We start from the raw sequence: 144,179 nt of genomic DNA, 5'->3' as shown, positions 1-144,179 counted from the left end.
TGCGCAGCCTGGGAGTCATTTTGGACTCGCAGCTGTCCATGGAGGCACGGGTCAAGTCTGTGTCCAGGGCAGCTGCCTACCAGCTCCCTCTGGTATGCAGGCTGAGACCCTGCCTAACCACAGACTGTCTCGCCAGAGTGGTGCATGCTCTGGTTATTTCCTGCTTGGACTACTGCAGTGCGCTCTATGTGGGGCTACCTTTGAAGGTGACCTGGAAACTGCAGTTAATCCAGAATGTGGCAGCTAGACTGGTGACTGGGAGTGGCCGCTGAGACCATATAACACCGGTCCTGAGAGACCTACATTGGCTCCCAGTACATTTCCGAGTACAATTCAAAGTGTTGTTGCTGACCTTAAAGTTCTAAACGGCCTCGGTCCAGTATACCTGAAGGAGTGTCTCCACCCTCATCATTCAGCTGAGGTCCTCCTCACTGAGGTCCAGCGCCGAGGGCCTTCTGGCAGTTCTCTCACTGCGAGAAGCGAAGTTACAGGGAGCCAGGCAGAGGGCCTTCTCAGTAATGACACCCGCCCTGTGGAACCCCCTCCCATCAGATGTCAAGCTGTATTGTGTTTTTAACATTTGGTTGGGAGCTGCCCAGAGTGGCTGGGGAAACCCAGCCAGATGGGCGGGCTATAATTATAATTATTATTATTATTATTATTATTATTATTATTATTATTATTATGGCAATTGATTCCATCAACCTGGGAAGGGAAGGGCAATGAAGGGCTCCATTCGAGCACCTTTTTTTTCTAGAAAAAAAAGCACTGAGCACACTTATAAAAGTGCAGGCCGTGTTTTCAGCCAGAACTCAGTACTCAGTCAGAACCAGTACTCAGTTCTGGCATCTCTCATGTGGGCGCTGTTGCCATTCTAAGAGGACGAGGGAGCTGTTCATGGTGAGTTTCAGACCTTTTCCTCAAAAAATAGCACTGGATGCATGAGGGAGTGGTGAGACAACAATGCCCCTCCCACTTTTGCTCTGCTGGAATCAGTTCCCATTTGGCTCCTCCCTTTCTAAACTGTCTTCCCATCACTGACCATTCCATTTGTCTGCACCAGGGATAAATTAGGCAGTAGCCTGGCAGAGAACAGCTGCCATTTAACTTCTTCCTCCCAGAACTGTCTTCTAAGGCAGCATTCATTTTTAAAGTTTTGCTCATTTCCTTCTTCCTCCTTCTTTTTATCTTTTGTATCTTGTCTGCTAGTTTGGAAGCCATTGCTTTAGACCCTGAACTGCCTTGAAAGACAGTGGCATATTTGTGTAGTGATTTCTTTAAATGTTTGCGGCATTTTTAGGGTTGCATTTTCTGCCAATGAAGCACTGGCTTGTAGATTTCTGAGCCTGCCTTCTCTGCCTGACACACACATGACACACTCAAGGTCGCTTACAGGGGATATGAAACAAAAATACATTCCATTATGAACATTTTTTTAAATGAAAGAAAGAAAATGTTCCAGACCTACCCAATAAAACCCAATGTTGATTTACTTATTTAGAAAGCATCCTGTTTACTCTAAGTCCAGCAATATTCCAGCAATATTTAGGATTTTAAATCCAAATTTTGAAGACTAAATAACCCTTCAATTTATACATGGAAAAACACACAAAGAGAGAAACTAGTGCATTGTCAGGACATCCCCAAATAAAAAACCTTGGAAGATGACTTGAATGGATATTCACTGAATGCAAACGTTATATAGTTATCTCCTGCTTGGACTACTGCAATGTGCTCTCCGTGGGGATACCTTTGAAGGTGACCCAGAAACTACTACTACTAATCCAGAATGCAGCAGCTAGACTGGTGACTGGGAGCGGCCGCCGGGACCACATAACACCGGTCCTGAAAGACCTACATTGGCTCCCAGTCCATTTCCGAGCACAATTCAAAGTGTTGGTGCTGACCTTTACAGCCCTAAATGACCTCAGCCCAGCATACCTGAAGGAGTGTCTCCACCCTCATCATTCAGCTGAGGTCCTCCTCACTGAGGTCCTCCTCTGAGGGCCTTCTGGCGGTTCCCTCAGTGCAAGAAGTGAAGTTACAGGGAACCAGGCAGAGGGCCTTCTCGGTGGTGGCGCCTGCCCTGTGGAACGCCTTCCCATCAGATGTCAAGGAAATAAACAACTATCCAACTTTTAGAAGACATCTGAAGGCAGCCCTGTTTAGGGAAGTTTTGTAATGACTGATTTTTTATCGTGTTTTTAATATTCTGTTGGGAGCTGCTCAGAGTGGCTGGGGAAACCTAGCCAGATGGGCAGGGTATAAATAATAATTGTATTATTGTTATTATTGTTGTTGTTGTTATTTAGAGATAAAGTATTGCTTTGTAGCATGACCCCCCCCCCCCATGGTGAAAATACTGAGCTCTGCATTCTGTGCTAGGCTTATTACAGCCAAATGCTATGACTTGCTGTCAGCAGCTAATGATAATGATAATCATCATCACAATATACTTATACCCCAGCCACTCTGGGTGGCTCCCAACAGAATACAGTGGTGCCTCGCAAGACGAAATTAATCCGTTCCGTGAGGCTCTTCGTATAGCGGTTTTTTCGTCTTGCGAAGCAAGCCCATTGACAGCTAAGCGGATTAGCGCTATTAGCGCTATTAGCGGTTTAGCGGTTTTTAGCGGATCAGCTGATAAGCGGCTTATCAGCGGATCAGCTGATAAGCGGCTTAGCGGCTTAGGAAAAGGGGGGAAAGGGGGGGGGACCCGCAGGAACTCGCAAGACATTTCATCTTGCGAAGCAAGCCCATAGGGAAATTCGTTTTGCGAAGTGCCTCCAAAACGGAAAACCCTTTCGTCTAGCAGGTTTTCCGTCTTGCGAGGCGTTCATCTTGTGGGGCACCACTGTATTAAAAACACGCTAAAACATCAAACATTAAATACTTCCCTTAGGAGCCAGGAGTGTTGATAGGAGCCAGGAGTGTTGTGGACCAAATCATAAGCCAGAACCAACAGACAAATCCAGAGCTGGATGCAGGAGCAAACCAGAAATCAGGATAAAAGTATAACCAACAATTTAGGAGCCCACCAGAGCTCAGGAAGACCTTGCTGCTCACGCCACGCCCAACTGGAATTGAATGCCCTCTTAGACCTTTCCTGCCAAGGAGGACCCAGTGGTCAACTGGGGTAGGCCTGCAATTCAAAGGTTCACCACATGGGGCAGCTGAACACAGATCCACCGGTTCTTTCCTGATATGTCCTCCAACGCAACTGCCAGGAACGTGAACTGCTTCTAAAGCTGGAGTCTGGAATTTGTGGACTTCAAGATGCTGTTGGGCTGAAGCTCTCATCATCCCCGCCCACTGGCTGCACTGGCTGGGGCTGATGGGAGTTGGAGTTCAAGTAAACATCCAGTGACCTATCTAGTCCAGCATCCTGTTCTCACAGTGGCCAACCAGATGTCTGTGAGAAAACCACAAGCAGGGTCTGGGTGCCATAGTGCTCTCTTCACTTAGGATATCCTCATGTGTGATGGCCTGGGATTCAGACTCGGATGCTGAACCTGAGGGATCCCAGCCTGCATAGGATTCGCCGCCTCCAGAACCAGCTGGGGCATGAGCCTGAAGGGTCCTCACCTGTGCTGGATCCTCAGGTGCAGGCATCAGCTGAGTCTGCTGTGGCTCCTGAGGTGATGGAGGACCCATTGCCTGCAGGTGCTCCACTCTCAGCCCCGTCAGAGGAAGCTCAGGTTGCCTCTGGGTCCGGTAACCCTCCAGCCTCTCCTGAGCTGCAGAGGCTCAGGGCAGAGAGGCGGAGGGAACTAAGTTCCCTCAGGAGGAGTGCTCGCCTCCAGGCCAGGAGAGGCGAGTCACCAGAGGATCGGGAATGCCCTATGCCTCAGGTCAGATAAAAGCCAGCCAGCCCCAGTCCCAAGTTGTGGGAGCAACTTTGTAGGTTGCCAGTCCCTGTCCTGCTCTCCTGCTCGGACTCCCTGCCCTGCACCCCACATCAGCTTTTACAGACTGCCTCCATATTGCTCCTTTTACTTCAGACTGGACTCGGACCTTGCCTCTCGGTTGACCCACGGGACCAGCACATCGTGTAGCCTAGCATGGAGACGTTAGAATCCAGCCAAGTCATGCTAGATTTCTTGCTTTCCAAAGTCTGAGTATTTTTTGTGCTTCTCTGCTGTTCTGGGAACTGTTCCTTCCCCCTTCAGAACATGTAGGGCTTCTGCTGAAAGCAAATATGATGAGGAAACATGATAACTTTGTCCAAAAAAGAAAAAATAACATTGGCTCAGGCTGGGGGTGGGGGGATTAATTAATTTGTATTCCTCTAGCCTACGTTTATCTTGGTCTTGTCCTCTGGATGATCTGTCTTCTCAAGAACTTTGGATTCCCCAAGTATCCTGCAGTATAATCTAGGAACATTGCATTATTTGAACATCCTAATCTTGCCTGAATTATAATGATATGATATGACGTTCCTCAATTGCACAATGAAACATTGTTTTTGGCTTTGGAAGGTTGATGCATTTTGGGGGGTGGGTTGTGTGTGAAGGTGTATGTACACACACACACACACACAGAGAGAGAGAGAGAGAGAGAGAGAGAGAGAGAGAGAGAGCACCCCCCATGCTGTTCCTTTCCTCTGAATGGTAGGAAATTTTGGGGGTGGAGTTGACATTTTACCCTGTAGTTTATAACTTTCTTCTAACAGGACTCCTGCCTCAGGCCTCAGACAAGCTCTTCATGGCCTGGTTCCCACTCCTTCTATGTACTCCAACCTCCACCAGGCTCTGTGTTATGTACTGAGTTAAATAGAATACAAAAGGCAGCAGTCTGATTGGTCCTAGAACAATAGGGTCCAGAATGCAGCAGTCTGATTGGTCCTAGAACAATAGGGTCCAGAATGCAGCAGTCTGACTGGTCCACAGGAGCCACCCAATCCAGCTCCAGGTGGAAGTGAATCCACAACCTGATTGGCCTACAGGTGAATCCCGGAATTAGCCAATCACGTGGGGCCTATTGTGTAAATGATGTATATAAAGCAGACATTCTGGGGGAACTTCCATCCCTCCTCACTTCTATGAGCTAAATAAAGAGCATGAAATCCACTCTCGACTCTGAGTATATTTCACTCAGTGAGCAGGGCTGATGGGAATCATAGCCCAGTCATAAACTGGAGGGACAAAGGATTTGCCACCCCTGCAATAAATGGTCTCCCCCTTGCTTCTGAGGGCTTTGATGACCTCGAGGTCCATAGTTTTCATTCTCTGCCTTCCCTTTTGATGGATTGAAGGATGCACTTTGTGGCAGTTCAAAAAGTTCCTCCCGGTTCTGTTCCAGTTCTTGTGCCATTACAAGCAGCTGTTCATGCATTCTTTCGAGTGACCTTTCTTCCTGTCTGTCTTTCACTGGCGTTAATCACCACCCTCCACATTTACAGGGGTAATAATGGATGTGTTATCATTCTTGTGAGGTGATGCCTCCAGCTCATCCTTGTTTCCTTCTGCAAAGATGAATTGTGCAGGTTCTTTGAATACAGGGCTGCCTTGGACATGCTTGTCAACAAAGCTCTTTCCCTCTTTAGCTGCTTGCAAATTACATTCTTCAAGGCTTCACTGCAGGACTTCGCTGACGGATGTTTCCCTCTGACCTAATAGATCAGCCAAAGTTCCTGTTCCCACTTTCTCTCCTTTGGCTACTGCTAACCTCCCTCGATCGTTCCATAATGTCATTGCTTTGGGTTGCTTATCTCCTTCCTTCTCTTCCAAGAAGGCAAATGTGACTCATCAGGTTTTCAAGCAGAGTTCTCCTTTAGGCTCAAGAAAGAATTCAGGTTTGCCCAACACATTTCCCAATGATTCTTAGCAATGTTAGTAACTGCAGAGCAGCAGAGCATAAGAACCCTTAAGAACATAAGAAGAAGAAGAGTTTGGATTTGATATCCCACTTTATCACTACCCGAAGGAGTATCAAAGTGGTTAACATTCTCCATTCCTTTCCTCTCCCTCAACAAACACTCTGTGAGGTGAGTTGGGCTGAGAGACTTCAGAGAAGTGTGACTGGCCCAAGGTCACCCAGCAGCTGCATGTGGAGGAGCAAGGAAGCGAACCTGGTTCACCAGATTACGAGTCACAAGAGCCCTATTCCCTCCAGCAGTTTCCAGCAACTGGTATTCAGAAGCTTATAGCCTCTGATCTTGGGGGGCAGAGCATATGCATTCCTATGCACACTTTACCATGGTGTGTGCATTTTTTGAATCTATTACTTGCCTGGGGAGCTGCACTGCAAAATTCAGAGAAGCGTAAATTTCGAAGGGTGGCTTGGTTTCGTTTTGTTTATTGCTCAGGAAAGTGCAGATTAGGGTCTTTTCCTTTTGAATGCAAACCGAGGTGAATTTCTCTCCTAACCCTCTAGACCAATGTTTCCCAACTGGGGGCCATATGAGAAACCAGAGGCCTTTCTCCTGGGCATGGTCGGCCAATTGGTGCCAAAGAAGGACAGAACATTTTTTATGTATGCAACAACAGCAGCAAGAATACTCATTGCAAAATATTGGAAGACACAAGATTTACCCACCCGGGAAGAATGGCAGATGAAGTTGATGGACTACATGGAATTGGTGGAAATGACTGGCAGAATCTGAGACTAGGGAGAAGAGTCGGTGGAAGAAGACTGGAAAAAGTTTAACGACTATTTATGGAAATACTGTAAAATTAATGAATGCTAGGAAAATGTTGGAATGAAGTTATATGGCTTTAGTAGAAATGTTATAAGGAATTAAGGATAAATAGATTAATAGAGTATTAAAGGGAAAATAAGGTTAGAATGTGTTAAGATAATTATAGGATTAAAAATAGAGGAAGATGGAAAGGAATTGCTGAAAAAATTAATAGAAGTGGAATACGAAAAGGGAGGTGTGAGGAGGTCGCGGAAATAAGTGAATGAAAGATATTGAAACTATTTGATGTGTTTTAAATTGTGTTTGTTTTGTTTTGTTAGTTTAATGTTAGTGTTTTGTTAGTGTAATGTAGTGTTTCTTTTTTGTATTGTATGGTTTTTCTTTTTTGTAGTGTTTAAATTGTTGGAAAAGGTAATAAATATTATTTTTTAAAAAACCAACTGGGGGCCATATGGCCCCCTGGAGGGCCCTAGGATATTGCAAGGGGGCCACAGGTGAAAATTGCGTAAATGGGGGGGGACGGCACGAGGCTAGGGGGCCACAGAGGGAAGTGAGAAGTGAATACATGTGTGTGTGTGTCCGTGTCCTGATTGGCTGGCTATCCGCTTGGCCAATCACAAGCAGGTAAGGGGGCGACCCACTAGGGCCTAGCGCTCATTTTTGCCCCGAGCGCTTTCTTGGGCAATTGCTGAGGCTCCTGTTTTGACCAGTAGAGCCCGCAATCCAGAACTCCCAAGTCAGGTAAGTGTGGTGGTGGGGTAGCAATGGGTAGGGCTGGATGAGCCCAGAGATGCTTGTTGCTGCTGCCAATTCTGGGCCTGGTAGCAGCCTGGGTCTGACTCTACAAGGCGCAGGGTGCAATCCACCACAGTGCCTAGTGGATCAGGGCTTTCGGATGTTGCTGAGGGGTGCAGGGCCCGTTGACAGCATCAGCCCAGCTCTGCAAGGTACGGGGTGAAATCCACCCCAGCCCCTAGCCGAGTGGGGTTGTCTGGTGCTGCTGACTTGCATCTAGTAAACAACTCAGTGTGTGGGCCTTTCTCCCATGTAAGAGTGTGGGGAGCTAGGCGGCCAGGGCTCCTCTGGATGACAAGATCTTTTTGCACCAGGTCAGTGAGTACCACTTGCTTTTTACAATTCTCCCATATATGCAGAACTCCCTGCACGCCTTTTGGACTGTATCTGTAGGTTTCCGCCTCTGTGTCAAACAACTGGGGTCCAATAAGTGTTGTTTACTTTTTATAATACATGGAAGATGGATATTCCTCGGGAGGTTGTGGACTCTCCTTCCTTAGAGGTTTCTCAGCAGAAGCCCTGAAAACGATGCAGAAGGCCTGGAAACGATGCCTTATGAGGAACGGCTAAGGGAGCTGGTCATGTTTAGCCTGGAGAAGAGGAGGTGATATGATAGCCATGTTCAAATATATAAAAGGATGTCACATAGAGGAGGGAGAAAGGTTGTTTTCTGCTGCTCCAGAGAAGCAGACACGGAGCAATGGTTCCAAACTACAAGAAAGAAGATTCCACCTAAACATTAGGAAGAACTTCCTGACAGTAAGAGCTGTTCGACAGTAGAATTTGCTGCCAAGGAGTGTGGTGGAGTCTCCTTCTTTGGAGATCTTTAAGCAGAGGCTTGACAACCATATGTCAGGAGTGCTCTGATGGTGTTTCCTGCTTGGCAGGGGGTTGGACTCGATGGCCCTTGTGGTCTCTTCCAACTCTATGATTCTATGATTCTAAGTTGGGTGGCCATCTGTCACGGGTGCTTTAGCTGAGATTCCTACATTGTAGGGGGTTGCACTAGAAAGATAACCCCTTTGGGGTCCCTTCCAGTTCCATGATTGTATGATTTTCTGCTTCAGCAATATTTCACTATGTTCCTATCATTTTATGCAATTGTATTTTGTATAAATTATAAAAAAGTAAAAAGAAAACATGTTCTATTTACAAATGAAACACTGAAATAGCTACCTTTCTACTGGTAGGATGGGGGAGACATGGGCATGGCCAGGATTTTTGTTAGGGGGCAAGTTTTTGTTAGCGGGGGCAGAACCTCAGATTCATATTGATTCTTACTTATGGGGGGGCAGCTGCCCCTCCATAACTACGCCCATGGGGGGGCCACAGGAAGGAAACAAGGTTGGAAGAGGGCCACAGTCGGAAAAAGGTTGGCAAATGCTGCTATAGACAGCACAGCCTTTGGCAGCAGGGAGATACCTGATACCCACACATCTGTTGTAGACACTTTGCCTTTGGCAGCAGGGAGATGCCTGATACTCAGTGGCGTAGCGTGGGGGGTGCAGGGGGGCCGGCCGCACCGGGCGCAACATCTGGGGGGTGCGCTCGCACTCGCAGTGCTAAAATCCATGGGTTAGGGGGCGCAAATTACTTGCCTTGCCCCGGGTGCTGACAACCCACGCTACGCCACTGCTGATACTCACACACCTGTTGTAGACACTTGAGGCAGCATAAACAGGTGTGGAGACAATTGTGCTTCTCTTTTCTTTTCCTTTCTTCTAGCGTTGTGTGGGACCAGAAATGACTTTGGGGTGTAGTGAGGAAAACCCTTGAGGAGAAAATACAGTTTATTCCTTCTCTCTCTCTCTCTCTCTCTCTCTCTCTCCCTCTCTCTCTCTCTCTCTCTCTCTCTCTCTCTCTCTCTCTCTCTCTCCCTCTGTCTCTCTCTCTCTCTCTCTCTCTCTCTCTCTCTCTCACACACACACACACACAGGCACTCAGTACAATATTCTCGGAAGAAATTTAATGGGGTTGTTTTATTTTTTAAAAAAATTGTGGGTTTTTTTCAGTTTTATGATTAACAGTGCAAAATACAACAATTCAGCACAGAGCAGTCCTGCAGTTCATATCAATATCCATAACATATTTCATTGGAACAATCATGTAGACGGATAAACATAAAGTGCCAATTGTGATATAAATAAATTGGGTATAGGTCCATAATGTCAGGTCTTTTTTAATGTTTGCATCATTAGTATTTTTAATGCTTCAACACTAGTAAACCACTTAGAAACATATTTTGGAATTAAGCAGCAGCAGCAGCAGCAACAACAACAACAATTTATTTATCGTCCTTTGGTGTATCCAAGCACCCTGAGCTGGTCCTGTGTGTGAAATTCTCCATTGACACAATTCAGTAAATACAATAGAGCCTGCACTGCCTACCAGCTTTATTCCTCAGTCAATCTGAGAAACTCTTTCATCAATAAACCTGCTCTGTTTTGACGGTCTCTAAAAGGTCTCTCTTACTTTACAGTAACTCTGCAGCATGCCAGATACTTCTGGGAGCTGCCAGCAATAGAGTTAGAGAGCTCGATGCTGTATTTAGGTGGAATGAAGTGTTGGAAACATCAAGCAGAAGGAAAATCTGTCTGCAAACATTTGCTTGCAGCTTCTCGAGACCTGGTTTAAGCTCTGGTCTGCAGCAGCACATTGTGGACTGAGCAATGGGATGGAGGCTGTAAAATTGGATCGCGCCACTTCAAATTGCAATGCTTTTTTTATTGCCACTTTGAATGAAAGTCCACATTAAAACGAAAGAAGAAAGTTTTCTTTCCAGAGTGGTTTAACAGAGAACTCTGGGAATGGTAACTCTCTGAGGGGAATAAAGGTCTCCTAGCAACTCTCAGCATCCTTAACAAACCACTGCTCCCAGGATTCTTGGGGGGGGGGAGCTATGGCTGTTTAAAGTGGCGTAATACTGCTTTAAATGGACCATGCAGATGAGGGCCATTTGTACATGCAAGTTTCCTGTGTGTGGCTCATGGAGAGTCATAGTTAATTAAAAAAAGATACTGGTTTTACATAATATTATACATTTTAACTTTAACCATTTCAAAACATTAACATAAAAAGGTTCTTTCGAACCTTCGGACCTCCTTCCCTCCCTCCATGGGTTCAATTTCCAAAGAAAATATATTCTTTCTTCTTTTTCTGCATCTTTTACCATCATCTATTTGTTACATATTCATAGTTTCTGTTATGTACTGAGTTGAATAGGATCCAAAAGGCAGCAGTCTGATTGGTCCTAGAACAATAGGATTCAGAATGCAGCAGTCTGATTGGTCCACAGGAGCCACCCAATCCAGCTCCAGGTGGAAGTGAATCCGCAACCTGATTGGCCTACAGGTGAATCCCAGAATTAGCCAATCACGTGGGGCCCATTGTGTAAATAATGTATATAAAGCAGACATTCTGGGGGAACTTCCATTCCTCCTCACCACTATGAGCTAAATAAAGAGCATGAAATCCACTCTTGACTCCGAGTACATTTCAGTTTCCAAAGTTCATTTTACATTACAAGTGTCACTGTATCCCTGCCATTGATTTTAACTGTTTACAGTGGTCTTTTTAAGTATGTTTTTTAAAAAAATTCTAGTGTTTCAAACATACTTGAACTTCCTGGTTTCTGATCTTTCCCGTCAGTCTCGCCATCTCTGCATATTCCATTAACCTGGTCTGTCATTTTTCTCTGGTCGGCGCTTCTCCCTCCTTCCATCTCTGGGCTCATGGAGAGTCATAGCTGATTGGCTGCAGCTCCTGAGCCACCATTTTGAACCTGGTTCCATCCCCACCCGCCACCATTTCCCACCTGATTTCAGTTGGAAACCCTGTGTTCGATTATTGTTGCCATATTTCAAAAAGGGAAAACCAGGACACCCTGAAAGTTGTTTCCTTTCGGAAATTCCCCCCGGGCGTCAATTCCGCCTTTGAAATCCCAGTAATGTCTGGGGAAATCCGGACTTATGGCACCCCCTATTTTCGATTTAAAAGCAAAGTAGGTTCTGCAAGCCTGAAATCTGCCCGTATTTGAATGCTGGCACCTCTTCTGAGAAACAAATTGCCCAGGCAAACCACCAAACTTTCCCTGTTGTGTTTTGTTTGCATGTTTTGCGGAGGAAAGTGCTGCCAGTTGCATACCTCACCCGTTGCTATTTATGCAGTAAATGCTAGACATACCAATAGATCTAAACAGGGCTGTTCTAGGGGATAAATGGTCTTATCTCAAATGAGAACTGTGCAGACAAAACAGCGCTCATTTCCCAAAAGCAGGAATGCTAAGAGCCAGCCTGCAAGATGGCCAACTATATGGACTTGCTGCTCAGTGAGATTTCAGAACTATGGCTGCCCAGTCAGATTGTCACTTATCCCAAAAGCTTTCTGTGGCTGTTGTGAGCATGTGTGAGCATGTGTGTGCTTTTGTGTGTGTGTGTGTGTGTGTACGTGTGAATGAATTGCAGGTGTTTGAATGAGAATGTTCATGTTTTCTCCCGCGTGAGGGAGTCCAAAGAATTGATGAAACCACGTTGCGTTGGAAGTAAGATTGTTTATTATTTGTTATTTGTACTCAAAAACTTTAATAAATATTTATAAAAAAAAGAGAGAATGTTCATGTTTTCTATGAATTTTTATGGTATAATATATTTAGATATGCAGATGACACAACCTTGATGGCAGAAAGTGAGGAGGAATTAAAGAACCTTTTAATGAGGGTGAAAGAGGAAAGCGCAAAATATGGTCCGAAGCTCAACATCAAAAAAACGAAGATCATGGCCACTGGGCCCATCACCTCCTGGCAAATAGAAGGGGAAGAAATGGAGGCAGTGAGAGATTTTACTTTCTTGGGCTCCATGATCACTGCAGACGGTGACAGCAGTCATGGAATTAAAAGACGCCAGCTTCTTGGGAGAAAAGCAATGACAAACCTAGACAGCATCTTAAAAAGCAGAGACATCACCTTGCCAACAAAGGTCAGTATAGTTAAAGCTATGGTTTTCCCAGTAGTGATTTATGGAAGTGAGAGCTGGACCATAAAGAAGGCTGATCGCCAAAGAATGGATGCTTTTGAATTATGGTGCTGGAGGAGACTCTTGAGAGTCCCTTGGACTGCAAGAAGATCAAACTGATCCATTCTTAAGGAAATCAGCCCTGAGTGCTCACTGGAAGGACAGATCCTGAAGCTGAGACTCCAATACTTTGGCCGCCTCATGAGAAGAGAAGACTCCCTGAGAAAGACCCTGATGTTGGGAAAGATAGAGGGCACAAGGAGAAGGGGGCGAGAGACGACTAAATGGTTGGACAGTGTTCTTGAAACTACCAGCATGAGTCTGACCAAACTGTGGGAGGCAGTGGAAGACAGGAATGCCTGGCGTGCTCTGGTCCATGGGGTCACAAAGAGTTGGACACGACTAAACGACTAAACAACAACAACAATATTTAGGTTTAGGTTTTTAAATGCAAGTTGTTTGGAGACCTTGGTAACAAGTGACTAATATCTCTAATAATTGCTAGAAACAACCCCCACTTATTTGCATATCTCTGTTGAAGCTATTTATAGCTCATAACACAACACTGTTAAAACAGAGTAGTAAATAAATACATTTTAAGGAGGTTAAAGCATAGCAGCATTTAAAACCAACTATAATTTTATAGTTGAAAAGTGGTGTGGAAATATATTAGTACTGGTAATAATAAAAACTATAATTTAAATGAATAATATAATGACAGAAAGAAATTCCCACATAGCACAAAACCATGTTCATGCACCTGGGGAATTAGTTACTAGTTGTCCCTCCTAGGTAGAAACCCACCTAGGATCTTTCTACATACAAAGCAGGTAAAAGTATTATCTGGCCACACCCAAAGTCTTAAAAAACACACACACACCTACATTTGTGGCCCTAACTTCCATTACATGACCAACACTTATTTCTGAGTAACTATATTTAGGGTGAGCATGCAAGATAATGCATGCAAGTCCTTTGTTTCTTTGAAGTAGGAGAGAATCCAAATTTCTTCATGCGTCTTCATCAATGGATTTTCTGGCCCAGCTCTATAATCATTCTAATCTTAGGCAAAAGGCTTCCTGATAAATGAGGTTATACTCCAGACACATCCAAAGCCCTTTTTTAAAATCCCCAGAGCCTATTAAATTATTGAAAGCCAAGATCAGATACGCTTCTCGCTATGTACTTGTTGCCAAACAACCAACCAGCAATATATTTTATGGAGGCTTTTTCCATTTGCTGTGACTTTTCTTTTCACCACCCAAATTGCAATTTTTCAGTCAACTTTCAGAATCTAAGTAATGTCTATTAATCTAACGCAATTTTTGGTATACCTCCAGTCTTTGGAAGCAAACCTCCCTACTGGCTGTCAAAAGTCCCATTTCTGCATTCAGAGAACATGTGTGCAGTCCCTGACCCTACATATTCCCATTTCTGCTTGCTCCACCCCAAAGCTCCCTGCATCAAGTGGGAAAGTCTAGTGTGTTTGTGAACATTCTTAGACCTGTCAGATCTTCCTGTTCAGCTCAGGGTGGTTGGGGGAAAGGCAATGGTGTCTCCTTGTCTCAACTGCTTATCTAGAGAACCCTTCCGATCCCCAGTGAATTTCCAAAGAATAGTAGAGAACTGCTAGCAGGGCTGAGGTGGGAATGCAAAGCAAATACATGTAGCTTTCTGAATGATTTCCCCTGCATTTCAACCTCCCTTTCTAACTATACTTGTGTTTTTTCCTAAAGCCGGTGACGACAAAACAACTAGCTTAAAAGCCACCATATAATAAACACCACTTATTTCGAGAGCTCCGCGCACAAAGGACTATTTTTCTGCCTTTCATTCTGAATTCAATTGGAAGGTGGATTCATAAAATAATGGCTGCCATTGGCTGCAAACGTACTCATTGTCTGCATTTGATCGCTCTCCTTGCAGAGGGCTAATTCTTGTGGGCTTAATGGCCTGACTTAAGGCTCCTTGTGTGATTGCAAGTGTAACTTTTGCAAAGGCCCCCCACAAATTATAGTATGCATGCAGCAAGGACTGAAATATCCCAAAAGACCAAACAATGGGCATAATCCCAGCTAATCTATCTTTGCCCTTCTTCTTTTAAAAAATAAATAAATGGAGAGACCCTGAAATTATTGTAGAGGGAACAAATAATGAAAATGGACAATTTTGAGACGTAGTCTGAAAATTCTTAGCCACCCACAGCACTTATCAGAAACCAGTGCCATTTTCACATTACAACAGTTCACAGTATACCCTGGTGGCTGCAGTTTGTGAATTATGTGCATCCTACATGTTTTGCAATCAGTGTGCGTCACAGAATAATAGAATTGTTGGGTTGGAAGGGATGTCAAAGGTCACCTGGTCCAGCCCCCCGCAATGCAGGAATCATTAAAGATTCCCTTCAGATGTCAAGGAGATAAAGAATTATACAACTATTAGAAGACATCTGAAGGCAGCCCTGTATCGGGAGGTTTTTAACGCTTGATGTTTTTATTATGTTTTTAGATATGCTGTAAGCCATAAAAACATAAAAACATAAACCCAGCCTGATGGGCGGAGTATAATAATAATAATAATAATAATAATAATAATAATAATTCCACAATGATGTTACATCCTGCACCTTTATAAGGATATTCCCATTTGTCAGCTGTTTATGTTGGGAATATTTATGTGCCTATTAAAATACATAAATAAACATCTTCCCAGACTTTTGGCAGCCTTTCCATTGGGGTTGGCAATATTCATAATGTATGGGCTGTTCTTGGTGGCAGAAGAGGAAGAAGAGTTTGGATTTGATATCCCGCTTTATCACTACCCAAAGGAGTCTCAAAGCAGCTAACAATCTCCTTTCCCTTCCTCCCCCACAACAAACACTCTGTGACGTGAGTGGGGCTGAGAGACTTCAGAGAAGTGTGACTGGCCCAAGGTCACCCAGCAGCTGCATGTGGAAGAACAGGGAATCGAACCCGGTTCACCAGATTACGAGTCCACTGTTCTTAACCACTACACCACACTGGCTCCCAGAAGCCTAAGGGTCAGAGTCATGCTTGATTTCTGCTTGAATCTTTGGCTGTGGCTATGGGAGAAGCAAGACCTCTTAGGGTGTTAATGCTGCAAGCCGTCATAGGCTCAGGTTGTATATATGTGCAAATAAACCATACATCATAAACACAGTACAGTCCTTCACTCCTAGGAAAATGAATCCTGGGTAAGTGTCAGAAAGCCTTGGAATCCCATGCTGCTTGGAGACTGGGGTGGCGCGCCACAATATAAGATAAAATCAGGAGTTTTAAAACAATTATGCTTACTAAAATTACATGGTAAGTGGTTTAGCCTGAACTACATAAGAAGTCTGGCCCCACCTCTCCAAAGTCCTCTGGGTGCATTGGAGCACTGCAGGGGGTGGGGGTTTTCCTTCCTTTGCACTCAGTTCACAGGGAGTCTGAAAGCTGGGAAAGAGAGACTCATGTTAATTTTGATTTTCCCACGACGAAGTGAAAACAGCAGCACAGTCAGCTTGTTGGCTCATGTAGGACCACAAGCTGAAATATCCGGCGCCAAGAGCAAACTGTGTGGAACTGGTGTGCAAAAATCCATGCCCCTGCAGTCGACTGGAAAATTCCCCGTGTTTGAAAGCAAACAGAATTGTATCATTTTATCATTCTGCTGCTTTGCGTCACAAAGCTGTCGGCTCAAGATGAGGTCAACTCAAGATGAGGCCCTCCTGATCCAAAATGGAGACTTGGGATCTTATGTAACTCCCTGATTCCAGAGGCAAGTGCTTTCTAATGCCCGAGGGGTGTTATCTTAGGACACCACCAGGCAGGCCTACCTAACGCTGCTCTGCCTTTGAAGTTCTGGGTTTTGTTTTGCAAAGGGGCATCTGCCCGAAGCAGCGGAGATAGCCGCCCCCAGTTGAATCTGGTAATACATAGATTAAGAGTTGTTTAACCAAAGAGTATTGTTGAGGTTAGCAAAGCTCTGAGGGGCATTCCTGTAGGACAAAGAACTTGAGAGGCAAAGACTGAATGACTCTTGGCATCTGGATCAAGCAGAAGACAGAAAGGTTTTCCGCAATGAGGGGGTGGTGAGGAAGAAGGCAGTAATGCGAACTCCTGAGAATCAATGAAACTCACCCCAACCTTCACATCTTTCCTAGACAACCAATGGTGTTCTACAGGAAGTGTGGTGTAATGGTTAGAGTGTCAGACTGAGGCCTCTCAAATTGCCTTTTTTATTTATTTTTATTACCGGTAATTTTAACATACCATTTTCAACAGTAAATAAACATACTTTTACATCTTATTCAGTTTTTTTGACTTTTCCAATTTTCCAATCTAATCTCTTAGTATACATTTCTTACATTTAAAACTCATAACCAATATCTCTATTCTTTATCTACTTTGTAACACTTCATATATTTCTCCTTACAAAACCTCTTGTAATCCTACTAGCGTAATTTGTTGGTTACAATTGCTCTTCAAATAGTACATATACTTCTTCCAATCTTCTGTAAATCTCTGGTCCCGCAGGTTTCGAATCCTTCCTGTCATTTTATCCAATTCTGCATAGTCCATTAATTTCGTCTGCCACTTTTCTTTCAGAGCCAGTGTGGTGTAGTGGTTAAGAGCGGTGGACTCGTAATCTGGGGAACCGGGTTCGCGTCTCCGCTCCTCACATGCAGCTGCTGGGTGACCTTGGGCCAGTCACACTTCTCTGAAGTCTCTCAGCCCCACTCACGTCACAGAGTGTTTGTTGTGGGCGAGGAAGGGAAAGCAGAATGTTAGCCGCTTTGAGACTCCTTAAAGGGAGTGAAAGGCGGGATATCAAATCCAAACTCTTCTTCTTCTACTTCTTTCGTTGGAATTTCTTCTTGCTTCCATTTCTGGGCTAACAATACTCTTCCCGCTGTTGTTGCATATAAAAACAATTTAACATCTTGCCTATTAATATCCTGGCCTATAATACCAAGTAAAAATGCTTCTGGTTATTTTTTTTTAAAAAAAATGTTTATTTCAACATCTTTTTCATCTCATTATATATCATTTCTCAGAAGTTCTTCACTTTCTTACATTCCCACCAATTGTCTTTTTTAAAAATCATGTATAGAATGTGTGCAGAGGAGGGTGACCAAGATGATCAAGGGTCTGGAAACCAAGCCTTATGAGGAGCAGTTGAAGGAGCTGAGTGTGTGTAGCCTAGAAAAGAGGAGACTGAGAGGTAACATGATAGCCACCTTCAAATATCTCAAGGGCTGTCACACATGGAAGATGGAGCAAGCTTGTTTCCTCCTGCTCTGGAGGGCAGGACTCAAACCGATGGCTTCAAGTTACAAGAAAGGAGATTCTGGTTCAACATCAGGAAGAACTTCTGACAGTAAGAGCTGTATGACAATGGAACGATCTCCCTCGGGAGGTGGTGGACTCTTTTTAAGCAGAGCTTGGATGGCCACCTGTCATGAGTGCTTTAGCTGAGAATGATTCCTGCATTGCAGGGGGTTGGACCAGATGACCCTTGGAGTCCCTTCCAATTCTACAATTCTATGGTTCAATAATAATAATAATAATAATAATAATAATAATAATAATAATAATTTATTTATACCCCGCCCATCTGGCTGGGCTTCCCCAGCCACTCTGGGCGGCTTCCAACAAAATATTAAAATGCAATAATGCATCAAACATTAAAAGCTTCCTTAAACAGGGCTGCCATCAGATGTCTTCTAAAAATCTGGTAGTAGTTGTTCTCTTTGACATTTGGTGGGAGGGTGTTCCACAGGGCGGGTGCCACTACCAAGAAGGCCCTCTGCCTGGTTCCCTGTAACTTGGCTTCTCGCAGTGAGGGAACCGCCAGAAGGCCCTCGGCGCTGGACCTCAGTGTCCAGGCAGAATGATGGGGGTGGAGAGGCTCCTTCTGGTATACTGGACCGAGGCCATTTAGGGTGATTCAGGATGACTTGTGCTCCTGGTTTCTGCTTGCAAATGTTTGCTGTTGTCCTTACTACTTCATTTCCAATCAGTGTGTGTCACAGAACAATAGAACTGTAGGGCTGGAAGGGACCTCAAGGGTCATCTGGGGTCATTAACCACCTGCAATACAGGAATCACTAATGGCTATCTGACCTTAAAAACTTCATTCGGCTGATCCCCAAGGCCAGGCATGAGTTCATAGGAAGCCTTGTATGTAAGCACTGACCAATTGCAGAGCTTCCACAAGGACATCCTTTACAGTGCTACCTCTGGTTAAGAACTTAATTCGTTTGGAGGTCCGTTCTTAACCTGAAACTGTTCTTAACCTGAGGTACCACTTTAGCTAATGGGGCCTCCTGCTGCCGCCACGCCGCCACTGCGCAATTTCTGTTCTCATCCTGAAGCAAAGTTCTTAACCCGAGGTACTATTTCTGGGTTAGCGGAGTCTGTAACCTGAAGCTTCTGTAACCTGAAGTGTCTGTAACCCGAGGTACCACTGTATAAGGATATTCCCATTTGTCAGCTGCTTGTGTTGGGAATATTTATGTGCGTATTAAAATATAGAAATAAACATCTACCCAGGCTTTTCGGCAGCCTTTCCATTGGGATTGGAAATATTCAAGATGTATGGGTTGTTCTTGGTTTCTCTTTTTTTGTTCTTACTTGCAGATTTTTATCAATTTGTCTTGTTTTGTTTCTGCGACTGACTGTGTTTTAATTTGACGATAAGCTGTTTTGGGGGCAAAAAAGAGAGATATCTCACAAACAAATTTAAAAATTATTCGAGAAGCTCTGTGTCCAATGAAAGCTTTTGTTAATATTCTGGCTTTTAAATTTGCTTCTGTTGCCCATAATGGATGTTTTGCCACTGATGCATAATGCTAGGCTTTTCTGTCTTCATTAGCTGTAAATCACATTGAGATTTGAAAATTCGTATTCCCAGAAATAATCAAGACCCAATTTGTGTAGGACTTCAAAGCAAAGAATCCATACTTCGAGTTGGGTCCAAAAACAAACCGGCCAATCAGTGCATGTATATATATATTTTCCAAAACAGGTGATATATGAAAATATCAATGCACACCTGTTAAAAGGTAGGCTGCCACATCTTATTCCAGCAGATATTCCTAAACTATCTCCAGAGGCAGCCCTGTGTATAGTGAATTGTAGTACAGTAGTCTTATCTGGAGGTTCCCACCAGCTCATGAATGACAGTTGGCAGGTCTCAGCCTTCCAGTAACAGCTGCACATGGCAAAGTTTATCAACGAATTTCAATGAATGAAGCATCAAGGTCCTCACAACTGACTTCCTTCCACCAAAGGGAGGCCAGTAATTCATTTCAAAAATTCTGTTGGCTTGATGGGACATTTGGCAGATGAACAGGGCCTACAGAAGGTTGGGGGTGGAGCCCAGCAATTTGAGTCTGTGCACTGGATGAAGTCCATGTTCTTCTCAAATAGGATAGTTAGACAAATTGATGGAGGTCTATTAAAGGCTACATGGCTATCTGGAACCCCTGTTTCTCTAGCCTGAGTCCCACAGCTAACCCCTACACCCCATTGGATGTTAAGAAGAAGATGCTCAGCAAATCACAGCGGCGATATATTAACAAACTAGTCCAAGAAGGCAGAGGCTGGGGCAGTGATATACGATATCTTTATTGTCATTGTCCCATGCAGAACAATGAAATTTAAAAACTACATAAAAACTACATAAAACTACATAAAACATTCAAAAACCCCTAAAAACTCTAAAACCCCATTTAAAAATACACTATACTATAGAGACCCCTTATGCTGCATTTAGAACCAGAATTGCATTTGCGTAGAAACTGTTTCTCAGGTGGCTAGTCCTGGCCTTTATAACCCTATACCTTCTTCCAGAAGGCAGAAGCTGAAAAAGATCATTTCCGGGGTGTGTACTATCCTGTGCTATCTCTGCCGCTTTCTTGTGGCACTTGGCAGCATAGATTTGATCTAAGGTGGGAAGAGTGCACCCAATTATTCTCTCTGCAGTCTTTACAACCCTGGATAGCATTATTTTCTCCCTGGCCGTGCAGCTCCCAAACCACACACACAGACCATAAGTTAATACGCTCTCCACAGCGCAATGGCTGTGCTCTCTTCACCAGGTCTTTGCTGTTCTCTCCCCAGGTTAGGTCATTTCTCAACTCCATTCCCAGAAATCGAAACACCGAGACCTGCTCCACACATTTCCCCTCAATAATAAGTGGCTGAATATTCAATTTACATTTCCTAAAGTCCACAATGATCTCTTTTGTTTTATTTAAGTTAAGGAGTAAGTTGTTTTTCCTGCACCACTCCCCCAACTGCTCAATTTCCTTCCTATAGGCCGCCTCCCCCCTGTTTTTTCAGTGAAACTGCCTTATGCAGAACCAAACCATTGGTTTATCTAGCACAGCATTTTCTGCAAAGAAGAGGTGGTGGCTTTTCAGGGTTTCAGGCCGGAGCTGAAAATGTCAGAGATTGCATTCGGGACTGGCCATTTGCACACAGACCACTGATCAACAGTCCTGAGTAGATAGGAACTGCCCTTGTTCAGTAAGGGACAGTTGGGGCATGTGGGATCATCAACCAAGTGCAGACTTCTCCTGGAAACAAACAATGTGGCTCTGTCCGATTCTCCCCTTTTGTTCTCATCCTTAAGCAGCAGGAGAATGTTAGCTTGTTTGGATAAGGAGGATTTGAAGGGATGGAACGTACTTGTCAGGAATGCAATGAGCAATCTGCTGCATTGTCCAAAGCCATTCCAAATGGTTGCCTTTGCATTGACCGTTGATGGTGAAGCATCCTTGCAAGTTTAAGCCCAGAGAGCCACTTTTTGAACCCTTTGATCTAGAGCATAGATTAATGATTCTAGACACCTTGAGCCCCAAAGATGTGTCAAATGCCCTCTTTGGCTGTGCAATTTTGCACGCTGAACACATTCTTGTTTAGATCATAGAAATATATCGGAAGATTACATTGATCCTACAGATCTTACCGACTACTCCTATAGGAAGCTCAGTAAGAAACTCAAGATGTAGTCAGCCCTCCCAATTAAGTCTAGATGAGGAAGCATCAAAATGACAAAAGTCTAAATCTCATCGGTATTCTTGGCCATGCTTTGTCTAGTGATACCTGAGCAAGCTCTTCCTGCTTGCTTTTAAGGGTGTATTATTATCTGCACTAACACTTATATCAGTTTGATACCAGCTTGTCATGGCTTTGCCTACAAATAATCCAATGGACATGATGATAATTATCTGTTAAAGGTGACTTGCCCTCCTCAGTGAACTATGGACCACAGGGTTCCTTGGGCAGAAGGAGTGATGTTAAAACTAGCTTAAACAGAGTAGGAATGCCCCATCAGAATACACAAGGCATAGCTTCTCTTTCCCCCACCCATCTTCTCGGATCTGCCATGGGTATTTTTTAGCTTTTGGCATTTTAGACGCAGACCAGAGATTCCCCATCCTTTCAGGATCTGGAGGGTTTAGGGTGCAGGCCAGGATCAAAGGGAATGAGCCACAAGGAGAGGGAGCAGAAATCCTGCCAGTCAACACCTAGCTCCCGGACAGCAGATTGAGCAGGGACACACCTTAGCTGGTCACTTTGATGAGTTGTGCTTTGTTTATATTTAAGGTTTAGTCATCATTTTTAGGGACGCGGGTGGCGCTGTGGGTAAAAGCCTCAGCACCTAGGACTTGCCGATCGAAAGGTTGGCGGTTCGAATCCCCGCTGCGGGGTGTGCTCCCATCATTCGGTCCCAGCACCTGCCAACCTAGCAGTTTGAAAGCACCCCCGGGTGCAAGTAGATAAATAGGGACCGCTTACTAGCGGGAAGGTAAACGGCGTTCCGTGTGCTGCGCTGGCTCACCAGATGCAGCTTGTCATGCTGGCCACGTGACCCGGAAGTGTCTGCGGACAGCACTGGCCTTTAGAGTGAGATGAGTGCACAATCCTAGAGTCTGTCAAGACTGGCCCGTTCGGACAGGGGTACCTTTACCTTTACCTTTACATCATTTTTAATTTTGCATATATGCATATAAATCAGCAAATGAAAATTCGATTCATATCAATATCCTGTTTTGTGCTCTTTCTGAGTGTCAGGGCTGAGAATAGAATCCCAGAGTTGGAAGGGACAATACAGGAATCACAGCAAATGAATCCCATCCAACCTCTGTTTTTAGAAACCTCTAATGAAGGAGACACGGGTGGCGCTGTGGGTTAAACTACAGAGCCTAGGGCTTGCCGATCAGTAGGTCGGCGGTTCAAATCCCAGCGACAGGGTGAGCTCCTGTTGCTCGGTCCCTGCTCCTGCCAACCTAGCAATTTGAAAGCACGTCAAAGTGCAAGTAGATAAATAGCTACCACTCCGGCAGGAAGGTAAACGGCGTTTCTGTGCGCTGCTCTGGTTCGCCAGAAGCGGCTTAGTCATGCTGGCCACATGACCTGGAAGCTGTACGCCAGCTCCCTCGGCCAATAAAGCGAGATGAGCGCCACAACCCCAGAGTTGTCTGCAACTGGACCTAATGGTCAGGGGTTCCTTTACCCTTTACTTTAATGAAGGAGAGCCCACCACCTTCCGAAGCAGTCTGTTCCATTGCCAAACAGCTCTTACTGTCAGATGCTGGTGGTGCTGTGTTCTAAACCACTGAGCCTCTTCGTATTGCCGATCAGAAGGTTGACGGTTCGAATCCCCAAGACGGAGTGAGCTCTCGTTGCTCTGTCCCAGCTCCTGCCAATTTAGCAGTTTGAAAGCACAACAGTGCAAGTAGATAAATAGGTACCGCTGTGGCGGAAAGGTAAACAGCGTTTCCATGCGCTCTGGTTTTCATCGTGGTGTTCTGTTGCCCCAGAAGCGGTTTAGTCATGCTGGCCACATGACCCAGAAAGCTGCCTGTGGATGAACACCAGCTCCCTCAGCCTGAAAGCGAGATGAGCACTGTACCACATAGTCGCCTTTGACTGGACTTAACCATCCAGGGGTCCTTTACTTTTACCTTTTTTACTGTCTGAAAGTTCTTTCTGATGTTTAGCCAGAATCTCCTTTCTTGTCATTTGGATCCATGGGTTTGAGTCTTGACCTCTGGAGCAGCAGAAAACAAGCTTGTTTCATCTTCTACATGACCAGCCTTTTAAATACAGTATTTGAAGGTAATGTCACTTCTCAATCTTCTCTTTACCAGGCTAAACATACTCAGCTCCTTCAGTGTGCATAGCTATGCCATCCAGAAACCAGACCTCACCCAAATAACCCTTTTAGAAGATGCTCAGAGTCCCTCTTTTTCCTTTTTACATTGCTTCAGCTGTTCCAGAGTCGTGCTTGGGCAGTAGGAATCCAAGTTCCAGACCTGACCTGTGGCTCAAATTCAGGTTTGGGATTGCTCGACAATGAAATAGTCTTGATCAACAAAAGATAACATGCAAAACAAAATCATAACAAGAGGCCAAGGTAATGGAGAAATCAATGTCATTTTCTGGCTATTCTAGTTTACACAGCATTCATAACATCTTAGACAAATAAGCATGAGCAATAGGGCAGGAATTTTTATTTTGGAAGCGGACGCAACGGTTTGCACCAACCTCCTTTCCAAGGCCATATAATTATGATTCTTCCCCTCCAATGAAACAAAAACAGGAATAAGTGATTTATAATTCATTGTAGATTTCTATGAGTTCAGAAATCAGCCCTGCTGTTTATAGGTAGTTGCCAGGGAGATATCTGGAGTTCTGAGCAATATTATGAAGGCAGAGTGGTAAGTGTGCAATAAGGAGAAAGAAACTGTATTATTCTAGGCCAGATGACAGTCCTAATGTCATCTAGACGCTAAAGGCCTAGGTGAGAGTAGCAGAAAGGAATTCAGGGAGAGAATTGTCCATGCCCATGTTTGGCTCTGACTCTCCCCACCCACTGTCAGCTTGTGGCCCCCAACAGATTGTTTCTGAAGGAACGTGGCCCTCAACAAGACAAAAAGGTTTCACACTCCAGTTTTAGGCTAGAATCTTGCCATGGAGATAGGGGAGAAAATAAGGCAATAAGCAGTGATGGCAGCTGGTAGGATGAAAGGCAGGGAGCTGAACAGTAGGTGGCGCCAGTGCCAGAGCCAACAAGATCTAATTTGGTCCCCATCCTCCTCCTCCTCCCTGTTGCATTCTACAAGGGCAAGACCTGAGACTAAAGAGGAAGGAAGCTGACAGGCTGTGCACGGGTTGTAAATAGGAGGAAAGGCAAGTGGTTGAGGGCTGAGAGCAGAAGGAGGTTGATGGGGCAGTGTCCCATTTGCCCTAATGGACCATCCTCCACTGGACTGAGTTAAGGACTGGAGATGGAGGACATCCTATGATGGCTCCAGAACTCTTGAAGAGAATGAGGTGATGGAGATGGAATGTACCACTTCAGGCTGAAGGTGGGGGAGTCCGCTTTTTGGAGTCTTTCCCCATTGTGAGAATGGGGTGAGAAAAAGCTGTCGCCCTGCATTGGCATTTTCTGTATGTATGCATGCATGTATACAGGGGACTATGCACAAATGAGGGAGGACTTCATAATATTATGGGTACCGTGTTAACTCTGAGAAGGCACACATCTAATATTGGGTCCAGGGATATGATGGTGTGGAACCAGAGATGTGATGGGCCAGGAAAATTGGGAAGGGGGAAGTCAGGACAAAAATAGAGGTCGTAGTGATTGTTGCTTCGTTTTGGTAGAGTTTTCTCCACTGGAAATTTGGGGGAATACTGATGAAGAAACCCTTGGCTGTCAGGGCACAGAATAGTGTGCAAAGAGTTCTGTTGTGCTCAGGTCCTGCTGCTACTCTTTGCATATTTATTTGGGAGTGAGGCCCATTGAATAAATTGAAATTGTCGTGCGAATATGCAAAGGACTGCATTTTGATGGGTATTATTTCCTCTTTAGAAAGAGCTATTTTTTTCAGTGTGCATCCCCCGCCCCATTCCTCAGCTTTCATTCTGGCACAATTCCTTCTCCCGACTTGCTTCTCTGCGCCTGTTATTGCTTTGCTGTAACTTAACGCGATCGTTTTCCTTTCCTGGTGATGTGAGACTCTTCCTGTGTTTTGCAATTTATTTAATTATTTTGAGCATTTGTACTCTACTCCTCAGCCGAAAGGGCTCCCATGCAATCAATTAAAACAATACAGTCCCTGCCTGCGGACTTATAGTCTGAAGCAGCAGCAGCAGCAGCAACAACAACAACAACAACAACAACACAACACACAAGGGGAAAGGGACAGGGAGGGAAGAGGAAAAAGAAATCAAACTCACTGAGTTTTATAGTACTGTTACTGTTATAGTAACTACCAGCTTGCATAGCTCAGGGGTAAGAGGTTCCCAATAGAACAGTCACAGCAAAGCCAATGGAGTATTATTATTATTATTATTATTATTATTATTATTATTATTATTATTATTATTTATTTATTTATACCCTGCCCACTCTGGGTGGCTCCCAACAGAATATTAAAAACACGGTAATTAGCTCTGCTTTCCATCTCTCCCACTGACAGTTGAGAGAGAGGAAACATCAACTGATGATGGGCTACTCCCCCCCCCCAAAAAAATCTTTCTTATACCCCCCCCCCCAATAAAAACAGTTGGGTTGGAACATAACCAGCCTTGGAGGTGACTGTGACTATAAGAAGCAAGCCAGAGAAGAATGTTCTTTTCCTATTTCTACTTTCGGGGGGGGGAGGGGAATCTGTCTACCTTTATGTGATCTGGATGAGAACATGTCAGAACAGAAGGTTAATTGCATCTCCTAATGTTTCCCCGGAGGAAGAACCTGCACATTTGAAATGTGTTGCAAATCAGCTAAGCAATAAATTATTTTCTGCACCCCACATGGGCCTTGTGCATGGATCCATGATGGCCAGCTTGCAAACTGCATATTCCTTTTCATTTCATCGCAGCAGCTTATAGGGGAGTTGACTAGGGCTCAGAGATAGAGCTCCAGGTTCCATCACTGGCACCTGCAGCTGAAATAATAGTAATAATAATTTATTATTTACACTCCGCCCATCTGGCTGGGTTTCCCTAGCCACTCTGGCCAGCTCCCAAGAGAATATTAAAATTATGATAAAACATCAAACATTAAAAACTTGCCTAAACAGGGCTGCCTTCAGATGTCTTCTAAAAGTGAGATAGTTGTTTATTTCCTTGACATCTGATGGGACGGTGTTCTACAGGGTGGGCGCCACTACCAAGAAGCCTTTCTGTCTGGTTCCCTGTAACCTCACTTCTCTCAGGGAGGGAACCACCAGAAGGCCCCCGGAGCTGGACCTCAGTGTCTGGGCTGAACGATGCGGGTGGAGACGCTCCTTCAGGTATACTGAGCTGAGGCTGTTTAGGGCTTTCAAGGTCAGCACCAACACTTTGAATTGTGCTCGGAAACATACTGAAAGGATTGGAGAGCAGGGAATGATGGGAATGGCCTCTGCCAGAGTCTGTGGAGAGCTGCCATCAGTCAGGGAAGACAACACTGGTGGCTTCTGCCCATTGAGACTGGTGGGGCAAAAGGACCAACTGTACGTAGGTGGAGCCAGAACCAATGGCAGGTGGAGCCAACTTCAGTCTTGCCCGCGTCCTCTCATTGGAAACAAAGTGAATCTGGTTCTACATGGAAGGCTACCAAAGGACCATCTACGTACAAGCTGCTTTTTGGTCCTGGGAGGAAGAGCAATGCATTGAGCCATCCTCTGTGCAAGTCAAACACCATCATTGCACATTTGACCCAGGGTGTAGCCCTAAGCAATCCATAAGAATAATTGTGTTCAATTTCAGACCCTCCAAGTGTCCCTATTTTCCAGGGACAGTCCTGGATTTACAGAATCCCAGTTTCTGATTTGATTCCGGAATGCCCTGCTTTTCCTTAAAGGACCCCTGACCATTAGGTCCAGTCGTGGCCGACGCTGGGGTTGCGGCACTCATCTCGCTTTATTGGCCGAGGGAGCTGGCGTACAGCTTCCGGGTCATGTGGCCAGTTGTGGTGAACCAGAGCAGTGCACGGAAAGGCTGTTTACCTGCCTGCTGGAGTGGTACCTATTTATCTACTTGCACTTTAACATATTTTTTAACTGCTGGGTTGGCAGGAGCAGGGACCGAGCAACAGGAGATCACCCCGTCGCAGGGATTTGAACCGCCAACCTTCTGATCAGCAAGTCCTAGGCTCTGTGGTTTAACCCACAGTGCCCCCCACGCCCCCTGCTTTTATTTAGGATGTCCCTATTTTCATTGGTGAAATGTTGGAGGGTATGTAATGTTCATTTCTTATATAATGTGTTGGGGGGGGTGTCTGTGTCGATTTCCTAAAGCTATGCGCTAGGAACTGAGATGAAATGCTGCCCTCAGCGGTGGTGGATGGTCAGTACGGCAAAGTTCAGCACAAAGAGAGACTTTTCTTGTGTGGGCAACCTTGAGTAGAGGACCTGTACCACTATTTATTGCAATGCCCGCTATATATAGAACCAAGAGACCATTTTATAAAACCCCTGCTCATGAATGAAACACACTCGAACAGGGTGGAAAGGGTGAAATGGCTGCTGAGTGAAACTGATGACTTCATCAGTTAGAAAGTAGCACTATATGCTTTGGCAGCTAAGAAGATCAGGAGAAAAGAACTAGATAAAATAGTGGTCAATTGCAAAGGTGATTCGGACATTTAAGCTGGCATATTGTACCTGAGAGGGATGCGGGGGGGGGGCGCTGTGGGTTAAACCACAGAGCCTAGGACTTACCGATCTGAAGGTTGGTGATTCGAATCCCCGCGACGGGGTGAGCTGCCGTTGCTCGGTCCTAGTTCCTGCCAACATAGCAGTTTGAAAGCATGTCAAAGTGCAAGTAGATAAATAAGTACCACTCAGGCGGGAAGGTAAATGGCGGTTCTGTGCGCTGCTCTGGTTCACCAGAAGCGGCTTAGTCATGCTGGCCACATGACCTGGAAGCTGTACGCCGGCTCCCTCGGCCAATAAAGCGAGATGAGCGCCGCAACCCCAGAGTTGGTCACGACTGGACCTAATGGTCAGGGGTCCCTTTACCTTTACCTTTATATGCGTTGGCAGCTAAGAAGATCGGGAGAAAAGAACTAGATAAAATAGAGGTCAATTGCAAAGGTGATTCAGACATTTAAGCTGGCATATTCTATCGTATGCAACAAATAACTTCTATGAGATGCGACCGTGGTTTATTGTATTTGCAGTGCCTGATGTCTTTATGGTTTTTATGATGATTGTTGCTTTTCCTTTTGTTCCCTTTGTGAATGATTCCATGGCCTTTGGCTAGTGCAATGAAGTTTATGATGATGATGAGATGAAAGGTAATATCACCCGGACAGCAGGACCAAAAGGATCCAGTTGATTCTTTTTAGCCATTTGTCATGGCTTGCTGATGCCATGCTGTTCCCACGCACTCATGCTCCTTGCATTCCCATCCCGCTCTGTTTACCTTTGCCAGCCCTGCTGCCACACATGGCAGCCGCTGCCTCCCCGCTTTTCGTTTTCCTTTAAGGTAGGAATGTGTGGGAGGGGTTATTTGAGGACATCGCTCCGGGTGACCTTATGTTATATTTTGAATGGAACCCGGGTGAGGGAAATTGGTCTTCATGCTTCGAAGAGGAAGGGAGGGAAATGAAACTCCTGGGGTGTGGAATCTGGGGGCTGCACTTTCACACTCTCCTGCTGGTGAATTCAGATACTGCAAAAAATACATCGGAAGATTTTGGCCGAAAAATTGGCTTATTATTTCGACTCGGTATATAAGATTTTTGCCTTCCCCTCCTCCACATTTATTGGCCTAAGATCAGCGAAACACCTTAGAGCAAATGCCAGTTTAGGACCTTATTTGTTTGAGTGCATTAGACTGCTCGATGGCTACTGTTCTCTCTTCATTTTTGAAAATAGTAATGTTCTTTGGGGAACGATTCAAACTGAATTTAAGCACAGTGGCAGACTGGAAAAAACTACAGACAAGAAGCTTGAGCAAGATAAAGTCTTGGACTCTCATTTCATCCCACTCAATTCCATTTGACGCTTGTTTTATCCTTAAAAGCACTCAAGTTACCCACCCAGCTTTCTGCTCAGATGTTAAAACATAGCAGTATATCTCTGGTCTCGTTGCTTCAAGCACTGGTACTAAAAACAGAACTTATCAAATGATAAGAGTTTCATTTTCATCCATCCTTGCATGGGGTTCTGCTATTACACAGCACTGTGATGGTAAAGGTAAAGGTAAAGGGACCCCTGACCGTTAAGTCCAGTCGCAGACGACTCTGGGGTTGCGGCGCTCATCTCGCTTTATTGGCCGAGAGAGCCGGCGTACAGCTTCTGGGTCATGTGGCCAGCATGACTAAGCTGCTTCTGGTGAACCAGAGCAGCACACAAAATGCTGTTTACCTTCCTGCCGGAAGGTATTTAATATATAATACCGGAAGGTATTTATCTACTTGCACTTTGACGTGCTTTCAAACTGCTAGGTTGGCAGGAGCAGGGACCGAGCAACAGGAGCTCACTCTGTCGCGGGGATTCGAACCACTGACCTTCTGATCGGCAAGCCCTAGGCTCTGTGGTTTAGACCACAGCGCCACCTACGTCCCATACTGTGAGGGTACCATCTGCATTTATGATATCTTTACGCCACCTGAGAAAGTTGAAAGCAAGCTCAGATTTTCTTTTAGGCTGTGAAGTTGTTTCGGTCTTTCTCCACATTTTTGGTCTTTCAAATCAGCATGTGTGGAATGCACTTGTCCCTCACCTTTAAGGAACTACAGGCATAGAGTCGTAGAATTGGAAGGGACCCCTGAAGGTCATCTAGTCCAACCTCCTTCAATGCAGGAATCACAGCTAAAGCATCCCTGACAGATGCCCATCAAACCTGTTTAAAAACCTTCAGTGAAGGAGAGTCTGAGGTAAACCATTTTTAAAACTGCTGATTGGAGTTGGTAATTTTTTTAGGCTATCTTGTTTTTTAACACCTGATTTTATCAGTAATTGCAAAGTGCATTTTATATTGTGTGCGTTGTGTTTACAGGTTTTCATGACTGGGTGTATAAACCTTGTTAGATAAAAAGAAAGGGATAAACCTCAAAGCTCCCCTGTTCTCAGTGCCGTTTTGCCACCATGGAATGGGAGAGGTCCGGCTTATTGTCCCATCAGCAGGGGCTACTTACAGGGTGGGAAATGGGGCAAGGGCTTCTCAGGGGTGGCACCCTTTTAAATGGTAAGGTAAAGGTGACCCCTGACCATTAGGTCCAGTCGTGGCCGACTCTGGGGTTGCGACACTCATCTCGCTTTACTGGCCGAGGAAGCCGGCGTATAGCTTCCGGGTCATGTGGCCAGCATGACTAAGCTGCTTCTGGCGAACCAGAGCAGCGCACGAAAACACCGTTTACCTTCCCGCCAGAGTGGTACCTATTTATCTACTTGCACTTTGATGTGCTTTCGAACTGCTAGGTTGGCAGGAACAAGGACCGAGCAACAGGAGCTCACCCCGTCGTGGGGATTTGAACCGCCAACCTTCTGATCAGCAAGTCCTAGGCTCTGTGGTTTAACCCACAGCGCCACCCGCATCCCATTTTTAAATGGTGCTCCCTTCCTAATGAGAGATTCATTTGTTCCCCATGTTCGATACATTCAAGGGTTTGAGATGTAAACATCACTTCTGTAGACTTGGCTGCTGTTCTTCACCATTGCTGTGTTGTCGTATTATGTATTGCTAAGAGCTCCGTTATTACTTTTTCATTTTCTTCACAAGATTCTTTCTATTGCAAGGTGCCCCCATAACTCCCCATGAGGTGAAAGAAAAGCATGAGACCATTAATCTCTGGGTCATCAGTTCAAGCCTCAGGTTGGGCAAAAAAAAAATCCTGCTTTGCAGGGCATTGGACTAGATGATGCTCTATAATTCTAAGAGCAATTAATTAATTAAGCAATCAATCAATCAATCAATCAATCAAAAAACCAAACAAATAAAACCTCTTGACTATGCTTGGAGAAACTGCTGCTGCTGTGATTACAAAACTGAGCCAAATGCAATTTCTTTCCCTTTCCTTGAAGCAGAGGTCCTAACACTTCTCTTTCTTCTTTTAAAAAAATTAATAATAGTTGGATTGCAAGCCAGGCAACCAACTGGGGAAGTCTGGAGACAGAGGCGCTTTGCAGTGCGAGACGGCCGGAGCTTCACCTGCCGAACTTCTCTTTCTTTGTGTGCCTCTCTTGCAACTGTTTTAAAACCTGTTGCTGCTGTTCTCGTTGTTCGAAGTAAAACCACAACTTCGCGTTCTGGCATCAAACTAATCATAAAGTTCCAGGGTGATGGGACGACGGGTGTGCAAAAAAACACAGGGAAAACGGTGCACGCGCAAAGAGCCCCCCCCCCATCAGAGAGACAGAGAGAGAGAGAGAGAGAGAGAGAGAGAGAGAGAGAGAGAGAGAGAGAGAGAGAGAGAGAGGTGAATTCCTCGGAGCGCAGGAGACCCCCAACTCCACGCGCGGAGAAAATCGCTCCTCCTCGTCCCAGACAAAGGAGCCCGTCGGCGCCACCCTGGAGCTGTCTGCTAGGCGCAGGGAAGGTGGGGAGGGAAGGAGGAGGGAGAAGCGACTAGATTTCTCCCCCCGGGGCAGGAGGGGAGGAGGGGAGGGGGTCCAGGGAAGAGGAGAGAAAGAGGGAGGGGGGAGGCCGGAAAGAGGGGAGGGGGGAGGCTTGGCTTTCCAGCGGCTGAAAAGGAAGCCAAGCCTCTCCCTCCGGCCGCCCCCAAAGTACAAAAGCAGAGAAAGAGAGAGCCGGTGGCGGGACTCCTTCATCGGCCGGGACCATGGCTGCCTCCTGCCAGAGCTGGCTCGCCAACGAGGGCAGCAAACACCTCTTTTTGGTAAGAGGGACCTTTGCCTTTCGGGGGTGCGCGCAGCCTCGCCGCCTCCATCGCAAGGATGTTGCTCTCGCTGCGCTTGCGCGCGCGAGATGCTCAGAACCTGCCCATGCTCAGGAGCGCTCTTGCCCTTTCCCCCCACGCAGGGTTGGGTCCAAGCCCTGCTCGGGAACGCCGAGCTTGGAGCCGTCCTGTGCTGGGAAAGGCCAGGAAGTAGAAGAAGGGGGAAAGGAGAGAGCGCTCCTGAGCATGGGCAGGTTCTGAGCATTACGCGCAGGATCACAGGGTGAGGACCAATGCTTTTGATTCAAATCTAATGGAGAAAACCATCTTCGCCTCCCTTCTGGAAGGCTCATAGCTCATTGACAGAGCAGTTGCTTGGCATGTAGAAGGCCCCAGCTTCGGCTCCAGGTAGGGTTGGGAAAGACTTCTGAAACTTTGGAGAGCTTCTGCCAGCCATGGTACTGAGCTAGATCAGCCAAAGACCTTACTGGATACAAGACTGGTTCCTGTGTTTATTTCCCCACATAAATCAGCTTGCATTATTCCCACAACAGCCCTGCAATGTAGGTTAGCGTTACTGCCCCTCACATTTCTTCCCTGGTCTTTGACACTGGAAATGTCTGTTTTTAGGACCCGCCCTGTAAGTTGTTTAAAACTGTTTCTAATGTTGTATTTTTTTATTATTGTCATCTGCCCTCAGACCTTAGGTTGAAGGGAGGTTATTAATAAAGTAAAATCGTCACCATCCTAATTGCAATGTCAGAATGAGAGGCTTGCCTAACAACACAGTTCTAGACAGGGCTGCTCAGAAGTAAGTCAATGGGTTCAATGGGGCTTACTCTCAGATGTGATGCAAGTGTAGGTTTGAAACCTAAGTAGTCATTTTGCGACAGATTTGCTGTGTCAGTTACAGTACTCTGTTTGGGAGGTGGCACGAAATGCGAGGTTCATGGCACAAAATTAGCGCTAAACTTTGGCATCAGTTTTTTGGGGGGATCAAAAATTTTGGGGTCACACATTAATGGAGCTTGGAATTTGAAATGGAGGTTCCCTTTAACTGTCTCCTTTGTTGAACTGCGCTGGTTTTTGCTACAGAGGAACCCAAACCAATCGTGTGTGTGTGTGTGTGTGTGTTTGAGTCCGTGTACGTACATATGGCATAAGCACATCTGGGATTAAAAAGTACTTTCAGTGCTGGGTAGCTGCTTTAGTTGCGATTCCTTCATTGCAGTAGATTGGACTAGAGGACTCTCAGGGTTCCTTCCAAGCTTACATTTCTATGATTCTATAGATGACCATGAGAATTTAGGAAGCTACTACAGTGGTACCTTGGTTCTCAAACTTAATCCGTTTCAGAAATCCGTTCCAAAACCAAAGTGTTCCAAAACCAAGGTGTGCTTTCCCATAGAAAGTAATGCAAAATGGATTAATCCGTTCCAGACTTTTAAAAACAACCCCGAAAACAGCAATTTAACGTGAATTTTACTATCTAACAAGACCACTGATCCATAAAATGAAAGCAATAAACAATGTACTGCAGTCACACAATCAATCAATCAATCAATCAATCAGTAGTTGAACTGTGTTCCACACAGTCACACAAAAAAGGAGCCACAAAAACAAAAATGCAAAATAAATAGCAAAAACAGACAGACCTCAGCATAACACTCAAAACGGAAGTGTGGCATTCAAATTGGAAGCGTAACACTCAAAACGGAACACGTTCGGCTTTTGAAATAAGTTTGCAAACCGGAACACTTACTTCTGGGTTTGCAATGTTTGAGTTCCAAATTGCTTGAGTACCAAGGCGTTTGAGAACCAAGGTACCACTGTATTGGTCCACCCAACTCATTATCATCCACACTGGCTGGTATTGGCTCTTCAAAGTTTCAGGTAGGAGTCTCTGCCCGAGCCCACCTGGTGAAGCTACGGATTGTGCTTGGCACCCTCTGCACTGAAAGCAAATGAGTTCAGGACCTTTCCCAAATTCCCCATTAATTTCAGTTCCCCACATTTTTGTTGAGTCTATGTTTGATGGACAGATCTTCTGTGCTTGTGCAGGTTTTGTGGACGCTCCCAGCCGGTCAGGGATAACTTCATCGGGATTCATTGCTCCTTTGCTTCTGTTCACTCGGGCTGGAAGGTGTTAGTGATGGGTAGCCTTGGAAGACTTAAAAAGTGCTTTCAACTAATTTTCAACTAATTTGGGGAGGACGACACTACCTGTGGCTAGTATTCAAGGTGTTCTGCCTCCACTGTTGGAGGCGGTAAGCTTCCAAATGCCAGTTGCTGGAGATCAGATGTGGGCAGAGTTCTATTGCACCCAGTTCCTGCTTCTGAGCTTTCCATGGGCATCTGGTGGGTCACCATTGGTCTTAGAATTCCAACAAATCCAGTAATCTGACTTGTCTGTTTAGGGGCATTGTCCTCGCTTCAGCATTTGAGAGGTTCTGGGTTCAAATCCCAGACAACTGTGGTGGGGACCAGCTGGTCTTTACCATTAGGATTTGTAGCTCTGAGGTATAGCACCTGCTTTGCAAGCAGAAGATTCCAGGTTCATAGAATTGTGGAATCATGTTATAGAATAACGGAATCATAGAACTGTAGAGTTGGACGGGACCCCGAGCATCATCTAGTCCAACCCCCTGCAATGCAGGAATCTCAGCTGAAGCATCCGTGACAGATGGCCACCCAACCTCTGCTTAAAAACCTCCAAGGAAGGAGAGTCCACCACATCTTGTGGGAGTCTGTTCCACTGCCAAACAGCTCTTACTGTCAGAAAGTTCTTCCTGATGTTTAGTCAGAATCTCCTTCTTTGCAACTTGAAGCCATTGGTTTGTATATATAATATTTATTCGTATTTCAAAAATAATACAAAAACAAAAAGAGAACCAAAAATAACACAAGTACAAAAATACAAAACTAAAAACAATTAAAAACAGATAAAATTTCAATTGCTTATTTTCTTTTAACTTATTTCCCAGACCTTCTCACACCTCCCCTTTTTGTATTCCAAATTATTAATTCAGCAAATCCTTATTATGACTTCTTATAACTTATTATATCTTATTTCTCAACCTTTACATTACAGCTGGGAACCACTTAATTTCTGTCCAACATCATTCTAACATTCATTAATTTTACAATGTTTCTGAAGATAGTCTTTGAATTTCTTTCAGTCTTCTTCTGCCGACTCTTTTCCCTGGTCTCGGATTCTGCCAGTCATTTCTGCTAGTCCCATATAATCTATCACCTTCATCTCATTCTTCCAGAGTGGGTAGATCTTGTGTCTTCTAGTACTTTGCAATGAGTATTCTTGCTGCTGTTGTTGCATACATAAAAAATGTTCTGTCCTTCTTTGGCACCAGTTGGCCGACCATGCCCAGGACAAAGGCCTCTGGTTTCTTCAGGAAGGTATATTTAAATACCTTTTTCATTTCATTATATATCATTTCCCAGAAAGCCTTAATCCTTGGGCACGTCCACCAAAGGTGAAAGAATGTACCTTCGGTCTCTTTACATTTCCAGCATTTGTTATCGGGCAAGTGGTAGATTTTTGCAAGCTTGACTGGGGTCATGTACCACCTGTACATCATTTTCATAATATTCTCTCTTAAGGCATAATATTCTGCCTTAATGCCTTAAAACCATTGGTTTGAGTCCTACCCTCCAGTTCAGGAGAAAACAAGCTTGCTCCCTCTTCCATCTGACAGCCCTTGAGATATTTGAAGGTGGCAAGCATATCCTGCCAAGGTCCAGTCTTTGGCATCCCCTATTAGAAGCATCGGATGATGGAGAAAGCCTTTGAACACTAGAGCAGGGGTAGAGAACCTGACACGCTTCAGATGTTGTTATTCTCATCATCTCTGACTGACACCTTTTTCAGGTGGGAGCTGTAGTCCATTGACATCTGGAGGGCCACAGGTCTTCCACATCCCTGCCCCAGAGGGCCACTCCCAGTCAGACTAGATGCAACTGGACTAAACAGACAAATAGCAGCTTCCTAAGAAGAATGCATGGGACGTGGGTGACGCTGTGGTCTAAACCACAGAGCCTAGGGCTTGAGGATCAGAAGGTCAGTGGTTCAAATCCCTACGACAGGGTGAGCTCCTGTTGTTTGGTCCCAGCTTCTGCCCACCTAGCAGTTTGAAAGCACATCAAAGTGCAAGTAGATAAGTAGGTACCACTCTGGCAGGAAGGTAAACAATGTTTCGGTTTGCTGCTCTGGTTTCGCCAGAAGTGGCTTAGTCATGCTGGCCACATGACCCAGAGACTGTCTGCGGACAGACGCTGGCTCCCTCGGCCTATAGAACGAAATGAGCACGCAACCCCAGAGTTGTCCATGACTCGACCTAACAGTTAGGGGTACCTTTACCTTTAAGAAGAATGCACAGAGGGCCCACAGCTCATTGATCATGCACATTTTTTTCATGTGCAGGTTTGATTCCTGGCATCTCCATGTAGAATAATATGGTAGCAGGAGATTGCTATGACTTTTGTGTTCTGCTTGTGGATGCTGTGGGGAGCAGGATACTGGGCTACATTGGCTAGACCAGTTTCCCAATCTTTTTCTGACTATTGCCCTCTTGTGACCATGCTTTCTGTGTCCCTCCCCATGGGTGTAGCCAAGGGGAGGCAAGGGACAGCTACATGACAAATGCCGGCTCCCTTGGGTTTAGCTAGCATGGCGCGGTGGTCTAAACCACTGAGCCTCTTGGGCTTGCTGATTGGAAGGTCAGCGGTTCGAATCCCCACACCGGGATGAGCTCCCATTGCTCTGTTCCAGCTCCTGACAACCTAGCAGTTCGAGAGCACACCAGTGAAAGTAGATAAATAGGTACTGCTGCAGCAGGAAGGTAAATGGTGTTTCCATGCGCTCTGGCACTCGTCACAGTGTCCCGTTGCGCCAGAAGCAGTTTACTCATGCTGGTCACATGACCCAGAAAGCTGCCTGTGGATGAACACCAGCTCCCTCAGCCTGAAAGCGAGATGACCGCTGCAACCCCATAGTCGCCTTTGACTGGACTTAACCGTCCAGGGATCCTTTACCATTTACCTAAACAGATACTTATTGGATGCCTGCAAGCAGTGCCTGAGCAAAATTGCATTCTCTCCATTTGTGGCTCTCAGCAGCTGGCAATCAGGGGCATGTGTCCTTTGATAGTGGAGGGAGAACACAGCCATTATGACAACTTCCTATCAGGTCTCCTCTTATTCACCTCCCCCCTCCCCATCCTAAACTTAAGATCTAGCCTAAGGGTGCATTCTTGGGATGGCTGAGACTGCATGATTACCCTGTTATCATGCATTGCAGCTGGCAGGTCCATTTAGAGCCATCTGAGCTCATCATGTTTGCTAGCCTCAGCGCCAAAAAACGATCTCTTATCATTTTTAATTACAGACCCCACTGAAGCAAGTTCCTTGGGACAACATGCATGCCTACTCCCTGCCATCATGGCTCCTTATTTGTAAATTCTGTGGGTTGAATACACACTAAACCAGCTGCACTTAGTTCCCACTGACATCTATGTGCCTTAAGCCATGACTGCGTTGGGACAATAAATAAATAAATAAATCCCAGTGCTTGGACGCAGAGCCTTAAAGCACGGACCTCTGCCTGGAAAGAGCGAGGTGAAAGCTAAGTGTGGATCAGGCCTTAGTTGCACTTAGTTTCTACTGAACTCAAAGGGACTTAAGCTGTTATTGTCTCATTGCTTTCCATGGGACCAAAGTGTGGCCGATTCAACCTGGATCCAACCATCAAAGGAGATGGTGTTGGACTTTCGGAGGAAGAGAGAACTAGCCCCGCTGTACATCGGGGAGGGCTGTGTGGAGAGTCTCTTCCTTTAAATTCCTAGGAGTTTGTCTCAGTGAAGACCTTACTTGGAAAATAAATACAACCCAGGTGGTTAAGAAAGCCCAACAGAGACTCAATCTCCTCAGAGTATTGCAGAAGAACGATGTCAATCAACATTTGATGAGCTCCTTCTACAATAGAAAGTGTTCTTTCATACTGCATCACGGTGTGGTACGCTGGTTTGACATCATCTGATAGGAAGTGCCTATACAGCACAAGATATTATGGGCTGTCCCGTGAATCCGCCAGATGAAATAGCAGAAGAACTTTGCTGCAGGAGAGTGAGGAAAATTTGCAGGGATGATTCACACCCTGGCCAGCACTTTCTTGATCTCCTGCCCTCAGGCAGAAGATATAGAAGCATGATTAGTCGCACCAACAGGGTAAAGAACAGCTTCTATCCGTGGGCTGTTAGGCTGCTGAATGAAAAGATAATAACAGGGCAACTGACTTTCGGGTTTGGTGGGTGGGTGTCAGTAAATGAGGGGAATTAAGACTAAGAGAGCTGAGTGGGGGGTGCTTGTTTAATCTCACTGTATACAAGTTGTACAAGTGACAATAAAGTATTTCAATATCTGTGGTGGGAGTCCAGAGCGTATTGGAGATTTGCAGTCACACAGGACGGTTCTTCCAGACAACCCATTTACTGAGCATTCGTTTTGATTTGTTTACAGGGAGGTTAGACAGTGTTGGCTATTTATTGAATAACCATGGTGATCACACACACACCCTCTAAGGAGGATAGATGACTTTCCCTCAAGAAAGAGTTATCCCACACTTTCCAGTGCATTTTCCTGTCCCTTTCCTTATTGCGAAAAGTCTGATTATTTTGAGAGGGTGTGGTGTGGTGGGGAGTGGTTTTATTGTGCAAGAGCTCCCAATCAGCTGCAATTGAGAGAGGCAGGGTGGTGCAGTGGTTAGAGTGTCGGCCTGGGAGACCAGGCTTCAAAACGTCCCTTGGCCCCATGACTGGGTAACCTTGGCCCAGTTGCCTAACCTACCTCACAGGGTTGTTGTGGGTGTTAAATGAGGATCATGTACACCAGGGGAAAAAAGATGGAATTAAAATACTGTAAATAAGCATGTAATCTGAATTTGCTGATATGTGAGCGAGTCCCACCAGGAAATAGTGACGGTCTGAAAGCATCCCATGTTACAGTGAGATCATCACTGTTGGAAACCTTCCAAAAACACAGCTGGTGGGGCCCAACTATCCCCCCCCCATTTTATTTCTTAAAAGCCTTTGTCTCGTTTTTTCTCACTCAGCTTTTGAGCCTTGAGAGTTTGTTGCCTGTGTCTTCTCTCTGGCGGGGAGGGTTCTGGTTTTGCACATGCCCTTTCTACATGTAATAATAATAATTTGTTCTCTCTTCTCTCCCCCCCCCCCATTGCTTCCTTCAGCTGCTCTGGCTGTCTCTCAACGTGGGGCTGTTTTGGAAAACTTTCTGGATATATTATCGGGGGCCTCAGTATTACTATCTGCATCAGATGCTGGGGGTAAGTGATAGATGTTTGCTCCCCCCCCCCCTCCTTCCCTCTCCCCTGCTCTCTTTCCTTGGGGCTCTGGGAACGAGAAGGAAATGGAAAGTTTTGGCTAACGGGAAGATTCGAGGCTTCTTGGTGACTCACGAGAAGGAGAAGGGGTGAATGTTTGGGAGGGGGGCAGAGGGGTTATGTAAGGGCAGGGGTGGGTGGGAGGGAAAGGAATATAGGCTGGAGACTCTGTTTCTGTGTCTGAATTAAAGGAACGACTCTGTCCAGGGTCTGGGAAAAGAGAGCTCCCTGCCTGTCTGTTCTTCCTCAGCTCCCAGCTGCAGGCATCATTTTTTGGACTCTGGCATGTGAACCCCACTCAGCGGATGGCTGGGCTTGCAACTGTTAGTCATGGTAACTTTAACCAACCTCGTGGGCCCGTTCCGGCGAGAGCCCTTACAGGCCAGCTCTCCTGATGTGCATTTCTCAAGGGAAAGGATTTTCTTTTCTTTTCTTTAAATAAAATGAACCTTCCTGTCCTTTCCATCGTACTCTCACGAGCCCTGGTGCGGTTTTCTTTCGGAAAGAGCTGTCAGCCAAAAGGAAAAAGGAAAAAAGGGAGGGGAAGTAGTCTACCCAGGATGTTTTAGCTAAAGATTGGGGGGGGGGGAATTTTGGACGTACCTAATGCACACTTTTCTGAAAGAACAATAAAGGGGCAACATTATTCCCATTTTGCAGTTGGAATCAAGTCTGAGAGACGGCTGTTTACACCCCAGGCAAGATTCTTCCCTGATTGCTGTTTCTGCGTGTGTGTTTTGCAAGGAAACCTAGATGTTCAAATGTGCACGTGTTATTTGTGCTGTGCATGGGTTTTGCACTTCAAAGTCTCTTTGTTTATTGCACCTGTATTGAATAGAGCAGCGAAGGCATTGCTCGCTCAGTTTCAAATTTATCCTTTCACCCATTGGTGCTGCCTTCTTTTTAATTGCAATGTTCCTTTAAAACCTTCAGGGCAGAAATCCAGGAAGAACAACTATTTCTTATGTGGAGGTATAACAATGAGAGCATCTTCACGTGTTGGTTTTCTCCCTGTCACAAGGTGGCTCAAGGAACCTAAAAAACCTGCCTTTAAAAAGCAACAGCTGCCCATGTCATCATAAGGCCTAGAAAGTTGATTTTGATTTTTAATAACAGAAGTTCTGGTGCGTTTGTTGCACCATTCAGCTTTTATGACGCACAGATAACAAGGATAGAGGAACGTATCCTGTAAGATTCAGATGCAGAAAACGTTTCTGGTTTTTGTTTTTCTTTCTCATTGTGGATTTGTCTCAGGGGAAATGATGCTTTAGCTTCAGCTGCTAAGATGCTCTGCAATGCTTGCTTGCTTTGGAATCAGTGCACCACACTTGGTGTGACTTACTTCTGAGCAAACACTCCTAGGATCGGGTTACAGCTCTCCCTTTCTTTAGGAAGGGAATAATTGCCCCTGTTTTGATTTCAGGCATTCCAAATCCTTCTGAAATTCAAAGAGCCATTTCTGTTGTCATCCCTTGTGTGGGGGAGAAGAGAGGAGGCAGACAGCACTCTTTTTAATGTATGCTGGGATTTCTGTTCAAAAATGGTTGTCTAAAGCAATGTGTGTGTGTGTTTGTGTGTGTGTATGGGATGGAGGGCTTCCTATTCAGATCAAGCTGGTTTATAACTGAGGGTGCTTTTGGACTGTGTTTCTGGCAAGGCCAGGTTGCACAATTATAGAATTAAAGAACTGTAGAATTGGAAGGGATGCAAAGGATCGTGTAGTCCAACCTCCTGAAATGCAGGAATCACACATAAAGAATGAGTGATGGTGGTGTTCGCATTTGCAAAAGTGTTATATTATCTCAGTGTGGTGTAGTGGTTAAGAGCAGTGGACTCATAATCTAGTGAACTGGGTTCGATTCCCTGCTCCTCCACATGCAGCTGCTGGGTGACCTTGGGCCAGTCACACTTCTCTGAAGTCTCTCAGCCCCACTCACCTCACAGAGTGTTTGTTGTGGGGGAGGAAGGGAAAGGAGAATGTTAGCTGCTTTGAGACTCCTTCAGGTAGTGATAAAGCGGGATATCAAATCCAAACTCCTCCTCCTCCTCCTCCTCTTCTTCTTCTCACATGAGATGGAAAAGTTGAAAAGCAGCTCAGCTTTTCTTTTAGGTTGTGATGATGTCTCTTTTCTTCTCCCACTTTTTTGGGTCTTCCAATAATAATAATAATAATAATAATAATAATAATAATAATAATAATAATAATAATTTATAGCCCGCCCATCTTGGTGGGTTTCCCCAGTCACCATGGGTGGCTCCTAACAGAATATTAAACAGAATAAAATGGGCATAGGCAAACTCGGCCCTCCAGATGTTTTGAGACTACAGTTCCCATAATCCCTGACCATTGGTCCTGTTAGCTAGGGATGATGGGAATCGTAGTTCCAAAACATCTGGAGGGCTGAGTTTGCCTATGCCTGGAATAAAACTTCAAACACTAAAAACTTCCCTAAACAGGGCTGCCTTCAGATGTCTTCTAAAAGTCAGGTAGTTATTTATTTCCTTGACATCTGGTGGGAGGGTATTCCACAGGGCAGGCACCACCACCGAGAAGGCCCTCTGTCTGGTTCCCTGTAACCACGCAGTGAGGGAACCGGCAGAAGGCCCTCGGAGCTGGACCTCAGTGTCCGGGCTGAACGATGGGAGTGCGGACACTCCTTCAGGTATACTGGGCCAAATCAGCATGTGTGGAATGCACTTGTCCTTCAACTCTTGGGAAATAAAGTCATAGAGTTACAGAATTGTAGGAAGGGACCCCAATGGTCATATTGTTCAATCACAGTTGAATAATCTCTCACATCCAACCTCTCTTTTGAAATCTCCAATGAACGAGGACCCACCAACATCCAAGGTGCTCTATTCTGCTGTCAAACAGCTCTTACCATCAGAAAGTTCTTCCTGATCTTTAGCTGGAATTTCCTTTATCATTATTAGAATCCATTGTTTCAGGTCCTACTCTCTGGAGCAGGAGAAAACAAGCTCGTTTCATCTTCCATGTGACAGCCCTTTAGATCAGTAGTTCCCAATTGGTGGTCCATGGACCACAGGGGGTCCATATAACCCACCCCAGGGGTCCATGGAACCGTTCACATAACAAACACTACTATAGAGATATCAAAATTTCCAAAAGTAGGGGGTCCGTGGCTTGGCTTTTGAAAAACAGAGGTCTAATTGGGAACCCCTGCTTTAGATATTTGAAGATGGCTATTCTATAACTATAGTTGTGGTCTTGTGCCAACAAGCCTACTTCACCAAAATACCAGGCATTTTGCAGTAAGGACAGTTATGGGAGAAAAGGGAAGTGCGCTTGCTGTGACGTAATGTCATCGAACCTCCCTGAAAACAAATAAAAATGAATGCTCATGGAATAGCCAAGAGGGAAGAGGGATCAGCTGTTAGACTTCTCTGGGAATTGTAGCTCTTCAAGAGGAATATGGGACCTCCTAATAACTCTTAGCAACCTAAACAACTTCCCAGACTTCTTTGGACAAAGCCATGGCTGTTTAAGGCCATATCATAGTGGTTTTACACGTACAGTGGTACCTCGGGTTAAGTACTTAATTCATTCCGGAGGTCCGTACTTAACCTGAAACTGTTCTTAACCTGAAGCACCACTTTAGTTAATGGGGCCTCCTGCTGCCACCACGCTGCCGGAGCACGATTTCTGTTCTCATCCTGAAGCAAAGTTCTTAACCTGAAGCACTATTTCTGGGTTAGCGGAGTCTGTAACCTGAAGCGTACGTAACCTGAAGCATATGTAACCTGAAGCGTATGTCACCTGAGGTACCACTGTATGGTGTCAAAGTGGCCAGTGATGTAACAGCATGTAAAAGAAGACCGGGAGACAGTCCTTTGGGTGAGGACAGTGGGATAGTCAAAATCTGGGGAAGGAGGTTTCTCCTTCAAAAGGGGCAGGAAAAGCAGCAAGAAAAGCACAAAATATTGTCTTTCGTTCTGGCTTCAGCTCAACTGCATTTGCTTGTGTGTGTGATTTTCCTGTGCAAGCCGAAGAACAGATTTGGCTTGGCGGGTAGAGAGCATAGGTTTGCAGCAGAGCCTTCTCCTTAGAGGCAAAAGGCAGTGAGACAGAATGAACCGATTTGCTGGGTTTTCTCTATTTATTTTTAGCCGTGCTGGCTGGGGGCTGATGGGAACATCTGGAGGGCAACAGATTCCTCCCTCCCCCTTTACAGGGTCCTCAAGCAAGGGATAGCTCAGTTAGCAGAGCATGAGACTCTTTATCTCAGGGTCATGGGTTTGATCCCCACGTTGGGCTAAAAGATTGCTGCATTGCAGAGGGTTGCGCTAGAATAATCAGCGGTTCTCAACCTGTGGGTCCCCAGATGTTGTTGGACTACAACTCCCATCATCCCTGACCACTGGTCATGCTGACTAGGAATGATGGGAGTTGTAATCCAACAACATCTGGGGACCCACAGGTTGAGAAACACTGCACTAGAACATCTCATGGCCCCTTCCAGCTCTATGATGAAGTATAATCTCAGATAAATTGTTATGTACTGAGTTGAATAGGATCCAAAATGCAGCAGTCTGATTGGTCCTAAAACAATAGGATCCAGAACGCAGCAGTCTGATTGGTCCTAGAACAATAGGATTCAGAATGTAGCAGTCTTATTGGTCCACAGGAGCCACCCAATCCAGCTCCAGGTAGAAGTGAATCTGCAACCTGATTGGCCTACAGGAGAATCCCGGAATTAGCCAATCACATGGGGCCCATTGTGTAAATAATGTATATAAAGCAGACATTCTGGGGGAACTTCCATTCCTCCTCACCACCATGAGCTGAATAAAGAGCATGAAATCCACTCTCGACTCCGTGTATATTTCGTAAATAATCCCATTTCAGATGCTAACGGAGAGATTACCTGCTTTGCTTCAGGGTCCCAAACCCTCATTGCATGCCGGAAGGACACTTTTTAGGAAGCGATGCCACATATAGCTCTGCAGTTAGGAATGAAAGACATTCCTTTGTTTACACCACTGTCTTGCTGCTTCTCTGGAGAAAGCTTTCTCATTACGTCATAATTGCATCCTTTATTATTTTCTCGCCTGCAATATGGTCCAGATGTCCCATCAGTTTGCTGCCCCTTGATGGGATAGATTATAAGGAGGCCTCTGTACGTCCTTTGCTTCAACACGAGAGGAGCCTCACTCTTCTCTGTGACCTCCACATCATGGTGGTGGTGGGGAAATGGAAATGCTTTGTTCCTTGGTCCCCATAGTACAAGGCTGGCTTTTGAAACAGTGGGGTGAAGGAGCACAGACCTAGACCCTCATATATATATATATATATATGAGGCATATGGCATATATATATGAGACATACTGTTACATCTTACTCAATTTTTTTGACTTCCATCAGTCCTGTCTGAAAATTTTCCAATCTAATCTCTTAGTATGCATTTCTTATTTTCCCTGTCACATTTCAAACTCTTAACCAATATCTCTGTCTTTTTCTACTTTGTTTTTTTTATATATATAAATATTTATTAAGGTTTTTTTTTAATAAAAGAAATGCACAAATAATAAACAGAATTGGTTATATCGTAACATAGTTTCATAACTTCTTTGGACTTCCTCACGTTTTCTGCTCCCACTTACATCGTTGAAAAGTTTTTCAAGCAAATTATCAACTTGTTTTCAATCTTATATCCAATCATTTAAATATAATCTAACAATTCTCCAAAAGGTTTATGTTTTCCTTAATCTGACTTATCATCAAATTCCAGTCTAATTTAGTGGTCTACTTTGTAACACTTCGTATATTTCTCCTTACAAAACTTCTTGTAGTCCTACTAGCATAATTTGTTGATTACAGTTGCTCTTCAAATAATTCATATACTTCTTCCAATCTTCTGTAAATCTCTGGTCCCGCAGGTTTTGAATCCTTCCTGTCATTTTGTCCAATTCTGCATAGTCCATTAATTTCGTCTGCCATTCTTCTTCCGACCTAGACCCTCCCTCATTCTGCCAAATGAAGATAGGGACCTGCTTGCACTGCTCAGATTCTCACACTGAGAGAAACACTCTCACACTGCAGAGTCATAGACTCATACAGCGTTGTAGAATTGGAAGGGTCCAACTCTACAAGGGTTGTTTGGTCCAACCCCCTGCAATGCAGGAATCTCAGCTAAAGCATCCATGACAGATGACCTTCCAACCTCTGCTTAGAAACCTCCAAGGAAGGATTGTCCACCACCTTCCAAGGGAGACCATTCTGCTGTTGGACAGCTCTTACTATCAGAAAGTTCTTCCTGATGTTGAGTTGGAATCTCCTTCCTTGGAGCTTGAAGCCATTGGTCCGAGTCCTACACTCCAGAGAAGGGGAGATCAAGTTTGTTTCACCCTCCATATGACAGCCCTTGAGATCATATCTCCCCTCAGCCTCCTCTTTCCCAGGCTGAAAGACCCTACTCCAATAGTCTTCGACCTTTGCAGATGTGAGAGCCACTTTTAGCCCCAACATGAATGGTGGGACCCATTTCTTTTTTTTCTTTTCTTTCCCCCCAAATTTTTTTTAATTCATTTTATAACACAACTAAACAACACAAACAGAAAAACAAACAATACAAACAAATTCTTGTCGTGTCCTTATTTTTTCTAAACATTGTTAGGTGAGCTTCCCCAAGTCCCCCCTGTCTCATTTTCCTTTTACCTCATCTTTAGCAGTTTACATAGATCATAATTTCTAACCATTTTTTTTATCATGCTTACTTTTACCATAAAAATCTTCACATTTTATCACTTACAAAGTATACTATTTGAAAACACACCATCTTCTACTTCTAACCCTACAGCCTATATCTGCTTCCAGAGCTATTCTAAGATTTAAATATTAACATATTTTTTCAAATATTCTTTAAGCTTCCTAATTTGTTACCGTGTGCGTGATAGTAAAGCCGTTGGGACAACCCACCACAGTTCAGACAGATGTGGGTTTGGACCCAGCAGTTGTAGACTAATGCTTGCTCTTCTCTTTCTGTTTCTGGAGGGCAAGCCATGCAGGAAAAATAACAGAGCCTCGTGGCACCTTAAAGATTAGCACAGTTTTGAACATTAGAAAGGCCCTGCTATAGCAGCCCATTCAAGGAAGGTCTGTAGCTTAGTGGTAGAGCATCTGCTTTGCATGCAGAAGGTCCCAGGTTAAATCCCAGGCATCCCCAGGGTGTGAAAAACAGATATTAATTAACCATTGTGGAAGGATGTATTCTTAATTGCCTGCATGTGCCCTCGGATGATTGACAGGTGGGCGACCCTGCAGACAGAAAGTCAATGTTTCTGGGGAAAGGTCCTTCTTCCTGACATAATCCTTTTCTGTCTGCACAGATTGCTCTGTAAAGCAGTCAGGCAATTACAGCCCTTCCCCGCTTCACAGTCTGAAATAATACAGCCAAGCCAGTTGCATTGCAGGATTCTGTCGAGTGTGTGTTTCGGCTCTGAATCTCCGAAAGGGTTGCATGCCTGCTGAACATCTTCCGTTGATGTTGGGAGTGGAGAGCGGCTGCAAATGCAATTTGAGGGTGCCTGGAAAGTGGATATGCAGGATCGCTTGTGGGTGGTGCAGACATGTGCTCGGACGCTGGGAATGCAAACATCCATGCGGAGCCTTCAGAGCAACAGTTTCCAGAGCAGGCACGAGCTTTGCCATTTGGCTTTCAGACTCCTCCAGGCAGCAGCTGTCCGTGGGATGCCGCGTGATCTCCCTTGGCCACTGTAAAGCACACTCTGAAGTACAGGAAGTTGGGTCATGGCTGTGTGTGCCCTAGGACCTCTCCCTGACATTTTAGCATTCATTAAAAGAAAAAAAAAGATTTGGCCTCTGTAGCCCTTTTGCTTTCCAGCGATCTATGGCAGGAATGGGGAACCTCTGGATGCTTTGGAATTAGACAAATTCATAGAGGATGAATGGCTTCTAGCTATGCTTTGCTTCTATAGCAGGGGTCAGCAAACTTTTTCAGCAGGGGGCTGGTCCACTGTCCCTCAGACCTTGTGGGGGGCCAGACTATTTTTTTTGGGGGGGGGGGGGAAATGAACGAATTCCTATGCCTCACAAAGAACCCAGAGTTGCTTTTTAAATAAAAGCACACCTTCTACTCATGTAAAAACACCAGGCAGGCCCCACAAATAACCCAGAGATGCATTTTAAATAAAAGGACACATTCTACTCATGTGAAAACATGCTGATTCCTGGACCGTCCGTGGGCCGGATTTAGAAGATGATTGGGCCGGATCCAGGCCCCGGGCCTTAGTTTGCCTACCCATGTTCTATAGTTAGAGGTAGTAGTAGTTGTTGGCTTCCGTCCATCTCGATATATAATGGAGTGCACCTCTGGGGGTGAAGTCAGAGGTATTGCCAAGCATGGTTACAAAGGAAACTTCCTAACACTAGCTGAAACTGTTTGTCCACCCAGTCCAGTATTTTCCTCTGTTGTGTGAATGACAGGAGCTCTCCTGGGCCTGGGGCAGGGAAGCATCTATTCTAGAGGTGAGAAAGCTGTAGCTGATGCTTCTTTTCTCCCAACTGCCATCAACTCCACCCAGCATGCACAATGGTGAGGGATGATGGGAGTTGGATTCCAGCAACATCTGGAGGACCATAGGTCCCTCACCCCTAGTCTGCTTCATCCCCTGCTACCCTGAGTAACTGGAAACGGCTGGGATTGAACCTTCTGCATGCAAGACAGATGTTCTGCTCCTGAGCTGCAGTCTCTCCACAGATCCTAAGATGTGACTTGTGGGCTCTTCTCAGCTTGGTGGCTTGGGAGCCTGAGCAGGCCTGTTTCTGACCCTTGCTGTTTTTGTTTAGCTAGGATTGTGCCTCAGCAGAGCTTCTGCATCGGTCCTGAACCTCAACTGCAGCCTGGTCCTCTTGCCCATGTGTCGGATTCTCCTGTCCTTCCTCCGAGGGTCTCGGAAGGTAAGAAAGAACCATGTGGGTATAGCTAGCACAAAGCCAATGAGAGGCTGCAGATGACAAGCTCCCTTTCTGACCTTTGCTTTCAGTTCCTTGTGGGGTGGCAGGGAGCTTGTATCACCACTTTTAATGAGTCACTTTCATTGCAGTCGTATCCCACCCCGCCTCCAAGACACAATTTATGAGACACCTGGATGCACAAGGCTGAAGATGCTATGTGTGAGCTAATTGGAGATTAAAGACATACTCAGAGGGCAGGGATGGGGTTCCTGTATCCCCCCAAATATCCCTGGGCTCCAGCTACAGCCAGGAAGGCTAATGATCAGGGAAGAGCTTCTGACAATGATCTCTGTGTACACTAGTGGTGGGGAACTGGTGATCCTCTTGAGCAGAGCTGGGGGACCTTTGACAATCCAGATGTTCTCCAGTTGTCTCCACCCCTGAGCATTGGCTGTGTTGGTGGGGCTGATGGGAGTTGGAGTCCAGCCTTGCTCCAGAGCAGTGTTCCTCAACCATTAGTCCTCAGATGTGTTTTGCCTACAACTCTCATCTTCCACAGATAACTTAGCCTGTGGTCAGGGAGGATAGGAGCTGTAGTTCAACAGGGAGCAGGGATGTGGCCTTCCAGATGTTGTTGGACTCATCCCTGACCATTGGACTGATGGGATCTGTTTAGTCCAGCATCTGGAGAGCCACAGGTTAGACCAAGAGTGTGCAGGCTTCAGACTTGTTTTGTCCAAGAGCCTTGGGATCCACCAGCCAGCTGCAAGAGACATACACTGAGAATTCACTGTGCCCATGAATTCCTTCTGAGTACCAGAGCTGAAGAGAACTCACAGCCTTCCTGTAAAAATAAAATAAACCCCAGCTTCCTTCACTTCATCAATATAATTTAAGGTGCAGTGGAGGGGATTCATTTTTATTGCTGCTTTAGTTGCGCAACCGGGACTCAGAAATCCTTGCCGATCTACTGCAAATCACCTCAATATTTACCAGGAGAGCTGGGTCTGTCTTCTTCCCGCAAAGTGCTGATTCACTTTGAGGTGAGAACCGCTGGCTCACTTGCGGACGTCTTTTTCCAGGTGGCAAGCCGAAAAACCAGGAGGCTTCTGGACAAAAGCAAAACGTTCCATGTGACATGTGGTGTGACGATATGTGTCTTTTCAGGTATGTTCCTTTGTTGACATAAGCAGCAGCTCTCGCTAGGAAGTCCACTAAACATTACAAGTGCTCTGTGGCTTTTCTTCAGATGTACACAAAGGGGGAGCCTCTCCCCACACTTCTTCTTACCCACCTGTGAGAGTTTTCTCAGATTTGCTGGTGTCTCAGAGGAGGAGGTCTGCATTTGGGCGCATGGGGAGTCTATGCTCTGCAGAGTTGTCTTTGATACTGCGCATGAAATCCTGCTGAAAGCTTTATGGTGTAGAACGGATATCAGCGTGCAACCAATTTAAATCATGCAGCGTGGATGTCGGTTCACTTTCGAACCGAGGAGTGACAGCCCTTCAAGATAGTGGGCCAAAGTAGGGGATGTGACCCCTTTAGGCCAGGGGTGGGGGACCTCAGCCCTGAGAGACCCCCAGTTTCTGAGCCCAATTCAAAGTGCTGGTGCTGGAGCCTTACACGGCTCAGGACCTCAATACCTGAAGGATCACCTCTCCCCATACGAACCGACCCAGTCCCTGCGTTTGTCATCTGAGGCCCTTCCCTATGCCCACCGCCCCTGAGGGGTTCAGAGGGTGGCAAGATGAGCAGGGGCCATTTTGGTGGTGGCTCCCTGACTGTGGAATGGTGCCAGGTGAAAACATTCCTTTGGCCTTTGGCCATTAAATAATCTATGACCTGTTAAAGCTAGGGTGGGGGCCTGTTACAATGGTACCTCAGGTTACATACGCTTCAGGTTACAGACTCCGCTAAACCAGAAATAGTACCTCGGGTTAAGAACTTTGCTTCAGGATGAGAACAGAAATCGTGCTCCGGCGGCTCAACAGCAGCAGGAGGCCCCATTAGCTGAAGTCGTGCTTCAGGTCAAGAACAGTTTCAGATTAAGAACGGACCTCCGGAACAAATTAAGTTCTTAACCTGAGGTACCACTGTACTATGATTGTTTTATTATTAGGCTGCCATTTATTGTGCTTTTATTATGTTTTTATCATTGTACTCCATAAAATGTGTTCTTAATGTTGTACACCGCCCTGGGATCTTTTGATAAAGGGCAGTATATGAACTTAATAGATAATGAGATGATGGTAAAAAATTATAATACAGTGGTACCTTGGTTTACAACCAGAATCTGTTCTGGAGGTCCGTTTGTAAACCAAAACAGGTTGTAACCCAAGGCACACTTTCGCCAATGGGGCCTCCCAAAAATTTTCTGTTCGTAATAAAAAAAAATGGGTTGTAATCCAAAAAAAGGTTGCAAATCGGGACACACACTTCCACGTTTGACGTGTTTATAATCCAAGACGTATGCAAACCAAGATAGCACTATAGAGGGAGGGTGGTGGGGTGTATGAGAGAGAGTGTGCAGAACCTATCCAGGTAAAATGTGCATTTGTTGCTCCGCCCACTTCTGCCTCTGGCCCTGCCCATTGCTGGCATGTGCCCGCCAAAGGCTGCCCAGAGGAAAACGCGGCCATGAATGAAAGGTTCCCCTACCCCTGCTTCAGAGGATGAAACCTTCCGAGAGCATTTTGATGAGCTGAGTTGTCCTCTCTTTTCTAGTGATCCACGTTGCTGCTCACCTGGTGAACGCTCTGAACTTCTCTGTGAACTACAATGAAGAGTTCCTGGCGCTCAATGCAGCCAGCTATCATGGCGAGGTGGGTGGGCAGGACTTTATTTCCTCCCTGAAATTGCTGCCTCCCATTCTGCCATCATCAGGTGGCACCTTGAAGCAGTGCGCTCAGGTGGCGTGCGTTCCCCATTCATTCGCCACTTTTGCACCAGGGTCACGCACCCGACATTGCTCACTTATGTGTCGCAATGTCTGTATGACCACAGTAGGAGAATTGGAAGGGGCTGAGCCATATCTACTGGGCTTTTGCCCTGAGTGAAGCCCCGGAAGGGCACCACTGAGGCTCCTCACCTGTGCGTGTGTCTATAATAATAATAATAATAATAATAATAATAATAAATTATTTATATCCCGCCCTCCCCAGCCGAAGCCGGGCTCAGAGCAGCTAACAACAGTACAGTGGTACCTCAGGTTACATACGCTTCAGGTTACATACGCTTCAGGTTACAGACTCCGCTAACCCAGAAATAGTGCTTCAGGTTAAGAACTTTGCTTCAGGATGAGAACAGAAATTGTGCTCTGGCGGTGCGGCAGCAGCAGGAGGCCCCATTAGCTAAAGTGGTGTTTCAGGTTAAGAACAGTTTCAGGTTAAGTACGGACCTCCGGAACGAATTAAGTACTTAACCTGAGGTACCACTGTAAATGGAAAGCTTTTGGGGACTGGTGCTGTGGATCCGACGCGAATTCTAAGAAAGCATGGGAGAAACGAATGTGTGGCCAGGCCCTCACTTTTCTTTCTCATTCTGGATAACCCGTCTTTCCTGAATGACTTTCCTCATTGCCCTGGGATGCTCTTGTCCAGCCTTTGTTCGCTGTTTGGCTGGGGATGTTGTGAGTTGTAGTCCAAAATATCTGGAGGGCACCAGGTTGGCAAAGGCCGTTGTGGTCCAACACACACACACACACACACACACACACACACACACAGAGAGAGAGAGAGAGAGAGAGAGAGAGAGAGAGAGAGAGAGTGCTCCTGATCAGCATTCTGAAAGTGCTTGGATGTTACATATGATTTGAGGAAGTCAGCATTTCAAACACAGAAGCACCAGCTCTTGCTCAGAATACAGATTAAGTTATCCCTGGGTAAATTTGCTAAATAATTCATACTGTCTGTCTCTGGTTTCTAGGATCCCAGGAAACTCCTTTTTGCTACAGGTAAGTCAGCAAAAGCTACTGCAGGATTGTGTTGAATCAGCTAACTTTCCAGGCTACGCTTTGAAAAACAGAAATGGACTAGTATTATAAATGACTGTTCTTCACTGGCAAAACAAAACAAATTCCTTCCAGTAGCACCTTAAAGACCAACTAAGTCAGTTCTTGGTATGAGCTTTCGTGTGCATGCACACTTCTTCAGATACCTTCAGATACCTTGTTCTTCACTGGAACAAAGAATAGAATTCCTTGTTGAAATGAGCAGCAACGTCTTGTCTTGTCTTTTTAACTCTGATTTTTTTAAAAAAAATAAAATAAAAAATCACAGTAACGTTTGTTCCATTGTTCCAAAGATGTGACAAATAATTGCTCCATACAGAAGATGGAGTCACAGTGTCTTTTGGCTACACATATAGAACAGAAAGTTTGCATCTTTCAAAAAATAATAATCATCATCATCATCTTCATTCTGTTGAACGGTCATGGACCATTCCTAGACATAGTTACTTGGAAGAAAGTCCCCCTGGTTTCATTATAACTTGCTCTCAGGGGTTAGTTACATCGGATTGCAGGCCTGTCCACACACAGGCAGGCAAAAACTTAAATTTAACTAATGCAATAAATAATAACAGTGCTGGTTTCCCCAATACCAACCGCTCCGTATTTTGGAAATTAGACTTTTGTTCCCATTTGCAGATTATGTGGAAGACAGACCTGAGTTGTTTAACCCTTTAGTTCTCCTTCCCCTCCTATAAAAACTACACAAGACACTCTCGTTTAAAGTTTAAAGAACATATAACTTTTTCTTAGTGTACTTGCAGTTCCAGATTAATCTTCCCTGGAGGTTTATAAGCAGAGGTTGGATGGCCATCTGTCATGGATGCTTTAGCTGAGATTCCTGCATTGCAGGGCGTTGGGCTAGATGACCCTTGGGTGCCTTCCAACTCTAGAATTTTATAATTCTATGATATATACAATGCAGGTGGATGTTTCTCTTAAATAGGTCAAACTGTTACAGGCTAACATTTATAGGCTGACTAAGGCTGGATCTAGGGACGCGGGTGGCTCTGTGGGTTAAACCACAGAGCCTAGGACTTGCCGATCAGAAGGTCGGCGTTTCGAAGCACCGCAACGGGGTGAGCTCCCGTTGCTCGTCCCCTGCTCCTGCCAACCTAGCAGTTCGAAAGCATGTCAAAGTGCAAGTAGATAAATAGGTACTGCTCCGGCGGGAAGGTAAACGGCGTTTCCATGCGCTGCTCTGGTTCGCCAGAAGTGGCTTAGTTATGTTGGCCACATGACCAACTGTACTCTGGCTCCCTCGGCCAGTAAAGTGAGATGAGCGCCCGCAACCCCAGAATCGGTCACGACTGGACTTAATGGTCAGGGGTCCCTTTACCTTTACCTTAAGGCTGGATCTAGACATCTAAAAAAAGCATTTCAGGAAAATACATTATAAACTTCATACAGTGGTACCTTGGGTTACAGATGCTTCAGGTTACAGACACTTCAGGTTACAGACTCCGCTAACCCAGAAATAGTACCTCGGGTTAAGAACTTTGCTTCAGGATGAGAACAGGAATCGTGCGTAGGCAGTGGGAGGCCACAGTGGCTAAAGTGGTACCTCAGGTTAAGAACAGTTTCAGGTTAAGAACGGACCTCCGGAACGAATTAAGTTCTTAACCAGAGGTAGCACTGTAATGGGAAATTACGTTCCTGTAGGACAGAACTCTATAGCGTCATCTGGTGTCACCGTGTTATAATGAATTTAAAATGCTTTTTAATTTTTTTTACTAATGTAGTTGGGTTATTAATGCAGCACAACACAAAATACACCTGCTGTTCTAGCTGTTAAAACTCACAAGACTGTTAATCACTGAACCGACTGAAATAGCTGTTCGACCTCAAAGGGTTCTACAGCCTTTTCAAACATTAACCTTTTACACATGTGTCAGAGTCACCCGTGGTCCCAGCTCACAAGAGACCAAAGTCCAGTCCGGCTTATGTACAAAAGTTTTTATTGAAGAACATTCTTAGCTTCACAGCCGAGCTCCGTGACTCTACGTCTGTTACGCTTAGACCGCTGAAGTCCCCTCTGAGTCAGTCCCGCCTCTACACCAGTTTAAGAGGCTTGTACTGGTCCACCTCTTCCTCTCTTTCCTTTTCCGCAGGGTCTTTCTGCCCCCCTGTGTTCTCTCCCTTCGGGACTCCCCAGAGGCTGAATCCTCTGGCGCCTCCTCCCCCCTCCTTCAGGCTTTGGGACCAGGCTCCTCCCCAGGACTCTCTTCACTTCCGCGCGCCTCCCATTTTGAACTTGGCGCGCGTACGTTGCTCCTGACCTTCCCTTCGGCAGTTACACTGCCCTCGATACTACTTTCCTCCCCTTCCGGCAGGACGTCTTGCCCTGATCTCCTTCCCCTCTCTGCTTCCTGTTCTGCTCCTTCTGACACACTGGTCACTCCACCCCCTTCACTCCGTTCCGGCGGAGCAGCCGGTCCCGATCTCCAACTCCCACTGGGGGTTCCCCCTTCGTTTCCCTGCTCCTGACTGCTTCCCCCTCTAGCTCCCCTTGGCCTGACCAGAGGGGCTCCCTTTTGGGAGTCCTCCGATTCACTGGACGGACTCATGGACAATCTTGGGTCATTGTCGTCCTCTTCCTCGTCACCCTGGAATCCTTCCCCCTCGCTCTCTGTCTCCTCCCTCATCTGCGCCTCTCTCCCTGAACCCCTGACATCCATCCCCCCCTCGAAGCCCCCCCTTCCCCCCTCCCGGCCCTCGGAGGCAGGTCGTGGGAGCCGCAGCTCCTCGGAGGTAGATGCAGGATACAGTTCGTTTGCTTCAATGTCCTCTGCTAGCAGCTCGGTGTATGTGTGTTCGAATGCGGGTTCTTCACCCAAGGTGTTCTTGGCTCCCTCTTCCATTGCTACTTCGTCTGGTGCTGCCTGCCAAGGCCCCGTCAGCCATTTCTTGCGCCAGTCGTCCTCTGGTTGCTCGTCCCACCAGTAAGAGGGTTCTGTGTCTACCCCCGAACACGATCCCCTGGGCGGGCTAGAGTCTGGCGTTCTCTCCTCGGCGGAAGAAAAGCCCCTGAAAGTACTGTCTGAAAGTGTGGGCGTAAAGAGCCAGTCATCAAAGTACTCGGCTGGCATGGGTCTATGCGGGAAAAGTGCATGGAACTCGTCTTTCAGAAGAGGTTCGTTTAAAGCGTAGTCCGGCACCCAAATATTGGCACTGGCCGGGGTACCCTCTCTGGCTAGAAAGTATTCTACTCCCTCTACCCCCCATCTCGAGTCCAGGATCTCAGTGACCTCGTTGAGTGGTTCGGCCCTGGGCGCCCCCTCCCTCTCGGGTGACTGTGTGCGTGGGTGCGGTACTGTTTCAGACTCCTGAAACCTGTGCGGGGTCTTGTAGGGAGTGAGCACCGACCTATGAAAGACCGGGTGCACTCTGGAACCTTCGGGGAGGGCCAGTCGAAAAGCTACAGGGTTGATCCTAGCCTCCACCTGGTATGGCCCTAGCTGCCTGTGTCCCAGCTTCTTCTTAGCCAACGACCTGGCTGGCATCGCTTGGGCCGCTAACCATACCCAGTCCCCCACCTGGATGTCCTCTCCCACTCTCCTGTTTTTGTCTGCCTGCACCTTATATGCTTGTTTGGCTAGCTCCAAATGTCTCCGCAGCTCCTCGTGCACCTCTTGCAGTTCTGCTGCGAACTGATCGGCTTCTTGCGTCACCCCCTCTCCCGGTGTTACGAACCCCGGGAAGGTTCTGGGATGACGACCATTGTTCGCGAAGAACGGCGTCACCCCCGTCGACGCGTGCTTCGTGTTGTTGTAGGCAAACTCCGCCATCGGCAGGTAGTCCACCCACGCCGCCGGGCGCTGATTGGCGTAACATCTCAGGTACTGCTGCATGATCGCGTTGACTCTCTCTGCTTGGCCGTTGGTCTGCGGATGCCTTGCCGACGTTAGGTTGATCTTGACATGCAGGATACCTAGAAGCTTCCGCCAAAAAGTAGAAACAAATTGGCGCCCCCTGTCGGACAGGATGGATTGTGGCAGCCCATGCACCTTGAACACGTGATCGACGAAGAGTTTGGCGGTCTGTTCCGCCGTCGTCACCTTCGCGCAAGGAATGAAGTGCGCCATCTTGGTGAACAGGTCCACCACCACCAGCACCGCCGTCTTGCCTCTGGAGCTGGGCAGGTCAGTGACGAAGTCCAGCGCCACCCTCTCCCACGGTTGCTGTGGCGTCTCCAGCGGTTCCAGTAACCCCGCTGGCTTCTGGTGTACTGGCTTGGACCTCTGACAAGTGTCACACCTGGCGACGTAATCCACTATCTCTCCCCGCATCTGGGGCCACCAAAAGTCCCTGGCCACCAGTTCTATTGTCTTCTCCTTGCCGAAGTGGCCCGCACTGGGGGCGTCGTGCAACTGCTGCAGAACCCTCGCGCGGAGCTCTTCGCCCGGTACGTAGAGGGCACCTTTGTGAGTTAACAGCCCGTCGCATAATTGGAACTCATCGTCCCTCTGCGAACCCCTGCGCAGCGCCTCCATCTTGGATTGTGCAAATCGATCCACTTGCAACGCACGTCACACCGCGTCCAGGTCGACTGCGATGGTAGCGCACGTCCACGCCTGCGGTGCGAAAATGTGCTTGGCTGCCACTGGCGCTGCTTCCTCGAGATATTGCGGTTTCCTGGAGAGCGCGTCGGCTATAACGTTGGAATCTCCCGGGATGTATTCTATCCTGAAGTCGAAATCCGCGAAGAATTCAGCCCAGCGCATGTGTCTTTGGCTCTGGAGCTTCGCCGTGCGCCAATACTCTAAGTTCTTGTGATCCGTACGGACCTGCACCGTGTGCTTGGCTCCTATGAGGAAGTGTCGCCACGCTTTGAAGGCAGCGTGAATGGCCAACAGCTCCCTGTCCCATATGGTGTAGTTTTGCTCCGCCTTGCTGAGCTTTCGGGAGTAAAAGGCACCGGGTCTCCAATTTCCTTGCGAATCTTCTTGCAGGAGCACGGCTCCCACCGCTCTGTCTGAGGCGTCGGTCTCTACTCGCATGGGTCTGCCCGGATTCACGTGCAGCAGCTGCTCCTCGGAAGCGAAGAGGCTTTTAAGCTTCCTAAAAGAGCGCTCCGCCTGTTCCGTCCAAGCGAACTTCTTCTTCTTGGAACTGAGAGTGTCCGTGATTGCTGCCGTCTCCTTTGCAAAACCCCTGATGAATTTGCGGTAGAAATTGGCGAACCCGACTAATCTCTGGACCTCCTTCCGATTGCGTGGGCTCTTCCAGTCCAACACGGCGCGGACCTTGACGCTGTCCATGGCCAGCCCCTGGTCAGACAGCTTGTAGCCGAGGAAATCCACCTCCGTCACATCAAACTGGCATTTCTCTAACTTGGCGTAGAGCCTGTGTTCTCGCAGTCTCTGCAAGACCTCCTTCACGTCTCTTTCATGAGCTTCCTGCGATTCCGAAAAGATCAGGATGTCGTCGAGGAAACACACACACTTCTTGTAGAGGAGCCCCGCCAGCACGTGATGCATAAAGGCTTGGAAGACGTGAGATCCATTTTGGAGACCAAACGGCATAACTCTATTCATACGTGCCCAGAGGCGTGAACATGGCCGTCTTCCACTCATCGCCCTCCCGGATACGAATGAGGTTATACGCTCCATGCAGATCCAACTTGGTGAAGATCTTCCCCTTCCGCACGGTCGCTAGGAGGTCATCAATCTTGGGCATGGGGAAGGCCTTGGGCTTGGTCATGGAATTCACGGCCCTGTAATCCACAATGAGTCTCTTCTGGGGCGTGTCCTTCTTCTTTACAAAAAACACAGGACTGCCACCCACTGCTTTGGACTCCCGGATGAATCCACGCTTCAAATTATGCTCTATGAACTCCCTGAGTTCTTGCATCTCATCCTCAGACATGGAATACAGCTTCGCAGTCGGCAGCTGCGCCCCCGGCAACAGGTCGATCGCGCAATCGTAAGGTCTGTGGGGCGGCAACTGGTCAGCTTCCTTCTCGCAGAAAACCTCCAGGAAACTCTCGTACTTGCGAGGAACTGCCTGCACCATGCCAAGTTGCAGCTGCTGCTCCGCCCCCTCCTCCTGGCTGGACTGGATGCAATGTTGAGCACAGTACGATGAGCAAAAGGTGATCTGCCGTTGGTACCACGCTATCGCAGGACTGTGCCTCTCCAGCCAACTCATGCCTAGTACTATAGGCGTGTCCGACAGACGGGTGACATTGAAGCTAATGACTTCTCTATGATGTCCAATCCGCATCTCCATGGGAGGCGTCTGTTGCACAACTTGTCCTCCCAGCAATTTCCTGCCATCAACCGTGACTACGTTTAGAGGCGTTGTCGCGGGCAGAAGCGCTATGCGATGCTGCTTGACGAAATGCACCCCCACAAAGTCCGCGTTGCTCCCAGAATCGATCGTGATGGGGACTTCCAGGGTGGTTCCGTTCGGCAACTGGAGTGTTGCAGTGAGCTGCACCGTTGGCTTGGGTGGTAAAGGGTCTGTACGTTGCAAAGGCACTGGGGACTGCTCTACAGATTCGCCTGGCTGAGCCCCAGCAGCTCTGCTTCCAGCCAGGCACTGTCGTTTCCCTGAGGTTGCTCTTCTTGCATCACTTCTGCTGCCACTGTTGCTAAGGCTGCAGTGTGCTTCTGGGGCCTCTAGGGGCACTCTTTCGCCATGTGCTGTGCACTGTCACAGATGTAACATTTCCTGTTCCCTCTAGGAGGCTTCGCCTTTACTGCACCGGATGCTGGGACTCTGGCTGTTGCCTGAGCCTTAGCACCACCAATTTCCATCGGTTCCTCCCCCTGCCGCGCCAGAGGTGAGGAATGTGCCTGGCTGAAGTCTCTGGGGAGAAAAGGAGGCGTCCTTGCCGGTGCACACGCCTGGCGTCCCTCCTCATTGTGCCAAGGACGTTCTTCGTGCCGTACCCCTATCGCAAGAGCCCTCTGCACGACGTCCTCCAGGGTCTGAGGTCTGTCTCCCCTGGCAAGTTCGTCTTTTATGGGGCCACTGAGACCCTCCCAGAACAAATCTCTCACTGGTTTGCAGTCTTTCTCCCAGCCTAATACAGTCAGTAAGGCGAAAAATCGTGAATGATACTGACGCACTGTGGCTCTGCCTTGCCGCAGCCCGTGCATTTCCCTGCGCGCAAGATCAAGATCCACGGTTGACTGGAAACAAGCATCCATCGCTTTAATAAATTCATCAGAATCGCGGCGAGCAGGGCCGTCTTCGCGCCACAAATTGCGCAACCAAGCTCTTGCCTCCCCATGCAAATGAGACACAATAAACCCCACTTTCTCCTCTTCATCTTTAAAGTCATTACGAAGCAAATGCAGTGCATACAAGACGTCTGCTCTGAAACTTGGGTAGTGCTTTAGGTTCCCATCGAAGTGGGTGACTAGACTGCCCCCCCGCCTTCCAAGTCCAATTCTCTCCGATCTGGACCCTGGGAACCCTTCCTTGCTTGCACGCTCCCACCTTGTTTGCAGGTCCTGGCAGCGCTTCTCCGCTTCATCACTCTTCCTCTGAGATGCAATGACTGCAGCGGTGAGTTCTGTAACTGCGTTTCGCAGCGTTGTCAGCTGCTCCTCCGCACTCATGGCCGCTACCGTTCGTGAGCTTTGCAAAAAATTTTTTTGCGTTCTTAGAGAGGGGACTTACTGTCAGAGTCACCCGTGGTCCCAGCTCACAAGAGACCAAAGTCCAGTCCGGCTTATGTACAAAAGTTTTTATTGAAGAACATTCTTAGCTTCACAGCCGAGCTCCGTGACTCTACGTCTGTTACGCTTAGACCGCTGAAGTCCCCTCTGAGTCAGTCCCGCCTCTACACCAGTTTAAGAGGCTTGTACTGGTCCACCTCTTCCTCTCTTTCCTTTTCCGCAGGGTCTTTCTGCCCCCCTGTGTTCTCTCCCTTCGGGACTCCCCAGAGGCTGAATCCTCTGGCGCCTCCTCCCCCCTCCTTTGGGCTTTGGGACCAGGCTCCTCCCCAGGACTCTCTTCACTTCCGCGCGCCTCCCATTTTGAACTTGGCGCGCGTACGTTGCTCCTGACCTTCCCTTCGGCAGTTACACTGCCCTCGATACTACTTTCCTCCCCTTCCGGCAGGACGTCTTGCCCTGATCTCCTTCCCCTCTCTGCTTCCTGTTCTGCTCCTTCTGACACACTGGTCACTCCACCCCCTTCACTCCGTTCCGGCGGAGCAGCCGGTCCCGATCTCCAACTCCCACTGGGGGTTCCCCCTTCGTTTCCCTGCTCCTGACTGCTTCCCCCTCTAGCTCCCCTTGGCCTGACCAGAGGGGCTCCCTTTTGGGAGTCCTCCGATTCACTGGACGGACTCATGGACAATCTTGGGTCATTGTCGTCCTCTTCCTCGTCACCCTGGAATCCTTCCCCCTCGCTCTCTGTCTCCTCCCTCATCTGCGCCTCTCTCCCTGAACCCCTGACAACATGCATTTTGGATGCTAACATCCCACACTGATAAAGTTCTGACCACTCCTGCAGTAGAGATACTGCCAGTTTCTACGCTGGTAGATAACCCAACCAAAACGGCATAAGCTGACTAGGACCGATTGCAACCAAGAAAGCTTATAATACCTCCCTGGGGAGAGAGCATTCTGTAAGCAAGGAGCCACCACTGAAAAGGCCCTTTCTCGTGTCAACACCCTCCACAAAGAGTATACACAGAGAAGAGTCTGATATGATGAATGGCTTTTGTTTTTTTTTAAGCAGTGCTAAGACTGGCGTACTTTCCCCCAATGCAACCTATGACCACCGTTCTTATTTCTTTTTCAGTTCCTGGATTAACTGGGGTTCTTATGGTGTTGGTGCTCTTCCTAATGTCTACAGCCTCTACTTATGCCATTCGGTAATTTTTTATTTTTTATTTAATCCGACCAAATGACTCTTAGTGTAGTGAGTACAGCTGTGTATACTCAACATTATTTTCTGTGTTTATTCCACACCGAGATCTCGCTTTTATTTCCCTACCAAGTCCACCACAATCTGGTCCTGTTTCATATTTTATACCCCTGTTTAGGGAAGCTTTTAGTGTTTGATGTATTACGGTATTTTAATATTCGGTTGGAAGCCGCCCAGAGTGGCTGGGGAAGCCCAGCCCGATGAGCGGGGCATAAATATATTATTATTATTATTATTATTATTATTATTATTATTATTATTATTAAAGTGCCTTTTCCTAAACAAGTTTCATGCCGGAAAGGAAAGCTCAGTACAGATTGAGCCTGCGTTTCCACCCCCGGCGTGTCCTTCTGAAAATGGATGGAGGTGGTCCTAGCAAAAGGTTTATCCACACCTGCAGAACTGCATTGTGGGTGGGCATATTGCCATTGCCACTTCCTTCTTCATTCAGCTGGGACATGTGCTGGGAGGAAAAGGCATGGGTAAGCAGGGGTAGCCTGGCCTGTTTGGCCCCCTGAGGTGAAACAGGAAGGTGCCATCCTGCATTCATGCCACCCCCACTGAAGCATCACTTACCAGGATCGTGCGACCGCTACTTCCGGGTATAATAAATTGGGCAGCTCCCAATTTATTATGTATTTCTCCATCCACTCTGGGCAGCTCCCAACAGAATATTAAAAACATAATAAAAAAACCCCAGACGTTAAAAACTTCCCTAAACAGGGCTGCCTTCAGTTGTCCTCTAAAAGTCAGGTAGTTGTTTATTTTCTTGACATCTGATGGGAGGGTGTTCCACAGGGCGGGCACCACCACCGAGAAGGCCCTCTGCCTGGTTCCCTGTAACCTCATTTCTCTCAGTGAGGGAACCGCCAGAAGACCCCTGGAGCTGGACCTCAGTGTCCGGGCTGAATGAAGGGGGTGGAGAGACTCCTTCAGGTATACTGGGCTGAGGCCTTCTTCCTTTCCCTCTCCTAGTCCAGTCTTTCAGCGATCTAGATCATGCTCACTTTTTTTTTTGGCACAATCTCCCCTGCGAGTAAACAAAATCTGTTTTTGCTTGTTCCAGATTTAAAAATAAAAATAAAAATCTAGGATGTATCCAGATTTAAGTTGAGCAGCAACTACTTGGAATATGGCCTCCTCAGCATAAGTGACTTCAACAATGCAAAATGCTTTGATTGCCTAACATTTAATTGTACTTTGTTCCTTTCAGGGTTTCTGATTATGACATCTTCTGGTACACCCACAACCTCTTTTTTGTCTTCTACTTTCTGCTGATGCTGCATGTTTCTGGGTAAGTTATTGCCCCTGTTGATGAAGCCCAGCCACAGAAGCATGCTATAAAAACTGAAGCACGCCAGGGCAGGACAGACAAAACCGCAGCTCTGGAGCTGTGTGAATTTAGCAGATTTCAAAGGAATGTTTTGAAATGAAGATGAGTTCAGCACCCATGCTATGGGCATTGGTGGTGAGACTTTACTACTGGTTTTGAAGTCATGGGACTAAGATACAATGTTGGTCTTAATGAGGAAACAAGCTGGGAGAGATGGCTTGAACGCAAATGGAGGAAAGATCCGAATGAATGCAACCGAACCCTGGTAAGGGCTCATTATCCAGCCTGCCTAGTGACAGTGAAGGCCATTGCATCCTCATTATGTCGCCTGGTAGAGCTTTTCTGAGAGATCTGCATTGGCTCCCAGTACGTTTCCGAGCACAATTCAGAGTGTTGGTGCTGACCTTTAAAGCCCTGAACGGCCTCGGTCCTGTATACCTGAAGGAGCGTCTCCACCCCCAGCCTGGACACTGAGATCCAGCTCCGAGGGCCTTCTGGCAGTTCCCTCATTGCGAGAAGTGAGGTTACAGGGAACCAGACAGAGGGCCTTCTCGGTAGTGGCACCCGCCTTGTGGAACGCCCTCCCTTCAGATGTGAAGGAAATAAGCAGCTATCCCATCTTTAAAAGACATCTGAAGGCAGCCCTGTTTAGGGAAGTTTTTAATATTTAATGCTGTATTGATTGGGAGCCGCTCAGAGTGGCTGGGGAAAATCAACCAGATGGGCAGGATATAAATATTATTATTATTATTATTATTATTATTATTATTATTATTATTATTATTTTCTGGGTTTTATGAAGGAGGTGATAGAACCAATGGTAGCTTGCTGTGACTTGTTTGCAAAGCATTTTGAGGATAAAATTACTTGCATTCACCAAGACCTTGAATCTGCTGTTATAGCAGATGAATCTCATGGGGTATCCAGAGCACAGTCTAGTCCTGTTGTGTTGGATGAGTTTCAGTTGGTAAGGCTTGAGGATGTGGACAAGGTGCTTGGATCAGTCAGAGTGACCACTTACCCTCTAGACCAGCCTTTCTCAACCTGTGGGTCCCCAGATGTTGTTGAACTACAACCCCCATCACCCCTAGCTAGCAAGGCCAGAGCTCAGGGATGGTGGGAGTTGTAGTCCAACAACATCTGGGGACCCACAGGTTGAGAACCACTGCTCTAGACTGTTGTCCCTCTTGGCTGATAAAAAACAGCAAGGAGGGAACAGCTGGCTGGGCCAGGGAGGTGATCAATGCCTTTTTACAAGACGAGGTGGCCCTTGTCTGTTTGAAGGAGGCGGTTTGAGCATATTACACCGATTCTGGTCCAACTGCACTGGGTACCAGTTAGTTCCTGGGCCCAATTCAAAGTTCTGGTTTTGACCTATAAAGCCTCAAACAGCTCAGGACCACAATACCTCAAGGACTTCCTCTTTCCATACGGAACTACCTGGACCCTGAGATCATCTTCTGAGTCCCTTCTCAGTGTGCTTCCTCCTAGCAGGATCTGGGTGAAAACTAAGGGTAAATAGAAAAACAGACCGGGCAGGATTCACGTGCATGTAGACATATTAAGTAAAAGGTGTTGGCTCACCTGCGTTTCAAGGAATGATTCCTGACATACAAGCTAAGGAGGGTCATTTTTAAATTATTTGTCCATGTATGTCTTGTCCAAAATAGCCTTAGTAATTATAAAGGCCAGAGTACAGTCATACCTCAGGTTGAATATGCTTCATGTTGAGTACATTTGAGTTGCGGTCCATGGCAACCCGTAAGTAACGGAGCACATTACTTCTGGGTTTCGCTGCTTGCGCATGCGCAGACGCTCAAAATGTTGTCATGCGCATGCGCAGAAGGAGCGAAAAACGACGTGCGCATGCACAGACGTGCCGTTGCTAGTTACGTTTGCTTCTGGATGCGAACGGGGCTCCGGAACGGATCCTGTTCAAATCCGGAGGTACCACTGTATCTATATTTGGGGGGAGGGGTGAGTTTCTAATCCTTAAAGCTGTAAAGTTATGCCTCAAAACTTGTGATCATTGTGAGTGAAATCTCCCAAACTAGCAGGATTTCCAGTGGATGGGGCTCTCTGCATAGCTCTTTCCCTCTCCCATGGCTAAGAAGAGTACAATGAACTGATGTGCAAATAAACAGATTATGTGGGTTTGCACAATGTAGGCCACATGCAAAACATTAGTTCCGCCCCCCCCCCATCCCAGCTTAGTACATGTAAGCTCCATCAAGACATTTAGCCTAAAACGGCCTTGACTCCACTTGTTCTCCTTGACATATTTTTTTGGCTGTTTGAAAGCATCCTTCACCATCCTATGTCATGCATTCCATCCCCTTTTGATATTTTTGCAGTTTGCCTCTGGGTCTTCTGAACCCTGGAATGGTACCCCCCCCCAACACTCCTATGTACTCTCACTCTGCTGTTTCAGTTTCTGAAAAACAAAAAAGTGCAATGGGTGACTAATGTTTGGTCCAAGCCTCAACTGGCTGCTCCTCTGAGTTTAGCCAACAATAGCCAAGCTGGACAGGGCCCAAACACATGCTCTCAAACAATGACATAGCAGACGTTGGAGTTATGGGAGCCTCTGGGACCATGTCCTCAGCTGGTGTTAATCACCTTTGTTCTCTTTGCTGCGATGGAGTTTTGCCAGTTGCCAGTTGCTCTGCCTGGATAAATGGCCTATATGTTGATGGCTGAGTCATTGCCACAACAAGAGCCAGATGGGCAAAACACTTCCTAAGACTTCATCTGCTCTGGCTTTGATCTAGTCCAGAACCGCCGGAGGAAAATGAATACTTGGACATCGAGAGTGTGGAAGGGGAGCAGTTAGTGGATCTGCAATGAAGTTTGGATGGGGAGCATGTTTGTAACAATACTTCCCCCTCCTTCCTCCCCATGGAGAAGCAAGTTGATTTCTTCAGTTCAGGTTGGGGAAATGTGTAAGCCCATGTGAGATCAGGGATCTGTCCTGTACCCAGACCATTGGGCCACCTAGCCAAGAAGAAAGGGCAACCAAAATTCCTCCCTGTGAGGAAAGGTTGCAGTGTTTGAGTTTAGAGAACAGGTGACATGATACTTATTTATAAAATTATTCATGGTGTGGAGAAAGTGGAGAGGGGAAAGTTTTTCTCCATCTCACAAAGCACTGGAACTGATGGACCACCAGTGAAGCTGAATTTTGAAAGATTGCAGGTTTCCTAAGGATATCTGATTGGTCACTGTGAGAAGTCAATACTGAATAAGATCCAGCAGGCTCTTCTTGTGTTCTTAGGGACGTGGGTGGCGCTGTGGTCTAAACCATGGAGCCTCTTGGGCTTGCCGATCAGAAGGTCGGCAGTTCGATTCCACAGGACGGGGTGAGCTCCTGTTGCTCTGTCCCAGATTCTGCCAATCTAGCAGTTCAAAAGCATGCCAGCGCAAGTAGATAAATAGGTACCACTGCGGCAGGAAGGTAAACGACGTTTCTGTGCGCTTTGGTTTCCGTCATGGTGTCCCGTTGCGCCAGAAGCGGTTTAGTCGTGCTGGCCACATAACTCAGAAAGCTGTCTGTGGACAAACAGTGGCTCCCTCGGCCTGAAAGTGAAATGAGTGCTGCAACCCCATAGTCGCCTTTGACTGGACTTAATTGTCCAGGGATCCTTTACCTTTACTTTTTTTTTAACCTCTTGTGTTTTTATTGTCTTCACTCATTGGTCAAAGCTCTCCACGATTTCAGACAGTGGATATTCCAAGCCCTGCCTACAGATGTCTGATGACTGAACCTGGGATTTGTATGCCACTGTACCACCCCAAATTTGGTCTCTTTACTCTTGCAATTTTCAAGGTTAAGGAGGCTGCAAAGAGATCTTTTCCTGGAAATCAAATAACATGGAAATATCCCATTCCTGAAAGCACAAGGACCAACTTCCATGCCCGCTCAATGGGGAGCAAATCTTGTTTGTTAGAGGTGATCTGTGATATGAGTGGCTGCTGTACGCATGTGTTCAAGATCAACAGCCAATATGTGTCCTTAAATCCTTAAATACAAACCCGAACTTTCCTTCAGTCGGTTTGCAAGTCAAGTCATTCACAAGGCCTGGATAATATGTGTGTACCTGAGTCCCTACATTTCAAAGGTTTTGGGGAAGACCATTGCTCAATGGTAAAGTACCTGTCTTGAATGCAGACTGCCCCAGATTCAATCCTTGGCAACTCCAAACAGGCCTTGTCTGAAATCCTGGACAATGATTGCCAATCATTGCTGGCCATTCTGAGCTAGATGGATCATTGGTCTGGCTTGGTTTAAGGCATCTTCCTAGGTTCCTATCCCAAGCCCCCTTCTCACAATTCCATTAATGTACACAAACTAGAGTATCCTACCAACAGCACACCACAGAGAAAATATATCCATGATTACTTAGCCTGGTTCTCACGGGTATTCTGGGGAAAACAAAATGGCACCCACAAGCCATGGAGCGGGAGGAGCACCCATGAGTTTTGACCCCATGTCTCCCTCCTGATTTTGTGAATGGGGATGCAAAATTAGGAGAGGGATTTCAGCCCAGCACTAAGCTGAGCTACTGTATTTTTTGGCATTTTTAGGTATAGTCTCGTAAGTCAGCACCGGTGACAAAAATGAATAATGTAGCACTGCTTCTGCTGTCAAGTGCTTTGTGTGCTTCTAAATTTGCATTAATAGATTGTATATCTTGGCAGAGGCTCAGGGCATTAGTAGAATGATTCACTGCAACGTGTCCCTTTCAGAAGTGTATGTCTTGTATATATATACTTCTGTATCTGAAAAAGGTTTTCATTTTCCTTCCTAAGTCAGCTATTTCCTTTCCATTGTTTTATTTTTATTGTGTTTACTGCAACAAAACAAAAGTTAGAAAACTTATTTGATCGTACAAAACAGAAGCCAAACAGAAGAATGTTTGCCTTTGAGTTATCCCCTCCCTCCTTAAGAGGGATCACACAGGATGTAGTTTGTTACATTTCTCCAGTGTTGCTCCACATCTTCTTCTATAAAGAGTGTTGATTATTACAGTGGTGTAGCGTGGGTTGTCAGCACCCGGGGCAAGGCAAGTAATTTGCGCCCCCTAACCCGTGGATTTGCGCCCCCTAACCCTAACCCCCAGATGTTGCTCCCGGTGCGGCTGGCCCCCCCTGCACCCCCCACGCTACGCCACTGGGTTATTATATGCAGTAACATCTATTGGAAAAAGAGGGGAACCCAGAGAAAATCCTTATCTGGGCACCTCACTATTTTTAACTATTCATGTGTGTTTTGTGGGCAGAAATGGGTTTCCTTGTATTGCCCTCCCCCTACTTTTGATCCCTAACTGTGTCTTCAAATCCCCTTCATTTTAATATAAATGCAAGTCTGAGACCAGGGCTCTCAGGCATATTATTTCTGCAAAGGCCAGTATTGGCCTTGTTTCAATAGAAGACAGGTTATTTCCCTTCCTTTCTCTCCTGCTGAAGCATAATATGCCGCTAACCATAAAATTAATAGAAGGACAGGATTGTTCCCTAAAGAATTGATATTATATCTCTGTTCTGAGGTGGCTTCTGCTGATGGCTGATTTTCTGAGCTGAGGGCTTAGGTCAGGGGTCGGCAAACTAAGGCCCGGGGCCCGGATGTGGCCCACGGGGCTCATTAATCCGGCCAACGAACTTTATGGACCCTGCCACCCGCTCGGTCAGTCCCCACGCTAAACCGGTGCGGCGCGGGGGCCTCGCCATGTGGGGACTAACTTCTGTGACGCTGGGGCGGCTTCGGATTGGCCGCAGGAAGCTCCTGCAGCCAATCCGAAGCCACGGACACCTCTGGGCAACACTCCTTCCTTCCGGCTGAGATGGCCAAGATCCGAGCAGGAGGAAGTGGCGTCAGCAGGGGGGCTGCCTCTGCCGCCCAGACCAGTGGAGTGGGGGAACAGGTGTAGAGTGTGGATCACACAGGAAACTGCAAGATATGCATGGCTTATGATGATTAAGGTTGTACATTTTGATCAGTTATTTTCTGCTCATCAGAACTTCAGATGGGGAGAAATTCAAATTTTTAAAAGGAGAACAAAACAAAACGTTTCTCTCTTTGTATTTCTCTAGAGGAGTTCTGAAATACCAAACTAATCTAAAGGAGCACCCGCCAGGGTGTTTGAACCCTAATGCAACAATTCAGGAGGACAGGCAATTTGCGCCTGGTTTTGAAAAGCTGCCGTCTGAAAATGCTCTGGAATCTCTCCCTGGAGGGTTGGTGGAGCTGGAACCACTTCTTCAAAGCAGCTTTGTGTGCACTGAGGAACCGAAATTTCAAGCCCATTTCCCCGAGGTTTGTATGAACATCTTCGCTGTATTTCGCTCATGGCGGTGAAGAAACCAGTTGGCTTTGCTGATGTGAAAACACAGAATGTTCATAAACATTCCAACTGCTCGGGTGGAAGAAAGCTGTTTTCAGATAAGTTTGAGGGAAGGAGAAATTGTCATTTAGGCCAAGATTTCAAACTTGTGCGTGTGTGCCTTTGTGGTTCTGTTTGAGGTCTGAGGAGATGGTTTGGAAGATACAGCAGAGGGACTAAGGGGCATACAAGCCAGAGGCAATCTGGCTAAAAGAAGTCTGCTGCAACGTTTAATCAGTGAATAGGGATTGCTGCATTAAAACAGTTGACGAAAGGTTGTCAGTTAAACTAAAGGTTTTTGGACTAAATGTCTTTTGTTAGCAGACTTTTTAAAACAAAATAAAAAAAATTCCTTCTAGTAGCACCTTAAAGACCAACTAAGTTGTTCTAGGTATGAGCTTTCGTGTGCATGCACACTTCTTCAGATACACATCTGAAGAAGTGTGCATGCACACGAAAGCTCATACCTAGAACAACTTAGTTGGTCTTTAAGGTGCTACTAGAAGGATTTTTTTTATTTTGTTTTGACTATGGCAGACCAACACGGCTACCTATCTGTAACTAGACTTTTTAAAGTTTTATTTTCAATTTACAACCACTGAAAGTGCTAAACACAATTCTAACTGGGGACTTCCCTATTTTCTCTGCAAGAGATGGCAATGCCTCTTTTAAGATGGAGCGTTTTACTGTGACGGCAGTGTTGGGCTTAGAGTGCCAGAGAAGGCCTGAGTGGACCCAGACTCAAATCTATGACTCCATGGAGGCATATCCTGATATTTTGTGGCTTCTTCTGTGCCTACAGTAGTGAGTCTGGGGTTTGAATACAGTAGTACCTCTGGTTGTGAACGGAAGGAATGCAACCCACAGTGGCACATCTGCACACGCGCAGGTTGTGATTCACCGTTTCTGCGCATGCACATGATGTCATTTTGAAGTAACCCTTAATCATGCAGGACGCAACATGAAAAAACATAGCATGAAGCAAATGTAACAAGAGGTATGACTGTACCAGCTTACTAGCCAGTGTTTTGGCTTACAAGACTTTTGTCATGTCCCCCACTTTTCAGACATGGCTCTGGATCTCTGGACCATTGTGTTTGTACTGTGCTGAAAGGCTTTACCGCTACATCTGTAGTAGCAACAAACCTGTCACGATAACTGCGGCCATCAGCCACCCCTGCGATGTCCTTGAGGTGCGGATGGTGAAGGAGGACTTCAAAGCGAGACCTGGACAGGTGAGCTAATGGATGCTATTCCTGGCCCCTGAACTCTTGTGTCCTGAACATAAGAAGAGCCTGCTAGGTCAGGCCAATGTTCTCACATGTCTCTGGGAAACCAGCAAGCGGGACCTGAACTTGAGAGCATTTCCCCCTCCTCTGGCTTCCAGGAACTGTATTCCAAAGTGTTGCTGCCTCCAACTGTGAAGGCAAAGAATGGCCATCACGGTTAGTAGACATTGATTGCCTTATCCTCTTTGGATTTGTCTAATCTCCTTTGAAAGCCACCCACCTCAGTGGCTGTCATTGCTTCCTGGAGGTGCAAGTTCCATAGTTTAGCACTGCACGGTGTGAAAAAATTATTTCGTTTTGCATCTCCTGAATACTTCAGAGAGAGCCAGTGTAGTGTAGTGGTTAAGAGCGGTAGACTCGTAATCTGGTGAACCGGGTTTGCTTCCCCGCTCCTCCACATGCAGCTGCTGGGTGACCTTGGGCCAGTCACACTTCTTTGAAGTCTGTCAGCCTCACTCACCTCACAGAGTGTTTGTTGTGGGGGAGGAAGGGAAAGGAGAATGTTAGCTGCTTTGAGACTCCTTCGGGTAGTGATAAAGCGGGATATCAAATCCAAATTCCTCCTCCTCCTCCTCCTTTGTTAGATGTCCATGAGGTTTAGTATTATATGCAACAGAGAAGATGCAGGAGAGTGGGGTAGGGGCGGAAACTGGAATTAAGGATAGGCCACAAACCCAATCCATGTGTTCTCAGAGAGAGCCAAACTCAGTAAAAACAAAGATCCGAAAGCAGACAGTGTATAAGAGCATAAGAGCCCTGCTGGATCAGGCCAGGGGTCCATTTCAGCTAACGCCCTGCTTCCGAGCTTGCCAACCAGGGGCTTCTGGGAAGACAGCAGGCAAGGCAAGAAGACTATCTCTTCCCAGCAACTAGTGTTTGCTGGGTTGGGACCCATTTACACTATACAGTGGACGCTCGGGTTGCGAACATGATCCGTGCAGGATGCACATTCGCAACCCACAGCATCTGCAACCCGCAGCAGCACATCTGCGCACGCGTGGGTTGTGATTCCGCGCTTCTGCGCACGCGCAAAGCCGAAACCTGGAATTAACCCGTTCCAGTACTTGTGGGTTTCGGCGGTCCGTAACCCAAAAAAACGCAACCTGAAGCGTCTGTAACCCGAGGTATGACTGTACATCATCCATGACAGATGGCCACCCAACCTCTGCTTGAAAACCTAGAATCATAGAATCACAGAATCATAGAGTTGGAAGAGACCACAAGGGCCATCGAGTCCAACCCCCTGCCAAGCAGGAAACACCATCAGAGCACTCCTGACATATGGTTGTCAAGCCTCTGCTTAAAGACCTCCAAAGAAGGAGACTCCACCACACTCCTTGGCAGCAAATTCCACTGTCAAACAGCTCTTACTGTCAGGAAGTTCTTCCTAATGTTTAGGTGGAATCTTCTTTCTTGTACCTTTCTCCTGCAAGGTAGGAGAGTCCACAACCTCTTGAGGGAGACGGTTCCACTGTTGAATATCTCTTTCTTGATGCAAATGCATCAGCAGAGCCAATTCCATACTCCTGCTCCAAAAATCAAATGCCACTTGGTGATCCCACCAGGTGGAAATTTGTGGCTGAGCACTTCCAACATTTAAATCGTATCTCTGAATAAATTTTGTTAAGCCTAGCTGCACCATAGCAGCAGTTCATACTGGGCTCCTTGTACTGATAGACTCAGCGATGACCTTTGGGTTTTTTGCCCCATATTTGGATAATAAAATCCAATGATAATCATGTTGCAAACACCCACCCCACAAACTCCAGTGCCAAATACCACTAGAAACATCAGCCGTCTAATAAGACAACAGCTTGAGAGAAAACAATCGGAGCGGGCACGTTATGTATGAATGCTTAAAAGGAACTATGCTGCAACAAAGCAATTTACAAATGAGGTCAATGGAATAAAATCCACAGAGCTAAAACATACAGGGTTGGGGAGTCTGATTGGGAGGCTGAGTTTCTGGAGGGAAGTGGGGAAGGCTTACTTCATATTAGAAGCAGCATCGCTAAGAGACATCTTTGCCATTTCAGTACATCATTCTGCATTGTCCCAGCGTGTCATCAGTAGAAAGCCACCCATTCACCCTAACGCTGGTAAGGAATATCTTTTACTATTTGTGCTGTTGGTATTTGCTTTCTACGCATCTGCGGCAGACGAATGCTCCTATATTTTCCTTTGTCAAATTTGCTGGCTCGTTTTTGTACCCCATCACCAATTAGAACATTGTTGCCGTTGTTGCTCAGAGGTGTTCGCATGCACCATCTTCTTGCAATCCTCACAATAACCCTGTAAGGCAGGACAGTATTTTCTGCCCCTCCCACCCCTGCTGGGGATGAGCTTGAGAGTGTGTGCCTGCTGTGAACTAACATGGTGGCTTTAGGAAATAGGCGAGATTCAACAGGGATGGAACCGCATTGTGCTACAACAGAATCATATCCAGGTGTGCCCTACCTGAGTCCCGGGCAGGATCTATACAGACCTGTTTAACGTCATTAGAACAGTATTAGCTATATTGTTCTAAAACATCACAGGGTGTACTTGTAACAATAAAGCATTTTTTTTTTTTTACCTTTGTTTCTTTTGTCAAAATGCTGTCTCCCTACTGCTGGTTGCTGGTTGCTCTGCAGCACCCTGTGGTGCTGCATTTTTATAATGCATTATGAATGTTAAAAGTAGGATGCCATGTGTCCAACTCTTGCTTAACGTTAAAAGCCATGAGTGTATCAAAACCCTTCCTTAACGTTAAAAGCCATGAGTGTAGATTCGTTCCTGGTGAGTGGTCGAAGCATGAGTGGCACAATAGCAGTGTCCCAACTCACATGACATGGCTGTGATAGTTTGACAGCCCTGCAGGCAGTGGTGGAGGGTGTCCATTGGGACAAGTAGTAGTAGTAGTAGTAGTAGTAGTAGTAGTAGTAATATGCCACCCATCTAACTGGGTTGCCCCAACTGCTCTGGGTGTCTTGCAACAAATACTAAAAACACAATAAAACACCAGCCATTTAAAGAATCCCTGTGCCATTTAGAGCCTTCAGATGTCTTCTAAAAGGCATATACAGTGGTACCTCGGGTTACATATGCTTCAGGTTACATACACTTCAGGTTACAGACTCTGCTAACCAGAAATAGTACCTCGGGTTAAGAACTTTGCTTCATGATGAGAACAGAAATTGTGGTCTGGCGGCGCGGCAGCAGCAGGAGGCCCCAATAGCTAAGGTTGAGAACAGTTTCAGGTTAAGAACGGACCTCCGGATCGAATTAAGTACTTAACCCGAGATACCACTGTAGTTGTTTATTTCCTTGACATCTGACAGGAGGGCGTTCCACAGGGTGACGTTAATACTGAGAAGGCCCTCTACCTGGTTCCCTGTAACCTCACTTCTTGCAGTGAGGGAACCACCAGAAGACCCTCAGAGCTGGATCTCAGTGCCCGAGCTGAACAATGGGGGTGGAGATGCTCCTTCAGGTATACAGGGCCGAAGACGTTCCATTTGAATAATTTGTACTTCTGTTCTTCAGCCAAGAAGTCTCCTGGAGCAGCCTATGTCCAATCAAAATGAGATAATCCTTAGCCACAGGCTCACAACCTAAAAATGACCTGTCCCTTGAGAGATGCAAGCCTTTGCCATTCCCTCTCAGAGGATGGCTGGCTGATTCCCCAGTCTGTACCATCTATTGCACTACAGTAGTAGGAGTCAATGCTTGGGGAAGAGAAGCCTAAATGTGTCACTGGAATTCTGAACTCCTACTTTGTATTTGTGGCAAGACTGTGAGCCTCTTAACTGTGTGTCTCCTACTTGTGAACAAAATACAATTTTGTTCTTGTTGTTTTTAATGGCATTCCAATGATGGGGGAGACTTCAGAAACTTCTAGCCCATTTTTTTCTTTCCAGCCAAAGGAATGGACAGAAATTTTCCTCTAAAAAAATTCTAGGTCGTGTTGTGCCTGGGGCTGCTCTTTTGCCTAGAGATGTGTATGTGTGAGTGCCTCTTGCTTTGAGGGTAATGCGAGACTTGGGGCTGCGCTTATAGAAAATGTAGGCAATATATTAATACTGTCGACTGCCTCCCCTCCTGCTCCTGTTTGACCTACTTGCGCTGACTAAGTAGCAACATTGGCAGCTTGAGGATTTTTGCCAGCTTTCTCAGCATACTTTTGTTTTTCTTGTATCCCCCTATTTCCCCCCTGGAAATGATGTGATGCGGACTCAATCTCTCTGCCATCTCCAGCATGGCTTTCTTTGGATGCTGCCTACAACTGATGGGACTTGTAGCCCCCAAACCTCTGGAGGGCACCAGGTTGGAAAATACTGTGATAGAGGACGGGATTTGGTAGCAAGGATGGAAAAGCACCACTGAAGATGGGAGTTGTAGTCCTATGTAGTACCTGCTGGCTGCAGCTGATGGAAGTTAGGAACATAGAACCATAGAATTGTAGAGTTAGGAGAAACCATCTGGTCCTTGCAATGCATAAACTTAAGAAGAGCCAGCAAGATCAGGCCAGGAATCTAGTCCAATATCCTGTCCTCACAGCGGCCAATTAGATACCCATGGGAAGGCCAGATTAAGACCTTTAGGGCACCTAAACCAGGGGTCGGCAAACTTTTCTGCCGGTGGGCTGGATCGCCCGTGTGCGGGAGCACTCACGCCCATGCACATATGCCCGTTACTCTTTCCCTGCTGGCTTTCAGAGCCATGGCAGGGGAGGAGGCGGCATCTGTGGCTTCCTATTGGCTGCAGGAGCTTCCTGCAGCCAATAGGAAGCTATGGCTGTGTCCCGGAAGTCAGTTCCTGCGTGGAGTTAAACCGGTGTGCTGTGCCGGTTTAGCTCTGCATCCGGTTTAGCTCTGCATGGGGACTTACCGAGCGGGCGGCAAGGGCTGGGAGGTGGTTTAACGTATCCAGCCCACGCACCGTAGTTTGCTGACCCCTGACCTAAACACTTAAAATATTTTGGTGCCCCATATATATCTAATTCAAAATACAAACAATAGTAAACTATATATAAAAAAAATATTTTTTGAAATGGAACAACACCTTTGGTACAGTGAAATGGAAAATAATGTTCATTTTCATATAAAATGGTAAAGGCACCCCTGACCATTAGATCCAGTCGTGGACGACTCTGGGGTTGCACGCTCATCTCGCTCTATAGGCAGAAGGGAGCCGGCGTTTGTCCGCAGACAGCTTCCGGGTTATGCGGCCAGCTTTTCCAGGCTAAACGTACTCCTTCAACCATTCCTCATCATGCTTGGTTTCCAAGTTGATGTAGCCTAGAATAGCATTAGCCTTTTTTTGCTGCTGCATTGAATGTAGGACATTTTTCTTGCAAGACAAGTGCCGTAGCACCGAGTGACAAGGGGCCTTTCTAGAGCAGCATTCTTCAACTTTGGGTCCCTCAGTGTTGCAGGTCTACAACACTCATCCCAACCAACTTAGCCAATGGTAAGGGATGCTGGGAACTGTGGCCCAACATGATATGAGGAGGAGGATGGTGCTGAGATGCTTTTTGCTTCCATGGCTTCTGTTTCCAAGTGATCGATGTTAGAATTCCTGCTCCGTGATTGCAGTCATGGGATTGTTGACTTTCACATGACGGTGTATGTTTTGACTCCACTGAGTGGGAAGTGGTGGAAACAGGATGTTTGTGTTACTGTGTTCCGTGAAGTGGGACTATTGTCCTTTGTTCTTTTTCTCTTTGCTGTCTGATGCTAGAGAGAGAGGGAGCCATGTTGCAGTGTGTGCTTATATGTAAATAAAGTAGATTAGCCAACATTCTGAGTCGCTGAGGTCTGTTACGCAGCTGCACAAACTCTGCAGATCCCTAAGTGTGCTGTTGTTGGTTGGCATTGGTCACTGTGATGTTCGGGCAGAACAAAGCTTTTGAAGAAAGCTTTTGAATGCCAGTCTCTACCAGGGTCCTACTTGAGTGTAGGCTGAGCTCCTGACAATTAGTGACGGCTGGTCTGGTGGGGCCAAATGGAAGGTGGAACCAGGGGCCTAAACAAGTGCAGTCCATGGAAGGTGTAGCTGGTTCAGCCCTCCATTTTGTCCAGTACCACACCTGTACCTTTAATGGCAGAGAACAAGTGAAGCTATTTATCTCATGACGGGGGAAACCCCTTTCAGCCTCAGCTTCTGCACCAATGCACAGAAGCAAGTTCCACTGTGATAAAGAGGGTTTTCGCCTTAGTGCTTGGGAGTGCAGCATTCATTGACTTATTTTATTCAGTTTTATTTGCTTGTCAGGCTGCTGCTAAACTCCCAAGAGCAGTACCATTTATTTTTCTTAAGTTGGCAATCCTGCTGCTGCCATGTAGTTTATATAAAGATGCCTCAGGTTATACATTTGCAGCAATGTGTAGCACTGTGCTTGGTTTAGGTTGATTAAATTTATACACTGCTTCTTACTTAAAAAGAAGGAGCACCAGCCAAAGTTATTTGCAACTCCAAAAAACAAAAATACAGTAATGCCACCATTTCTCCTCACAGGGCTCAGTGCCTTTCAGGACCCCCACGTATGATATATTTTTACTTCCTTTAGCTTCCATTCTGAAGTGACCATGAATGGCCCTCCAGATGTTGCTGAACTACAACTCCCATCATCCCTAGCCATGGCCCATGCTTACTAGTACTGATGGGAGTTGTAGTTCGGCATCATCTGGAGGGCCAAAGGCTTTCCATTCCTGTAGTAGTGCATGCACGAATTTCATAACTTGTTTCTGAGCACCAAATTATCTCCTAAGAAGTGGCTCTGGGATTCCTGAGTACCTTGTCCCCACTGGCAATTAGTGTGGGGATTCTTCCCACCCCAATTCCCCCAAGCAGCGACTGATAGTTCTCCAGCATTCATTCTCAGAAAGCAATCCTCTACTTACAGGCTTCCCCAACCTAGCACCCTCTAAGCTGTTTTGGCCTGCATCTTCCATCAACCATGGCTATGTTGTCTGGGGCTGATGGGAGTTGTCGTTCAAAAATAATTGGAGAGCACTAGGTTGGGAGAAAAGCAATGACAAACCTAGACAGCATCTTAAGAAGCAGAGACATCACCTTGCCAACAAAGGTCCGTATAGTTAAAGCTATGGTTTTCCCAGTAGTGATGTATGGAAGTGAGAGCTGGACCATAAAGAGGGCTGATCGCCGAAGAATTGATGCTTTTGAATTATGGTGCTGCAGGAGACTCTTGAGAGTCCCATGGACTTCAAGAAGATCAAACCTCTCCATTCTGTGGGAAATCAGCCCTGAGTGCTCGCTGGAAGGACTCTTGAAGCTGAGGCTCCAATACTTTGGCCACCTCATGAGAAGAGAAGACTCCCTGGAAAAGACCCTGATGTTGGGAAAGATGGAGGGCACAAGGAGAAGGGGACGACAGAGGACGAGATGGTTGGATAGCGTTCTCGAAGCTACTAGCATGAGTTTGACCAAACGGCGGGAGGCAGTGGAAGACAGGAGTGCCTGGCGTGCTCTGGTCCATGGGGTCACGAAGAGTCGGACACGACTAAACGACTAAACAACAACAACAACAGGTTGGGAAAGGCTGGCCAGTTTGAACAGGTGTCCAGTAGAGCATCCTTTTGGAAAATACAAATAGCTTCAGCCTTATATCCAGCGACAAAGTGCATGTGACTCTCATCACAGCTGTGAGTTTTCCTTTGTGTGAACACCAGACTTGGCTGCTTGCTGGCTGTTTGGGCTCTGCCTGACCTCAGCAGTTGCTGTGAATCCTGAGAGTTATTTTAGTAACAAAGAAGCTCATTTTATATCATGGGAAATCTATATATCTATATATATACATAAAAAAACACCCCTGCCTCCATCTGGCTACAGGAGCAACAGATGGAAGGAATCAAGCACGAGGGAGCAAATTTGGTATAATTGAAGGGGCACACCAGATCAAGGTGAAGATGTTTGGTCCTTATTTGTGGTGTGCCTTGGTGGGAATGAAGTGCTTCTTCCCTTGTCTTTTTCTGTTTCTTCTGTGATCTTCATGAGCAGAGTTGGTTGTAGAAAATGCAGGTATTTGTACATGCCTTGTTTTCTGCTGCCGCAGAGGGGAAGAGCCAAACCAGTGGATTCAAATTCAAAGACTTTCTGAGACTTATAAGACTTACCGTATTTTTCGCCCTATAGGACGCACCGTCCCATAAGGCGCACCTAGGTTTTTTTGGGGGGGAATAAAGGGGGAAAAATTATTTTCCCCCCAGGGCGCGGGGCTGGGGCGGGGGAGGCCCGAGCTTCCCCCGACCCCAGTCCCCAAACAGGCAGCCCAGGGCTGGCTCCCGCCGCTTGCGGAGAGGTCCGCGAAGCCTGGACGCGCTGAGCTCAGCGCGCACAGGCTTTGGCATGCAAGCAACTCTCCGCAAGCAGCGGGAGCACTCCGCTGCTTGCGGAGAGGTCCGCGAAGCCTGGAGAGTGAGAGGGGTTTGTGCGCACCGACCCCTCTCGCTCTCCAGGCTTCAGCGAAAGCCTGCATTCGCCTCATAGGACGCACACACATTTCCCCTTCATTTTTTGAGGGGAAAAAGTGCGTCCTATAGGGCGAAAAATACGGTATGTTTATTTGGTTTGATGTTTTCAAGAGTGCATATTTTGTGACTTTCAGAGATTCGTAAGTTTTCTGTTTATGTGATTTCATATATTTCACATTATATAAAGAGTGTATATTGATATCGTATCATTGTATTTGGTCATCGTGTTGCCTTGGATATTACTGACTATTGTTTGCAACACAGCGGTTAAATTGTTTGGTTACCTGTGATCTTCATAAGCAGAGTTGGTTGTAGAAAATGCAGGCGTTTGTACATGCCTTGTTTTCTGCTGCCCCAGAGGAGAAGACCCAAACCAATGGATTCATTGGAGATTCTGACTAAACATTAGGAAGAAGCTTTTAATGGCAAGAGCTGTTTGACAGGGGAACAGACTACCTCGAAAATAGTGGACTCTCCTTCACTGGAAATTTTTAAACAGAGGTTGGATGGCCACCTGGGATTCTTTTCCTGTGATTCCTGCACCACAGAGGATTAGACAAGTTGACTCTACAATTTTATGATCTAGTTCAGGGGTCAGCAAAATTTTTAAAGCCGCGGGCCAGTCCACTGTCCCTCGGGTCTTGTGGCGGGCTAGAGAAGCAGCACCGGGGGTAGAGAGCTGGAAGAAGAGGTGAGGGGGGTTAAGTAGTCCTCCTCTCCTCCCAGCCCCAGCCACTGCGCTTACATTCCCTGGGGCTGCCACCACCACTGCCACTGCCACCACCGCTGCTGCTTCTCGTGGGTAGGCAGAGCAAGCTCATCCGCTCCTATCTCTTGAGAGCCAGTGTGGTGTAGTGGTTAAGAGTGTAGTGGTTAAGAGCTTCTGTCTAATCCACAGGAGCACCAGGGCTGCAATGGCGGAGGGAAGAATGAGCAGCGCGAAAGGGCTGGCTCCGGAGAGGGGCTGCTTAAAATGGCGCTCAGCCAGCTCAGCCCAGCCCCCTTCCTCCTCTAGGCAGGGCAGGGAAAAGCCAGGAGGAGGGAGGGAGGAGGCGCCACCATGGTGTGTGTGGGGGGGGGGGAGGAATGGCACAGGGAAAGAAATGGCGCAGCCCAAATGAACAGAATTCCCATGCCGATCCATGGACAGTCCACGGGCCAGATCCTGAAGGCAATTGGGCCTGCCCCTGCCTGTGGGCCTTAGTTTGCCGACCCCTGAACTAGTTGGTGGGCTGCAGACTTAGCTTGAATTTCCCTCATGATAGGCATTTATTTGCAGGAGCTACATTAAACGAGTAATTTGGGATTAGTTTCTGAAACTAAACTCTATTATTTTTGTGTGTTCCTTATTTAGAATAGATATTACCCTACACTTGTCGGAGAACTGGCTGTGTGCATGTTTTAGTGACAATGTTGCCAACTTATCAATTGGCCTCTGCTAGTGCTGCTAGTAGTAGCTTGACAAGTGACGTTTAGCCAAAGTTGATCATGTTTATGTACAAAACAGCTGATTTGTACACATCCGTTCTCTCACAAGCAACGAGAACAGAACATGGCCATTTTTGTGGCAAGAGGTGCGTGGAACGATCCTAAGACAGCATGTTTTGTTTCGTGGGCTTAGAAAAAATAAAAATAAATCCTGGCCTGCGTGGATCTTAAGGATTTCCATGGAAATTTGGCAGTGCAAGCTCTCTGTAAACAGAGATGTGCCATATATAAACATAGCAGGTCTTTATACATTCACCAGCTGAAACCGTATTCCCTTCATAAATGAATATTCCCTGATTGCTGAGGGACACCCTGTGAATACAAATTATATGTGCATCAACTTTGTTCAACAAGAACTTTGGGAGAAAGTGAAGCATTCCTTTGGTGGGGCCAGAAGGCAAGAGCTTTTCCGCCCCCACTGGCCTGCTCTAAGCTTTCAGATTTATCAATATATTGACCTGGTTCAGAGCTATAGAGAATCTCTATAGCTCAACAGTGTAAGTGCAAAAGGTTCCTGATTCAAGCCTGCATGAAGCTTGCTAAGACTGAATCAGATAAGTGCTAGAGATGCAAAGAGGTGGAAGGAACATTCTTTCACATGTGGTGGACTTGTAAAAGGGTAAAAGCATATTGGGAAATGATCCATAATGAATTGAAAAAAATGTTTGATAGTACTTTCCCCCTCCCCCCAAACCAGAGTCCTTTCTGCTGGGGATAATTCAGACTGATATTCCCAGGTGTCAAAAAAGGTTATTTATTTATGCCACTACTGCGGCCTGTGTCTTGTTAGTCCCAAAATGGAAAACCAGCGAGATCCCAAGCAAATAAGAGTGGCAACTTAATCTCTCACAGAATATGCGCAGCTTGCAGACTTAGAATAAGAGATCAGGAAGAACATACATTTAGAGAAGATTGGAAAACGTTTTTTGAATATACTGTGTACAGCTGAAAGCGCTGGCAGCATTAAGATAAATTCAACAGTGCAAATAAGTTTTGATGGAAGCAATAATGGAATGCTGAATGGCATAGTTTTTGTAAAATATGCAGGGATTTGTGGGATGTAAAATGAACCATGGAAAGAGAAAAGGGGAAGTCACAGATTTCTTAAGGATGTAAAAACGAGCATTTTAAATTGTAAGACAGGAAATTTAATAAAAATTATATATAAAAGGTTCCTGGTTCAATCCCAGCCAGCTCCCTATAAATTTTTTTAGAAAGGGGCAAAGGAGGCTGTGTGTTCTCTTTGCTGTTTGGATTGCCTCGTGTGGTGCAATGGATGAGTGTGTCTGGCTGTTAACCAGAAGGTTGGTGGTTCAAGCCCAACCAAGGACGGCTGTGGGCAGGATGATGATGATGGTGATGATAATAATAATAATAATAATAATAATAATAATAATAATAATAATAATAATTTACTAATTATACCAGGCCCATCTGGCTGGGCTTCCCCAGCCACTCTTTGACATCTGGTGGGAGGGTGTTCCACAGGGCGGGTGCCACTACCGAGAAGGCCCTCTGCCTGGTTCCCTGTAACTTGGCTTCTCGCAGTGAGGGAACCGCCAGAAGGCCCTCGGCACTGGACCTGTGTCCGGGTAGAACGATGGAGGTGCAGACGCTCCTTCAGGTATACTGGGTCGAGGCCATTTAGGGCTTATAGGATCGCTGCATTGCAGGGGGTTGGGCTAGATGACCCATAGGGTCCCTTCCAACTCCTATGATTCTTTGCTATAATGCTGAACTACTCTCATCCTCCTAAAGTTAGAACCAATGTGAGCTTCCCTCCTGCATCCACATGGGGAGTTTAAAGCTTTCAGCCACAGTTTCCTGTTACATCTAAATGCAGGAAACCGTGGTTTGTTTTAACCCTATTTAGTGTAAACGAACCAAGATCTAACCAGGGTTTCTGATCTAACGGTAGGGAGATTCACAAAACACTCCCCCAACACACATGTTAAATGGCTGCAATAGGATTGTGTGGGGCAGCCAGTGGCACACACCTCCCAACACCCCACAGGGGAAATGTTTCCCTACCCAGTCTGAATGCAACTCCATATATTGTGACCTTCCATGATTTTAAGTGTAGAACTAGGCTCTCCCAAACCGGAAGGTCTGATAACAATCTATGGCCTTATAAATTGTATTTGGGGCGAGGTGGAGGTTATTGTTTTCATTTGTTAATATGGTATATATCTTTGTGTTTTTATATTGCAAACTGCCCTGCAATCTTTGGGTGAAGGGCATAATAATAATAATAATAATAATAATAATAATAATAATAATGTGCTTTTGTCAACTGATAATTCCATTAATTAAGTCTCCATTAATTAAATAATAATAATAATAATAATAATAATAATAATAATAATAATAATAATTTATTTATACCCCGCCCATCTGGCTGGGCTTCCCTAGCCACTCTGGGCTGCTTCCAACAAAATATTAAAATACAGTAATGCATCAAACATTGCATATAGAATAAAAATTTAATCAATTGACGGGCTGGTGGCTGCATTAATCTTGATGGGACACAGTTGGTACAGCATTACACAGATATGGGCTATGAATGATTCAAGAGAACACGGCACACGTGTGTGTATGTGTTTAAATTACACTGTATTAGCCAAAACTTGGATTCTTCCCGTCTAGTTTGTAGATGACATTTCCTTCTGTGAGATTTATCAGCAGAGCAAGGCATCCAAGAATCCCCGAAGGAGCCCTGAGGATCTGTAGGCAGTGTTGAAATATACCCTTCCTAAACTCCGAAAGGGAGAGGAGGGGAGTCTGGCTTTTTACAAGTAATTTGTTCAAGTGATGCTGCTGGAGTGTCCGTGGGAATCGGGCAACTGGGATTAGATGGACTTCTCTATATTTCACTTACTTCAGAGGGAGGCAGTGTGGCGTGCATGTACAGTGGTACCTCGGGTTAAGAACTTAATTCATTCTGGAGATCCGTTCTTAACCTGAAACTGTTCTTAACCTGAAGCAGCACTTTAGCTAATAGGGCCTTCTGCCGCTGCGCCGCCGCTGCACAATTTCTGTGCTCATCCTGAAGCAAAGTTCTTAACCCGAGGTACTATTTCTGGGTTAGCGGAGTCTGTAACCTGAAGCGTATGTAACCCAAGGTATCACTGTATTTCAATTAGCATTATCCTGCCTTAGAAAAAGCACTAAACTATGTCAAAAAGACAATCAACATCTAAAAAAAGTGTTGGAGGCAGACAAAGTGTTAAGAAAAAGGCTTAAAAAGGTAAAGGGACCCCTGACAGTTAAGTCCACTCGCGGATGACTCTGGGGTTGCGGCGCTCATCTCGCTTTACTGGCCGAGGGAGCCGGCGTTGTCCGCAGACAGTTTTTCCGAGTCATGTGGCCAGCATGACTAAGCCACTTCTGGCGAACCAGAGCAGTGCACGGAAACACCGTTTACCTTCCCGCCGGAGCGGTACCTATTTATCTACCTGCACTTTGATGTGTTTTCAAACTGCTGGGACCGAAGAACGGGAGCTCACCCCGTCGCAGGGATTCAAACCGGTGACCTTCCGATCAGCAAGCCCTAGGCCCAGTGGTTTACACCACAGCGCCACCTGCTCAAATGTAGTCCTTGCAAACCATAACTTTTCTAGAAAGGCAAGAGTTTGGCAACAGGGGTGTTGATGGTGGTTTCAACTAAGTTTTACTTGGTGTAGACCCATTGAAAGTAATGAACCTGACTAAGTCCATTAATTTCAATGGGTTTACTTTGAGTAAAGCATAGTTGTGTTCCACCCAGGTTGTTTGGTACCTTTAGGTAAGCCACTGTTCTTTCAGGAACAGCTCCCTCCCACCAATCACAATACTGAGGTTGATTATACTGGTCTACCTTATAGGGCTGTTGTGCTTCTTGCTATGTTTTATTACGTTTTTATCATTATCTTTTCTGTAAAATAGTTTTGATGTTGTGCACTGCCCTGGGATATCGATCAATCAGTAAAATAAATAAATAAATATAAAATAAAATAAATACGGTAAATAAAAATAAAATAATTGCTGAAGCGGTTATAGTAATCTTAGTCAATTGGCCATGTGCTTTTGTAAATTGATAACTCCATTAATTAAGTCTCCATTAATTTAATAATAATAATAATAATAATAATAATGATGATGATGATGATTGCTGAAGTGGTTATAGTACTCTTAGTCAATTGGCCATGTGCTTTTGTCAACTGATAATTCCATTAATTAAGTCTCCATTAATATAATAATAATAATAATAATAATAATAATAATAATAATAATAATAATTGCTGAAGTGGTTATAGTAATCTTTGTCAATTGGCCATGTGCTTTTGTAAATTGATAACTCCATTAATTAAGTCTCCATTAATTAAATAATAATAATAATAATAATTGCTGAAGTGGTTATAGTAATCTTAGTGAATTGGCCATGTGCAATTGTCAACTGATAACTCCATTAATTAAATCTCCAGGCGAGAGAAGCAAGAATAAAAAAAATAATTAGAAAAAAATCACACCCTGTTTGCTTCTATATGATACACACAGAGGCATCCCCCCTCCTCTCAGGAGGGCTCTGCCTTTAAAATGAAAACAAGAGACTCTTAAGATAATAGATGCTATGTCCCAAAGGAAGCTACCTTACAATACTCAGGATGCTTGTCTACCTAGTCAGTGTAATCTGACTGATGACAACTCTCCAGGGTCTCAGGAGGAGATAGATGTTTCCCATCACCTAGTACCTGTTTGTAGCTGTTTTTTATTGGGTATCATGTGCCTTTTCAGGGGTGTGTGTGTGTGTGTGTGTGTGTGTGTAACCAGGCATCCTCCCATACATTCAAATAAATGTCCAGTAGGTTGGCGGTTCGAATCCCCGCAACGGGGTGATCTCCCGTTGCTCGGTCCCTGCTCCTGCCAACCCAGCAGTTCGAAAGCACGTCAAAGTGCAAGTAGATAAATAGGTACTGCTTCGGCGGGAAGGTAAACGGCATTTCCGTGTGTTGCTCTGGTTCACCAAAAGCAGCTATACGCCGGCTCCCTCGGCCAATGAAGCAAGATGAGCACCGCAACCCCAGAGTCGGCCACGACTAGACCTAATGGTCAGGGGTCCCTTTACCTTTTTATCCCATTTCCATTTTTAAAAAATACCCTGAAACTTAGAGGGGATATTGTTTAACAGAAAGTAGAGTAGATAGTTGTTCATATTGACAGATGGTTTTAAGTAATATTTTCTTCTAGTGTGTGACCAGCAAATTAGAATAGAATAGAAGGAAAATCGGAAGTCTCTCTTTTGTAATTTTTTGCTAATGTTTCTCTGTTTCTCCTTTGTTTCCCCCCTCTCTGTTTCTCTCTTTTCCCTCTCTTTATCTCTATTGCCTCTTTCTCTTTTGATTCTCTTTTGTTTTGTTTTGTATCTCAGATCATTGTAATTTTATCGTATTACGGGGAAATCTCAATAAAAATCTTATTGCAAAAAGAAGAAGAGGCCTTCACATGTTATTGATGTACAGTGGTACCTCGGGTTAAGTACTTAATTCGTTCCGGAGGTCCGTTCTTAACCTGAAACTGTTCTTAACCTGAAGCACCACTTTAGCGAATGGGGCCTCCTGCTGTCACTGCGCCACCAGAGCACGATTTCTGTTCTCATCCTGAAGCAAAGTTCTTAACCTGAGGTACTATTTCTGGGTTAGCGGAGTCTGTAACCTGAAGCGTCTGTAACCTGAAGCGTCTGTAACCCGAGGTACCACTGTAGTGGGCTAAGCAAATGAATGGTTGATTCAGTATTAAGGGAGATTTGGTGGAGCTGTGGGTTAAACTGTATTGCTAATTACTTCCCCCCACAACTGCATTTCAACACGCTTCATTTTATTTCCCCCCACAGTGCCCAACAGCTTCTGAAGCAACTTTTGGGGTTCACGTTAAGGTCGTTGGCGACTGGACAGGTAGGTGAATGTTGGTTTAATCTCTCTCTTAACAGACGGCTTTGACCTGAAACCCCCTTTCCTCAGCAGCTTCCATCTAGATGGCAATTTCAAATCATACGCTGTTTAGAACATGATTCCAATGGGCTTCCCCCCCCCCCCCGGGTGATTTTTATTGCAGTTGTGCTGATGGCTTCATTCAGCTGTGCTTATACATGTCACTTTGTTGTTGTTGTTTTGAGTCCGGACAAATTGTTCTGATTGTCATGCTAATTGTTAATAATACGGCCCGTGTCTTGGCTTTTTCCTTTCAAAATATTATTTTCTGTGTGCAGCAACCTGCTTGCCTTTGGGCCACATGCGGTGGCTGCGGAAGTCAGTGCTGAAATGTGCATTTGCTAGATAAGGGGATTTTTTAATGCCAGCCGCTTGGTTGGCTTCCAGGTTAGTTAACACCTATGTCATGCTGAGATTACGGAGTTGCTTTCATGTTCTGATATGCTTCTCTCGGGCTGTGTGACAACGTCACTGGGGTCCACTAGGCCTCTGCAGGAAATGAGGAATTCTGCTTTTAATTTTCGTAGAATTGTAGAGTTGGAAAGGACCCCAAGGGTCATCTTGTCCAGCCCCCTTGCAATGCTGGAATCTCAGCTGCAGCATCCATGACAGATGGCCATCCAAACTCTGCTTAAAAGCATCCGAGGAAGGAGAGTCCACAACCTCCTGTGGGGAGGGGACTTCGAAAGGCTGGATAGCAAGGGGAGTATGAAATGAAATTTGCTCAAACTTGAGTCATGGGTGAGTGTGTGATGGTGGTGGAAGAGGATGAAATTGGGTGGGGGGTGGGACCCACGTATATAAATGGATGCCAACAGCATCAGTGGCTGATTGTATTCTCATTTTCCTGATTACTATATGACCCAGGGGTCGGCAAGGTTTATCTTGAGAGCCAGTGTGGTGTAGTGGTTAAGAACAGTAGACTCGTAATCTGGTGAACTGGGTTCGCGTCTCCACTCCTCCACATGCAGCTGCTGGGTGACCTTGGGCCAGTCACACTTCTCTGAAGTCTCTCAGCCCCACTCACCTCACAGAGTGTTTGTTGTGGGGGAGGAAGGGAAAGGAGAATGTTAGCCCCTTTGAGACTCCTTCGGGTAGTGATAAAGCGGGATATCAAATCCAAACTCTTCTTCTTCTTGCCTGGGCCGCTTCACTTCAGCAGAGATCCCTCTGTGGGCCAGATTGCACACCTTCCCGTGATTTTCGGCATCTGCACAGACACGATTTCTGGTGCCGCGGAAGCGAGTCTCCGCGCCGTGCTGTGCTGCGCCGGTTTAGCGCAGTGCGTGGGGACTCATCGAGCGGGCGGCTTGGTTTGGGGGCAGCTCGTGGGCCGGTTAAACAACTCCCGTGGGCTGCTTGTGACCCATGGGCCTTAGGTTGCCAGCCCCTGTTATTACCGGCTGCAGTGAAGGGTCGTTTTGTGCACTTTTAAGCTCTAATCGAATTGTCATAAACTGTGCTTTTGCGCTGCTGTTCAGAGTAGTGGGTGGAAATCTACCATCGGCAGAACCGTCTCTGCTTGCTCAACAGCATGATCTCCCATCTTCTTCACCTGCCCGCTGAGCTGGGGTTTGTCCTGACCCTGCGGAGCCAATTTGGGGAGCAAGGACATGGGGGGATGCACAGAGGGAAGGAGCGGGCAAGTCCTGTTGCACTAGCGGGACTCGTGCTGGCTCCCACTAGCACATCAACTTAGCTGTATGCAGCCCAATATTTATCTGTCTGTAGATCTATCTATCTCGTTTCTAGTTCAAGTAAAAGCTTACATCAGGTTTTGAAGAAAGCTCAATGGTCGATAGTAACCCTGTCTTGAAAGTTTCACCATTAAGCTGTTTTACCGCTTCTTCTTGGTTTCTTTCTTGGGTTTCTTGCTCAACGATGCTGTGGCAGCTTTGGGTTTCTTTACCACTTCTGAACTTTTTGTCTCACCAAATGGATGCTGAACTGGACTTCTCACCCCCTGAAATCCCAGAGCCTACGTTCATGCAGAACATCCTGCACTATGGCCTCTTCTTTGGTGCCATTTTTCAACTCATCTGTGTACTGGCCATTATCCTTCCCATTCCAGAGACACACAAAATGGACACTGAAAACTATGAGACAAAAAGTTCAGAAGTGGTAAAGAAACCCAAAGCTGCCACAGCATCGTTGAGCAAGAAACCCAAGAAAGAAACCAAGAAGAAGTGGTAAAACAGCTTAATGATGAAACTTTCAAGACAGGGTTACTATCGACCATTGAGCTTTCTTCAAGACTGCATTGATGAAGTACAACTTAAATGTAACACAGTTTGGGGAAAGCTATGCATATATCAGGTTTTGGGCAACCTGTGGCCCTCCAGATATTGCCGGGCTCCAACTCCCATCATCCCCAGCCAGCTTAACATATGGAAGCTGGAGTTCAACAACTTCTGGAGTTCTACAGAAAAAGCCCCATTGAAGTAGGAGGGCAAAGTTGCCATTGATCAGGCCTGGCATAGGGAGCAAACAGATTAATATATACATATTAGCACCACAGCATCTAGAGGGCCACAGTTTACTTATTTCTTGCTTAGCACATGACACAATTCATTAGTCCTTAAGGTGTCATGAGTCTCTCTTTGTAGCTTTTTGCTGTGACAAACTCAGCGTGGGCAACCCTCTATAAGGGTCAACAGAGGAGAGTGTTCAAGTAACAGGTTTTAATAATAATAATAATAATAATAATAATAATAATAATAATAATTTTTTATTTATATCCCGCCCTCCCCAGCCGAAGCCGTGCTCAGAGCAGCTAACAACAATAAAATAATACAACATTCTAAAACCATTTCATTATAAGATCAGTTCAAATCAAATTAATGGCAACCATTGGGCTAGAGTTCTGTGAGGGTTGCCAAAGGTGGGGGTCAGGGTGAGCTGGAAGAGAAGTCAAGTCCCGCAGGGCCCTAGTCTCTTGTGACAGAGCGTTCCACCAGATCGGGGCGACAGCCAAAAAATCCCTGACTCTGGTTGAGGCCAGCCTAACATCCCTGTGGCCTGGCACCTCCAAGATGGTTTTGTTTGAAGACCGTAAGCTACTCCATGGGACATAGCAGGAGAGGCGGTCCTGTGGGTACGAGGGTCCTAGGCCGTATAGGGCTTTAAAGGTTAAAACCAGCACCTTAAACCTGATCCTGTACTCCACTGGGAGCCAATGTAGCTGGTACAGCACTGGGTGAATGTGGTCCCGCAGCGAGGACCCCGTAAGGAATCTCGCCGCGGCAATCTGCACCCGCTGGAGTTTCTGGGTCAGTCTCAAGGGCAGCCCCACGTAGAGTGAGTTATAATAATCCACTCTGGAGGTGACCGTCGCATGGATCACAGTGGCTAGGTCAGGGCGAGAGATTATGTCAGTTGCTGTGGCTGTGTGATAGCTCTGCGGGCATGCACAACACACACACCCCGACACACACACACCGTGCTTGCCATGTGACCAGGTCCTGCATTACTTTGAAGAAATAGGTTCATGGGACCAACTGGATTAGATTCTTCCTCTTCTCACCTGCCCTGCCTCCCAGTCTAGGGAGTGGTGCGGGCAGGAATGAGGATATAAAGAGCCTCACAGGACCTGATCCCCCATAAATTGCTACAGCAGCCTGGGAGCTGACTGCAAATATGTGATTTGTGGTCCATGAATGTGCCAAGTACCATCAGTGCGTTCATGAGCATGACCTGTGCTACTTTCTTCTGCCCCCAAAAGCTTAGCTGTGGTAAATATTTTGTAAATTACGTCACTCATTTCCAACTCATTTTGCTCCTTTATTTGATCTGCATCCCTTTGCGGCAGCTTTTAGTACCATGTCGTGTTTGTTTTAAGGCTGACATCCTTTGAAGACAGCTGTGGCCAGAGGGCTTGTCTTTACTTTCCAAGAATGCAACAGCCAGGAAAACAAAACCAGCTACATAAAAGCATTCTGCAAATACGAGCAATATTCTAACCTCCCTCCTGCTTCCTTTTCTAAATATATTTCAGGCTGACATTAATACTGTAAGGTATGTTTGTACGACGTTGCACAGTCTACTACAATAGAAACTATATTGTACGCAGAATAATTAGGATGAATGCTAATCTGATAGTTTTGCTTGCAAGGCCCGCTTTATGCTGCATTACAAAAATAAGTGGAATAATTTAATAGGTCCTTCCCTATGTAACACATATGTTCACGGCAAAATTTGTGCCTTGGATCAGCATCTGAGCTGTGTGTGAGAGCACGTGTTTGTGCTGCAGCTTAGTCCTAGGACATCAACAAACGTTCCTCAACTGAGCATGTGCAGAGTGCACTTCTAATAGCAACTGGGACCAGTAGACTCTGGAGAAGGGCTTCTAGGCTATAGGAGTTTAAACCCTATTACCATTTTTTTTTTTAAAAAAAAAAATCTTGCTAGTCATGTATCTTGCTAGTCCTACTCAAAGTAAACCCACTGGAATTGATAGGCATAACTAACTTAGGGCCATTTATTCCAATGAGTCAACTCTAGCTGGGTACAGCCCTAAAAGATTGCCAATATATGAGTCAGAGTGGCAGAGCACAGATTTTATATCTAGAAGTTTTCTTGCCAATTGTAAGTGTGGTACACAGCTAGGCTGGAATAAACCTCTGCCACAAACTCTATGACTGAGTGACACAGCCCCTTCATTAGCCAACTTTGATTAATTGCTTGTGACTTTTTAAAGGAAAAAAAATATCTTCTAATGAACGGTGGTAAACAAACAGAGAGCAAGCAATTATCGCCTTAATCTCTTTTTGAGCTTCCTTCTGCAACAGTTTCATTTTTCTTTCAGTGTTAAAAAATACAACAACTCACAGGAGTTAATCCCAGAGTGGCAGAAGAATAGAGTAAGAGGCATAAATAAATTCTTGTATTTCTGTTGTTTATTGTTCATAATAATGTTATTTATCGTTAATAATAATAATAATAATAATAATAATAATAATAATATGCATTTATATCCCATCTTTTTCTCTAAGCTCAAAGTGGTGTACTTGGTGCACTCACTCTTCATTTAATCCCCGCCCCCCAAACTCTGTGAGGTAGTTTAGGCTGAGAGGCAGTGATGGTTAAAGGTCACCCAGTGAGCGTCATGGTCGAGTGGGGATTTGAACCCTGATCTTCCAGGTCCTAGTCCAATATTCTAACCACTATGCCACGCGAACAATGGGTCAGATTGCACAGTGCTCGGTCTCGTGTCTTGATGCTCCAAGATAAGAGTACCAGGTGCACTGGATCACCATGGCAACACCGGTGAGGTCGAATAGATGACTTGTTGTGACGTTCACCCACCCAATAGTTCAGGAATGTTGGTTCAGGATCACTTTCATCAAGTCCTGTTTTTGCAAATCCTGATGCTATCAGACTCTGAATCTGCAAGAGTCAAGGGAAAGAGGCTGTGGGTTTAGCTAGCATGGTGTGGTGGTCTAAACCACTGAGCCTCTTGGGCTTGCTGATGAGAAGGTCGGCAGTTCGAATCCCCATGACAGGGTGAGCTCCTGTTGCTCTGTTCCAGCTCTGCCGACCTAGCAGTTCAAAAGCACAGCAGTACAGGGATCCCTATCCCTGGAAGAGCCGCATGGAAGTACAAGCAAAGCGCTGAAGATTCTAGAGGAATACGGTAAATTATCCGGTTTTAAACTGAATAAACTAAAAACAAAAATGCTGGCAAAGAACTTAGGAAATGAGGAAAAAGAAAAATTAGAGAGACAATGTGGAATTAAGGTGGCAAAAAAAATAAAATATTTAGGAATATGGCTTACATCAAAAAACATAAACTTAATTGAAGATAACTATTCGCCTGCGTGGAAAGAAATTAAAAAAAACCTGGATGTTTGGAATAGAGCCAACCTTTCTTGGCTGGGTAGGATGGAAGCAATAAAAATGAACATACTTCCTAAGATGCTGTTTCTGTTTCAAAATATCCCTGTTATTAGAGGGTCTAAAATATTTAAGGATTGGCAGAAGACCCTTTCGAGATTCATCTGGCAGGGAAGAAGGCCAAGGATCAGATTTAAATTACTCACAGATCGGAAGGAGAGAGGAGGACTTGCTGTTCCCAACTTGAAGCTGTATTATGAAGCGGCCTGTCTCTGTTGGGTTAAGGACTGGATAACCCTGGAGAATACAGATTTGTTGGATTTAGAGGGGGCGGACAACAGGTTCGGCTGGCACGCCTACCTCTGGTCAAACAAAGAGAAGATCCACAAAGGGTTCTCGAGCCATATCATCAGGGGCCCTTTGTATGAAGTCTGGGAAAAAAATAAAAAACTGCTAGAAAGGAAAACGCCCTGGTGGCTGTCCCCAACAGATATCTTAATAATTAAAAAAATAAATATGGAAGAGAAAAGATTGACATATGAAGATCTACTGGTAAGATCCCAAGACAGTTGGAAACTAAGACCATACGAGGAGTTGAAGGGAAAGCTGACGAGCTGGTTACAGTACCATCAAGTTAACGCAATATGGACAGAAGATAAAAAAATAGGAATGAATGAAAAGAAGTCCAAATTCCAGATTGAAATAATTGAAAGTAAATCTAAGCTATTATCCAAAATGTACAACATACTATTGGAATGGGACACAAAAGACGAAGAAATTAAGGAAGTTATGGTTAAATGGGCGATAGATCTGGGGTATAATATAGAGTACGAGAAATGGTCAAAATTGTGGAACGAGGGAATAAAATTCACGGCTAGTGCTGCCATTAGAGAAAACTTAGAGAAGATGATATATAGATGGTACCTAACACCAGAAAAACTTAGTAGGATGTATAAGACTGGTAATAAGGCCTGTTGGAAATGCAAAACAAAAGAAGGCAATTTTATACATATGTGGTGGGGATGTGAGGAAATGAAAAAATTCTGGAATCAGATTTATAGCGAGCTAAAGAAAATACTCAGATACACATTCCCAAAAAAACCAGAAGCCTTTTTACTAGGTATTATCGGAGAGGAAATTAGGAAGGAAGATAAAACTCTATTTCAATATTCAACTGCAGCAGCCAGAATATTATTCGCTCAAAATTGGAAAAATACAAACATACCAACGGTGAAGGAGTGGCAAACAAAATTATATGATTTTATTGAATTGGCAAAAATGACCCAAAGAATCAAAAACCAAAAAAATGCAAAGTTAAAGGACGATTGGAATAAATTTATGGTCTATATTGAAGGTAATTTAGGAAACTTACCAACTATAGCAGGTCAGCTATAAAACTTTCGATGTATAAACCATTTATTTACACCAGCTGTTAAAACTTAACTATTAAAAGTAGAAATCCGAAATCAGCAGGGATGGAAGTCAGATGTTTTATGTTTAATGTATTAGTCTTTTTCTGTTTCGCGGTTTTTTGTGTTTGTTTTTTTTTCTTTTTTCCTACAATTTTTTCTGTTAAGATATTTAGTGACCAGTTGTACCTGTGCTTTTCTATACAAATGTATTTGCTTTACTCTTTTTCTTTTTTTTTCTTTTTTTTTTTTGGTATATTGTCTTTGTATGTGTGTGTCAAACGAAACTCAATAAAAAAAAATTAAAAAAAACAAAAAACAAAAGCACAGCAGTACAAGTAGATAAATAGGTACCACTGCGGCAAGAAGGTAAACGGCGTTTCTGTACGCTCTGGCACTCGTCACGGTGTCCCGTTGTGCCAGAAGCAGTTTACTCATGCTGGCCACATGACCCAGAAAGCTGTTTGCAGACAAACGCCGGCTCCCTCGGCCTGAAAACGAGATGAGCACCGCAACCACATAGTCGCCTTTGACTGGACTTAACCCTCCAGGGGTCCTTTACCTTATGTGTTGGTATATCTGTACCTATGTATTTTTGCTCTAAAGAACAAAAGAACTTTACATCGTAGGTAGAATCATAGAATCATAGAGTTGGAAGAGACCACAAGGGCCATCGAGTCCAACCCCCTGCCAAGCAGGAAACACCATCAGAGCACTCCTGACATATGGTTGTTAAGCCTCTGCTTAAAGACCTCCAAAGAAGGAGACTCCACCACACTCGTTGGCAGCAAATTCCACTGTCAAACAGCTCTTACTGTCAGGAAGTTCTTCCTAATGTTTAGGTGGAATCTTCTTTCTTGTAGTTTGGATCCATTGCTCCGTGTCCGCTTCTCTGGAGCAGCAGAAAACAACCTTTCTCCCTCCTCTATGTGACATCCTTTTATATATTTGAACATGGCTATCATATCACCTCTTAACCTCCTCTTCTCCAGGCTAAACATGCCCAGCTCCCTTAGCCGTTCCTCATAAGGCATCGTTTCCAGGCCTTTGACCATTTTGGTTGCCCTCCTCTGGACACGTTCCAGTTTGTCAGTGTCCTTCTTGAACTGTGGTGCCCAGAACTGGACACAGTACTCCAGGTGAGGTCTGACCAGAGCAGAATACAGTGGCACTATTACTTCCCTTGATCTAGATGCTATACTCCTATTGATGCAGCCCAGAATTGCATTGGCTTTTTTAGCTGCCGCGTCACACTGTTGGCTTATGTCAAGTTTGTGGTCAACCAAGACTCCTAGATCCTTTTCACATGTACTGCTCTCAAGCCAGGTGTCACCCATCTTATATTTGTGCCTCTCATTTTTTTTTGCCCAAGTGCAATACTTTACATTTCTCCCTGTTAAAATTCATCTTGTTTGTTTTGGCCCAGTTCTCTAATCTGTCAAGGTCGTTTTGAAGTGTGATCCTGTCCTCTGGGGTGTTAGCCACCCCTCCCAGTTTGGTGTCATCTGCAAATTTGATCAGGATGCCCTTGAGTCCATCATCCAAGTCGTTGATAAAGATGCTGAATAAGATCGGGCCCAAGACAGAACCCTGTGGCACCCCACTAGTCACTCTTCTCCAGGATGAAGAGGAACCATTGATAAGCACCCTTTGGGTTCGGTCAGTCAGCCAGTTACAAATCCACTGAGTGGTAGCATAGTCAAGACCGCATTTTACCAGCTTCTTTACAAGAATATCATGGGGCACCTTGTCAAATGCCTTGCTGAAATCAAGGTAGGCTACATCCACTGTGTTCCCTTCATCCACCAGGCTTGTAATTCTGTCAAAAAATGAGATCAGGTTAGTCTGACATGACTTATTTTTCAGAAATCCATGCTGACTATTGGTGATCACAGCATTCCTTTCTAGGTGCTCACAGACTGTTTGCTTAATGATCTGCTCCAGAATCTTCCCTGGTATTGATGTCAGACTGACTGGGTGGTAATTATTTGGGTCCTCTCTTTCCCCCTTTTTGAAAATAGGGACATTTGCCCTCCTCTAGTCTGCCGGGACTTCGCCTGTTCTCCAGGAATTCTTAAAGATGACTGCCAGTGGTTCTGAGATCACATCTGCCAGTTCTTTTAATACTCTTGGATGCAGTTCATCTGGCCCTGGAGACTTGAATACATCTAAACTAGCCAAGTATTCTTCTACTATCTCCTTAGTTATTCTGGGCTATGTTTCCTCTGCTGAATCATTTGCTCCAAATTTTTCAGGTCGGGCATTGTTTTCTTTATCGGAGAAGACTGAGGCAAAGAAGGCATTGAGGAGTTCAGCCCTTTCTGTGTCCCCTGTTTGCATTTCACCATCTTCTCCCCTGAGTGACCCCACTGTTTCTTTGTTCTTCCTTTTGCTACGAACATACCCATAAAAGCCTTTTTTGTTGCTTTTAACCTCTCTAGCAAGCCTGAGTTTATTCTGTGCTTTAGCTTTTCTGACTTTGTGTCTACACGTGCTGGCTATTTGTTTGAATTCCTCTTTGGTGGTTTCCCCCCTTTTCCATTTTTTGTACACATCCTTTTTTAATCTTAACTCAGTTAAAAGTTATTTAGATAGCCACCCTGGCTTCTTTAGGCACCTTCCATGTTTCTGTCTCATTGGTATTGCCTGAAGTTGTGCTTTTACTATCTCCCTCTTAACAAACTCCCAGCCATCATGAACTCCCTTTCCTTTTAGTATTACTGTCCATGGGATCTCACCCAGCACTTCCCTAAGTTTTATGAAGTTGGCTTTCTTAAAGTCAAGAAATTGAGTCCTAGTATGCTTGGCTGCTCCTTTCCGCTGTATAGTAAACTTCAGAAGAGCATGATCACTCACGCCTAATGATCCTTCTACTTCTACCCCACTAACCAGGTAGTAAACTTTGGCTTTGTCTTGTGTCTGGATGCAATAGACCCTTTGAACTGTGTGGGAGAGAAGTTTTCCCTTTAACGAGGAACTCTTGGAGAAGCTTTTTGCTGGGAGCCAAAAATCTCTGAAAACTCTGCTGGGACTCTGCATGCTTAGCTGATACATCACACAAGTTGAGGTGTGCTGACTTCCCCAATTCACCAAAAGATTGTGTGTGGCTGCAAATCTCAGCGGTAGCTGCCATTTCTTTCTTTATCAACCGACAATCCATTTTATTTTTTATTTATATGATTGTTTTGATCCTGCTTTTCCACAGTCAAAAAAATAGTGCTTAGATTTATTTTTAAAACAACAACAAGACCAAGATGCAAAATCAGCAAACAAACAAAAAGATGAAAGAATGCAAAAGAAAAAAAAAAAAGAGTGAGAGAAAGAAAGACAAATAATTAAAACCAGAGTCAGCAGAAAAACCTGTATAGAAAAGCTTGTCTAGACAACCGGAATGATGGAACATAGGGAAGGGGTCAGACAAGCCTCTTGTCAAAGATTCACCATAGAATGACGTCATGTGATTATACAGTTATATTTTATGGGTATTTGGGAGAGGGGAGGAAATGGGCGATGGCAGCTCCGAACAACTGTTTCAGCTGCTGTAATAAAGGCCACTTCCGCCATTCGGAGGAGGTGGAGTTGCGGGCTTCATGGCTCCATCACACATGCGCGGCGGCTGGAACCCAGCCCCCATGTGATGGGGGATTCCCGGCCGTGTCACCTCCTGGCCAGCCAATCGGCTGGCTCTGGGGGTGTGGCCTGCCCTATTCAACACAGGCGCGGCTGGGGATATCCCTCTTTGCCGCCTGCCAGCTGTTCCTGCTTTTCCCACCCTCCCTCCCTATAAGGTTTTCGTTCCTTGACCTTGCTATGGACTTTGGTTGGTCGCCGTTGAGGGGCCTGGTAGGAATTTTTCCACTTGGCAAATTGGCACCAGCCACTTGGTTTTCACCTACCTCGTAGCAAATTGTCACAACTTTCTGGGTATTGGCGGATTGCTCTGTAGATGGAAGAGGGGAGGTAACGCCATCACCTGCCCCACATATTGAAGGGTAGTCCGGTAAAGAATTCCAGGGGGTGTGGCCCTGTCCGAAGCCTATGGAGGTGGGGGCCTAAGGCACGCCCCCAATTGGTGTCCCCGGGGGAATTCCTAGTTGATGTGCATCAGCAGGACTCCCCCTACTGGTGGTTAACCCTTCCCAGACTTCAAGCGGACGGGCTGAAGTCGGATATAGTCAGTTAGGATCAATGCCTAAGCCAATACCGCTCATCACCTGTAACCAATAAAGTTGTGGCCTTATTTAGCCCATTAACCTTAATAATTGTGTCTTGTGTCTTTATTTCCACTGGGGGGGGGGGAGCGGGAACTCGCCACGCAACAAACAAACAGCGAAACAGGTGTTTTCTTTGCAACTCCTGGTTTGAGGCTTGAGCTTTTGCTTTGCATGAAAAAGGTCCCAGGTTCAGTCCTTGGCATTTCCAGGTATGTCTGGGAAAGACTCCTGGCCTGGATAGCTGCTGCCGGATAGTGAAGGCAATATTGAGTTAGATGGACCAGTGACCAATGCCCCAGGTTCAGTCCCAGGCATCTCCAAGTGATATCTTGAATTTAAGGAAGAATGGAAGGTGCTTATTGCATATATACAAAAGCAGTGTACACAGGTTAATACATTAGCATGGTTTTAAGATTACTTGTAATTTTGTTTTGAATGGATAACAGGCGGTTTGAATTTAATAATGGACATGCAGTAAGTTGATAAATAATACAACCAAGGAAGGGACTAGAGGGAAGTCATTTTGTCATGTCGTGCTTTGTTCTTGTATTGTTGTTTTTGTTATTTTGGGGGGAAAATGTTATCAAAGCAAAAAAAAAGGTAGCAGGTGATATCAAAGGTCTCTGCCAGAGACAAGACAGAGCAGACAAGTCTAGGTTCTTTGGAACGATGGTTTGACGATGGTTTGACTTTGTACAAAGCAGCTTCTGGTTTTCATTTTGTATCTCCTTCCCTAAAACAGCATTCTTGTAGAGGGTTCAGTTTCCCATTTTCGGGTCTTAAGTTTAGTTTTCCACATTTCCACATAAATATGTAATGAGTCGCAACCCCAGAGTCGTTCGCAACTGGACTTAACAGTCAGGGGTCCCTTTACCTTGTACCTTTATGTGGTTGTTGTTTTTTAAGTCCTCATGAAAATTCATCAGCATTTTGAATGAGAATTTCTCCTAATACTGGCATTTTTGTAGGCACTCTTGCCTAAAATGCTCATTTTTTTAAAGCAGTTTTCGCTAATAAGATGTATACTTGCACGCTGTTTTCACTAAGATACAAATTTCTATGCACACTTAACCCTGGTACAGTGGTACCTCGGGTTAAGTACTTAATTTGTTCTGGAGGTCCGTTCTTAACCTGAAACTGTTCTTAACCTGAGGTATCACTTTAGCTAATGGGGCCTCCCGCAGCAGCCGCGCGATTTCTGTTCTCATCCTGAAGCAAAGTTCTTAACCTGAAGCACTATTTCTGGGTTAGCGGAGTCTGTAACCTGAAGCGTATGTAACCTGAAGTGTATGTAACCTGAGGTACCACTGTATATGCAATTTTGTACCCTCTTCTTGGCTGGCTGGCTGCATTGCACCATGCAGAGAAGTGCTGATTGCAAAGGATGGCTGCAAATTCCAAACGATGGCAGTGGGCAGAGGGTTTCAGAAAGTGCGAATTAAATAGGTTCACCTTTAAATGCAAATTGAATCGCCCCTCCCCGCCCCAAATCCCTGTGCTCAGAGAATGAGAAATGTAACACACACCTATAGCCCAGGTGGATCTGCAAGCAGTGAAGTCTCCCCCCCCCCTCTGTGTGGCAGATGCTTTTTTTGCCTGTTTACACCTGGTGGCCTCCTTGTGCCTTTTACGTCCTCATCTTAGACCTTGCCAGCATCCTGAAGGCATGAGCGTGCCACACACTGATGCCTTTTAGAAATAAGGCGTCGGAAGGCAGCCGTGTGACAGGAAGGGAGAATGGCAGAAGGGTGGGTTTAGTGCTGCTGAATCCAAACATGAAAAAGGTTTGCTGCCAGCTGGGCCACCCCTGCTGCTGATTAGTGCCACTGCGCCTCCTGGCACATCTACTGAAGGAGCTCTCCAGGGTGGCACAGTTCTGCTGGGATTCCACCAGATTAGCTGGCATAGTTTTGCACTCACTTGTAATGGCGCTGTGGGAAGACTGAGAAATTGGGGTTTCCAGCCTCTCAATCACCCCAACTTCTCTCTCTCTATTTTTTTTAAAAAATATTTTTATTAAACCATTTTAACAAAACAAATTATCAGTCAAAATAACCAGTTACATTTCCCCCCCTTCCCTCCCTCTCCCACCCCCTAAGGACTTCCCTCAGCTCCCCTCTCTGATTTGTTTGCACATTTTATTCTCTGCATGTTAAAAAATGGTACATATCATTGCCTTATCTGTCATATATTCTACTAATAAATTTGTGCGTGTTTATTCAAAACCTGCCAAGGAGTCCAAATCATTTTGTTGGTTTTTTTAGATAGTTTGTAAAAAGTTCCCATTGTTCCTTGAAGTCATGGTTGTCCTTCTCACATACAGTCATACCTCATGTTACATTTGTTTCAGGTTGCGCATTTTCAGGGTGAGTCCCACAGCAACCCGGAAGTACCGGAAAGGGTTATTTCAGGGTTTCGCTGCTCGCGCATGCACAGACGCGCAAAATGATGTCATGCAGAAGCAGTGAATCGCGACCCATGCATGCGCAGACGCGGAGATGCAGGTTGCGTTCCTTTCAGGTTGCAAACAGGGCTCTGGAATGGATCCCATTCGCAACCAGAGGTACCACTGTAATTTTTATGTCAACTTTGCCAACTCCGCATAACTCATCAGTTTTTCTTGCCATTGTTCTTTCATTGGGGTTTCCTCATCCTTCAATCATCCCAGCTTCTCGATTATCCTACCTTTTATTTTTATTCTTTCTTTCTCTTCTTTTTCTCCTTCCTTCCTTCCTTCCTTCCTTCCTTCCTTCCTTCCTTCCTTCCTTCCTTTTGTCTCCCTTCTTTGTCCCCACCCCCCCTTTGGAGTCCTATGTCTGGGGTCTTTATGAAGGTCCAAGGATCACATACTCCTGGGGATGGTAGATGGTTGATGGAGAGCACTGGATGGGAGACAGAGAAATCTTGATTTCCCTGGTTGAGAGGCTTGGAGGAGAAAGGAAAGGAGGAGCCACTATCTTCTGTGGGTGGCAAGGGCTAAGAAGTCCCTTTAGGAGAGGACTCTCTCTGCTACTTTGTTTTTTTGTGTTTATTTGTATTTTGTGGTAGCTGTTAGCTTATTATATTATGAAAATTTTTAATAAAAATCTTATTACAAAATAAAATAGAGCTGGGTTTTCCAAGCATGGGGCAACTCTTTGAAATGGCCTCTCCTCGTGACGGCTTCCTTGGTCACAAGTTATGGTCCCTGCAAAAAATCCTCATGTCTTCCACTTCAACCATGGTTCCAGGCTCCAATAGATATTCCCCAATGCATAAAGTGTTGGTGCATTAACATTCTCTCAGCAACCCTTTACAGCAGTGGTCCTCTGCCCCAATAAGGTACACTGGCCCTTGGTTGGGAGAGGTTTGTGCTTTGGCTGATGGGAGTTGTAGTTGTTGCACTTGCCAGGTCAAAGGTCCTTCACGCCTCTGCTAGAGGAAGGGCCAAAGCTCTATGGTGTCAGTGTTTCTCAAACTTGGGTCCCCAGCTGTTGGACTACAACTCCCATCATCCTTAGCTAGCAACAGCAACAACTGTTTTCCCAGTAGTGATGTATGGAAGTGAGAGCTGGACCATAAAGAAGGCTGATCACCGAAGAATTGATGCTTTTGAATTCTGGTGCTGGAGGAGACTCTTGAGAGTCCCATGGACTGCAAGAAGATCAAAACGATCCATTCTGTAGGAAATCAGCCCTGAGTGCTCACTGGAAGGACAGATCCTGAAGCTGAGACTCCAATACTTTGGCCACCTCATGAGAAGAGAAGACTCCCTGGAAAAGACCCTGATGCTGGGAAAGATTGAGAACACAAGGAGAAGAGGACGACAGAGGACGAGATGGTTGGACAGTGTTCTCGAAGCTACCAGCATGAGTTTGACCAAACTGCGGGAGGCAGTGGAAGACAGGAGTGCCTGGTGTGCTCTGGGGTCATGAAGAGTCGGACATGACTAAACGACTAAACAACAAAAACAACAATAGCTTCTGCTTTGCATGCAGAAAGTTCCCCTCACTGCTTCTCATAACTGTCCTGGATAGTACTAGCTACCTCCAAAATAAAGGAAGGAAGTGGAGAATTTTGAATGCCTCTTGACTTTGTGCTAGATTGGTCAGCTAGTTGCCATCTGCCTTGTCTCCATCTGAACCTGCGCTGGTTCCCAGTGGGCTTCTTCCAAGGTGTGCACTCGAAAGCAATTATCTTTTTAAAAAGGAATGCAATTCTCTGTGCCAGCCACAACATAAATCCCAAACGCACTTCTTTCATGGGAATAGATGCTGTTTTGTGCTTACAACACAAGATGGAAGCCCCAGAGGTATGCAAATCTCTGCTTGGCCACATGCCCACTCACAGATCTGTAGCCACTATGTAGGGAATTTCTAAGAAAGCCATGCAGCCAAACTCATGTTAGTAGCTTTGAGAACACTGTCCAACCATCCCTTCCTCTGTTGTCCCCTTCTTGAAGGAGCGGGTTCCGTCCCTTAACCACATGTCGTGTGAAGAAGTACTTTATTTATCTGTCTTGACTCTTCATACACACACACACACACACACACACACACACACACATACCCACCCACCCACCCACCGTTTTTTAAATAGTATCCTTATACAATTACGGTAAATCATTTTCAATTTTTTATACACTTGAGATTACTTGAATCACCTGATTCCCCCCCCCCCGCCCGGTTTCCAATGTTTCTCTATTTCGTTCTACTGCATCTAATTACATTTTTCAAATTTGATTTATATCCATTTTTAACTTTAGCCTTATCACATTATATGTGCTATAACAATCCTGCTAATGTTTTTAAATTTCTACGGTGATCTTTAAGGTACTGTATAATTTTTTCCCACTCTTTACTAAATTTCTTGCCATCTTGGCGTCTGATCTCACAGCCATTTTTGCCATTTTGGCATAGTCCACCGTCTTGGTTATCCATTCTTCTTTTGCTGGGACTTTCTCTTCCTTCCATTTCTGGGCGGAAAGCATTCTTGCGGTTGTCGACGCATACATAAATAATCTTTTCAAGATGAAATAGCAAAAGACTGCCTTAACTCTTCCAATATCCAGCTTCCTTAGATGGCCCCGGTTTCTACTATTATGAGAGAAGAAAAACTTTTCGCTATCTATGATGGGCAGCCTCCTCAAGGAGGGGAATCAGCTGAGGTAATTCATCCAAGGGCTATTCTCCCAATACAGAACAGTTGCTGCTTCTCTTGCTCCAAGGGGGCTGGGAGAAGGTTCATTCTGTTTTGTTTTCTTTGTTAGGAGAAAGGGTTTCCCACAACAAATGATTCTCAAGGATTTCAGCACTGCACTCCAGTCAGCTGTTAGCAGGAAATGGAACCTCCAAAGAGACCAGGCCTTGGGAAAATGCATGAGCATCCATCCCAGCAGACTTTCCAAGTTAATGTGAACAGGAAGTTTAATTAGAATCCAGCTGGGGTCTGATGGTTGTACACACTGCCCTGTTCGCTTCAAAGCAGCTGCTGAATGAAAGCATTTACAGCAAGACTTTTCAGTGTTTTCAGCCAGACAGGTCCACTGAACAGCAAATGGGAGCCTTCCTCTTCCTCAAAGGCTTCTTGCAGCTTGAACTGTGCCTAGAAAGCATGGTTCTCTACAGGTTTTCCTCTTGCCCCACTCCTTCCCAAGGGAAAACCCATTCTTTGGTGATGAATTGGAACAGAGGGAAATCTGGGGAAAACTCAAATTGCTGTTTACTCCAATCTAGCAAATAATAAAATTATTGAGTGTTGAGGAGCTGTTTTCCCTTGGGGGGAATTCAACAGGACAAGGGGAATTGTGGATAAGCCCTTGGATATCTCTCTTATCCACTCTATTTCTCCATCCTTCTTCCGCTAAATATCAGACTGCCTATCTCAAAGCACAAACGGGAAGAAGTCATGCAAGATTCTCCCCCTCCCTCTGCCGCTCGCCCCGATTTGAAGCTGCAGTCCAGGAAGATGAAACTGAAGGAGTTTTCGAAGTGCTTTGGGTGGTGTGTGTGTGTGTTTCAGCTCAGGGAATTGCTCAGAGAAAATTGACTCGAGGCTGTGTGCTGATCAGCTGCAAAGCTGTGGATCCTAGCTAGTGTCTGCAAGGTCTCCAGTTTTAATAGCGTGACTCTAGAGTAAGCGATTTAGGAATTTGCACCTAATGTTTCTTTTCCATTTGTTACACAGGTGGCTGTTTTTATTTTGGTGAAAGGGTTGCATTACCACGGCATAGAAACCCAGAGACAGAAACATTCAAGAACACACACACACACACACACACACACACACACACACACAGGAATTTGTTCTTGCAAAATAAGTCTGCATGGCCACCAATTTGGATGGCTTTAGAAGAGGATTAGGCAAATCAGTGGAGGATAAGGCTACCTATGATGGCTATGTTCTATTTCCACTCTCAGTGGCAACAGGTCTCTGAATAGCACTTGTGGAAAATCATAGGTGGGGAGAAAGATGTTCTGCTTGCAAGTTTCCTGTGGACATCTGCTTGTGAGAACCGAAGGCTAATGAAAAAAACCTCACAGCTAGAAGTGTCTAGGGGTCAAAGTTCTCAAGACTGCTAATTTGTCATTTGGTCTACTTTTATTTTATATACAAATTCAGTGGCTCAGGAGTGTCAGGTACCACAACTCTATGGGAGTGTCTGGATTTAGTGCAGCTCAATATTATTTTTTAAAACACCCCCCCCCCCATGTAAATATGCAGATCAGCAGAAGTTATGGTGAGGGGGATAGTATTTTCTTCACCAGTATGGCGCTGAGCTGGGAGGGGAGGGAGACCACCCCCTCTGTTCTGCACATTGAAGGCAGTATTCTACCCATTCGTAGACGTTACCCTTACGGCTGGCTTTTGTGGCTGAAGGAGAAGAATAGAATAAAATGCTTGAGCAGCAGTTTACCACCTCAGTGTGTAGCTACACAAAGGCCCTCCAAATGTTGATGAACTACAACTCCCACCAACCCTGATCATTGGTGATGCTGCTTGGGGCTGACGGAGCTCTTAAGTCCATCAATATCTGGAGGGCCACAGCTTCCTCACCACTGGTCTACTGCAAACCCTCAAGGCTTCAATTAGAGATCTTTTCCAGTCCCGCTACTCTAACTGGAGTCCTGTCAGAGGTTGAAGCTGGCACTGCATGCTCTCGACCCCTGAGCAATGGTCTCTCCTCAGTGGAGGCAGCAGAAGGTGCCTCCATGATCAGGAGAAGGAGGAGGAGGAATCTGGTGGTTTACACAGATATAGACCTATTCAAGTTGACAAGCCAGTTCCTGACCATACGGCACCCTTCAGCCCTGATGCATTTTTCGGTGGCATTTTGGCCTCCTCTAAACAGCGCTGTGTCTGTCTCTCTTCTGGAACATTTTCAGCACCGGTAACCAAAAAAAGCAAGGATTAATTGTGTATGAAGTGCAGCTGTTTAGGCCTGCTGCCCCAGGAGGAAGGTTTCTCGATTCACCAGGAACAGGAGAAAGAGAGAGAGAAGAGAATTTGTTTCATGAGGCTTTGTGGCTTCATGTTCTAACTCCCTAGGAATGCTTTTGTCTTTCCAAGTGGTTTTCTTTGCCCAGCTCCTTAAAGGAAGCTAGGGATGTTTGTAGCATCAGTGGGTCCCCTGCCACCACCTCCTCTCATAGGAGGTGATCACACAGCAGAACTTTTAACCCTTGAGTGTTAGGAACTTGTAAGATAATTTGTGTGTCAAGGTCCTCCAAGCCACCCCCAAATAATTCACACTTCACGCATAATTTTTGTTTAAGGCTTTTGGCATAATTTTGGCCACAACTTTATTAAAATACATAAATGTGAGTGGTTGCTTAGGCATTGGTTATGACTATCTGTCCCCACACCCAGGGACAGAACTGACTTCCGGATTCCAGCGAAAGCCAGTAAGGGAAAACAATATTGGGGAGAGCATGGAGCCGCTCAACAGACCCTCACACCCCCTTCCACATGCTCCCGGGGGCTTGCGTGGCTCTAAGCCCCCTTCAGGGGTATGGACGAAAGAATGGCAAGCCCCTGGATTCCTTTAATGGAAGTCCCTTTCTGCAGCAGCACCGCCAATCCTTACCCCTCCACCAACCAATTTTTTAACCAATGCCTAACCGCAACCTTACAAGTTGTGACGATCTGCTACGCAGTAGGCAAAAACCAAATGGCACCAGCGAATCAGCCAATTGGACAAAATTCCTACCAGACCCCTACCCCAAAAGCAGGCATAGCAAGGTCAACCAAGATCCCTAAATTAGGGAGGGTGGGCGGGTGATCTGATGCACACAGCAAAAGAGCCTAGTCAGTGCTGTGTGACTTCACTTTATAACCTTTGGTCCAACACCCTAAATTGCAACACCAAAATTTGCCCAACAACAACCCAACTTCCCAATCACTCTGGATGGTCATCCAAACTAACCCGCCCAGCAACAGAGGGGTGGCCTGCCAGACCCCACCGCAACACGTGCTCTCTATGAATGAGAACACGCTTTGGCATCATAGAATCATAGAATCATAGAGTTGGAAGAGACCACAAGGGCCATTGAGTCCAACCCCCTGCCAAGCAGGAAACACCATCAGAGCACTCCTGACATATGGTTGTCAAGCCTCTGCTTAAAGACCTCCAAAGAAGGAGACTCCACCACACTCCTTGGCAGCAAATTCCACTGTCCAACAGCTCTTACTGTCAGTTCTTCCTAATGTTTAGGTGGAATCTTTTTTCTTGTAGTTTGGAACCATTGCTCCGTGTCCGCTTCTCTGGAGCAGCAGAAAACAACCTTTCTCCCTCCTCTATGTGACATTCTTCTATATATTTGAACATGGCTATCATATCACCCCTTAACATCAAACTAAGCCCACTGCTCCTGAACTAAATAATGCTCTCTTTCTCTCTCTGGCTGCATGAACACCATACAGTTAAAGCACATTGACTCCTGAGGAAGGAAAGTTTACCCAGCAAAAACCCACTAAGTTCACCAAGCCCTTGGTAGGCTGGTTTTGGCTTGCAAAAACGCACAACCGCTCTCCACATGTGGTGGGCTGGATGAAGGCCAATCAATTGTACAAGAATCCCAAGGAAATAGAGGTTCTTTGGGTAGGTGGGTCCACAAGATAGACAAGTTGCCTGTTCTGAATGGTGTTGCACTCCTTCTGAAGGCGCAAGTGTGTTCTTTGGGGTTATTCCTGGATACTGGTCTTTGTCACCGGTGGCCCAAGTGTCCTCTGTGGCAAGCAGTGCTGTTTCCTAGCTTCTGTTTCTCCAGCTACAGCAGTTCCTGGACAGGATTAGCCTGGCTGCTGTAAAAACTTTGCCATTGTTTACTGACATTTTGGTTGGTATTGCCCAACTGTGGATTTTTGTGTTTTTCTTCTTATGTACCGGCATGCAGGCCTGAGGTGGCGTCCAAGAAATTCATCCTATTGACACAAGGAATTATGCTTCCTCAACACAACTTCCCCATCCCCCCCCGGAGCAGGGTTTTTTAAAATCATTTCTATTTGGTTTTACGAATACAGTGGTACCTTGGTTTAAGAACGGCTTAGTTTATGAACAACTTGGATTAAGAACACTGCAAAACACCCGGAAGTAGGTGTTTTGGTTTGTGAACTTTGCCTTGGAAGCAGAACATGTTTCACTTCCTGTTGAGTGTGTTCCATTTGTAAATTGAGTCCCATGCTGCTATGGGAAAGCACGCCTTGGTTTAAGAACACTTTGGTTTAAGAATGGACTTACAGAGTTATAAACAAAGAATTGAAAATTATATCCACATAGAGAAATTCCTCCAAATCTCCAGACTTCCCCCCCACCCCCTCCATGGGGTCCCATTTTCAACATTTAATACTACATATTCTTCCATGCTCCAATTTTTATATCAAGCCATATTATCCATGGTTATTGTTACACTACGTGTGAAATCAAACTCCTGCTAATGTTTTCATCTGCTTACAGTGGTCTCCTAAATAACTTATAATCCCCCCCCCATTCTTTTATAATGTTTTCTGTCCTCTTGGTTTCTGAGTTTTCCAGTCAGCTTTGCCATTTTGGCATAGTCCTTGGTTTGCCATTCCTCTCTGGTAGGGACTTTATCTTCTTTCCATCTTTGGGCTAGTAGCATCTGTGTTGCACAGTCTTTTCTGTTGCAAAAGTCTTTTCTGTTCACTTGGGATGTTGGTACCTATAATTCCTAATAGAAAAGCTTCTGGTTTCTTAACAAAGTTATTTTAAGCATATATATTTTTCATTTCATTATATATCATCTCCCAGAAAGCTTTTATTACCTTACAAGTCCACCACATATGATAAAAGCCTTGCACTGATGCAGTTGGGCTAGTTGGATTCTGCAACAAAAGGCTGCATCATTTTTGTTGTTATTGCTGTTTTACAGAGAGATTTCGGGACCTGCTGTTCCTCCATTCCACTTGGGATGCTGAGATCCTGCCGGTCTTCCAGCAGAGACGTTATCCTAAGTAAGTAAACGTTACCTTCTCCTTGGGAAGAATTAGATAAGAAAAAAAGGTAAGTTTCGTCCTGTGGTTTCGCATGCCGCAAAAGAGATGGGTATCTACACTCCCAGACTGATGGAGAAGCCACTGATCTCAGTGTCTGGGCTGCATCTTGCTTTCCTTTATGTTGTGCATCGACACAAGGAAAGGTCTAGTTAGGTTAATCCCTCTGTGTATCTTTTGGTATTCCTTCTCTCGTGATGACAGGCGCACCTGGATTTTTAACAAGGCATCCTAGGTAGGTGCCACGCACACCCACACGTCACAGCCTGCTACAACCATTGAAGCATGCTAACCTGAATCAGGAACCTGGTTTTTGTGGCAGCCAAACCGTAAACAGAGGCACCTTCTAATGAGAGCTTGCTTGTTTTCAGAAGAAAGAGAGGTAAGACAGAGATAGATGAGAGCGCATCCATAATTAGAAGGCGCCCATCAGAATCAGATGCCACTTTCATTGTTAATTAACAAGCTGTCCATCGTTATCAAGGGCTGTATGGGAGGGGGCTTGCATGCCGCAAAGATCTTGAGTTTTTTTCCTATCATGCAAGACGTGCAAAATGTCTTTGGGTCTGTCAGTGATGGAGGTTCGGTTGTGACCTCAATACAGCAGTATCCCAAAATGGGGTGGCTTTTACTTTTTCCCCATACAGAAATACATCCTTTGAGGAACGGGGACTAAATCTGCCCCCTGCCCCTGGCGACCTATAGCCTTTGAGAAGGAAGGCTCATCTTATCTGCATAGCTCCACTTCCTCATCTGCATAACCCCATTCCAGGTTCTGCACTTGGGACTCAGCTACACTAGTAAAAAACACCATTGTTTTCAATGCATTATAAACATGCAGCACCAGATGGCGCTGTAGAGCACAAAACTTTTTTATGTGATTTTACATAGCGTTTTTCTCTCTTTTGTTACAACAATTTAATTTATGACTTATTTCTAGTGTTTTTTTTCCTGTGTGAAGATCCACCCTCTGTCATGCTTGAGACCTGGCTTTCTGTATACCTACTCTGTATTTCAATTCCAAACGATATCTTTGAGTGCTGCCCCATAGGTAGCCAAAATGGCAACAACCATGCTTACTAAGAGGTAGCACAGATATGGGGTAACAGGACCTTGCTTTTCTTGTGTCTTCTCTTGTTGTACTTGGTCTACATCGATCTGTCTAGTTATCTAGTTGGAGGCAACCAACATTTTTGGGCTGACGGATCTATCTGGAATTTTGTGAAAGTGCCGTGTGATCTAGTTGCAAGATGGCTGCCATGGGAGCGTGACATAGCACAAAATGGCCGCCACACCTAAAAGACCAGAAAAATAGATAGGACCCCAAAATGGTCTTTCAGCGCCTCTCCTCAGCTACACTGTCTCTCAGAGAGAAGCTCTTTGCGCCTCTTCTGTGTTAAGAACAGAAAGGAGGGAAGGAAGGAAGGTGTCTATTACTGCCATTCAATGATATTTAGCCATGTTTGTGGGTTGGGTGTTCAATGAAGGAGAGGTTGAGCCACTGCAAGCAGGAAGTGAGCCTGGAACAGAAAAGAGTTCCTCATGCATTTTATAGAATATATAGTGCTGATAAACATTTACTAGAATTGTGACTTCAGTCCTATGCATGCTGAAGAGGAAGTCCTATTGAACCAAGTAAGTGGACATAGAACGGTTCTGCTTGTCTGATGATGTTTTTAGTATCATCATCATCTGTATGGTTTCATGTAGTTAGTATGCTTTACGATACGATACAATACGATACGATAATCTGTACTGTCATTGTCCCATACAGAACAACGAAATTGAAAAATCTACATAAGACATTCAAAACCCAACAAGCCTGCTATCCCAGCTATCCCAACCTGGTTAGCCCCCTAAAAACTCTGATACCCTATTTTTAAATGCAATATACTCCCATACAAACTCCTTACAATGTGTTTAAAACCAAAATCACATTTTCAACTGCATTGCATTTGTCCTCACAGCAGCCTTTATTGCTGCTATTCTACTGTGTGAATAGCACATCTTTTTTTCGCATCTTGAGTTTAGCTAAAATACACTGAGGTTGGATTTTAAAATAAATAAATTGAAGAAATGAAGAAAGCTGAAAGGGAAAGGAAGAGGGCATTTTTGATTTTGATGATAGATATAGATGATAGATAGATGATAGATAGATGATAGATAGATGATAGAGATAGATAGATGATGATGATATAGATAGATATAGATAGATAGATGATATAGATGATAGATAGATAGATAGATAGATAGATAGATGATAGATAGATAGATAGATAGATAGATAGATAGATAGATAGATGATAGACAGATGATAGATGATAGATGATAGATGATAGATAGATGATAGATAGATGGATGATAGATAGATGGATGATAGATAGATAGATAGATAGATAGATAGATAGATAGATAGATGATAGATGATGGATGATAGATGATAGATAGATGACGATAAATAGAGATAGATAGATAGATAGATAGATAGATAGATAGATAGATAGATAGATGATAGGGAGATGATAGAGAGATAGATAATAGAGATAGATGATAGATAGATGATTGATAGATAGATATAGATAGATAGATAGCCTGTCCTTGATGACCTCCAGGGAGGTGGAAATCTTTCTAACCGAATAATTGGTTCCATTGTCAGATGGCTCCTACCATCGATACATTTCCTCTAATGTTCAACCAAGATCTAGCTTCTGTAAGTTAAGTCCATTAGATCTGGGGCTATGGGGGACTAATCTTTGTGGCTGTCCTCAAAGTTTTGGAAAAGTGTGATCATGTCCATCTGCATTCTTCTCTCCTTGCGGTGTTCGGGGAAAGAGGGAGGGCTCTGATTCCAAGCTAGAAAGGAACTCTGCTTGAAAATGCTGCTCAGTTTGTAACCTAGCCGAGCTTTGCAAGCTGGGCGAGTTTGCATTTCAAGCCAGGTAATTACAAACCTCTGTGACACCTTTCAGCCAGAGCTTTAAGATGATGCAAATTTGTGACAGTCCACCTGCATGAGTAACATTTCACTGGTGCTAATCAACCGATGTTGAATTTCCCCAGTGGGTTTGCAAGTGTCAATCTGGTTTCATGAGTAGTTCGGTGCGCCGGAAAAAAGTAGGCCTAATTTGAATAAAGAAAAAGCTTGGGATTTTTGGAATGGCATGCAAAGTAGTGTTGGCCTGTGAAACAGCAAAATAAGAGAATATTAAGTTGCTCTTAGGGACACGGGTGGTGCTGTGGTCTAAACCACAGAGCCTAGGGCTTGCTGATTGGAAGGTCGGCAGTTTGAATCTCCGCGATGGGGTGAACTCCCGTTGCTTGGTCCCTGCTCCTGCCAACCTAGCAGTTCAAAAGCACGTCGAAGTGCAAGTAGATAAATAGGGGTGGGAAGATAAACGGCATTTCCATGAGCTGCTCTGGTTCGCCAGAGGCGGCTTAGTCATGCTGGCCACATGAACCGGAAGCTGTAATCCGGCTCCCTCGGCCAATAAAGCGAGATGAGCGCCACAACCCCAGAGTCGTCCGCGACTGGACCTAACGGTGAGGGTTCCCTTTACCTTTACCTTTAAGTTGCTCTTGTGCCTTTAGCAGCAAATTGATGTGTATAGAAAAGGCACAGCAGTGGGTGGCAGTTGAAAAGTTGGCAACGCTAAAGCAGTCTTGTGAAGGGGTCAATGTGCATTCATTTGCAATGCAAAAAATGAATGGATCAAGACAGATCAAGCTTAGATGCATGGCCAATGAACTGGAAGCATGTTGAACCATTCATAAGACACTCTCAGTGTGTTCAAATTCATTGAAAATACCAACATAGGCCAATGTAAGGTGTGGCAGAGATTTGTTATGAATGAATTCACCTTCCAGATATTCAGAAAGTGTTTCGCTCATTTGCCCCACCCTCAAAAAACTTTTTTTTTTCTAAAGAAGAAATGGCAGCTCATTTTTACTGGTGAATTTCAATGGAATGCCACCCTCCAAATCTCTCTCTGTGTGTGTGTGTGTGTGTGTGTGTGTGTGTGTGTGTTTAGAAAAATCAGAGTTGTGGTGTGTGTGTATTTATCATATAATTAGATGCAAGGCAAAGTTTCCCGCTGTTACTGCTTGAGGTCTTGTGTCTCCTGGCAGCTAATGGCGAGATCTGCTGAACGTTTTCAACTCCTTGTTCATTTCCACAGAAGCAGTGGGTACTCTCCCTCTCTTAAAACCACAAAGTCTTTGAACCACCATCTCATGCTGCTTAGATTATTGAGCTGTAGCACTCTTTGAAATGATAATGATAATGATAATTCATTATAGCTCAGCAACAGGATTGGCTGAAACGGTGCCCTTCTCAGAGAAGAATAAGGACTGGTTGCTTTCCCTTTCCTTTCTTTTGCTTCGTTTTGTTCTGTGTTTTCCACACAGGGAGAGTCAGCCACACTTTGGCAGATCATTAAAAGAGAAATCTTTACATATGTTATTTTGAGCCATTGGCTGCCGTTTGTAATATAATTAATCCTTTGCAATAAATTGTATGCTCATTACAGGAAATGGTTCGTTGGCATCACAGCTCATTAGCAAACAAGCTGAGGACTATATATAAATACACCCTATAGAGCAGGGGTCAGCAGCCTTTTTCAGCTGTGGGCCGGTCCACTGTCCCTCAGACCATGTGGGGGGCCGGACTATATTTTGAAAAAAAAGAATGAAAAAATTCCTGTGCCCCACAAATAACCCAGAGATGCATTTTAAATAAAAGCACACATTCTGCTCATGTAAAAACACCAGGCAAATAACCCACAAATAACCCAGAGATGCATTTTAAATAAAAGGACACATTCTGTTCATGTAAAAACACCAGGCAAATAACCCACAAATAACCCAGAGATGCATTTTAAATAAAAGGACACATTCTATTCATGTAAAACCACCAGGCAGGCCCCACAAATAACCCAGAGATGCATTTTAAATAAAAGGATACATTCTACTCATGTAAAAACATGCTGATTCCCGGACCATCTGTGGGCCAGATTTAGAAGGCGATTGGGCCGCATCCGGCCCACGGAACTTAGGTTGCCTACCCCTGCTATAGAGAGAAAGAGTCTACAAACACACACATGCCAATATTGAAGAAATTTATGAAACCTATGTAAAACAGAGTTTGAATTAAAAATTAGGGCTGAGCTGAAAGTTGCTCTTGTTTTAATTTATTACCGGCCCTTCGCCCTAAAGTCCCAGGGAAGTATTAGTATACATTACTAAAAGCAGCTTAAGACAATCACAGAAATAATGTGGGTCCTGAAAATATACAATTCAAGTGCGTCCTCAGCATTCTCCAAAACAATGGAAGTGCCAGACACAACTCTGTGGGGAGGGAGATCCACAATTTAAGGATATGTAAGTAACCCCCCGGGACGCGGGTGGCGCTGTGGGTTAAACCACAGAGCCTAGAACTTGCCGATCAGAAGGTTGGCGGTTCGAATCCCCGTGACGAGGTGAGCTCCCGTTGCTCGGTCCCTGCTCCTGCCAACCTAGCAGTTCGAAAGCACAAAGTGCAAGTAGATAAATAGGTACTGCTCCGGCGGGAAGATAAATGGCGTTTCCGTGCGCTGCTCTGCTTCGCCAGAAGCAGCTTAGTCATGCTGGCCACTTGACCCGGAAGCTGTACGCCAGCTCCCTCAGCCAATAAAGCAAGATGAGCACCGCAACCCCAGAGTTGTCCGCAACTGGACCTAATGGTCAGGGGTCCCTTTACCTTTAAGACCTTTACCCTTTACCTTTTAAGTACCCCCCCCCCCAATACTCTGCCAGGGCCACTTGCTTTGCCAAGGGCAGTGGGGTTTTTTATGGATTTGATGGCATTAAGCATTCATGTGGTGGAGATAGATGGTTCAACCACTCTGGAAACGTTTAATAAAAAAGTTCCCAGGTTTCTTTGGGGAGAAGCTGATTAAAGTGGTATGATACTGCATTAGATGTACAGTGTAGACACAATGTGACATTGGTCTTCGCACCTAAGATCAATGTTTTCCCATCCTCTTCTTTTCTTTCCCCCTCTTTTCTAACTTCTTCTCTCTCTTTTTGAGCAGAGAACACAGATTGAAAACCAGATCTGACATGACTCAATATCCTTTCTCATTTTGGAGATAGCTGCCCTTTTGAAAATAACACCAAAAAAGAGCGCTTCAAATATACAGCGAGCGATCTGAAAGTGTTGACATCAGCCGTAAAAAAAACAAAAAAGGTTTCGAAAAGGAGAGGGAGATGTTCATTTATCAAGCTGTCAGACTCTGACGCTCAGCGATTCGTGTAGAGGTGCCAGTTTAGCTACGGACTACGAGAAGTCTTGCTCTACTTTTGTTAAAGCTAGATCTCTGTGACATCCTGGCTATGCACAAATGTGTGCGTCTTCTTCAAGCTGCATGCGCTCATCCAAGTCTAGTGCAATCTCTCCAACTAAATGAGGTCTAGCCTCATGGACTAGACTTGGAGAATTATGTGTTCGTTGTTTTATGTGGAGCAGAGGGTAAAGGATACAGCACCATTGACTACACCTGCAGAATTGTTCCCGTGCTTAGTCAGCAAACCTATGAACAGCAGCAGATGCTACACCAGAGCCAGGACTGGTGCTAGCCATTAACATCCTTGGGTTTTTTTGCCAGAGCCCCAATGCTCTGGCAGGACCCACAACAGATGCCTGTCCTGGATGCCCTGGTGCTCTGAGCAGAATTCTCTTCCTCCCCCAGTGGCCACAAAGAGTAGAGAAAAACAGAGTTCTTACTAATGAGTTTATTCAGTCATCACAGTGAGAGACAAGGTATGCAGTCTGCCTCCCGTTAATGGCATTGCTCCAACTGAGCTCCTCCCACCTCCCTTCCTGGCAACAGCACTTCCCCTTACGGTGGCCGCCAGGGGCTAATTATCTCTTAGTCCTTTGCTCTTGCACCCTCAATGAACGTCAAGTTCTGGGAGAAGGGGAGGTCAGAAATACTCTCCAGTGATAATGTGTCAGCTGGCTGCTCTGTCTCTGCCTCCCTTCTCCCAACACCTCCCAACTCTTCTGTTCGCCAGTCTCTGAGCTGTGACCTTCCTCAAACCACTGCTGTAATTCAATACTGCCTTCCTCTTCTCTGGAAGCTTCAGGAGAAGCTTCAGGAGAGATCTCCACCATTCCTCCTCATTCTCATCCCCTTCAGTCCAGTCCCTGACACTGAGTATCTGTTTAATTTCTCATAAGGCTTTGACGAAGCTTCTTCCTACATACCGAAAAAATGACCATTTTAAGCGGGATACCCCAGATTCACAGAAGCCACCCCGGCTTCCAACCCCAAATCTGGATGTCTCGTTTTGGCTACTGCCCAAAGACCAAGTGTTATTTGGTCCTGCGCTGTGGCATGAGTTGGTTGGTTCACACCAGAGCACAGGACCAAAAAGCAGAACCAACTGACACGGGGACAAACAGAAGAAGACGCCTTCACCCCGGTATGGCTCCCCTTTATCACATACACAGCCCAACAGGACAACGACAATAATCCACCAACAGCATACAAATCAATATGGCTAACCTGATCCAAAGCACCCACCCACCTCACTCACACACGAAAACAAAGATCACCACAGCCAATCACAAGCAAACAATCACACCCTAAGCCAACCCCAACCTCTCTCACCACCAAAGGAACACAAGTGAACAACACAAGCAACGCTGACACCAAACTCTACATACATTAAACATAATAGAAACACCGCCACCCGACCCCACCCCCATCCATCCTCCCTCTCCCCACCCCCCTTTCTTTTTTCTTTCTGTTTTCTTCTCCCCCTAATGCCTCAACAAATGAAACGGATTTGTAAAAACGTTACATGGAAGAAGAAGAAGTAGAAGAAGAAAAAAAAACGAGGCACTACACTTCTGTAAAACAAGAAAATCCTTAATAAAAAATATTAAAAAAAAAAAGCAGAACCAAAAGATGTGCCAACTTACATTACCCCCGTGCATCGCCACTCTGCTTCCCCCTTATGCCATCCTTTTTCAATGGATATACAGTGGATATATGTTCCGGAGCCCCGTTCGCATCCTGAAGCGAATGCAACCTGCGTCTGCGCGTATGCGGGCTACGATTTGCCGCATCTGTGCATGCTGTCATTTTGAGCGCATGCGCGAGTGGCGTGTTCCATTACTTCCAGGTTGCCGCAGAGTGCAACCCAAAAATGCTCAACCCAAAGCTACTTTAACCTGAGGTATGACTGTACTTCCCAAAGCTGACGTTGCACTTCCAGAAATGGTGCCAGCGTTTGGAAGTACAGTGGTGTCAGGGACTGAGCTAATGGGGAGGATTAAGGGGGGAACCCCCACCTCAAGAGGAAGATGACAATAGTATAGAGCCAGGTTCATGCTGGTGGCAAACAGGACACACCTCAGAAGAAGAAGCAAAGAGCTGGGAAATAGTAGAGAACAAGGAACAGGATCAAGTGAGCAGATGCTGCAGTCCTGAACAGAGACAGGACTCAGAAGTGGGAGAAGCAGTACAGTAGACACTGGACACTACGTCACTTGAAAGCCTGGTAGAACCTCCTCCTTCTCCGAGGATCAGGCAATCCCTTTGTATCTTAGAGCACAGAGCCAAACAGAAACAGAAAGATTCAGTTGCCAGCCACCATAGGAGTAAAGAAGAAGAAGAAGAAGAGGTTGGATTTGATATCCCACTTTATCACTACCCAAAGGAGTCTCAAAGCGGCTAACATTCTCCTTTCCCTCTCTTCCCCCCACAGCAAACACTCTGTTAGGTGAGTGAGGCTGAGAGACTTCAGAGAAGTGTGACTGGCCCAAGGTCACCCACCAGCTGCATGTGGAGGAGTGGAGACGCGAACCCGGTTCCCCAGATTACGAGACTACCGCTCTTAACCACTGCCTCTCGTAAGGAAGGGTTTGGAAGCTAGGAAGTACAGCAAGGGTGGATGGGTAGAACAGGCACTCTGAGCAACGTCTTGAGACCGAAGGGAGCATAATTCATGGCCTCTCTGTTGATGTAAACAAAAACTGAAAAAAGCTCTCCACATCTCTGATTTCACTCGCCAGTTAGCCTGTGAGATGGGACAGGCCACAGCAGGTGAAGGGTTAATTGGCAAAGGTACAGCCATCCTCCCAAGCATTTGTCCGACTTCCCTTTGTAAGCCCTCTCAGCCAGTGGGCACCACTGCCTCCTGTGCCACTCAGTTCCATCCATTAATCAAGTCTTGCCACTGACAAAACAAGGAGCTCCCAGAACCCCCCCAGGCTTCCCATCCCTCATGCAGCTGCCCTTCTCTGTGCAAACGTGGTCTCTCTTCAGAAACTCTCGCAGAACTGCCAGTGCAGGACTGCAACACAATAGAGGCATTGCAGAAATTACAAAACGCTGGTGGCCTTTGAGTGCAAGCGAGGGGCATGGTCTGACTGAGGGGTGAGGCTTATTTGGAAAACCTGCTTAGGGCTGTTTTCTAGCCTGGTAGAGAAAGCCAATGTGGTATCCCCAGGATATCACTGGAGTCTTGTGCCCCCTGAATATTGGCGCTGTTGCCTGGGGCTTTTGGGAGTTCTAGTCCAGCCACATCTGAAGGGCGCAATCTCAGCTGCCCTGGCTTTACAGCATCTTCTTGTGGGTGAGAATGCTCCAAGCCTCATTTTCAGGAACCTTTCTCAGCAAGGTACGTTGTTGGCGACATGTTTTTCATGCTGTGTTTTCTCGTGTGTGTTTTTCCATAATACTGCGGAGCTGGCACAAGACGAGAAGCTGCAAGCGCCTCTCCGAGGAGCATTTAAATGAAATACTTTTAGGCCTCTCCTCCAGGCTTCCCCTCTCCTGCCGCTTCTCATTTGGCATTCTCGTGACATTTCCCAATCTCCACGCTCAGCTTTCCTCTGGGAAGTTTTTCTGTTTGAATTGCGCCATGAGCTGCTAGAATATTGACCACCTCTGTGCTCAGTTGCGTTGGCTTCTTGGCCTCAAAGGAATCTTGGTCTGGGTTGTTTAGAATGAAGCAGGGCACGCTGCAACTTTTAGAGACCAAGCTCTTCCAGATTGAAGCTTTGAAATGGTGGTTCTCTCAGACAGGGGTTGGGGAAAGACGGAAGGATGAAGTGGCAGTTGGTTCATAGAGTCATAGACTTGCACAGTCATAAGGGACCCTAAGGTCGTCTTGTCCAGTCCCCTGCATTGCAGGAATCTCAACTAAAGCATCCATGACAGATGGCCATCCAACATCTGCTTTAAATTCTCCAAGGAAGGAGAGTCCACAACCTCTCGAGGGAGTCTGTTCCACTGTCAAACAGGTCTTGCTGTCAGAAAGTTCTTCCTGATGTTCAGTTGGAATCTCCTTTCTTGTAGCCCAAACCCATTGGTTTGGGGTCCTACCCTCCAGAGTAGGAGGAAACAAGCTTGCTCCATCTTCCATGTGACAGCCCTTGAGATGTTTGAAGATGGCTATCATATCAGTCTCCTCTTTACAGGCTAAATATCCACAGCTCCTTCAACCTTTCCTCATAAGACTTGGTTTCCAGACCCTTGATCATCTTGGTTGCCCTCCTCTACACGCGTTCCAGCTTGTCAACATCCTTCTTAAATTGTGGTGCCCAAAATTGGACACAGTATGCCTGGTGGCTCTTGTGGGTTAAACCACAGAGCCTAGGACTTGCCAATCAGAAAGTTGGCGGTTCAAATCCCCGTGACGGGGTGAGCTCCCGTTGCTCAGTCCCTGCTCCTGCCAACCTAGCAGTTCGAAAGCACGTCAAAGTGCAAGTAGATAAATAGGTACCGCTCCGGTGGGAAGGTAAACGGCATTTCCGTGCACTGCTCTGGTTTGCCAGAAGTGGCTTGGTCATGCTGGCCACATGACCCAGTAGCTGTACTCCGGCTCCCTTGGCCAATAAAGCGAAATGAGCGCCGCAACCCCAGAGTCGGTCATGACTGGACCTAATGGTCAGGGGCCCCTTTACCTTTATGCCTGGTGTGGTCTGGCCAAGGCAGAATAGAATGGGACTATTATTTTCCTTGTTCTGGACATTATTGTTTTGTTGATGTAGCCTAGAATAGCATTAGCTTTTTTTGCTGCTGTGTCATACTATTGACTCATGTTCAGATTGTGGTCTACTAAGACCCCTATTTATTAAAATAGCTCTAGCTCAGTCCTGTCAAGAATGACTGGCAGTAACTCTCCAGGGTTTCAGGCAGGGGTCTCTCTCAGCCCTCTCCAGAGAAACCAAGTGTTGAATGTGGGACATTTTGCTTGCCCTACCACTGAGTAACAGGGGGCCTTCTAGCGGAAAAGCAGTGAATGATGCAAGCAAGGAAAGATGCAATGTGTATAATATGAATTTGCACAGCCCTTTGTTACCCTCCTGCTGCTCCAATTCACTTCAGAGCTCAAGCATTGATGGCATCTTCCAGCAGCATAGTTGTTCTGTCCCCAAAGCAAAAAATCAGGTGCACTGCAGAATAGCTGGACAGCTAGCAGCTGGGGAATGTAGCTAGCAGCCACAGAACAGCAGTAGCAGCCAATGAAATTAGGTGCCAAAGCTATTGCAAGTGGTGTCTAACCAGCTAGCTGGAGCTGCTTTGTGCTGAGACCAAAAAGCGCAGAAGCTGTCAGGATGAAAGGGTTGGGGTTTTGTTCTGTTCTGTTCTCTCTTTTTTTGCATTGTTTTTGCACTGTGGATATCAGTAGAGTGAGGTGTCAGGCTATAGGCCTGTTGGTAGCAATATAGAATTGAGTGGGATTTCCTCCCAATATTTTTATTTTGGGCTGCTACTTTAAAAAAAGAAGAAAATTGAAGTATGCCATATAGCACAGAGTACAACCTTCCTTCCTTTCCTCTCTCCTTCTTTCTCTTCTTTCTTATTCTCTCTCTTTATCTTTCTTTTGCATTTTCCTTCCTTTTCTTTCTTTCTTTCTTTCCTTCCTTCCTTCCTTCCTTCCTTCCTTCCTTCCTTCCTTCCTTCCTTCCTTCCTTCCTCTCTTCTCTCTCTTCTCTCTCTTCTCTCTCTTCCTCTTTCTTTCTTTCTTTCTTTCTTTCTTTCTTTCTTGGTGCCATCTAAGGACATCACATTTACAGAGTACCTTGAGCCAAAATGTATGCACAAAGACCTCAGCTGAATGATAGACCATCTGCTCTGCAAACAGAAGGTCCCTAAATCAATCCCTGGCATCACTATGTAGGGCTGGAAGAAACTCTGAAGAGTCCCTGACAGTCTGTGTAAACAGTACTCACCTTGATAGACCAGTGACCTGAGCTTCCTATGTGTCTGCTCCATGAAGCTGAGGACCATTTACTAATGTTATGGGGAAGAGTGGGGAGAGGGCTTCCATGGGCTACTTTGCTTTTCCTCCTCTCTCATAACACTCCAACCTGTGGACATCCAATGAAGCTAAATGTTGGAGGATTCACAACAAATCAAAGGAAGTCCTTAAATTATGCAACCCGTGCCCACAGGAGGTAGTGATGGCCACCCACCTAGATGGCTTCAAAATAAAATTAGGTAAATTCATGGATGACAGAGCTAGGTACTAGACTGTGCTCTGCCACCATAGTTGGAGGCAACAATGCTACTGAATTTTGGTTTTTGGAAGCCACAGTAGGGGAGAGCTCTGTTGCACTCAAATCCTGCTTGCAGGTTTCCCACAGGAGGAGAAGGAGGAGTTTGGATTTGATATACCGAAGGAGTCTCAAAGCGGCTAAAATTCTCCTTTCCCTTCCTCACCCACAACAAACACTCTGTGAGGTGAGTGGGGCTGAGAGACTTCAGAGAAGTGTGACTAGCCCAGGGTCACCCAGCAGCTGCATGTGGAGGAGCGGGGAAGCGAACCCGGTTCACCAGATTACGAGTCTACCACTCTTAACCACTACACCACACTGGCTCACACAGGTATCTGGTTGGCCACTGTGTGAAAAGGATGCTAGACCAGATGGGTTGTTGACCTGTTCTGGCAGCCTCTCCTTATGTTCTCAGGTTCAGGCTCTGTCGTTGCTGGTGCACACTCTTGCTGTAACCTCCAGAATCTGCTGTTAAAGTAGTCCTCACAATTTGTGATCTCCTGCTCTGGAGGGGTAGGACTCAAACCAATGGCTTCAAGTTACAGGAAAGGAGATTCTGATGAAACATCAGGAAGAACGTTCTGACATTAAGAGATGTTTGACAGTGGAACAGGTTGTGGACTCGTCTTCCTTGGAGGTTTTGAAGCAGAGGTTGGATGGTCATCTGTCATGGATGCCTTACCTGCGATTCCTGCATTGGTGTGATGGCCTGGGAATCGGATTCAGAGGCTGAACCTGAGGAATCCCAGCCTGCACAGGAGTCCCCGCCTCCAGGACTGGCTGAGCCAGGGCAGGGGCTTGAATCTGAAGGGCCCACACCTGTGCCGGATCCTCAGGAGCAGACACCAGCTGAATCTGCTCTGGAGGTGATGGAGGACCCATTGCCTGCAGGTGCTCCACTCTCAGCCCTGTCAGGGGAAGGTGAGGTTGCCTCTGGGTCCAGTAACCCTCCAGCCTCTCCTGAGCTGCAGAGGCTCAGGGCAGAGAGGCGGAGGGAACTATGTTCTCGCAGGAGGAGTGCTCGCCTCCAGGCCAGGAGAGGCGAGTCACCTGTGGACCGGGACCGCCCTATGCCTCAGGGCAGATAAAAGCCAGCCAGCCCAGTCCCAGGTTGCGGGAGCAACATTGTTGGTACCCTGTCCCAGTCTTCTGTCAGAGTTCCTGACCTCACCCGACTCCTTGCCTTGGACCCCTTTTCAGCCTTGATGGACTGCCTCCATACCACACCCTTGACCTCAGACTGGACTCGGACCATGCCGCATGGTAACCCCACGGAACCAGCACAATTGCAGGGGCTTGGACTAGATGGCCCTTGGGTTCCCTTCCAACTCGACAGTTCTATGGCCATGCATTATGGCCAGCCAGGGCATCTAGGTGCTCAGTAACCACCACCACCTTCATCTGTCCTTCTTGCCAGGCAGCAAAAGCTGGAAGATCTTCCAAGCCCTTGAACAGGCCTTCATGAAATGGTGAGTGGGCTTTAAGTTGTCAGGCCTGTCTTAGCTTGGCCTCTTACGGACAGCGCTCTGCAACCCTGACCACTTAGCGGTGGCCTTTTCCAGCTCCTCTCCATCTCTGCCTTCGAGAGGGTGGCTTGAACTCTACACTAATTGCCGACCTGAGTCTTTTGCTCAGTGACAAGATAAAACAAACAGTCTACTCAGGCGCAGTCTTCTGCCTCCAGGCACACAGCGAGGCCCAGTTTGTGGAGCAATAGCAACCGACCTGAAGCTTAGGTCACCGGCTACAATATCTCCAAGTAAAGAAGGAGAAGAAAAAGTCTGCCTGGCTTTCTGTGGAGCTGGAGGAAGGATGCATCCTTCACCCGTGCAGTAATCATTGCACGCTGGCCTCTGGGCTGACCTTGGCTTGTTAGAAAATGAAATGTACGGGACAAAGCATCCTCGGGCTAATGGAGCCTTGAACTTTGGGTTGTGGATCTCAGAAGCAACGTAAGCAGCGCTGACGTTTCGCTAATGCCAAACATCTCCCAATTTATTTTGGAGGAAGGCAGTTGAATAGTGCAGCAAATACTGGCAACAGAAGTAGGGAAGGGTCTAAAGTGGCCCATGTTATACAGTGGTTCCGCTCCTTCCTCCTGGGCCGTGTTCAGAAAGTGGTGGGGGGGATGAGTGTTCAGACCCCTGGGCCCTCATTTGTGGGGTGCCTCAGGGTTCTGTCCTCTCCCCCATGCTTTTTAACATCTACCTGAAGCCGCTGGGAGAGATAATCAGGGGGTTTGGGCTGGGTGTCCATCAATATGCAGATGATACCCAGCTCTACCTCTCTTTCAAATCAGAACCAGTGAAGGCAGTGAAGGTCTTGTGTGAGTGCCTGGAGACGGTTGGAGGATGGATGGCGGCTAATGGATTGAGGTTGAATCCTGACAAGACAGAAGTACTGTTCTTAGGGGACAGGGGGTGGGCTGGTGTGGAGGACTCCCGGATCCTGAATGGGGAACTGTGCCCCTGAAGGACCAGGTGCGCAGCCTGGGAGTCTTTTTGGACTCACAGATGTCCATGGAGGCGCAGGTCAATTCTGTATCCAGGGCAGCAGTCTTCCAGCTCCACCTGGCTGAGACCCTACTTGCCCACAGACTGTCTCGCCAGAGTGGTGCATGCTCTAGTTATCTCCCACTTGGACTACTGCAATGCGCTCTACATGGGGCTACCTTTGAAGGTGACCCGGAAACTACAACTAATCCAGAATGCGGCAGCTAGACTGGTGACTGGGGGCGGCCGTCGAAACCGCATAACACCGGTCTTAAAAGACCTACCATACTTCGGCTCCCAGTATGTTTCCGAGCACAATTCAAAGTGTTGGTGTTGACCTTTAAAGCCCTAAACCGCCTCGGCCCAGTATACCTGAAGGAGCGTCTCCACCCCCATCATTCTGCCCGGATGCTGAGCTCCAGCGCCGAGGGCCTTCTGGTGGTTCCCTCATTGCGAGAAGCACAGCTACAGGGAACCAGGCAGAGGGCCTTCTCGGTAGTGGTGCCCGCCCTGTGGAACGCCCTCCCATCAGATGTCAAAGAGATAAACAACTACCTGACATTCAGAAGACATCTGGGACATTCAGGGAAGTTTTTAATGTGTGACATTTTAGTGTATTTTTGGTCTTTGTTGGAAGCCGCCCAGAGTGGCTGGGGAAACCCAGCCAGATGGGTGGGGTACAAATAATAAATTATAATTGTTGTTGTTGTTGTTGTTGTTGTTGTTATTATTATTATTATTATTATTATTATTATTATTATTATTAAACAGTCATGGCTTCCTTACAAAGAATTCTGGGAACTGTAGTTTGCTAAGTGTGCTGACAGCTCATGGTTGACCCCTATTACCTATATGCATCTACAGCTTCCAGAGTTCCCTTTAAAGGGGGAGGGAAATAGAGATCTCCTCACAACTCTTGGAACCCTTAAGAAACAACTGCTCTCATGATGCTTTCGGGAAAGACATGACTGTTTAAAGTAATTTTATTGCAATATATCGTGAATCATGACATATGTTACGGCTGAACATTATATCATACGAAACCGGTTTGAAGCCCATATTGTGATATCGGTTTCATATTTTTTTGACCTGGAGTATGGTGAATCATGTGTGTGTGTGTGTGTGTGTGTGCGCGCTATGCAAAAATCACAATGAGGAAAAACCATGAAGCCAGCCAATGCCTCAACATAGCTCCATTCTTATTTTAGACATTGTAATACATTGGTATATCACAAAGTATAGCTGGTGATATATCACACTATGTTGAAAACCAGCCCTTTCCACCAATACCTAGGGGGCCACAGGCTCCTCAACCCTGCTATAAATGCAGTGGTGTTACACATTTATTTATCTCTACAAGAAACAAACAAAAAAAGAGAAATCCCTAAAGAGCTTTCTTTTCTTTTCTTTTTAACCCTGATGACTGATTTCTGAAGGAAACAAGTCCTTATTTTCCTCTGGCAAATTAAAAAGCAAGCAGAACATCTTACAAACAGACCCAATTCTGTCCAAAAGAAATAAAAGGAGATTATAAACTCCTTGGGTGAAAAGGGTGTGTTTTTCACCCCGGATGAGGAATTTGCTGCCTTTGCCTCTGAGACTGCCTCCTCCCCGGAGAAAAGAAATAAACATCTTTTTTTAAAAGAGCAGTAAAATATAATTCACGCGTGCATATGAAAATAAAGTCTGAAACAAATTGATTCAAGTGGGTTTTATGCAGGTCTCTTCGCTATAAGTTATACATCGTACCTTAACGTCGCTGAGATTTATAAAAGAAGGAAAACCTACCAATGAGTAGAAAGTTCTGCAGGCTCTCCTTTGCCCTGAAAGAAGACGTTCAAAGGAAACAATTTGTACACTCCATTAGTCTGTAGTAAAGCTGGAGCCAGCAGAAGTAAAAGTAAAATAGGAATAACGAGAAAATCATGCTTTGATAGAAGTGATTCAGGAAGCCTACGGAACCTACTGGGTGTCAAAAAATAACTACCCACCTTCTACCTTCATAGCAGACCTTCCCCATCCCAAAAGCATCATCTGTCACAATGTTGGAGATGGAGCAGAGATTTTCTTAGCTCACACCCATACATCCTCCATGTTATGTACCATTTTGGTGAGACAGTGGCCAGGCAAGTATGGTATCGACTGGTAGCTGCTGCTTTTCTTAAAGGTTCCCAAAGCATGTGACAGAAGAGAAGAGGCTCGGGTCTCACTGAGGCCACATTCATGCTGTGCATTTAAAGAAATATCATGCCACTTTATAAACAGTCATGGCTTCCCCCCCAAAGAATTCTGGGAGGTCTGGTTTCTTAAGGGTGTTGAGAGCAATGCAGAGCTTCCTATTCAACTCCCAGAACTACAATTCCCAGAGTTCCCTGGGGAGAGGGATTGATTGTCAAACCGCTCTGGACACAAGGTGTTAGAAAAGATTTCATTTAAACCACATCATAATTGGAATGTACCCTTGTTGTTGCTGTTTATTGTGTTGATTCATTGCTTTCTCTCCCTCCAAAAAGTCTCAAAGTTGTAAAATATCAACCGGCTCTCCAGCCTTTTATAAAACCACATACACAGAATAAACATAGCTAAAGGAGCTCATCCAATCAAAGCAGGAATTAAATGGGGGAATTCTATCCCACCCCACAAAAGAGGACCACCAAATATGGATCACCAATCATAGTGCAATGCATTCTAAAAAACCCAAACCTGGGCAAACACAAATGCCTTCGCCTGGCCCCTAAAAACTGACAGTATTGGTGCCAGGCATATTTCCCTAAGACATATTATGATATCTTTTGAACAGGATGATGATGGTGTTAATTTTCAAAACCGTGTTTTTCTCATCCTTCTGCAGGCTGTATGTGGATGGTCCCTTCGGAAGTCCTTTTGAGGAGTGCTTCCATTACGGGGTTAGCCTCTGCGTGGCTGGAGGCATCGGGGTGACTCCGTTTGCGTCGATCCTCAACACCCTGCTGTATGTAAGCCTCATCGCACTAAAGCCTTCCTCTCTCCCACCTGCTGCAAGAGTTACTAGAATTCCCCCCCTAGATATGTCCCCTAACAACGGGGTTGTCCCTAGAATTTTAAAACTATGAGGTAGGGTTTTTTAAAAAAATAAAACAAAACAGGGCTTTTCAGGAGGGGCAGTGCAGAAGGCAACGGGTGCAAAGGAGCCACAGGTGAGAGCTGAGTGCACGGTGGGGACCAAAGGTGAACAAACGGCCACAGAAGGAATAATAATAATAATAATAATAATAATAATAATAATAATAATTTATTTTAACCCCGCCCATCTGGCTGGGTTTCCCCAGCCACTCTGGGCAGCTCCCAATAGAATATTAAAAACGCGATAAAACAACAAACATTAAAAACTTCCCTAAACGGGGCTGCCTTCAGATGTCTTCTAAAAGTCAGATAGTTGTTTATTTCCTTGACATCTGCTGGGAGGGCGTTCCACAGGGCGGGCGCCACCACCAAGAAGGCCCTCTGCCTGGTTCCATGTAACCTCACTTCTCGCAGCACAACATTTCCCTCAGCACAGGTACTCCCTCTCCCCTAAGTTGAATCAAAGCCTGTAAACATTTCCCTCCTGTGGTTTCCGGCATGTGGTATTCAGAAGCATTACTGTGGTCAACTGTGAAGGGCAGAGAACAGCCATCAATAGAACATCCCTCAGTTTGTCCTCTTTTAAAGCCATCCAAGTTGATGGCCAATCGGTACCTCCCGAGTTCGAAGAGTGTGTGAAAGAGAGGGGGATAGAGGGAAGGGAAGACAGGAGGAGAACATGGGGTGGTCGTGCACAACTGTTGTTGCATCGGCTTTGGTTCTGCCACTCTCAAGACCCCAACTGCCTTGCGGTTTCTGGTCTCCCGTTCCTTGGCAGAGAACCTCATCACCATAACATTGCAATAGATAGCCTCTGTCTCCTGCATGCACAGGTGAGTCATACAACCCCACACCTTAGGAACGGAAGTCCCAATCGAGATGCAGAGCAGAGTCCATATTACTTCTGCCCATCCTCTGGTTGAACTGCAGAAACTCAAACTTTGTGCCATAAACACGATGCCTCTCAAAGCTGGTGCACCTTTCTGAAATGGATTTTTTCCCCCCTTCCTCCCTGAAACGTGGCCTTTGCATAAAAGTAACGGCTGGGAACACTACAAGCTCAGAAGGCTTTACTTCGTATGGGTGTGCAGGGACATTGCGTCATTCCGCTGGTTTGCTGATCTGCTCTGCAAACTACATAACAAGGTAAGAGGAATATAAAAATATTTCCCTGGGCTTGGTTTTGAAGGAAACCTCAACCCTGTCTTTGAAAGCACGCTTGTTCTTGGGGTGGCCTGCTGAGTGTTGGGTATTGAATTTAGGTGAGACTTGGCAATTAAGCATGTATTTTAAAAAGCTATGCAGACACTGGTGGTTTGCAGTGTGTGTGTGTGTGTGTGTGTGTACACAGCAACATGCATAACATGCCTAGTTCCTGTGTACACATACGCACATGCACAGGGTGTGTGTTCATGCATGTGTGTATGCACACATACACACTTGGACAGAAAATACGGTGGTACCTTGGTTTTCAAACGTAATCCATTCTGGAAGACCGTTCGACTTCCGAAACGTTCGAAAACTGAGGCGCAAAGAGCTTCAAAGGCAATGGAGAAAATGGGGGGGGGGAGAGACTCTGTGTAAGCCGTTCAACTTCTGAGGCGCATTTGAAAATGGAAGCATTTACTTCCGGGTTTTTGGCGTTCGGCTTTTGAAATGTTCAGCTTCCGAGACATTTGAAAACTGAGGTACCACTGTACTGTCCTTATGCTTATCATCATATTTATCATTTATGAGATTTCAACGAATCTTTGAATTTAAACTTAAACCAATGTCTAAGGGCGTTTTGGCCCAGCTTAGCTGAATACCACCCAACATGTGGCACAGATGGGTTAAATATTTGTCTCTGTCAGGGGATTTGGCAAGAGAATCTTTGTTTCTGCTTAAGAGGAAATGCGCAAATTCACTTAATGTCTCCCCTCAGCACAAACACTTTAATTCTTTTTCTTACTGTTTCAGCTCTGGCAAGAAAATCGACCAGACTTTGTAAACATTCAACTTTACCTCAGTCGAACAGATGGGATGCAGGTATGCCCAGCTGCAGAGGGGCCTCGGGGAGACAACTGGAAACTAAGCTGGTCATAAAAGAGACTCTTGCCACACGGCTAGAGCACTGTGGATAATCCGTTGCTACTGGGGAGACAAGAGTTCCCAGCCCAACCCATCACTAACACCACATTTCACTCTGTCCAAAAATGAATGGTCTGCTAGTGGAAATCCTTCAACTGTTTCTCATAAGGCTTGGTTTCCAGACCCTTGATCATCTTGGTCACCCTCCTCTGCACACCTTCCAGCTTGCCAGTATCCTCCTTAAATTGTGGTGCCAAGAACTGGACACAGTATTCCAGGTGTGGTCTGACCAAGGCAAAATAGAGTGGTACTTTTAATTCTCTTGATCACTAGAGCTCTGTTGATGCAGCCTAGAATAGCATTAGCTATGTTTTCTGCTGCATCACACTGTTGACTCATGTTAAGCCTGTGGTCCACTAAGACTCCTAGATCCTTTTCATGTGCACTTCCAGCAAGCCAGGTGCCCCCCATCTTATAATTGTTCAACTGGTTCTTCCTGCCTGAGTGTTGAACCTTACATTTGTCCCTATTGTAATTCATAAAAGTGTTAGATTCTTATTCCATTATGGGGCCAGAGGCTGTTTGTTGGAGGGTGGGTCCCAGGGCAGATTTCTGCAGTAGACCATGCCAGGGCACAGGGGCACTGGTACCCTGTAGACTTCCCATAGCAATCCTTTCGCATGCACAGATGCACGCTTGCAAATCCGACCGTGCCAGTGCAGGTGCTTGCAATGGAATGAGCTGCCTACCAGGCCGTCCTTATATGCACAAGGCTGACGTGCAAAGTGGCCAGTGATTGATTTGCAGCCGTCGTGCGAGGCTCACCAAAGGGGATGTCTTGTTTCTTGCAGAAAATAATTGGCGAGAAATACCAAGTGCTGAACCGCCGGCTTTTGATTGGTCGGCCTCGCTGGAAACTCCTATTTAATGAAATCGCCAAGTGCAACCGACAGTAAGTGAGATTCCTAACCCGGCTCCCGGAGAAAGGCAATCGGGCGAGTTTAATAAACTGTATTTGTATGGAAATGACTTAATGCGCCCAAGCGCCTGATGGTTTGGCGTTATCAAACCTGTCGCATCTGAGAAATGGGGCCTTAACAAAAGGACTGTCAGTTTCCACAATCGGAACAGTTTGTCTTCCGGAGAACTGCTGGGGACGGTGGGAGCTTTATACATTTTCATAACATGTATAGAGATTTTGTGTCTTGCTCCATTCTTCCATATTGAAATGCCTTGTCTGGCAATATAGGTTGGTTCTGTGATGCCAGATGGTTTGTCCCAAATCATTTTAGGGTGCATTGCACTGGGAATATCCCTTGCACAAGGCTCTCATTGATTTCAGTAGGGCTTGCACCGGAGGACTGCTAAGCGACCTGGCCATATTTCCCCTGGCAAACAGTGCTGTCCTCTAGGATACCTCAAGGACTGCCTCTCCCCACATAAAAGGTAAAAGATAAAGGACCCCTGGATGGTTAAGTCCAGTCAAAGGTGACTATGGGGTTGTGGTGCTTATCTTGCTTTCAGGCCGAGGGTGCCAGCATTTGTCCACAGACAGCTTTCTGGGTCTTGTAGCCAGCATGACTAAACCGCTACTGGCACACGAAGGACCGTGATGAGTGCCAGAGCACACGGAAACGTCGTTTACCTTCCCGCCACAGCGGTACCTATTTATCTACTTGCGCTGGTGTGCTTTCAAACTGCTAGGTTGGCAGGAGCTGGGACAGAGCAACAGGAGCTCACCCCGTCGCAGGGATTTGAACCACCGACCTTCCGATCAGCAAGTTTAGACCACAGCGCCACCCAAATCCCTTTTCCCCATATAAACCACCTCGGACTCCGCATTCATAATCTGAGGCCCTTCTTTGTCTACCTCCTCCATGAGAGGTCCAGAGGGTGGCAACACGAGAACAGGGCCTTCTCTGTCATGGCTCCCTGTTTGTGGAATGCTCTCCCCAGGTGAAGATTGCCTGGCACCTTCCTTATATATTTTTAGGCACCAGGCAAAAAACATTCCTCTTCAACCAGGCCTTTGGCTGGTTAATATTCTACAGCCTTTTAAGTGTGTCCGTGTGAAGGAGGGATATTGTTTTGCTGTTTTGTTTTATAATTATTTACTTGTTTTTATCCTGTACTTTATTCTGTGAAGTGCCCTGAGATCTTAATGATGAAGGGCAGAATAATAATAATAATAATACACCGCAGAAAGAAAGAAAAACTATTTTTCTTTTCAAGAAATACTTTTGCCATAATGAAAATTCTGAGAATTCTGAAGATAGCAGCTGCTTCTAAACTGAGTTTTTACTGTAGAAAAGCCACATTTTGCTCACTCGCTTTTACAGCGTATCTGCATGGTGCTGTGGTCAAAATCCCCTCCCTCCCTTCTTCTTACTGTTCAGCTTCCCTTCCTGCCCCCTAAAACTTAGAAAATCTAACTTGTTTTAATACAGTGGAACATCGGCACAATTTCCCAAGGGCAAATGTTCCCTTGCACAGCTGTTCAGTAGGTTGTTTGGCCCTTTGTGACCTGTAGAGCTTGTACTAGCACTTTCTCTGCAATCCATCTCTGCTCTCTAGGAATCAACTGCTTTAACACTTTCCTTTCCAAAGAACACGATCCCTGTATCCATTTCCTCCCTCTCCTTCTTCCAAGTTGGGCAGGTGGGCAGTAAGAATTGAGACTGTAGCAAGGGACAGGTGCCATATTGAAAGCCTTGCACCCCACACCATGGTCTCAATGGAAATCATCCACCTTCAACACTTATGGCTGTAGAAAGAGGGGCTACCTACCTGTGTGCAACAGAGTAGTAGCATCCTGTGGACTAGAGCTCCCACTTGACCTCACCAACGGCCATGCTGGCTGGGGCTGATGGGACTTTTTTTTAGTCCAAAATGTATGACCTTTAAAGCCCTAAACGGCCTTGGTCCTGTATACCTGAAGGAGCGTCTCCACCTCCATCGTTCAGCCCGGACACTGAGATCCAGCGCCAAGGGCCTTCTGGCGGTTCCCTCACTGAAAGAAGTGAGGTTATACGGAACTAGACAGAGGGCCTTCTCGGTAGTGGCGCCCACCCTGTGGAACACCCTCCCTTCAGATGTGAAGGAAATAAGCAGCTAACCTATCTTTAAAAGACATCTGAAGGCAGCCCTGCTTAGGAATGTTTTTAATATTTAATGCTGTGTTGTTTTTAACACTCGATTGGGAGCCACCCAGAATGACTGGGGAAACTAAGCCAGATGGGTGGGGTATAAATGGTAAATTATTATTATTATTATTATTATTATTATTATTATTATTATTATTATTATTACTGAGGGCATCATGGCTGCCTCTGATGTTATTGGCACTCTAGAAGTCTGGAAGCAGAGTTGGTCTCCCACTTACAGCTTAGAGCGGCAATGACAGAGGGCTGCTAAATTGTCCGTTCCTAGAAGCACACAAGGACCCTGCATGGGAATATAAGAGCAGCCCTGGGGGGCCAGAGCAAAGACCAAGCTCAGACAGTGCTTTGTTGCAAACAATGGCAAAAAAAGATGGTTCTGGGAAGCCCACTGTTAATGCCTTTCTCTGCTGTTGACTCCCAGTAACTAGGGCTCAGTTGCATCCTTCTTCTGAACCCGGAGTCTCACTATAAATACCACGACTAAAAGCCACTTGACCTCTTCCCATCTCAGTGGATTTGCCCAATCCCCTTTAAAAGCCATCTTAGCTATTGGCCACCATCTCATCTTGTGGCAAGGAGTTCCACAGGTCCGTTGTGTGGTGTTTTAAGAGGTAATTTGCTTTGCCTGCCCTGAATCCGCTACCAATCAATTTCACCAGATGATTTTATCTCCTCCGTGATGTACACCTCTTGTTGTCTCTTTCGTCGGCACAAAGATGTAACACTTTTAAGGATGTAGGGGCCGCAGTTCAGGCACCTCTAAGAACCCAGCTAGCTCATTGTACAACAGATCCCTGTCCACAGCTCCCCTAGGGATAAATTCTTGCCACATTGCATCACAAGGAACAAAGAATCTGGCGACTCCGTCAGAACCAGCAAATGGAATGCGGTACGAATTTTCACAGCCTTTTCTTTCTGATGCCTTCATGATTTTAGCAGGGCTTTGCATCTTCGTTCTTCACTTGAACAATGCTGAGCAAAAGTGTGCCATCTACTGGCGACAAGCTAGCACGCACCTTTAACATTCAAGGTACCTCTGCAAACTGTGGGGTTCCCACGAGCCTGCAAAGACCTCTCTCTTGTGTGTCAGTAGCAACATTTGGGTTACCTAAGGAGCAGCTCTTGGAGAATGAGTTGGCTTGTTAGTATATTGGATGCATTGCATGCACACTGTCCAAGGCACAGTTTTGCTTTTCAAGATAATAGGAGCATGGGCTGCTAGGCAGGAAAGGCCTTGGCTGACCATAGAGATGGGAGGGTCTGTTAATCGCAATTCTCTCAGTTCCTCATTATTTCACTCTTAATTCAGTAATTTGCATTTCCTGCAGCAATTTGTGATTATTATTTAGAAAAAAAAATCCTCACGAGCATTCATCTCTTTTTAGCACAGATTTTGCCCAACAAACACATGTCCGTACACTGGTTTGGCTAAAGTACACATTTCTGCAAGCAATATAATGCATTTTTGGGTATTATTTTACTACTATCTTCGTTTTTAGGCACACTTTCTCCTGACGCAGGCATTTTTGTGAACGTTGTCTGGTTGGAGAACTTGGTTGTGAAATTCACTCTTGGGCAAGAGTGAATTTCGAAGGATAGCTGTAGTTCGGTTCACGTGTTGTTTCGAAAAGCACAAAACTGATAGATTCTCCTTCAAATGCGGGCTGAATCGGCTTCCTTCCCCATCCCTGGCTGCTAATCAGAGGAGACAATTTTGGATTAGATGAACCAAGAGTCTGATTTAGTAGTTAGCACCTAAGTTCATATGCTTGAGTTTCATTGGTACAATGTTGTTATGGGGCAGCTATCACGACAAGAAGAATCTCAAAGCAACAATTGTTGTAGGGCCATAGTTCAGTGGTAGTGTCTGCTTTGTGTCTAGAAGATCCTTCATTTAATCCCTGCCATCCGTAGATTAGGCTAGTAGTGATACCGGTCTGAAAGTGTGGAGAGCCATTGCCAGTCACTATGGAGCTAGGCCACATCCACATTTAAATCACTGTGGTACCACTTTAATCAGCCACTACTTCCCTCAAAGCATTCTGGGAGCTGTAGTTTGTTCAGGACACAATTGTAGTGAGTGTTGAGATTTCCATTCCACCTTAAGTAGCAGACGTGTGGAACTGTTGCGTGTCACATGTCTGTTTACATTTCAGCACAGTTTGCTGGGAACTACCATTGTGTGTATAGCTTTTGCTTTTCCCATTCTCTCTGAGAAGATGAAGCGAGAGAGAGGGGGATGACATGTTTCTTTGTCCTGATTTATGATTAATAACTCTGTAGTTGTAGTATGGTTTCACAAGCCTCAGGCCTATTCTGTGTGCGCAGTGAGATCTGCTGATAGTGTGCCCTGGCTTTGAAGCCCAGGTCTCTGATTTACATCGGAGCAGAGGCCGATGGGTCTTCGCAGCGGGATGGCTGGAAGGAGTCAGCCCAGCTGTGGCTAACCAGCGGCCTCCCTGCCCTCTGCATGTCGATAGTGAGAACCTTATTTCCTTTGGAGAGCTACAATTCTCAAAGTTCCCTGGGAAGAGGGGTTGATCGATAAAACCCTCTAGGGTCTCTCAGATGGCTGAATAATGTTGATATAGGACAACTCAGAACTTTGGCAAAGAACAAGAGCTATAAGGTGCCCAAACCTTTAAAAACAAGACAAAAACCAACCAGCTTTATTGAAGCATTCAGCAAAAGATAACAACAGAAAGAAATGCGAACTGTGATTCAGAAGCTCACTAATCAGTCTGCAACTTTGGGTAGAATTAATTTGCAAAATAGGATGTTGGTGAGCTTTTTTTCCTGTCTTCTTTGAAAAATTACATTAATGCCTGGGAAGTGATTAGAACATCTGGCATCATAAATATCTGGGTCGTCACATATGAAGTGGCCCTGGCAGTGTTGAAAGAATGGTTAATTGTAACTTTCCCACAGGAGATTATAGGTGGGAGACCCTTGGTGGGCCCTGTCAATCCGGGATCAGCTTATTTGGGCACCAGACCAATTAAACTAATTACAGCCTCCCCTTGGGAGGCTGGAAGCCTTGAGCCTTACGAAGATGGACAGATGCCAGCGAATTTGTGCATCCTGCCATCGGCCCCATAGAGGTCTGTCTGGACAGGTTTGGTGAAGTGTGAAAGCCACCTGCTCTCGTCTTAAAAACAAACCCTCTGAGCTAAGAGATTTGGGGGCTGCGGTGGGATAACTCAGTGAAAACTTTGATTCAGTACGCAGTACCTGTGAAAAAGGTGGATTTCATGCTAGAGATCATTAGGAAAGAAGAAAATAAAGTTGTCCATATCACTTGGAATAGTGGGCACAGACCTGATCACTGCACCTCAAAAGAGATGACATGGAAGGGAAATGTGCAGAAAAGGGAATTAGATTTTTTATAAAATAATAAAATAAAATAAAATAAAATACAGTCGTATCTTGGATCTCAAACGCCTTGGCTCCCAAACAAATCGGCTCCCAAACAATCAAAACCTGGAAGTGAATGTTTTCAAACATTGTTTTAGAAGCTGAACATCCGACGGGACTTCCACGGCTTCCAATTGGCTGCAGGAGCTTCCTGCAGCCAATCCGAAGCTGTTCTTTGGTTTCCGAATGTTTTGGAAGTCCAACAGACATCCGGAACAGATTCCGTTAGACTTCCAAGGTATGACTGTAAAAATAATAATAATGTATATATACCCCCAATCATAAGAAATATTAGTGCCCTTCTTAAATCTCCTCTGGAGGGCTGGTGGGGGGAACCTAAAACAGATTTAGGGGCCACACAGGAGGAGGAGATGGGCAAGTTCCATTTCAATCATAATAATAATTTGTGCAAGTGGAAATCCTTGCTCTGATGGAATGAGTTATATAGCACTACATTGGATACAAGCCAATGAAATTTATTTTGTCAAGCAAAAACCACCTGTCCAAATTGGCCAATGGTGTGAGGAGATCAGGATCTGGTCCTCTCTGGGCCAAAATGGTTTCTGACCTCTCTTTTAAGGTCTTCAAGCTGGGGGAGGAGAGGGAATCTGGGCTCTGCTTCAGGCATACAAATGTATTGAGCTATCATGGTGACCCTGTTTTCGATCTTCACAGGAAGACGGTTGGCGTTTTCTGTTGTGGACCCAATGGAATCTCGAAAGCCCTCCACAAACTGAGCAACAGCAGCAACCCCTATGGGACGAGGTTTGAATACAACAAAGAGTCCTTCAGCTGAAAGCCCCCGGGGCCTAATAGGGACTGTTTGGAAGGCCTGAGTGCAATTGAAAAGACTTCGAAAGCGAGCGGCGGAATTAGCCTGACGTCGCATACCAAAGAGTGGCCAAAGTCTTTCGTCTGTGCATTTGTGTGTGTGTGTAATTTATAACTATTTAAAACTCTAGAAAGGCAAAGAAACAAAACGAAATACGTTCTAGCACGAAAGCCAAAATACCTTAGGAGTTGGCCGTTCATCTTTACAGAGGGCCTGAATTAGCTGAAGGCGATTAGAGACGCATAGGGTGGCTTATATGGCTGGCTTTAAGATCAATCTGTGCATTATTTGAAGTTTCTCCACCTCAGGGCAGCAGACCCTAGAAAGGGGCACTAGATTGAGGGGGGCGGGAAATGTATTGGAAGCAAAATGCTGCTCTGCGCTGGCAAATAAATAAATAAATAAAGCGATATTGAAACGGAAAGGCTTTGAGCAAAGTTGTTACAGGATTAATAGCAGAGGGGAAAGGTTCTGCAAGGTCCATGGGGGATCCCCCTCCTGCATATAGTTTATAGGGAACAGATCACACCTGCTATATATGCAGACACTCGCTCCAATACTCTGTTTATTCTGCGCTCCACAAAACTGAATACCTCTGTACACAGTATGCTTTTCCACGTCTCCTGCGGTTTGAATGTTCACCTGTATCACAACAGATCCACTGATAAGGATCAATATCAATGGCTGAAACTGCCAAGGTGGGCACCTCGAGGGGAAGGAAGACCCTAGCAAGGGTTTTCGTACATAATGCAAATTAAATCGCAATCGCAAAAATTGCAACCTAACAGTTAACACAGGAGCACGGTCCCCTCACCCAAGTTCTGTCTCTTAAACTGGCCCTGGCAGGGTCTTCCCCAAGACCTCGTTTCCATTGTGCTGTTCCAGGAAAAGTAATTGCAAGCTGTCAGGGAACTGCCATCGGAGGAACAGGTGGTGGAAAGGCTCCAGGAGAATAGGAGAGGTTCTGCAGCAGAAGAAGGAACCAGTAGGGGGAGAGCAGGAGCTCCGGAGGAAGGGGAGTCGGAGGGGAGGCTCTGGGATACTTCCAGTGAGAATAGTGAAAAGGTAACAAGACCCCCCTTAGGAACTCCCACCCTTCGCCGGAAACTGTCACGCAGAGAGTCCCGGAGGCGCATGTCCGTCAAATAGCTTTTATGCTGGAGTAAATTCCGTAGACGCCCACTGTCAGATTCTACCAGCGACTGACGGAGTCATGCTTTGGGGGCTCCGTTAGTGACTCGGTTTGGTTGACCAGCCAAACACCAGAGGGATCAAGCTTTTACGCACAAGCAGCTCATTATCCCATCATAGCAATCTGACAGTCTTTGAAAGCAGCTTGTGCAAGCAGAGGGCATCATGAGCGAACCAGCCGGAACCGGAGGAGCAGGAGCTGGAGCTGGAGCAGGTCCAAGCCTGGAAGAAAGGTACAGGGCGTTGGAGGTCCAGCTCGCGCTGCAAACGGCGAGGCTCGAGGAGAGGAGGGCTCAAGATGCAGATAAGGGGAAAACCACCCCACTTGCCAGAAAGGTGCCTGGATTGGTGCAGAAATTTGGGGGGGATCCCAGGAACTATCAAGCCTTTAGGACAGAGATGCAATATGCTCTCAATCTACTGTTTGATGACTTCCCCGATGAGAACTCTAGAGTGGCGTACGTGATTGGCCATCTAGAAGGAGGGGCGAAGGACTGGGTTAGACCCCTGATGGCAGCCAATAATGAAATCTTAAAGGACACAATGAAGTTTTTTCGCGCAATGGACTTGATGTTTTCCAGCGAGATTGAGCAGGGGGTGGTGCGCAGGCAGTTAATGGCGTGTAAACAGGGGAGCCGATCTGTACGTGAGTACTGGACTGAGTTCACCATGCTGATTCATAGACTGGGGTGGGACCTTGCGAGTGAACCAATTCAAATGCTGTTTGAAGAAGGGCTCTCTCCGGCAGTGAAAGATGAACTTTCCCGGGCGCCTAGGGCGGAGTCTATGGATCAGCTGACTAAATCTGCGCTGTCCATAGGGGCGCGCCAGGAGGCAAGAGCTTTGGAAAAGCGGGAAGGAAAGGGGGAACATTGGAAGGACTTCCGCATTCCAGAGATTCCGGAGCAGCCTTTCCCGCCAGCAGAGCCGATGGAACTTGGAACAGCGCGCGCGCGCACAGTTTCAAACACCAGTGAAGGGCGGAAGAAGGAGGGAAAGAGTGCCAAGAGATGTTATCTCTGCCAACAGCCAGGTCACTTTGCCAGAGTCTGTCCGCAAAGGAAGGAATGGCAAGGGATGGCGGGAACTGTTGGGGGGAAGGAGGAAGGAGAAATCAAGGAGCAAGTAAAAGCCAACGCCTGGCTGCCAACATCAGGGCACAGCAGCCAGGCCAAGGAGTAGTGAATGTGCCCACGCCGGAACCTCCAAGACCAGCGCTGGTGATAGAGGTGTTGCTGGAACTGTCAAACGGACACCCACTAAAGATAAAAGCGCTATTGGATTCAGGCAGCTCCTGTAATTTCATGAGTAAGGAGTTTGCAGCTGAACACCAGATACAGACTATCCCATTAAGTAAGCCTTTGCAGGTTACCACGATTGATGGGAGGGAACTGTTGGGAGGAGAAGTGAGCCAACAGACTGTACCAATGATAATGAGGGTGGCAAGACACACAGAACTGATAGCGTTTAACGTAGCCACCTTGGGAGGAGCTCCTATTATTTTGGGAATGAGCTGGCTGGCACTACACGATCCGCTAGTAGGCTGGCATCAGAGAGTTTCCTTTGGATCAGCACATTGCCTAGAACACTGCAAGGAGGGAGAGGCTCAGGCAGGGGCCAGGGCCACTCTAGCAGGGATGGAAGTGATGGACAAGGGGGAGGTGCCACCACAATACGCTGACTTGATGGACGTCTTTAGCGAAAAGGAAGCAGATAAACTGCCCCCGCACAGACCCTTTGACTGTCAAATTACCTTACTCCCAGGAGCACAATTGCCAGTGGGCAAGCTGTATGCAATGTCAGACAGTGAGATGCAGGAGTTAAGGGAGTTTATTGACAAGAACCTCAAGCGAGGTTTCATCAGAGAGTCACGAGCGGTGGGGGGCAGCCCAGTGTTCTTTGTGAACAAAAAAACACACGGGTAAACCCAGGCTTGTATGTGATTTCAGGGCCCTAAATGCAGTGTCAGAACCAGTGACTTTCCCTATGCCTAGAATTGATGACATTCTGACACGGGTGAGAAAAGGGAAAATTTTTACCAAGCTGGACCTTAGAGGGGCATATAACTTGATACGTGTGAGAAAGGGGGATGAGTGGAAGACCACTATGTTCACCCCCTTGGGGGCCTTTGAGTACCTCGTTATGCCCTTCGGATTACAGGGGGGCTCGGCCTGTTTTCAATCATTCATGAATCACGTCCTGGGGCCATTGCTCTACAAGAACTGCGTAGCATTCTTAGATGACGTCCTGGTGTACTCAGAGAATGAGGAGCAGCATGTGCGAGATGTAAGAGAAGTACTGAGCAAACTACGAGAAAATCGGCTGTGGGTGAAACTGGAGAAGTGTCAGTTTCATACCAGGGAGGTGGAATTCCTGGGGTACCGGTTGTCTGACAAGGGATTGGCCATGGATCCCAGCAAGGTTCAAGCGGTACTGGAATGGAAAACACCAAAGACCAAGAAGGACGTGCAAAGATTCTTGGGCTTCGGAAACTTCTATAGGAAGTTCATCAAAAACTTTGCCCATTTAACAGCGCCCATCACGGATTGTCTTAGCAGCAAGAAAAAAATTGTTTGGACGCAAGAAGCGCAGCGGGCGTTCGAACACTTAAAGCAGGCGTTTGCGTCGGAAGAGCAACTTTTGCACGTAGATCTACAACAACCAATGAGAGTGGAGACTGACGCGTCAGACAGAGCGGTGGGGGCCGTGCTTCTCCAGCCGGGAAAAGATACGTCTGAATGGAGACCGTGTGCATTCTTCTCGCGGAAGTTGAACAAATCCGAGAGGAACTACACAGTATACGACCGAGAACTGCTCGCCATTCATGAAGCATTCCGGAGATGGCGGCACTTGCTGATTGGGGCGCAGCACAAGGTTCAAGTCCGAACTGACCACAAAAATCTGGAATACTGGAGAACAGCCCGAGTGCTGAACCAGAGACAAGTGAGATGGGCCCAGGAGTTCTCCAAATTCCACTTTGAGATTAGTTACGTGCCAGGCTCCGAGAACGTGAGGGCGGACGCTCTTTCCAGGAAACCTGAGTACTTAGAGGGGGAGGGAGTGCCTGAGGCAAGGCATGTAATCCCTGAAGACCGCTGGGTGTGTGGGGCGGCATTGGTGGGGCAGAGGGAACTGATAGAGGGTACTGAGAACGATGAATACGCCCAAGAGAAACTCAGAGAACTCAGGAGGACAGAGGAGAACACAGGGGGGTTTGAAGAAAAGAACGGGGCGTTGTATTACAAAGGGGCACTGTACATACCCGATGGGGAACTGAGGGGCAGAGTACTCAAGCAGTTGCATGACAGCCCCACAGCGGGGCATTTTGGACAGCACAAAACCATGTGGTTGGTTACCAGGGAGTTTTGGTGGCCCAAGGTGAGGGAGGACGTACGGGAATATGTCAGGTGTTGCGACAGGTGCCAGCGAGCGAAAGGGGAGAGGGTGGCGCCAGCGGGGCTATTACAACCCTTACCCACACCAGAAAGGCCATGGGAGGCAGTATCCATAGATTTTATGACGGACCTGCCAAAATCCAAAGGCAAAACAGCTGTCATGGTGGTGGTAGATCTATTAACTAAGATGTGTCATTTTATAGCCTGTTCACATGCGGTCACAGCGGAGGAAACCGCCAAGTTGTTTGTAGAGCATATTTTCAGGTTGCATGGCGCCCCCTTGAGGGTGGTCAGCGACAGAGGGAAACAGTTTACTTCCAGGTTCTGGAGGAAACTTATGAGCTTACTGCACGTGGAACTCAATTTTTCAACTGCCCGGCACCCAGAAACAAATGGGCAAGCGGAAAGGGCAAACGGGATTTTACAACAATACCTGAGGTGTTATGTAGAAGACAGAGAAAATGATTGGGTAGATAAGTTACCTCTGGCAGAATTTGCCTACAACAATGCGGAGAACGTGTCCACAGGGATGAGTCCCTTTCTGGCAAATTATGGGTGTCATCCCCGGGCATTTCCAGGAGAAGGAGGGGAGAGGTGGAGCGTGCCGGCGGCGGAACATTTTGTTGAAGAGATGGAAGCGATCCACCGTCAGCTTCAACTGAACTTAGAGAAAGCCAAGGAAGAATATAAGAAGCAAGCAGACAGAAATAGGAGGGAAGGTGAAACTATAAGGGTGGGAAACCGGGTGTGGCTATCCACCCAAGGACTACCGTTCAAGGGAGGGAGTAAAAAATTGAGACCCAAAAGATTGGGACCCTTTGAGGTCATACAGCAGGTCAACCCAGTAGCATTCAAACTCAGACCGCCCAGTCACATGAAATTGCACCCAGTATTTCACAGGTCATTACTGTCGCCGTACCGAGAGGGACGTGAGTGGGGGGAGCGTGAGAGAGAGGTCACCCAAACGCCCGTGATCGAAGAGAGAGAAAGCGACATGAACGTGGCAGGAATCATTGATTCCAGGTGGAAGGGGAATCAGGTGGAATATCTGGTAGAATGGGAGGGGGAAGTAGAGTCGGAAAACACTTGGGTACCAGCAGAGGTAGTCAACGACGAGGTTTTAATAGAAACATTTCATCAGCGTTTCCCAAAAAAACCGCAACCCGTGGCACGATTTAGAAGGGAACACTTTGGGACCACCGATGAGGAAGGGGAGTTTGAAGGGTTCCCAGAGTCAGGGGTGGGTGAGGAAGCCGACTCCGACGAAGAAGAGGAAGACGGGGAGAGAGACGGTACGCCGTGGCTAGAAGTGTTTGAATCCTCGGACGACGAGGAGAGTTCCTTCAGGGGCTTTCCGCCCTCACCGCCAGTGGGAGAGGAGGCGGGGGGGTGAAGGGGGCCCTGGGGGGAGGTGGATGTCAGGGAACTGCCATCGGAGGAACAGGTGGTGGAAAGGCTCCAGGAGAATAGGAGAGATTCTGCAGCAGAAGAAGGAACCAGTAGGGGGAGAGCAGGAGCTCCGGAGGAAGGGGAGTCGGAGGGGAGGCTCTGGGATACTTCCAGTGAGAATAGTGAAGAGGTAACAAGACCCCCCTTAGGGGGACTTCCGGGTTAGCGCGATCTGGAAATGGCGGATTTCCTCCGAGCTGCGGAGGGAATCGGCTTCATCGAGGACGGGTCTTGCCGCGCCGGCGACGCGGGGACCCTTAGAAACCGCAGGCGCTGAAGCCTGCGGACGGGAAGACTCGGTGGGCGCCTTAAGCACCCCCCGACCCTCGAAAAAGGGTACGGAGGGCGGTGTGGCGCTGAGAGTCGATCGACACCTCGGTGGAGCGGAGCCGCGAGCCACGACCGGAGAGCGCTGACTTTCTCCCTGGAAATTTGGACTGAAAGAATTAACCCGTGAGTAAATGGAATTTGGCTTTAAGAAATTTTTCCTTTGAATTGGAGACGATCGGAGGGTGTGCTAAAAGGGAGTCCGCACCCCCCCTAACTACGGACAATTTTAAAGCAAAGCTCAGAGAACTAAGGCGGAAAAGATACACTTATACATTATAAAAGAAACTTCTTCCACGATTTAACAAAGGAAGTGTTGTGCTGGAGAGTGAGGAGAAAACCTTTTTTTCTCTCTCTCTCTTTTTTTTTTTTTTTGCGAAACCCCCCCTCCCCCCGGGACCAGGGAGAATCCCGTGCTTAAGTCTGGTGCAGAAAAACAAGCTGTCAAAAGAACTGTTAAATGGACAGATTGAAAATTTGTTAACTGATATCTCTCTGAACTAAAAGTTAAATTGTAACAAAGTGGTTGGAGACTCGATAGAAAGAAATAAAAAAGATTTGGACTGTTGGAAAAAGTTTACAAAGTAACCAGAATCCCTCTAGGGGGATTCCAAAGCTACTACAATGGCGGCAGATGGAAAACTACAGGCAGAGATAAACAGGATGTTTTATCTTGTGGGAATACTGCAAGAGCAGAGTCTGAGTATGAACAAACAATTAATGACCTTGACTTCAGGAACAAGCAACTCTGCTGAAAGCATGAAGGAACTGACAGGAAAGGAATCTGCAGCCGAAACAGAAAAGATACATCAAGAATTGGAGGAAAGAGAGCAAGGAGAGGAGAAAGAACAATTGAAATATACCAACAAAAAGTCCATAATGGTGGAACGCAAGGGAAAAGACTATTGGATTATCTGGATTACAACACTGCAAAAGATGTTAAGGATGAAGGAGGGGGCCCCTGAAGTATCTGCAACACAGGAACTTGAAGGATATAAGAAATATGATTGGGGCTATCCTTTTGATTATGAAAGACTGGTTGACCTTTGGCAGCAGTTCCTACCAAGCATCTATGAGGGAAGAAAAACCGGAGTGATGAAGAATGGATTCTTTCGAGATTCGAGGACCGATATAAGAGACTTCCAACAGAATCGACGGAGAGGAACTGAAAGGGACTTAAAGGCTCTCGACGTGAGGAATCCGGGCTGAAAATGATGGTTGATTTTTATTTGAAAAGGGATCAGAACCTGGGAAGGGGGGAGGGGGAAATATCTTTATTATTGCTATTTAGTTACAGAAGGGTAAGAACGATGATAAATTTTGGGTTGGGTGAATAGGGTCTATATTTAAAAATGGGAAATCGAGGGAAGGGAATCTACGCCGACCTTAGGGAAAAATTTAAATGTTTATAAGAACTGGGGACAAGAGAAATCGGGCTAATTATGAAGAGATATATTTAAAAATATCAATTATAGGTTAAGAAGAAGAAACTAAAATTTGCTGAACGAATTATGGGAATAGGGATGTATGAAGAGGGGGTGGGGGGGAGTCCGGGGAACAAGGTTAAGAAAATAAGGTGTTGTGATGATATTTGTTTTGTTTTTGTTGTAACTTTTGTGTCTGTGTTTTGTAACGTGTGTTTGTCTCTAAAAAATGTGAAAACCCAATAAAAATTATTATTAAAAAAAATAACAAGACCCCCCTTAGGAACTCCCACCCTTCGCCGGAAACTGTCACGCAGAGAGTCCCGGAGGCGCATGTCCGTCAAACAGCTTTTA

At 46.0% G+C, this 144,179-nt stretch overlaps 1 protein-coding gene and 1 pseudogene across 6 annotated transcripts; both read left to right on the top strand.

Moving 5' to 3' along the window:
- The first annotated feature begins 32,157 nt into the window (after positions 1-32,157).
- On the top strand, positions 32,158-136,740 carry NOX4 (NADPH oxidase 4). Of its 5 annotated transcripts, none has more exons than XM_081860472.1 (18): positions 32,158-32,301; positions 39,560-39,655; positions 48,544-48,650; positions 49,730-49,814; positions 51,372-51,469; positions 52,572-52,599; positions 61,417-61,489; positions 62,756-62,836; positions 68,966-69,188; positions 70,323-70,490; positions 72,581-72,643; positions 86,376-86,436; positions 108,298-108,379; positions 126,312-126,431; positions 127,600-127,708; positions 128,522-128,590; positions 129,484-129,584; positions 135,883-136,736. In XM_081860472.1, exons 3-18 carry the CDS (start codon positions 48,609-48,611, stop codon positions 136,001-136,003), a joined length of 1,524 nt encoding a protein of 507 aa, XP_081716598.1. In that variant the 5' UTR covers positions 32,158-32,301; positions 39,560-39,655; positions 48,544-48,608; the 3' UTR covers positions 136,004-136,736. The 5 variants fall into 5 exon arrangements, with proteins under 5 accessions (XP_081716598.1, XP_081716595.1, XP_081716594.1 ...); XM_081860469.1 differs by having other exon boundaries at positions 32,170-32,301; positions 48,540-48,650; positions 135,883-136,740; XM_081860468.1 differs by lacking the exon at positions 32,158-32,301 and having other exon boundaries at positions 39,442-39,655.
- Positions 88,256-88,752, top strand: LOC309339677 (protein MANBAL pseudogene; annotated as a pseudogene). The gene has a single exon. The product of its transcript is annotated as a protein MANBAL pseudogene (transcript).
- Positions 136,741-144,179: the final 7,439 nt, after the last annotated feature.

This window comes from Podarcis erhardii, assembly GCF_964252035.2.
Source record: "Podarcis erhardii genome assembly, chromosome: 4".
In the NCBI taxonomy this organism is placed as follows: domain Eukaryota; kingdom Metazoa; phylum Chordata; class Lepidosauria; order Squamata; family Lacertidae; genus Podarcis; species Podarcis erhardii.
Note: the sequence above shows the minus strand (reverse complement) of the source record. Positions and strands in the feature narration are given on the sequence as shown.

What these genes read in the sequence shown, in the direction of transcription:
- NOX4 (XM_081860468.1), top strand. Translation starts at nt 39,490, where the DNA reads ATGCCCTTTCTACATGTAATAATAATAATTTGTTCTCTCTTCTCTCCC. An exon ending in TTCAAGCCCATTTCCCCGAG is followed by an intron (nt 69,189 to 70,322) that starts GTTTGTATGAAC and finishes CCCACTTTTCAG; the next exon opens with ACATGGCTCTGGATCTCTGG. An exon ending in GTCGAACAGATGGGATGCAG is followed by an intron (nt 128,591 to 129,483) that starts GTATGCCCAGCT and finishes TGTTTCTTGCAG; the next exon opens with AAAATAATTGGCGAGAAATA.